Genomic DNA, 111,950 nt, shown 5'->3' on the forward strand with positions numbered 1-111,950 from the left:
ATGGATCAGCCCACAGGATGCTCGGCCCACTGGGTGATCAAAGGATTCCCTACTCAGATAAATGTGGTGTAACTGTGACCCCTTCAACTCTAATAGAGTTTAACACGTCAGGACAGGAGGAGGGAATACAAGAGGGGCTTGATTTGAGAAAGGAAAGGACATATAAAACCTTAATTCAAGGATGTTCATTCAGGAGTGAAATTGAAGGAAAAATTAAATTTAATGTAGGATCAATGGTGATCAACAATATAGGTTTCCTTTTTATAAAGATTATTTAAAAATAGGTAAAAAAAAGAGAGAAGAAATCAATAAAAATATTAAATTAAGTAAAACAAAAAGGGTACAAATGTCTGAGACCACTAAATTCTTCTATTTTGCATTTTTCTAATTTAATACAAACATTTCCATTATACATTTTATTATTAGCATAATTTGAGTAAAAAGCTAAGCCAAATTAACAAATTACAGAATTTCTTAGTACTTGGTATGTCTCCCTTTTGCTTTAAGGACAACATGCACTCGAGTTGGCATGGACTTCACAAGTTTGTGCAAAAATTTATGATCCATGTTATCCCAGTATGATTTGAAAACGTTTTAAAGAGCTTCTTGTGTGCTTTAACCTCTTGAGACCCCACGTCCACATGCGTGGACATTAAGTTTTGGCTTCGCTGTAGACTATGCATAATTTAATTTAATTTAAACCGACTGATCTCAGTTCAGGAGATTCTAGGCTGTCATTAAAGGGTTGAAATTTTGACGCACCAAGTCATGTGACAAAACAACATAGCGCTGAGCACAGCGGAGTTTGTCTTTGCGAGAAATGGCAACAAAACTACATCTGGTAAGAAACCTCTAAGTTTTTACATTAAAACCTGTTTGAATCAAAAGAATAGAATCTCTAGTTTCATCTGATATGCCATTTTAAAAATGTCATCGATTTAGAGAGAAATGACACGCTGTTAAACACAGTGACCATGTAAGTGGACTATAGGCTAATTTTCCTTAAAATATCCTATATTCACTGTGCATTATCACATTGAGAATCAATGGCTGCATCCAAAAGCTAGCAAATGTTGCTTTTAGAGGCTGAATACAGAGTTAAGATGAAAATAAGCTGCATTTCAAACTGTTTTGAGACCAGTGCAGACAGACAGCACACTGGAGGTTAAGTCATTCCTTAATTAGGGAGCAAGGGAGCATCCTATAGATTTCCCATGCAGCTAAGTGCATTCACTTCTAACATCCGGTCAAAAGCTCAGTTTCATGCTGCAGATGATGTTTGGACCACTCAACATGTTTGGTAGACATGGGACAATGGTATTCAGAACATAGATTCAGAATTTTTCATGCAAAATATTATTTTAACATGGTTGACAGTGATTGGATGATGCTGGCCATTACTTTGAATCAGAATTAATTATGCTAATTTCTGATGTAATGCCTGTAATGTCTCAAAACATGAATAACAACACTCCTGGAAACATAATTTGATTTTAAAAAGTCAGACTTTCTATAGCTTGGTATCATGTAAAATTTCACAACTTAGTCCCACTGTCCACATATGTGGACAATACATTTTTAGTAAAACTATTTGGTCTAAAAAGCAAAACAAAAAACATTGTTCCTCATATTGTTTTGTTTCTCAGGGGCTAGTTACAAATCAAGAAGGGAATGGAAAATGCACACAGCAGTCACGCTTGGGTCTCAGGAGGTAAATGGAAGTAATATTAATATATATATTTATATATACACACACACACATTAAACTTTTCAAAATACTAAATATTTTTGTATTTATGCATTTAAATTAGACCTTGAATTCCAGATTTTAAATCTGGACTTTTGGACCACACTGTATATGATCAAAAGATCTTTCAGACTTATAATGGTAAGTAAAGATTCAAGTGAAATCATACAGACTAAATATATTTAATTAAAAGAAACTGCATACATGCACACAACAACATCACTCACACAAATATGAAGGCCAGAAAACAAGTCGAATCCCAAGTCTGAGTTCAACAGAGAATGGCTGTTTACATCTCTTTTAAAGCTGACATTTGTTTGAACTGAAATTAGGCTTTGATGTTGGTACAACGTAATCCAATCTGCTTGACAACATCACAGTTCCTGCTTATAAGACTCACAGAGTGATTGAGTTGTAAGCATTTCATTAAAGAAAAAAGGAACAATATCTTATGGCTTCAATTTCCCAACACAAATAAAAAATGATCATCATTTGATTTTCAAAACCATACGGCAAAAAAGAAAACAACACAAAAAAAACAGCCTGTAAGGGTTTATGCATGTGTAGCGAGGGTTTACAGGGAATACAGTGAAAAATAATGCAATGTTTTCAAGAATCTCCCCCTTGAAGCTACACAAACATATATTAATAGGTTTTCAAGTGGCAGTGTTTGAACAATGCGTGATCCTAGTGCAGTAATACAAAGTACAGTGGTATTATACATTGTATACAGTAGGTGCTGGGCTTGGTGCTTCCCTTTTTTTCTGCTGACTTTTGCCATCCAGCGCAGAGCAGCAAATTTAATGGAACTATCCCAAAGAAGCCAATAAAATGTGTCCTCTCCTCTCACTCGCGCAGTAGGACCGAATACCCATGTGTCTCACAGACACACTCACACAGCACATCCTTCAAAGCATTCAGTGCATCAAGAGAAAAAAAAAATTTTTGACAAATTCCAATGGTAAGATAGACAGAATTGTGGCCCCCAGCCAATAGACACATTCACAGGACAATTAAGACTAGCTGGTCTATGTTTCACATAGTATAAATAGTTTCATGATTAAAATGAAGGACACAGTAGTTTGAGGCACTTTAAAGGAGTTTAAGAGAGCTAAAAGATGGGTAAAATGTACAAGAAGTGCCAAACCATGTATCATGACCATGATTTGAAAAGAAGACAAAAGCAGACACCAAGGCTTGTTTTTTTTTTCTATACCATGTTCAATCTCCACCCTTGTGATAGGAAGCGCTGCCCTACAATGGAAAAACAAACAAATGTACTCATGGTCTTGGGAGAGACAAATGGTTAAAAGGATTTTTCTGATTGTGGGAATGTTGGTGTGAACCCTTCAGTGCATTGACAAGAAAGGCACTTCCTTTATGTAACATACAGTATAACAGGATATTAAAGATTTACAAAGTGCAGGAGAGACAAAGAGGTGTGCCAATATGGAGTAAATAGTTTTCATTAGCAGGACTAAACCCAGTGATTAGTAACAGGAAATTATGTTTTTTAATCATGTATGAATTTACATTGTTTATGTATTTTTAAAGGCACCACAGATACTGAATCAAGGCTCAAGTCTTAAGCAGGGCTCAAAGCGCATCATTATACAATAGCTCAAGGGATAGTTTACCCAAAAAGGAAAATGTTGTCATTATTTGTTCGCCCTCATGTCATTCAAAACATGTATGGTAATTTTCAATGGAACACAAAAGATGATATTTCTGAAGAATCTGTATGCAAGCTCTTTCCATACAGCAAAACTTCACAGTGACTACGTCTGCAAAGCTCCACAGAGGACAAAAAACCCCATTGAAGTAATCTGTATGATTTCAGAAGACTTATAGCATGCAAAATCATATGGAAAAAAATGTATGGTGATTTTCTTGCCCTTTTTGAGCTTGACAGATGTGATTACTATGAAGTGTCATTGTATGCAAAGAGCAGTGCGAAGATTCTTTAAAATTCACCTTTTGTGATCCACAGAGAAAAATCAGAATACAGGTTTAAAATGACATGATGGTGAGTAAATAATGACAGAATTTTCATTTTTGGGTGAATTATTCCTTTAAAAGAGCTTGTTCCAATTTAGGCACCATATAATTGCGTTACACAAGGCATTTGAAAGTAACCACACAAAAGACACATGCTACACAAACCCACAACCACATACATACACACAGCTAAAATGTTGACGCCCGTCCTGCAGAAATTTCTAGCTTTATAGACAGCATTGGTCAATATAAGAACGTTTTCAAGTGTCAGACAAAGTACCAGTGTTGTAAAGCAAAGCAAAAATCAGCACAGGAAGATTGAATATACTCTAAAACGACTCAGGTGATGAAGTTTTGTCACTCAGTGACAGAGATCAGTCCATCACTCTGAGCTACAGTGCCTTGGGTTCCAGCCAGCGAGAAGGCGGTCTGTGATTCACATGACAGAACATACTGCTTTAAAAAAGTTCAAGTTTAGCCCTACAACTTTAGTCAAGACTGATGACAGGCTATCAACACTCACCAAGAGTTTGCAAGTGACTGTCTGATTCAAATAATCAAAAATCTTTGGAATGTTTGTTTGTTAAAAGCAGTATAAATCGTTGCATTTTAAAGAAGAATGTTTTTATCTCTTCTTTGTAGAAAAAAAGTGTACGTTTGGGTGTTCTTAACTCATATTCCCTATATGCTCTCTTGTTCCCAAGCTCTCTGTTTTACAACATCTCTGTCCATTCCTGGATGAACGGTCCTGCAGGACCAGTGACGGTGACTCGCATCTCTTCTGCAGGTAAAGGTTTTGCTGAAGGCATGTGGAGAGTGAGTGCTACACTCATTTCCCAGAAGGTTCAACAGGGTTGTACTCTGTCTCTCCTGAGGACACCTGGGAGATTCTGCGCGTGGAGCGCCACAGTCGACGAGAAAACTGCCCTGACCGCACCTGAATAAAGAAAGATTTTTAAAGTAGGTGAATTTATTAAAATTATTGGATATAATTAAACAAATAATTTAAAAATTTGCTGAAAAAGCCCCCAAATGAATATACTTCATAGACTATAAGGGTGATTTCACACTTGGTTCGATTGCTTGGACCGAACCAGAGTTTGATTCCTCCCCCCCATGTAAAACTTTACATGCAAAGAACAACATTTATGTTTGTCGGATACATCGAATGTGCATCCACAGAGGCATTGTATGTGCAATGATGTGATTAATGTTAGTCCGCAGATGCATTGTAAGAGATGTAAAGAATGTGAGCTGCTTTCTGAAGGTGATTTATTTGGACACAAGCAGGTATGATGAATGCATTCTACCATAATAATTGCAATTGGGAGCCTTAAAAGACAAATTATACATCATCACAAGCAGTTCACTTCTGGGATTTGGTACAATTGCGTTCATATCAACAGCAAACTGTGCCAGAGTTCACATGAACCATAACCCAGACCACCTTTTCAAGTGGACTCGGGTGCGGATCGTCAGATGTGCACCAAAGTTCGGAAAACAGCGTTAGCATCATCCAAACGAACCGAAGTTTGACATCATTCGAACCCGGGTGTGCACCAAAAGTGCTAGTGTGAAAGCACCCTAATTCAATGCATTATTTTGGAAGATGAGTTATGTTATGAATCGACATGACACAAAAAGTGGCTGTAGAAATCAATTTATTGTTTGTTTTATTTCCAGATCACTGAACATAAAAGAGCGGTCACATTTACTTTCGCACGGGCGAAATACAGTCATCTCAATGGGAATCCACGCATTCATGAATTTCACATGATGGACTTCCGGTAGCGAAGAAGTTTCCCTTGTGGATTTCGCGTGGTGTTCAAGTTTGGTTAACTTTGACAAGTTAATTTGCCGTGTTGACCAACAGGAAGTTGCTTGGTTTGGCAGTGACCTCTGTGTGGGCGGTGCTTCATACACAGCTACACTGAATATCCACAATGGATAAAAGTATACATTTAGTAGTGAGTTTCTTTTCTTCAGTTTCACAGAAAAAGCAGCATTAAAAAGAGGCTGCTTGACAATTCGTTTTTTGCTAATCCACCCCACGCCTTTTCCGCTCACAGAATTTCACCTTGCAAAGGTAATTGTGACTGCGCCTGAAGAATTTTCCCTAGCGGATTTCACGTAGAGTTAAAGTGTGGTACTTTGAATTCGCCGCAGAGACAAATAGGAAGTTGCTTGGTTTGGCAGTGACCTCTGTGTGGTCGGTGCTTTGTTCACAGCTACACTGAATGTTAACAGTGGACAAGGATGTCATTTTAGTGACGAGTTTCTTTTTAACTTCACTCTCCCAAAACAAAGTGCAGCATTAAAAAGAGGCTGCTTGGCAATTAGTTTTCTGGGTTTCACACTCGCTCAACCTCTAACCTGCCTACGCCTTCTTTGCTCGCGGAATTTCACCAAGCAAATGCAAATGTGACCGCACCTTTATCACTGGCCCAATGTCCACAGCAATCCATTTTGCTGTAAAGTTTTCTAATCTGGCAAACTGTGGTAGATTTAGGAGCCATTCACACCATTCACAATTCTCAAATTCAACTTTGAGAAACGTTTATAAAACCCCTGTATTCTGTTGCGCTCTGTCATTAAAAATTAAATATAACAATGTGTGACATTTTCAACAAGGGGAAGTGATGATTAATTTGTTTGGCCTTTTTGACACATTTCTTTATAGGATAGGGACAAGAGGGGGAAACAAGCTAGATTTGAACTCTCGTTGACCACATGAGCACCACAGTTCAATCTGTCAAAACATTGCACTCAGATGATCACTTAAAATTTAACAGTTCGTAAAATGTTTTAAAGATTAACACACCTTAGACATGCAAGTTATGTCTAATCAACATTTATTAAGATAGTTTATAACACAAATTTACCTCACATATTTAGATGAGAGTTTCATTTGACGTTCTTTTTGTGAGCAGCATACATTTGGAATCAGTAAAAACTGTTCTTCCTCCACACGCAAGAACACACAGACCCTTAGTGCATCTGAAAGCCAAGGCAGCTACCTTGCTGCCTCACTGCTAAGGGCTGTAGCAAGGAATTCTGGGATCCCTGACTGAATATTGGTCTGGGCCCCTTTCTTGCCAACAAAATACAGTTTAAAATTTATTGTAGGCCCTCTGGACCTGTGGGCCCCAAGAATTGTTACCACCTTTCACCCCATTAGCTAAGGCCCTGCTGCCCAGTCAGTCAATAGCTGCGTTTCCACTACTGAGCCAAATGAGGGCATGCAAGTGTGTGCCAGGGCCAGCTGCATTACCACTGTCACTTCCAGGACTTCATCGTGTCTCCTCGAGGCTTCCTCGGGGCCAACAGCCAAGCGCCCTTTCCATCTGATTACCCTTGGGCCAAAGAAGGCCGACTGGGGATTGAGGCAGGGTCAATGCCAAAGGCAGAGTTTCGTGGAGTCAGGTCGCAGGTTTCAGCACCAAGATACTCATTTCCCAATTTTTCATATCTAGCTACCAGCTTACCTCAACAGATCAACGGAGAATCGAGAATCATCAGTAGACGAAATCAGGGCTCTTCTGAATATTTGGGCTGAGGAAAATGTGTAACATCTGATAGATGGTGTCTGCCGAAACGAAGACATAAATAAGTATATTGTTGCCGAACTTTCCAAGTTGTGTATCAAGTGCACAACTGTACAGATTCTGGAAAAATTAAAAAGAAACTGTGGGCACAGTACAAATCCTTCTTCATTTCGAGGGCTAGCTAGTCTCCAAACTCTGATACCTCAGCTTGAGTTTCCCTCTTGCTTGTGAAATGGGCAGGGTGTGATGTTGGCACCCGGGTGGCGAAATAAGGGCAGGTTTTAGGGCAACGCTGTGGGGCTGTTGGCTCGATGGTGGCAATGCAGATCGATTTTGGTCTCGCGGCTCAAGGTCCGAGGCTATTGGCCCTGGCTGACCAGTTGATAGCCCCGGCTCGCACTGGCCTGATAGTGGAAAAGCGGCTAATGACCTCAGACAGCGGTTTGCATATGAAGGCACCTCATAAAGTCGCTCATTTTGGACAACCTTGCAAAGCACCATAACGTCATGTCTAATGGTCTAAAACAAATTCAAGTGAGCTTTAGACACAACCAAGCACATATTTAGTAACTCAATGCTTATTTTTCACTAGAAATGGAGTCATACGCTGGAAAAATAAAATATGACACATTTATAAACTTTCACCCACTTCATTAGACGGCACATTTATCATTTCCACCAACCACACAAAACGCACACAGAAGTTTGGGTTAGCAAAGTCAGTGAAGCCTAGATCTATGTTGCCTTCAATAACTGACCAGATTAAGGCATCTCAGTAGTCAGGATGTGATTCAAACATTGGATTCGGACATGCTTTGATAGCCTTCCTCAGGGGAGGACTGGGAAGAGAAATTGGCCCTGAATTTGAAATAAAACCGGCCCAAAAGTTCAGCCCCATTTTGCAGCCGGCCCACCAGGAAAAGTCCCTGTTCTCCCTATGGCCAGTCCTCTCCTGGCATTCCTACAGCCTCCAAAGGTAGCAACACTCTAAAACACTCACCTCCTCTGGCTTTCCTGCTCCTACCACAATGAGTTTCCCATCCTCCAGACCCACCAGAATATGACTGCTCTCTTTAGTGACAGACACACAGCGCACAGGGACCTTCAGGGGCAAGGGCACCACAGCCGGGTTTAAGCTACACACAAAGAAAGACTTTGGAATGAGTAGTCAACATGAACACAGCTGCTAAAGATTTACTATGATGATGCAGGATAAAACAAAGAATACAGAATGATCATGCAGGCCATTTTAAGCTGAGCTTCTGCATATCTACAGTGCATTGCAATACTGTTATAGGTGTATTTACCTGTGTAAGTCTCGAATATGGAGGTTCCCTTGTTGTGTGCCCACAATGAGGTAGTCAGGCACCAGATGCAATGCTGAAACCTTCTCGTCCAGGGTCACAGATGCTAGCAGAGTGCCATTCACGGAATACACATGCAGTGCATATTTCTCCTACAGAAAGTAAATCATATATACACTAACTGACAGCAGTTTGTGTTAAGTAGGATTTTTCCTACTGAATAATTAAGTATTTCATGAGATGATTCACAGTAACATTTAGAATAATCTAACGCTAATTTAAAAAATCAATTGTTTTCTTTCACTTAGCCAGTAGAAAGTGAGTCAATCACCACCTTTCCAGCAGAGCGTCCCTCCATAACAGTCTGTGCCACTATGTGCCCTTCCATGCCGACCTCCAGCTTTGCCACAGGGGCAGGAATGCAGCTCTCACAGGGCGGCCGCAGCGTCCGCAGGTACTGCCCACGATGCACACTATGCACAATTACTGTGCCATCCTGAATGAGAGAAAGACCTTTCAAGCCATGGTCCATAACCATTGTGCCCTCGAGCACTTAACATCAGGTTGCTGTAAGGGGATTGTCACTGTAATAAGTGTACTGTAAATAGCTTTAGATGAAATCATCTGCTCTCTTTCAAAAGAGAGAGAAAGAAAAAAAAACAAGTAAAAAAGTAAAGAAATGGGAAAAGAAAACTTTGATGGCAGTGCAATAAAATTAAACTAATCAGCCTACCGGAAGTTTAAAAAGAGGTTGGTTAATTCTGACTTAGACTGACCTTTGACCCTGAGATTGCAATGTCCAACTCAGTGCTGATGGCAACACATGTGACCTCATGATCATGTCCACTGAGCACCTGCACTGGCCGTGGAGAAAGACCACTAGAGAAACCACCCTACAGGTAAAAGAAAAAACAATATATTCTGATTAAATCGCTAGATATACTGTATAACAATCACATAGAATCAATGTTATTGAAGTATTAAGTCTGAACTTGAAGACTTGGAACAAACCTGTTGTAGGACCTGCCACACCATGCAGGTGGTGTCCCGGGAGCCAGAGATTAGGTAGATACCACAGAGGTCCAAATCCAGGCATGTCACCACATCTGTGAGACAAAGAAATGCATATTAATTAGCCTTCATGACATTGATTTATAATAATATGCAATATACCGGGTTCACAAACCTTTCCGATCAATGAATTTCAATGATTTGGATTACCATAAATCCACTTGGGATTATTTTTTTTAAAGATTACACTCAATTAAGCTAGAAAGATGTACATAAACAATACTGCCCAACAAACCCGGTACGCAGTAACAATGTCAACACTGAAACTGAGAAAAATGGCTCAAAAGGTTTTTGGTCAGTTTTGACAAAATGTGTAGTCACTGCGTTCTGTCTTTGTTGTGCAGTATAATTTTAAAATTGAATGACTGGTCAAGACTTCATTAGGTGCCTTGACTTCCAGGCCTGGAAATCACAATTTAAAATTCCCTGATATTTCCATGTTTTCCATGACCGTGGGAACCCATGCATTCTGCATCCATGCATCTTCCAGAGTTAAAATTATGTAGGAGCTGTTAATTGGCAGCATTTTCAGAAAGCCTGATATTTTCCCTTGCTGAAAGAACTGTCTGTCAATACCAATGTTGCTTTAATTTTAGCAACAATCGATTCAATAAACATCTCTGCTTTTTTTTGAGAGCAGCTCATGTTATTTAGGATTTAGCTCAACTCTGTCAACACTCCCTCAAACCACAAGCTCATTCATATTCCTGCAGCTGCCTCTTGGCTCTGTAAATCTATTTCAGTACATCTTTGTCGGACAGACTACTCTCACCTTTGTGACGACAGATTCTGCCCACCAGCTTGGCCTTGCCTAACATAGTGACCCTCAGGCTGCAGTCCCAGTGCCCCCCGCTGAACAGCAGACGCCCGTCATTGGACACTACCAGCACCTGGGACCCGATGTCCACCCCTGGGGAGAATGGCCCGCTGAGGAACCGCTGGGTCCTAAAAACAGATCAAACAAATAGTTAGTAACAATGATCAGGACTTGACATTAAAAACAATGAGAGAACATCTGAAATAATCATTTGATTACTGTAATATAGAAATTAAAATGATCCTATTCGGACACAATTATTTTTTAAATATGAAATCAGCATAAATTAATTTCAGTACAACAAATACACTACATGTATATTTACAATTGTACCTTATAATTTAAATTATATAATTTTTTCGCATTACAGTAACAAGAGAGATTTTTTCATATTACAATAATGAAAATGAAATTTTTTCGCATTAAATGTAACGAGTATTGAGAATTAGTTTTTTTTGCATTACATTAATGAGAATGAGAATTTCTTTGCATTATAGTAACGAGTATCCAATTTTCGTGCATTTAAGTAATTAAAATTAGTTTTTTTCAGCATTACATTAATGAGAATTAGACTTTTTCGCATTGCAATGACGCGTATTAAACGTTTTCACATTAAAGTAATAAGAATTAGTTTTTTTCACATTACAGTAACAAGAATGAGATTTTTTTGCATTACAGTAACGTGAATAAAACTTTTTCACATTAAAGTAATGAGAATTATTTTTTTTTCCATTACTGTAATGAGAAGGATATAAAAAAATTACAGTAATGAGAATGAGATTTTTCTCTTTAGTAGGCAAGGCAAGTTTATTTACATAGCACATTTCATACACGATGGCAATTCAAAGTGCTTTACATAAAAATTATAAAGAAAATACAAGATACAACAAAAAAATTTTTTTTTTTTACAATTGAAAGGTTCTCTGTTACTTGGTTGTGGTGTCTTTTTAAATAAAGTTATACCCTAAAAAGAACCTATAAGTAATGATAATTTGAATTTTTGCATTACAGTAATGAGTTTGAAACTGTTTTATTACATTAAATTAATGAGTATTTTTTTATATTTTTTGCATTACAGTAACACGTATACAATTTTCATGAGATTTTTCTAATGAAGGTTACAGTGAGTGCTAATGGAATGATAGGCACTCATAGCTGGCTGCCATACGACAAGAGCATAGTTAATTACTTCACCTTACTTAATGAGATTTTTTTTTTTTTTTTGCATTGTAGTAATGAGAATGAGATTTTTTTTTTACATTGTAGTAAAGATAATTTTTTTTTTTTGCATTGTAGTAATGAGAATTAGATTTTTTTTGCATTGCAGTAATGAGAATGAGATTTTTTTTTTTTGCATTGCAGTAATGAGAATGAAATTGTTTTTTTTTTTTGCATTGCAGTTATGAGAATGAAATTGTTTTTTTTTTTGCATTGCAGTAATGAGAATGAAATTGTTTTTTTTTTTTGCATTGCAGTTATGAGAATGAAATTTTTTTTTTTGCTTTGCAGTAATGAGAATGAGATTTTTTTTTGCATTGCAGTAATGAGAATGAGATTTTTTTTTGCATTGCAGTAATGAGAATGAGATTATTTTTGCATTGTAGTAATGAGAATGAGATTTTTTTTTTTTGCTTTGTAGTAATGAGAATGAGATTTTTTTTTGCATTGCAGTAATGAGAAGAGATTTTTTTTTTGCTTTGTAGTAATGAGAATGAGATTTTTTTTTGCATTGTAGTAACTTTGCATTGCAGTAATGAGAATGAGATTTTTTTTTTGCTTTGCAGTAATGAGAATTAGATTTTTTTTGCATTGTAGTAATGAGAATTAGATTTTTTTTTGCATTGTAGTAAAGAGAATTTTTTTTTTGCATTGTAGTAATGAGAATGAGATTTTTTTGTGCATGTAGTAATGAGAATTAGATTTTTTTTTGCATTGTAGTAAAGAGAATTTTTTTTTTTTTGCTTTGCAGTAATGAGAATGAGATTTTTTTTGTTGCATTGCAGTAATGAGAATGAGATTTTGTTTTTTGCTTTGCAGTAATGAGAATGAGATTTTTTTGTGCATGTAGTAATGAGAATGAGATTTTTTTTTGCATTGTAGTAAAGAGAATTTTTTTTTTTTGCATTGTAGTAATGAGAATGAGATTTTTTTGTGCATGTAGTAATGAGAATTAGATTTTTTTTTGCATTGAAGTAAAGAGAATTTTTTTTTTTGCTTTGCAGTAATGAGAATGAGATTTTCTTTGCACTGTAGTAATGAGAATGAGATTTTTTTTGTTGCATTGCAGTAATGAGAATGAGATTTTGTTTTTTGCTTTGCAGTAATGAGAATGAGATTTTGTTTTGCATTGCAGTAATGAGAATGAGATTTGTTTTTTGCATTGCAGTAATGAGAATGAGATTTTTTTTGCATTGTAGTAATGAAAATGAGATTTTTTTTTGCTTTGCAGTAATGAGAATTAGATTTTTTTTTGCATTGTAGTAATGAGAATGAGATTATTTTTTTTGCTTTGTAGTAATGAGAATGAGATTTTTTTTGCATTGTAGTAATGAGAATGAGATTTTTTTTTGCATTGTAGTAATGAGAATGAGATTATTTTTTTTGCATTGCAGTAATGAGAATTAGATTTTTTTTTGCATTGCAGTAATGAAAATGAGATTTTTTTTTTGCATTGTAGTAAAGAGAATTTGATTTTTTTTTGCATTGCAGTAATGAGAATGAGATTTTTTTGTGCATGTAGTAATGAGAATTTTTTTTTGCATTGTAGTAATGAGAATGAGATTTTTTGTGCATGTAGTAATGAGAATTAGATTTTTTTTTGCATTGTAGTAAAGAGAATTTTTTTTTTTTGCTTTGCAGTAATGAGAATGAGATTTTTTTGTTGCATTGCAGTAATGAGAATGAGATTTTGTTTTTTGCTTTGCAGTAATGAGAATGAGATTTTTTGTGCATGTAGTAATGAGAATGAGATTTTTTTTGCATTGTAGTAAAGAGAATTTTTTTTTTGCATTGTAGTAATGAGAATGAGATTTTTTTGTGCATGTAGTAATGAGAATTAGATTTTTTTTTGCATTGAAGTAAAGAGAATTTTTTTTTTTTGCTTTGCAGTAATGAGAATGAGATTTTCTTTGCACTGTAGTAATGAGAATGAGATTTTTTTTGTTGCATTGCAGTAATGAGAATGAGATTTTGTTTTTTGCTTTGCAGTAATGAGAATGAGATTTTGTTTTGCATTGCAGTAATGAGAATGAGATTTGTTTTTTGCATTGCAGTAATGAGAATGAGATTTTTTTTGCATTGTAGTAATGAAAATGAGATTTTTTTTTTGCTTTGCAGTAATGAGAATTAGATTTTTTTTTGCACTGTAGTAATGAGAATGAGATTATTTTTTTTGCTTTGTAGTAATGAGAATGAGATTTTTTTTGCATTGTAGTAATGAGAATGAGATTTTTTTTTGCATTGTAGTAATGAGAATGAGATTATTTTTTTTGCATTGCAGTAATGAGAATTTTTTTTTTTGCATTGTAGTAATGAGAATGAGATTTTTTTGTGCATGTAGTAATGAGAATGAGATTTTTTTTTGCATTGTAGTAAAGAGAATTTTTTTTTTTGCATTGTAGTAATGAGAATGAGATTTTTTTGTGCATGTAGTAATGAGAATTAGATTTTTTTTTGCATTGCAGTAATGAAAATGAGATTTTTTTTTTGCATTGTAGTAAAGAGAATTTGATTTTTTTTTGCATTGCAGTAATGAGAATGAGATTTTTTTTTTGCATTGTAGTAAAGAGAATTTTTTTTTTTGCATTGTAGTAATGAGAATGAGATTTTTTTGTGCATGTAGTAATGAGAATGAGATTTTTTTTTGCATTGTAGTAAAGAGAATTTTTTTTTTTGCATTGTAGTAATGAGAATGAGATTTTTTTGTGCATGTAGTAATGAGAATGAGATTTTTTTTTGCATTGCAGTAATGAGAATGAGATTTTTTTTTGCATTGTAGTAAAGAGAATTTTTTTTTTTGCATTGTAGTAATGAGAATGAGATTTTTTTGTGCATGTAGTAATGAGAATGAGATTTTTTTTTGCATTGTAGTAAAGAGAATTTTTTTTTTTTGCATTGTAGTAATGAGAATGAGATTTTTTTTTTGCATTGTAGTAAAGAGAATTTGATTTTTTTTTTGCATTGCAGTAATGAGAATGAGATTATTTTTTGCATTGTAGTAATGAGAATGAGATTATTTGTTTTTGCATTGCAGTAATGAGAATGAGATTTTTTCGGATTAACGAAACAGGTAAAAAACTTTTTCACATTAAAGTAATGAGAATGATTATTTTTTCACATTATAGTAACAAAATTAGATTTTTTTCACATTACAGTAATTAGAATGAGATTTGTAATTTGGGGGTGACATTTCTTGACAGTTTACATCCAACCAACAATAAGAACTTGTCAAGCAAAAAAATATGAATAAATAATAATAATCAAGAAATAGAAGAACATTTGAAATAGATCCATATTTTGTTTAAGCATCAGATTTACCACATGTTAGCAGACAACTCATAAAAACAAGAAAGGCTTGGCAACAAACTAGCTGTAACTATAAAGAACTCGATTTTACTGAAAAACATTCAGAGAATAAAACAGCCAAACCATCAGAGCTGAATGTTGAAGGACTGCTGTTTATATGTTGCTATAAAATCTTTAATTGTTTATCCATGGACCCATGTTGTCACCATAAAACAACATTCTGCCTAATCAAAACCTCTTGCCTTCAAAACAATATGACATCACTGACATAAAGGTCTCTTTGCATGGTTATACAATTTGTGTTTATACAATGTATTTGTGTATGGCAAATAGTGTTTTGTTGTTTTCCAGTAAACAAATTTAAACATCCTTAAATCAAGATTAGGTCTGGATACTGGGTAAATCTAAAAATATTTTGTGAGGCTTATGCTTCACAAGAAAAAACAATTTCCCAATGGAGCAAATTGTTTTTTCTTGTTTAAAGCATAAAACGTACACATTTTTTGTTGTTGATATTTTTAACGGAAAACAATAAAAATATACTTAGTAAGAAAATTAACTGTTATAGTGTTACTTACTTTAGATTGCTCACAGTGGGGTCTCTGGTAAAGGTGAAGTAATTAACTATGCTCTTGTCGTATGGCAGCCAGCTATGAGTGCCTATCATTCCATTAGCACTCACTGTAACCTTCATTAGAAAAAGGACAAAAGGTCTTAGGTCATGAAGTCCATTTATTAAATTAAATTTAGATGCATGCATCTGTTCTGCAACATGCAAACAATGTTCTGTCTATGTGACTCTGGTTTCGATCCTATCCAAAATTGAGTTATATGTGTTGAATGTAAAATCAAACTTAACAGCAAAATAACCTCTCTTTCTTACCAGTATATCAGAGCCTGGGGTGATAAATGAGCGGGTTTGATTTCTGGGAACCACGGCTTGCACTAACGGCAGACCATCACACACCACCTTCACCAATCAATCCAGATACAAATAACACCATCAAAAACCATCACAACACACAATGTTTGCATATGATAGCATCATAATTAGAATAAAACTAAAAGTACACAGTCCTCACAAAGCTGCATTTCTAAACAAACTTGATTTAGTTCTAATAATGGTAAGAAAACCAAAACAGTTCAGGGAGTTGGTAAAAAAAAAAGAAAAGAAAACCTCACCTCCATGAAAGATCTGAGTTTATTAAGTTGATCAAAAAGGTTGGGGGGCAGTATGTCGAGACGGGCCTGCCGTCTGAATGCGTTCTCTGCTGACATACGGGAAGGGTGGGGCTCCTGAACCATACAGAGACAGAGGTTTTAATTCAGTTGTGCCATATTACCTGCAATGCATTGCAACATCACAGGTACACAAAAACAGCTTCCACTCTAAGAGGAGACATATATTAGAAGCTCAAGTAAAAGGATGTTGATGCTGATTAAAGGGAGAGTTCACCCAAAAATGAAAATTCTCTCATTTACTCACCCTCATGCCATCCCAGATGAGTTTGACTTTCTTTTTTATGCAGAACACAAACAAAGATTTTTATAAGAATATTTTAGCAATGTAGGTCCATACAATGCAAGTGAATGGTGACCAGAACTTTGAATCTTAAAAAAGTACATAAAGGCAGCATAAAAGTAATCCATAAGACTCCAGTGGTTAAATCCATGTCTTCTGAAGCAATATGATATTTGTGGGTGAGAAACAGCTCAATATTTAAGTCCTTTGTTTCTATAAATCTCCACCTTTGACCAGCCCCAACCAGTAGGTGGCACACGAAGAATGCCAAAAAACAAAAGAAGAATGTGAAAGTGAAAGTGGAGATTTATGGTGAAAAAGGATTTAAATATTGATCAGCTTCTCATCCCGCTTCTCATATTGCTTCAGAAGATATGGATTTAACCACCTGAGTCTCATGGATTACTTTTATTCAGCCTTTATGTAATTTTTGAAGATTCAAACTTCTGGTCACCATTCACTTGCATTTTATGGACCTACAGAGCTGAGATATTTTTCTAAAAATCTTCATTTGTGTTCTGCAGAAGAAAGAAAGTCATACATATCTGGGATGGCATGAGGGTGAGTAAATGATGAGGGAATTTTCATTTTTGGGTGAACTATCCCTTAAGGGATATATTTGAGATCCCACCTTAAGAAGCTGACAGGGCGTCTGGCCAAAGTTGCTGATGATGCCCTCCAGGGCCTTCCGCTCTGTCTCATTAGCTATGGCGTCCAGATCCACTGCACCTGAGAGTCAAGATGCAACATTCAGTCATGTTCTCCATGCAGGAACATATTAAAACCAATATTACTTTAAGAATGTTCAAAAATATAGGAAGTTTCATTTTTGGTATGATACAGGTGAAGTGTATAATCTCTGTGCCACTAGTGTCAGCAAATGGAACTGCTATAATAATGACTGTTTTCAAACAGGCTTTCCTGAACATTCTCTCCATCTTCCATTGGTTGGTACAGATAGCCCACGTCAGACTCAAATGCTATGTGATGAACCAATGTTGCTATTTTGGACTGGTCAGGATGGTCAAATAAATAGAGCAATGTTTTGATAGCAATTTCTGGAGGAATCAACCTCTGCATATTAAACTGGGATAGGAGAAAAACATTTAATATTGAGAAAATAACACACTTATTTCAACTTTAAAGAGCACCTATTATGGTTTTTAAACATGACTTATTTTGTTTTAAAGGTCTCATACAATAGATTTACATGCATCCAAGGTCAAAAAACACTTTAAATTGCAGCATTACCATTTTTTCCCAGTGTCAAAAACGACTCCTTCAATGATCCGTTCTAAAGGATTCATTCTAAACTCCTCCTTTCAGAGAGCCTACTCTGCTCTGATTGGTCAGATGTCCCAGTCTGTTGTGATTGGTCTACCGCTTAGTGTAGTGTTTGAGGGAAGGTCAAAGCTGTTCATGATGATGTCTTCAGCCAATGAAGACCAGAGGCGGGTTTTTCGTTACCAAATTACGTAGGTTAGTACAGGAAGTAAGTCTGGAATTACTAACGACTCGTTTCAGGTGTTCAGAATCGGTTCTTTCTATTGGGAGTCAATAACTCCATTTGTCGTGCACTTTGATTTTTGAAACTTTGCAGACTTTTTTACATTCACAAACAGCTATATAACACACTACATGAAAGGACATTTGAAAAACCATAATAGGTGCTCTTTAAGTGTCTCAGTAAAGAGGTCAGCGTTCTCACCCTCATAGGTGCAGTAGTAGAAAACATTGAGAGCCTCCACTGCCTCTGGTCCTCGCTGCTTATAACCAAATATCAGATCTATCCACTCGTGCAGGTGAGCCGACACATATTCACTCTCCTTTAAACACACATACACATATATACATTAGGAGAGAGTGTCAGATGTAGATAAAAAAAACAACTCAAAATATGTTACCAAAAACAGTATTGTTCTGTTTAGTATGATAAGACCAATTATGAATGAATGAAAAACATAATCCTGCAGGAAACACTGAACAGTACTTTATTACATTGTACAGTAATTGTGCATTGTGTGTATTCCAATACCAAGGCTTTGCGGTGTTTTCTGATGAAATCTTCACGTGAAGATGCCCAGGGTGGAAGCAACACATCGTTCACCTTCTCCTGATTCATCTGCAGGCAGCCCAGATCAAACCCTGCACACACACACACACGCATCACATAGTCAACAATGCACTAAACATATTTCAGCGGCAGCATGGTTTTCATTGAGAAAAGCTTGAAATCTTAGAAAAGCTTCATAGAGACATACTGACCGTTCATGTTCTGCAGGAACTCGGGGAAATAGAAGAACTCTGGGATAAGCTCCTTCACATCTGCTGGACTCTCCATGCGGGCCTGCCACGCTGCTGCCACTGAATGAAACTGCCTATCAGCACAATCAAACCTACACACACAATCACACACATAAGAGTAGCCCAACAGACTTACTCCTGAAAATGTACTGTACATTACTGTTTAAAAACAATCAGGTATACAACACTGCAACCTAGTGGTTAATCCATAATTATACACCAATGCATTTACATTGTGTTGCATACACTTGTGGCACAGATTGCGTTCAAATCAAAAAGAGACGCAAACAAACATGCCATTTTCTTTACAATATAGACCTATTTCACATTTCCATATTTGAGCCATGGACAAACTAAATCGGGGTAAATTTTTATAGAGCATTGGAGTCCAGAGCAAATATTATTTTTGCATTCCCATTTGCTCCAAAAGCAAAATAAAATATCCACTATAACATTTACACAACTTGCTTAAAGTTTAAAAAAAAAAGAAGAAGAGTGGTGGATTACAACAAATGAGAAAGATGCCAAATGTCCTGTCACTCCCTCTGTAAACTGTATTAGAAACCCCATCACAGGTTGACTTTTTTTTTTATTTTTTTTTTATTAATGCCAGGGTTATATAACACAAAGTATAGTTTGCTAGATTTTACCCTGCTTAATTCAAAATGTATTTATGTAATTTTTTATCTATTGATCTCCACTTTCACATTCTTCTTCTTTTGTTTTTGGCGATTTGCATCCTTTTTGTCATTAAAATTTTTTATTGATTCCAAAATTTTAATTAACACAAACAACATGAAAACACCGAATCAACTTTTATCAATATATGCCCCACCCCCCCCCAACATACATCCCAGTGGTCAGACATTAAATAACAGGTGATTCACATTCTTTATGCATATCGCCACCTACTGGGTAAGGAGGACAATTTATAGTAAAAAGGCATGAAATCAAATTTGACCCTATTCATTTAATTGATGCATGTTACTGGTCTTATTGTGAAGGATTCATCCATGCCTACTTGCTATTTTATAATTATTTTTACCTTGCAATCATTTATTTTTGTTGTTGTTGTGGATTTTATCCCCTTTTCTCCCCAGTTTGGCATGCCCAGTTCCCAATATGCTCTGATTCCTCGTGGTGGTGCAGTGACTCGCCTTGATCCAGGTGGCGGAGGACGAATCTCAGTTTCCTCCGCTTCTGAACCCGCACATCTTATCACATGGCTTTACAGCGGAGACCTAGCGTGTGTGGAGGCTCACACTATTCACCGCGGCACCACGCATAACTCGCCACGTGCCCCACCGAGAGCAAGAACCATCTTATAGTGACTAGGAGGAATGTAATCCACATGACTCTACCCACCCTAGCAATCAGGCCAATTTGTTGCTTTGGAAGCCTATGAACTATGTAGTTTTATATGTCTAGAGTGACAAAATAATTTATACATTAATGAACTAAAATTAAAAGAATTTTTTTTTAAGTTTAAAAAAGTATTTTTATTATGCTTTCTAAAAAGTTACAAATTCATACAATCCAGATATAATATTAGTTTGTGGTGTGTGTACGTTTGAGTCTTACTTGCCACTCTGGAGCTGTATATGTAATGAGGTGAAGGGCTCGGTGCGGATCATGTAGTGCATGACACCGGCTGCATTAGAGTAGTGTGTGCCATAGTGGAACTTATCAATAGTGCCTGTGGGGTCTTCAAAACTCTCAAACCTGATCAAACAAAAACACATTCACCATTCAGATGAAAGACACAACATTCTACATAACATTATTTCATTCATTAAAGATCTGACTCTTATAAACTATAAATTACAATTATAAAATGAAGTAGTAAATCATGTTGATATCAGATTTGTCAATATCCCCCATCTGTAATAATTCTGTGATTTTGTTTTGAAGGGATAGTTCACCCAAATATATTTAACAGTTTAACATAATCTGAAACATGTATTCTGCAAAAAGAACTGGTCAACACGGTCTCACTTCTCCCTGACGTTCTGTGCATGGCGAGAGTTGACAACACCAATGGGTTTGGACAGATCTCTGAAGACTTCTGGGTCATCCAGATCCAGTTCCTGAGATTTGTAGTCACGCAACACCCAAGGGAACTGAAAACACACAGACATATAAATCTGTAAATTTATGGGCCATAAATATACAAAGAGAGAAAATAGGACCCATACAATAATCCCCTGTCAACCACAATGAAAAACTAGCTCTGTGTTAACTTACCACTGGGTACTGGGATAAATCATTGTACGTGCGACCAGCAATGGTGTTTAGTTGCATCAGATATTCGAAATTGGAGATCTCTCTGCAAACCCATCTCTGCAATAGAAACACAAATCAACACATGCAAAAACACATGATTCAGATTTTTTTTTTTTTGGATTTTATAAAAATTTTATTGATAGAGACAGTAGAGAGGGGACTGAAAAATCATGGAGAAAGAGAGAGAGAGAGAGAGAGAGAGAGAGAGATGAAATGGGATCAACACACAACACAGGCCGAATTTAAACCAGCATCTCCCGTATGAGTACCAAGTTACTATGTGTCTGGAGTAGACGCTAACCAAAAGGCCATGACTTGTTATATTTTTGAAGGTTTTCTCTTTAACTCAGCAAAACAGTTGAAAATACTGGGCTATGTATGTGCTTCCTTTCCTATCTGACGTACGTGAGTGAGGTTGGAGGCTTTTAGGAGCTCCTGAGGAGAGCGAGATCCAAAGTAGAAGAGGTTGGGTGGTCTGAGACCCAGGATCCTGGAGTAGACCTTGTTCCGCACCTATGGGAGAAGCCCCAAAAACACACATATACTTTAAACACATGTACTAAGACTTCAGAAATTACACACTTCTCCTTTAAGTGTGGAGAATGGTAGATTCTCTAACATCAGTTTGAATCAGTCTAGCTCACCCCCTTCCTGAAGTTGATGAAGTAGTGTGCCTGGTCGATGAAGAACAGCTCGAGTGCTGATCTCCGCAGGTTGTAGCGCCTCAGATGGACTTCCCTGAGCTGTGACAATGGCCTCTTGAAATCAAACCCTATACCTGCAGGACAGGCAGTCCAGAGCAAACATTTGTCACAATCGTAAATCATACCACATCCTATACACACATTAATTCAATAAGAATTATGGAGACTTATAAATGAAAAAAAAAATATGTACCTGTAGTTAACATGGCACAATATTCACCTTGACAATGTTACAACTTCTGAAGCTGAATAACAAAATATGATGACAAATGTCACATCATATTGGGTGAAAGTTGCCACTCTGCTTTAACACTCACCTTCCTCTGTCTCCTCTTTTTCACTGTTGCCATCATAGAAATACAGGTGGTGTGTTGTGACCTCTAGACGACCTGGTACCACAGCAACAATAGTGATGAGCTCACACTCCTCTGAGAGCACCAGCTTCTCTTTCTGACTCTCCTCTTCGCCTTCCTCCACCCTGCACACACAATCACACCCTGATTAAGACACATTCACACAAAAGTCATTTTGGCCCACCACAACTATTCTCACTGAAATCTATAGATGAACATTAGATTTACTGCTTAAACCTTGATAGAGTCTTAAAGAACAACATGACAACAAGCACTGCTGATCAGCCGATCTCACTGCATCATCCACATGACAACCACGTCAGTTCCTTCTGGGAGAGCATGCAGGTAAATTTACCAGAAATCTCACTGTCACCAGTGTAGAGGTGTGTTAATAACTGTATTCACAAAGTGTTATTATTCGACATAATAAAAAAAAAAAAAAAAGGTCTGTTACTGTAAATATATTTAGAGGAAAATACCAATACTCCCATTTCTTAAGTGTATTTTTATAATGACATTTAAACAGTAGGCTATATGCACATACTTAGGTGGCTGTTTCATGTTTTCACATCACCATTTTTTCTATGTTTTTAAGTTTGCAGTAGAACGGTTGGCCAGTCAAAACTATAATTTTGTATAAATAAAGCTTTGATTGAAGAAAAATATGCGTCTTATATTTTTGGAGTTTCAAGCTATTCACCACTTACAGTTTATTATTATTATTGTTAATAATCAATTGATTTCTATTCATCAAGATAACCCTAACATAAATACTAACTATATAATTAAGCCTCGACTGAACCAGATATTCTGTCGCAGCACAATAGTAATGACTTAAATAAAATTGGAATTATGCAATCATCTGTCACAGTACCTCAGAAAACAGTCTCTCATAATTTTCCTCAAAAGCAACTTCAATCCTTCGTTGTCATAGGTCATGAAGAGCTAACAAAACTTAACGAAACATCAAAAGCCACAACATGTGTTTTAGATCCAATACCAACCAAGCTCTTAAAAGAGGTATTCCCTGTAATCTCAGAACCTCTTCTTTTCCCCCCCTTTTTTTTTTTATTTTCTCCCCTTTTTCTCCCCAATTTGGAATGCCCAATTCCCAATGCGCTCTAAGTTCTCATGGTGGCGAAGTGACTCGCCTCAATCCGGGTGGTGGAGGACAAATCTCAGTTGCCTCCGTGTCTGAGACGTCAACCTGCGCATCTTATCACGTGGCTTGTTGAGCGTGTTACCGCGGAGACATAGCGCGTGTGGAGGCTTCACGCCATCCACCGCGGCATCCATGCACAACTCACCACGTGCCCCACCAAGAGCGAACCACATTATAGCGACCACGAGGAGGTTGCCCCATGTGACTCTACCCTCCCTAGCAACCGGCCAATTTGGTCGCTTAGGAGACCTGGCTGGAGTCACACGGCACTCCCTGGAGTCAATACTCGCTGAGCTACCCAGGCTCCCTCAGAACCTCTTCTTAATATTATTAACTCCTCAATATCCTTCGGACATATCCCAAGAAACTTTAAAATTGTAGTTATCAAACCACTTATTAAGAAGCCACAGCTTGATCTTGGAAAATTGGCTAGTTATAGACTGATTTCAAATCTCTTTATGTAGAAAATACTAGAAAAGGTAGTGTCCTTCCAACTATGTTAATTTCTACAGAGAAATAGTATATATGAACAATTTCAGTCAGGATTTAGGCCCCATCACAGTACAGAGAATGCACATATCAGAGTTACAAATGACTTGCTCTTATCATCTGATTGCGGCTGCATTTCTCTTCTAGTGCTTTTAGATCTTAGCGCTACCTTCGACAACATAGATCACGACATTCTCTTGAATAGGCTTGAGAATTATGTTGGCATTTGTGGACTTGCATTAGCATGGTTTAGGTCCTATTTAGCAGACCGCTACCACTTTCTCAGTGTAAACGAGGAATTTTCAAATCAAACAAATGTTAAGGATGGAGTGCCACAGGGATCAGTTTTAGTGCCTCTGCTTTTCTCCTTATATATGCTTCCAACTGGGAGATATTATCAGGAATCGTGGAATAAGTTTCCACTGTTATGCCGGCGATACCCAACTTTATATTTCTTCGGAACCCAATGAAATTTCACAATTCTCCAAATTAGCAGAGTGTATCAATGAAATCAAAGATTGGATGGCCAGAAATGTCCTTCTACTCAGTAACGACAAACAGAGGTACTAATTATTGGACCAAAAACCTCTAAAAATAAGCCACTAAAATATAATTTGACTCTTGATGGATGTACTGTTACATCATATTCTACAGTGAAGAACTTAGGTGTTATATCTGATACCAATCTGTCCTTTGAAAATCACAATTCCAATGTAGAACAGTATTCTTCCACCTCAGAAACATTGCTAAATTACGACACATGCTCTCTGTTGCTGATGCCGAAAAACTAATTAATGCATTCATGACCTCAAGACTAGATTATTGTAATGCATTATTGGGAGGATGTCCTGCAAGTTCAATAAATCAACTTAAATTGGTCCAAATGCAGTGGAGTGCTCACTAGAATCAATAAATATGATCATATTAGCCTCATTTTATCATTGTTACTTTGGCTACCTGTTAAATTTCTTATTAATTAAATGTTTTTGTTAATTACGTACAAAGCTTTGAATGGTCTAGCTCCACAGTACTTAAGTGACCTTCTACCATGATATATTCCACCACGTTCATTACAATCGCATAATTCTGGCCTGTTAATAGTTCCTAGAATATCAAAATCCACAAAAGGAGGTAGATAATTTTCCTATTTGGCTCCTAAACTATGGAATAGTCTTCCTAACACTGTTCGGGACGCAGATACACTCACTCAGTTTAAGTCTAGACTAAAGACTCATCTATTTAGCCAGGCGTACACCTAATTTATCCATCAACTCACAATTAGGCTGCTTTAGTTAGGTCTGCCGGAACCAGAAACATTTATCATACTCTATAACTCTGCAAAAAATTGAATGGCATCCATGCTAATATTATTCTGTTTGTTTCCCTGTCTCAACCTCGGGATTCATATCCTGAGATTCCCAGAGCCGGCCAGATCCGCCTCCATTCCTGCTTGGTGTCGGACTCCACTGCTACGTGTCTCTGAGTGATGACGACTAAACGCAGCTGGTGCCAGCCAGACATCACTTCGGTCTATTACGATGGACATGGGATACTTCATATGCCACTGCTTGAACCTTGGACTTAGGATGGACCTCACTGAAATTACTTGTTGGTTGAACTGCGATGCACCTCACTGATCTCTGCCTGCATCACCTTGGTCTAATGATGGACTACACTCTTAAAATGGAATACGTACTTTCAATTATTTGCCAACAAAAGCCTTCATCGGCCAACTAACAAAGGACAATGCATCTATGTGAACTTCTGCAGTTAATCCAGGCTGAAATTCAGAGATATTAGTCATTAATCTTACAGTTCTTACAAAATCTTTATTTAAACACTGGCCCTTAACACTTACTTAGTTTACTAATTTTAAACCATGACCTGCACTGCACATAAATTACTAATATTGGCATTATATTCATGCTGTTTAGCCAGAGGGGAACTGGCCCCCACAGTGAGCCTGGTTTCTCCCAAGGTTATTTTTCTCCATTAACCAACATCTTATGAAGTTTTGTGTTCCTTGCCAAAGTCGACTTAAGCTTGCTCACTGGGGTTCTAAATACAATTATTATTGAATAATTTTTTTTTTTACATAATTTACAATCATAATTAATCAAACTACACAATAATGACTCTAAAACTTTATAGATATTACAGTTTCATTTTCTGTTAATGCATGATTTTCTGTAAAGCTGCTTTGAAACGATGTGTGTTGTGAAAAGCGCTATACAAATAAAAACGACTTGACTTAACTATTCATTTCCTTGAGTGTAAAACCTTTTTTTGCTGCACCTTTAATATTTTGTAGGTGAAATAACTTATTTACTTCAAACAAATGAAATGTTTGTGTTCAGTTTTGAAGTAGGATACTCACTGGTCAAGAAAGTCCTCATCCTCTAGCTTGTCGTCCTCCATGTCACTAACTTTGGCTTCCTTGGCAACAGCGAGGGGAAGCTCTGTCGAGCTTCGGGGGCTGTCAGCTCCTGCCAAAAAAATCGGCAGCATAAAAAGATTAACATTGAAAGAACAAAGACTGTGAGTGCCATGATCAAGTGGACAAGAATAATACTGAAAAGTATTTGGTCAAAAAAAAGCAAAAGGAAAAAAAAAAAGCATGTCCTTAGCAAAATGCTTTTCATGTATGCTTTTTTGTCATTCTGAGATCTATTACTAACTATTATTGTTATGAGTAAGTAGTTTTTTAACTGATGTTTTAACTAAATCATCTTAAAGTACTTTTATTACAGGAACAATCCCCCTGAATCAACCTGGGGTTAAGTGCCTTGCTCAAGGGCACAATGGTGAGAGCTGTTAGTGTGTGATTCAGGCTTCAAAATGCTTCCCAGAAATACGCACCCATGTTATCTCTTAGTGCACTGGCCTCAGTGTGGGAATCAAAGTTGTAGTTGGGCACCAGCTTCAGACGCATCTTAGAGTACGTCTCTGCACTCGATAGTTTCCATTTCACCTCTGGCTGAACCCTGAAACACAAACACTTCCACTCAGTCCACCAGCACACATACTAAAATATCTGAATACACGGCACCAGTGTATGCAACTGAACTTCATTAAAAGCCATTGAACAGCTCAATTTTTCTATTAAGGGAACTGCGTAGAGCTGAATCACAAAGAATTGCCATCCTCAGTACTGTTGCCATTACCGTCAAAACAAGCATTTTAGGTTGAAGATCAGAAATGTTATTGATTTTAATATTTTTACAGCATGCTCTAAGAACAACTTTATTAGGTGTCATTACCAAATGTATTAGTATTTGAGAATTTTAATTAGGAAACAACCAATTTCTCCTTTTTATGCTAGCTAACTTGTTGTGTCAGCAAGTCCAAGTATTGTTCAACTTTGTTCTCCAAAAACTGAAAAAATAATACCATGACATATAATTACCATCACACACTATCTAAATCCACACAATCACACATTACAGTGAAGAAGATTTCTAGTTGTCAAAAGTTCCCCAACTAAAGAATCACGCTTATGTATCCAATAAGGTACAACGTAACATAACCAACGTAATACTGTATATTGAATTAATTTATTGATATCTCACACCAGACAATCATGAAAGGAAATAAGTGAGGATATTACAGTAATAAAAATAACACTTCAACATCGTATTTACTGAGAATCAGAACAATAATAGAGAGAGCAGACCTGAGTGCCCAGGCTCCTCTCTCACTGCTGAGTAACCTGCGGAGGGATTTCCAGTGCCTCCACACCACCACCTGCTGGCCATTACTCATCTTCTGCACGCTGTGGTAGCGGCTGTTCTCAGTACGCACGCGTTTCAGATATGGGTCAATGATGAGCTCCTACAAAGATGACAATGCGTGCACTTTCGTTGTTATAATTGCATGAAGTAGCCGGTGTCATATTCACATTTGTTGTTTTTGAGCTTCATCAGAAATATTGTGAAAATATAATTCCAGCATAATTCAAGTATTTGCACTGTATTTGAATTCATGCGTTTAACAGACACCTGAAACTTGGCTTTGCATTCGGTGCGGCCCTTGTCTCTCTTCTGCGCTGTGCTCATGAGGTCATCAAAACAGGAATTCCAAAAGTTGGACATCAGGTCGTGACTCTTCCCAAAAGTGTCTAACTCGTATTGCTGCATAGTGGGCTCCACCTATAGGAATACATTATGGAGCAAATCTCAAATTATAACCTCTACTTAAGTTTTATTAGACAATATTAACCCTACTTAAATTTATGAGATTTTATAAATATTTTACCCATTCAGTGGACACACATTACAAATTTTCATGTTAAACATGCAAAACATATTTTTCTCTTTCACTTCATCTTCTTTCACCTACATACACTATATGCTCAAAAGTGGACATCCCCTTCTAATTAATGGCTTGGCTATTCAAGTAGTTCCAGTAAAATTCCAGCATAAGGGATAGTTCACCCAAAAATGAAAATTCTCTCATCATTTATTCACCCTCATGCCATCCCAGATGTGTATGATTTCTTCTTCTGTTGAACACAAACAAAGATTTTTAGAAGAATATATCAGCTCTGTACTGTTGTTCCATACAATGCAAGTTAACAGGGTACAAAACTTTGAAGCTCAAAATGCACATAAAAGCAGCATAAGAGTAACCCATACGACTCCAGTGGTTAAATCCATGTCTTCAGAAGCGATATGATAGGTGTGGGTGAGAAACCGATCAATTTTCAAGTCCTTTTTTACTATAAATCTCCACTTTCAATAAGCTCTACCAAGCGCTCTTCTCTCCTAACACACCAGACGCGAAAGATGTTGCATCGTCACTCCGCAGTGGCTTGAGGCTGTCTACATTGGACACGTCAAAACGAGCATTCTAAACCATTTATTTGTGTTGTTGGCATAGTGAAAATCAGCCCTGCCACTTTAAGGATCCGCCACCAAACCCAAACCTGAGAAGAACCTGAAATGGCCGCTCGTTAAAGAGCACAGAGTGAGGTGTCACAGGTGTGGGGTGCAGTTGTTTGCGGTGCTGGTGTATGGGGAACATTTGCCATTGTGTACGTGTGATGTGAGTAACAGGAACACCATCAGAGGAGCGAGGACTAAACAAAGAGGGACTGATATTCAGTGGTGAGCACCACAAATTATTTACAAGACAAAGCTTCCAGACTGACAACTTGAGTTCTGTGTGGAGAGGCATTAGTGCATGCAGACATACTTCCGACCCAGCAGCACACACTCATTTACTTACCCCAAAATTACAGCTAAATAATGTATACATCACATTTATTTTAAACAATGATGAAAGTATAAATCAACTAATTCAATAAAAAAAATAAAAAGTAAATATTAAATCAAAACAAAACACAAACTGCCTCAAATGACCATATTAAACATCAAGAAACCAAAACCAACTTAACACATGGGTATATGTTTGTGTTTGGTGTATGTGGATGTAAGAGAGAGAGTTCAGGTGTTCTTGGGGTAAGTAAATGAATGTGTGCTGCTGGGTCAGAAGTATGTCTGCATGCACCTTGATATTTGTGAGGCACTGCTGCAGGAGCGCAGAGGGAGAGTCAAACAAGGGAATCTGGGCAGGTCAGAAGATACAAGCGATCACTTCAACTTCTGATGCTTGGCTCCATTTAAACTTGGTTGTAGAGCAATTGAGTGAACTAATGCCTCTCAACACAAAACTCAAGTTGTCAGTCTGGTAGCTTTGTCCTGTCAATAATCCTGGCTACACTTTTTGGTGCACACCGCTGATTATCAGTCCCTCTTTGTTTAGTCCTCGCTCCTCTGATGGCGTTCCTGTTACTCACATCACACGTACACAATGGCAAATGTTCCCCATACACCAGCACTGCAAACAACTGCACCCCACACCTGTGACACCTCACTTTGTGCTCTTTAACGAGCAGCCATTTTATCTTCTCAGGTTTGGGTTTGGTGTCGGATCCTTAAAGTGGCAGGGCTAATTTTCACTATGCCACAAGGAAGTGCCAGCGCATGCAGCGCAAAACAGGACAGACAGGGTGTAAGAGTTCTTCTTCTTTTATTTTTGGTGATTTGCATTCTTTGTAAATATAGCCACCTACTGGGCAGGAAGGAGAATTTATAATAAAAAAGGACTTAAATATTGAACTGTTTCTCACCACACTTATCATATCACTTCTGAAGACATGGATTTAACCACTTGAGTTGAATGGAATCCTTTTATGCTGCCTTTACATGCTTTTTCAGCTGCAAAGGTCACATTGTATGGACCTACAGAGCTGAAATATACTTCTACAAATCTTTGTTTGTGTTCTGCAGAAGAAATAAAGTCATACACATCTGAGATGGCATGAGGGTGAGTAAATGAACTATTCCTTCTATTTCAAAACCATGAGAACTAATCCCTCCTTTTGTTGCAACAACCTTTTTGGAAAACCTTTCCCCTCGATGTTGGAACATGGATGTTGTAAAGATGTTCAATGGGGTACAAGTCTGAGCTTTGTGTAGGCCAGTCAAGTTCTTCCATATCAGACTCAGTCAACAATTTCTTTATGGATCTCGCTTTATGCACAGGGGCATTGTCGTGCTCGAACAGAAAAGGACCCATTCTCAAACTGCTGCCACAACGTAAGAAGCACACAACTTTCTAGAATGTCACTGTATGCTGTAGCATTATGATTAGCCATCACTGGAATTACTGGAATAACCAAAGCCGTTAATTAAAGAAGGTGTCCACATACTTTTGGCCATATAGTGTACATATGGGGTATGGCATAAAACATGGTTTACTTTTAGATTCAAGGTATGTTAATACACCATGTGATTTGTATATACAAACAGTCCAAACAGGGCAGATTTATAAGCACACGCTCTCACACTCCTCTGTCCATAAATCCCCTCCAGCTCTCTCCGTCACAATGTCTGTTTAATTTAAACACATGGGTTGTTATTGATTTGTGCGATGGGGGGATAAATCAGGATTTTTCCATCTTGAACTGGCACTGGATGAGCAGCTTTCATCTCTACGGGGTCTAAATAAAGAGTTCATCAATACAGTGGAAGGGGATTAACAGTCAAAGTGCCCTAACGCTAAAACAAACACACGTCCAGAGAGCGAGTTATTCACTCATGATGTTTTGGGGTCTATAACACTGGTGCTGGACCTGGTAAAGGTAGTCAAACAGCTTTAGAGAAGCTAAATAAGTGAGAGGCAATTAAATGATGTATACTCTAAATGAGAATGAGGTGATTGGTTATTTAAAAAAACAAAATCGGGTATATAGTCTTTCAGAACTGAGCTTTGTGTGAAATAAGCTTATGCTGTGTTTGACAGAGAATAACAGTCAAGAGACGTATATTTGTCTTTTTGCATCCAAAAAAGGTAAAACAAAAGCAGGTTTTTGTTTGACCTTTTTAAGATGACACTGACATTTATCATAAATGCCTTAGTGAGGTAAAAAGTCTGTGTGTTTAAGGATATGTCTGTTAAAGGAACAATTCACCCAAAATGAAAATTCTGTCATCATTTCCTCAACTCATGTCTTTTAGAACCCATATGCCTTTTTTTCTTCAATGGAACACAAAAGGAGATTTTTTTATATAGAGAAGATTGTCCAAGCTTCTCTTTTCCATACAATGATAGTGAATGGTGACTACAGCTGTCAAGTGAATAACTACTTAAATTTCAGTCTGTTCCACACACAATGCTATCGAATGGCTTTAGAAGACTTGGAATAGAGCACATGAGTCTTTTATGCTTTCATAGTGCCTTCTTGTCCTATTTGGGACTTCACAGCCCCGGGTCACCATCTGATTTCATTGTATGGAACAGAGCAACATGAACATTCTGCTAAACATCTTTTGTGTTCCATAGACGAAAGAAAATCATGCAGATTTGAAACGACATAGGGGTGAGTAAATAATGACTCACCCTTTCGTTTTTGGGTGAACTGTCTCTTTATGAGGAGTGTTTGAATTGTTGTACTGACATGGTGTTGGTAGAAATCTTGCCACTCTGCAGTGCTGCAGTAGTTGTGGAGATCTTGGGCGAAGGAGGGGCTACCATTGGTGGCGGGCAGGTTGGGCAGCATCTTCTGAAGGGTGGTGCGATCTGCATGCTGGTCCAGCAGTGCACGGACGATGGGCGCCAATGAGCTCAGCAAAACCTTGGTGCCCGGGTCAGAACCAGATTTTGCAGGCCAAAGAGGTGCACCAAGACGACCCAGCAGAAAACATACCTCCTCCCAGGACAAATTTAACACAGTCTGTAGCAGAATATGCAGCTTTAAACATGCCATCTCACACACCTGTAATGAAAAGGGAGGGGAAGAGAGAGATAGAAAGAAAGAAGGAAATAGAAAATATTAAATGTTTATATTAGCATATTACTGTAACAGTTTGGGGGTATTTGTTTCATGTTTTTTCCATGTACAAACATTTTCTGAACACAATAGGCCTTTCTTTAAATTTGCATTTTCTATTGTGAAATTAATTGTTTTTTCTCTAGTATATAAAGAACATGACACAGGCCGGATTCAAACCTAAAATCGGCATCCCTATTAGCACAGCAGCTCTTTATAAGTTTTGAGTTCATTCTACTGTGACTAGGGGTGTAAAAAAAATATTGTATCGTATTGTATTGTACGATACGACGCTCATGATTTGATATCATGTATTGTGCGATACATAAATAAAAACATAATTGTGATTAAAACCAAGCAAAGCAACACACTGCAAAAAATGTTTTCAAGACAAGCATTTTTGTCTTGTTTTCCAGTAAAAATATCTAAAACATGATTTTACTTATCTATTTTATTTATGTTATTTATTTATTTGACAAGCAAACTGGCATTTGATTTTAAGTATTGTTTTTAGAGAAATCTAATCAAATTTAGTGAGATTTATGCTTAAGACAAGAAGAAAAAAAATGGTTTGCCATTGGGGTAAGAAAAATTAATTTAATTCAAAGTGAAAACAAATGTATTTTGCTTACCCCCATTGGCAGATTTTTTTTCTTGCTTTCAGTCTAAAGTTCACAAAATTTTGTCAGATTTATCTTAAAACAAGGCTTACTATCTTATCCCATTTTGCTTGAAAAGTAAATAAATTACGTTTTAAGAATGTTAAGGTAATTTAGAGGAAAACTAGATTTTTTTTGCAGTGCATCAAGAGCTGCTAAACAGTCTCCTCCCCGGAGAGGTGGCACTAAGCGCTCACAGGAAAACAGAGCAACTAGTCTACATAGGCGACTCAAGTTGAGAGCTCGAAGACCGATGGCAAACATCAAGTAGATTTAGTGTTACAGCTTGTCGAAAGTGCCAAACAAAGGTGTCATGTCCTGGTGCAACAGTACATCAAATGTAGTTTTATTTATGCCCACATTACCGTGCAAATCAGTGGATTTGTGAGGCAGAATCATCAGCAGTAAGTTGCAATTAACAGCCAGCCTCTCCCAGCCCACACTCGATTTTATGATTTCATGCAGAGCAAGACGCTTATAACAATAAAAAACCAGCGTATTAAAAAAAAGCGACAATGTAAGAAACCCGTGATTAAATGAGACTTATTATTCTCTGCTTTCGACATTGAAATGTAAACGGCTATAAACACAACACTTGTGTGCACTGGATAAGCTGGTAAGACTGCTAAAGTTTACATGCGAAATGAAACCAGTGAAGAGGGCAAAACAATTGCGTGTGATTTTCGGTTTTTGCTCAAACCACTAAATAATGTTGTATTATGTACATATAAGGTAAAGCCAGAGGTCAGGTTCCTTTCAAGGTTTTTTTTTATCTCCACTAACTATTGAAAGGAGTTTTTTTTTTTTTTTTTTTTTGCCATGGTCACCTTTAGCTTGCTCACTGGGGGCTTCAAGACCGTGGCAAGGAGGAGGGCGGGGCCGGGCCGTGATGATGCACGCCCGGCCCCTAATCAGGCTTATATGTGACCGGAGGTGGCAGTTCGAGAGAGAGAGAGTTACGGGCAACTGCCCTGCATGTGTTTATGCTTGTGTCTTTTTGTTTTATTAAAAGATTATTTATATTGTCAAGCCAGTTCTCGCCTCCTCCTTTCCCTTTTACCCCGTAACAAAGACATTAAGGCATGATTTTCTACAAAACTGCTTTGAAACAATGTGCATTGTGAAAAGTGCTATTCAAATTAAAATGACTTGATTGAATACTGTGAGTTTTTCTCATAACAATCTGCTGATAAATGCAGTGCTGTTGTTTAAGTTACTTTATTATAGAGCTCTGCTTTATGTTGCCAATGTCAGACACTCTTGTGTCACTTAACATTTAAAATACATTTATGTCAAATCCTTGAATAAGTTTAAGTGAAAAAAATGTGTGGGCTCTTTTTTTTTTCTCTAAATAATCGTTTCGTAAAGTGAGGCTTCTGCATCGTATCATAACATGTATTGCTACATGCCTAACTGTGACACTTTCATTCATGGTTTCATTCAGGAATTTATGTCCAAAGAATCATTCCAATGAATATATTCTTGCATTTTCAAGTCTTGCGGTCGAGTCCACAATTAGCACTGGCCAAGGCCCAAATGCAAATAAAAATATGCATGAAAAACAGCTAAATAATTCAACAAATTTACTAATATTTGCTAATAAAAATAATGCAAAATACAGTTTCATGGCTTGTTAGAAAGGTTAATGGCCAGCAAATTTTCTCTAATTTTGGGCCCTGCTTATAGTTACGATACAGTATAGTTACGAAAACACATCTTAAAATCAAAGTTTTTTTTTTTTTTTTTAAACAACAATTGAAGTTGCAGAATTACAGCACTTGACACTGTAGAAAACAATTACATGCTTAGTACTGTATAGGCTGACATGATGTTCATGTTTAGATAAAGAACAACTGACTGAAAAGAGCCATAGGGATAGAGTGTGGTCTCAGACTGACCCGCAGTAAGTCCTCAGTCAGTTTGACATGATCTCAAGAGAGTGTGGCATGGGTTTGTGAGTCTGGAGGAGAATGATAAAAAACCCCACATCTGTCCTTATATGGACATCTGCTCTCCACTGGAATGAACTGAAGCTATTAACTAAAAAAGCTATTTAAAACCCAAAGACATATCTAATAATCCAGAATATGACTATGAAAATTCTTTGTATATTCAACACTCCACCTGCAGAAGGGGGTATGACTTGTCTTCAATAAAAAAATAACACCATGAGTTAATTTCATTTACATTTGTTTGCCATTGTTGTGGTTATAATAATCATTCAGTTCATCCCACACTATCAGCAGAAAAAATGTTAAAGAAGAACAATTCTATAAAAAATAGCCCAAAAGTGTGCGTGTGTACCTGTGGGTTCTGCTGCTGCTGAATATATCCAGTGATAATGCGCAGGCCGATCAGAGACATCTCTTTGAGTTCAGAGGCCCCTGTTGATCCAGGGGTCATGTGCCAAGCCTGCAGCCTGTCCAACAGATTCACCACCCCCTCAAAGATCTGCCGCAAACACAGATGCACTACACTCATTCACAAATGAATGTATGCTACACAATGCTTTGCAAGTGATTGTAGATGTATCCTTATAATTGTGAATGTTTATGTTATATATTTCATCCAACCTCTTTTGTCAAAGACTACTGGTGCATTCAAGTCAAGTCAGAAATATTGTATTTACAAGTTAAGCGCACATGAACGGAACTACAAAGTCATAATTACAAGTGGGAAACTCTAGATTTTTTTCGAGCCCCGACTTTCCAAGTTGGAGGCGTGTCGATTTAAGAATAATGGTGGAAGCAAATTGTTACTGGTAATAATTCAGTTTTACTTGAGGATTTTGACTGTGCAGTTAAGTTTGTATGCATTTTTTGTATTGTTAATGAAGCATAACGATAAAACTTAATGAAAAAATAAGACTCATTTAGCTGGTTTATGCAGTAACAAGCGTTTGCAACAAAACTACATTTCCCGTCATTATATCTGGTCTCACAAGAATGATCAAATAGGTAGATAAAGCATTAATTACACACCTAATGCGTGGCTCTGTTCCTAATTTTGTTGCATTGGTGCTAAAAAAGCTTTCTGCCTATGTTAATATGTGAAAAAGAGAGAAAGAAATCTGAAATTGCAAAACAGGTAGGTTCTTCCTGACTAAAATTACTTGAACGCAAATCACATCGTATTTACGATTTCCGACCTCATAAGAACAAACTTCTTAGGAGGTCTTGAATGCACATTATGCCAGTGGAAGAGGATTGTGCATTAAAACACAAGTTATGGCTATATTCAGGAATAGCATACTACACTCATTATTTCTGCAGTATACTGTATAGTATGCATACTGTGCACAGTGTGCAATTTTTTTGTATGCATGCAATACCCAGATGGCCTTCTACATTTTACTACTACATACAGTACAGTAGAGCATCCCTGACTGCAATGCTTTGACCTTGATCATTAATTTCCAGTGTGACGAATAAAACGGAAGCAATATCAGTTGCAATCTCTTTCTTGACTTATTTTATCAGACTGCCAAGATCTTTTTGACAAAATTGGTTTAAAAATGCAAAACAAGATTTTATTTAAAAAAAATCATAATAATTCACGTCTCTTGCTTAACATGCTACTGAGGTCATGTAACAAAAATGAGTTCAGTACTGTTTAAAATGTTAATCATTACATAATGTGTTCTGTCTTACATATCATTTTATTTAAAAGTAGGCAGTATACAGTGTATACTGCACAGTATTTAATAAGTAGAATGCTAGTATTCCATTCCCTACCTTCTCACTCCATAGTGTTTGATTGTCAGTGCCCTCAGCAAATAGGAAATCCTGGAGCAGTCTGAGGAGGCAGAGCAAAGAAGGCACATGCAGCAGGGACACACCCTGAGAGTCCCTCAAATCTGACAGAGACGACTCCAGCATCATCTCCAACAAACTATAACACACACAGAACACGTGATGCAACCGTAACCCCTGTACCTACTTATAATGTGTATTCACAGCCACAAAACAAAAAACTGAATTAAAACAAGCTGTGTGGTGATGCAATGCTGAAGCCACACACACACACAAAAAACAGTTCTCCACCCTGCCCTTGTCTCCTAGACAGACTGACAGACAGATAGACAGAGAGATAGACAGATAGATCTAAAGCATTAGAGCTGCAATCTGAGCTTCTGACCTGCGTTTGATGTCATCGGGTGGCCTCACCAGTTGGCAAGATGAGCCAAGCTTGGTGAGAACAGAGAAGACTTGCCCCCTTTCTCTCCATATCACATCCTCAGGGCCCTCTGTGCCACTCCACAGCACAGAGAACACGATGTTAGTCAGCAAATTACACAACTCCTCCTCTGGAGACTAACAGGAGAAATAGAGTGACAATTTGAACTTAGAACTATAAAATATAACTCATAAAACTGTAAGATTAAAAACTAGACTCGCTGCAATGATGCTAGGGTGTTCTGGGTCGTTGCTTGGTAGTTACATACTGGCCCAAGTCAAAAGAGCCCACCCTCAAGTCTCTATGATAATCTGTTCCTGAGATTTAACTATGGTTGCTAAGGTGTTCTTGGTGGTTGCTAGGATGTTCTGGGTATTTGCTAGAGTGTTGCTTACAGGCCCAAGTCAAAATAGCCCCCCTCCCTAGTTCCTATGATATTCCTATGATAAATCTGATGATTTCTTCGCCTGTTTTATTATCCGCCAGGTGCAAATCTTAAGCCCAATTGCTTAAGAAAGTAATACCACATCTCTCCTCAACAAATCGCATGATTTGAGGTGTCATTCATGTATGTAGCACAAACAGAGCTAGTTACAAAGTTTAATACTTAGGCATTTTATTTACAGTAAATAGCAATAGTGCAATAGTAATGCTGCACTAGAGATGCTTGCCTTAGCATCACCAAATGAAACCTTGTATATGGCACACAAACAACATCCTCATTCAAAAACTTCTTAATGAATTAAACCGCACACCTGGCACATTGTTAACTTTGACATATTTTTTAACCTTGCTTGTCAATTTGTTCTGGCATTATGCCCTCAGTCTGCTGTATTGTCATCTAAACATCTTGGCTCAGGCTGATGAGTATGTACCTGTGGGTTGGATGTGTTGGAGATGGTGTCTGTGGGTGGTTCAGTGCTGTAGCTTGTGTCATCCAGAACATTGGACAAGCTGGAACTCTTGCGTGGTCTCAAGCCTGGGAAGGATTTATTGTGCTCCAGAGGAGAAGGGGTCTCTGGCTGACTTCCTGCAGGAGTCTGAGGTCCTTTCTGAATGCTAATTTCCAGCTCAAAGGATGAGCTGAAGGGTGAGAGCGGCTGATACACGTTCTCCTCCTCCTCCAACAGGCGGGACGAAGGTGGAATGTCCAAAGTGTTGGACAACAAGGACGAGTGACTGCCTTGCTCTGCCGAGTCAAACGGCTTGAAGTGGAGGGAGTCATTCTTGAGCTGCCCGTTTGACGGGGGTGACTTTGAGAGGTCGGAGTAGCCCTCTGGTGCATCCTGAGCTGCGTTGTCTCCTTCCTCCTCCTCGTACTCCTCCTCGTGGCGGGCATTAAGGGAAATGAAGACATTCTGCCTGGTGTCTTCACTTGCACTGTCCTCCCGACGGAAGACGGGTCTGGACAGAATGGGATCCAGCGAGGTGGTGGGGCTGGATATGGAATTTGATTGGCTGAGAACGCGAGACTCGTACGATTCTTTGATGTAGAGTTTGGTAAGAACGTCCTGCCATCCAGGTTGACGAGCGAGCTGCTTCACATACTCTTCATTGGAGTAGATTAAATGGAAGAGCTACAGGGATGAAAAAAGGACACAGAAGTTCTGTTAATTTACAAATTTTGCTGTGAAAGAGAATGTAAATTGAAACAATGCATTCCGAAAGACCTATTCACATCAGGGGTGAAAATTCATCCAGTTTTTTTTTTTTGCAATTTAAAAAAACCCAGATTTATCATTATACAGTGTTATTAAACAGCTCTCTGGAATATTTAATTCTGATTGAAAAATCAAGCATTCGCCAGTCAAATATATTTCTATAATGACCACAAAACTGTGTAATTGACCATTACCCCAGGTAACCAATCTCCACTTTTCCATGACTTTTAAGTTTTGTTAATGTTCATTACTTTTCGAGGCCTGGAAAACTAAATTTTAAAATTGCCTGATATTTTCATGGTTTTCCAGAACTGTGAGAAGCTTGTTTCAACTCAAAGCATTATTTAGGCCATGTCCACGAAAATACGTTTTCATTTGAAAATGCATCTTTTACTCTACATTTTGGCCATCCGTCCACATTGAAACTGCATTTTTGGTAATGAAAACTGAACGTTTCAAAAATGCTCTCCCTAGTGGATGAATTTGAACACGCCATCTTCGCATTGTAGTGTGGACAGGGAAAATGGCGATATCTGAAACAATGCCGTATTTGTTGTCATGTGATGCAGTCCGATTTTGTAGTGACATTGTTGTGCCTGGTTTTCACTTTGAGAGCTTTGTGAAAGATTAATGTTACTTTGTACAGCCTTCACATTACATTCCTTCAAAGGTGATGGGAAGTTTACTCGGAACTGCTGGCAACAGACCACAAGGACAATTGCGTTTCAGAACGTACATGGAACGACAGTTTTTTGCATGCGCAGTAAGGAGATTTAAGCATTTTCATACATTTTAGTGTGGACAAGAAACTTTTGGAAAATGCTTGAAAACGGTAGTTTAGACGGTGAACGTTTCGAAAATGCCGTTTTCAAGTGTTTTTGGATTCATGTGGATGTAGCCAAATAGTCCATTTATTTATTTATTTGGCAAGTATTGTAGCTGCCTTGGGTCCTAATCCCTTAAATATATTCAATGTAATTTTATTTAAATTCCAATCCTTTTTCTTAAGCACATGCATTCCTGAAACAGGGTTTGCTTGCTTGTTACCGAAACAAAATGAATTGTGTTTTAGATGTGAACAGTTTTGGTGTGAAACTCACTGGATGATAGCTTTCAGGATTTGTTTCTCATTGTCATTTCTCTCTTAGTGTGAATTGTGAATGGAGTAAAGTGTCTTGCTCAAGTACACAAGATCATAGATCAGCCCTTGCAGGATTTGAACCCACAACCTTTAATTTACCTGGTCAGGTAAATGGTCCTTGAACTATTAGGAAGATGAGCTTACCATTAATACTTTTTTATTATTAAACAGCAGAACAAAATGCGTCTCCTTTCTCAGTGACTCACCTTACGACAGATATCTAGTCGAACACTGAGGTTGGCGCGATGGGACAGGTACACAACAGCCAACAGGTCTCTGAAATTAGGGGCAGGATCTGCACCAAACAGTCAACAAAAAAGACTGATCACCATCTGTGCACGCTAAAGCACAAGTTGAAAATCCTTGCACTCCTTTTCTACAGTTTACCTGTGGCGAGCACCTGCTCATACAGACAGCGTACGGTCGTCATGGTGATGGGGATGTCTCCAAAAGAGCAGATCAGGCCGAGATAACCAGAGTCCTTGAGTTTAATGCGCTGTTTACTGCGTTCAGGAACACGCTCACTCTTCAGGACTTTATACATGACCTGCAGCAAAGAAAGAGTTTGAGTATTTTCCCTCTGGAATTTCTAATGGGTTTTAAAGAATAGCAGTTTTCGATTTATGATTTAAATAAGGTCTATGGTTAACATCAAGCTTGACGAAAGACATGTAATTAAGCAAAGAACCATTGTAGTCCTTATATAGCAACTTGTTAGCAACAAATGTTTTTAAAGCACACTGTCACTTCAGTATTCACGGTTGAAGTATGACTTTGTAGAATATTGTAGAATAAAATGGTAAAGTCTCTTTGAGCAATGTTAACCACAGACATTGGTTATCCTCCTCACATCATTAGTTGAGTCAGAAGTTAAAATGCAGGACAGCTAAAATAAACAGAGCAATGTTTTGATAGTGTCTCAGAGCCACAGTGTTTTCAATCGTCTGCAAATCAAACTACTAATGGCTTGCTTATAGTTGACTCTGCACATTAAATTGGGATATAAATGTATTTTTACCAAAGAAAAGTACACAATTTCCCTTTAAGTTATGGTCAAGAAGATTTTAGTGGTTTTTTATTTTTTTTATTTAAGGGAAAGCTTGGAGATTTTGATGATATTAAATTTGTTCTCACCCTGAACACTCTCTCACGGGCCTCATCACCAAAATTGGGTTTGAGCAGCAGACAGTAGAGCTGCTCCACCCCTCGCTCCAAAAGAACAGTCACAGCCTGCTCACGTGGAGAAGGAGAACTCCTCAGTATAGTGTGCAACACATCCAGAACACTGATCACCTGCAGAGACAGACAGAACATTCTGTGAACAACTAGGTCCTAGTTGGGAATAGATTAAATGCTTTAAAAGTACACTTAGTACTTTTTTCCTCATATCCTTAATTGTCATTTTGAAACATATGTATAAAAATTATAACCACTCACATGAGATTAGCACTCCATTCATATCATATCATATCGCCAGTCGAATACTACTCTTAGTACTCTCTGTTATTGGACACTTTCTCTCTTGGATTAAATTAATAATTGCTGACTGTGAATTTTGAATTTCTACAAATGGCATCTGTAACTGAAAATGACTGATTCTGCAGAATGTTGCATCCAAGCCACTAGGTGTCACTATAAGTCTAAGATGACACAAAAAAAAAGTGCACCTTTAAAGACCCCATGATTTTTTTACATTTCCATTTTGTTATTTTTGTAAAATCACTGGACAAGCACTTTTTTCTTTGTATTTCAAACTGAGCCAGAAAATTGGGACGGGACATATTGAATGGCTTTAGTTACGTCACAGCGATGAACCATGATAAGCTACTTGCTATAGAGCTGTTCAGCCGTGATGTCAATTTGAAGCGAACCCAGAAGTCTAATTCACCATGGGTTCCCTCTGGATTTTCCTATGGGTTTTATAATTGGGTTTTTGAACTTATGAGTAAAATAAGGTCTGTGGTAAACATTACTTGATACTTTCATAACTCAAACGTGAATTTTGAAGCCAATAAAGTTCAATACAGTTTTAAAATGTACGTTTGCGGTATGACTGTGTGCAATTTATGTTGTAGAACAAAACATCCACGTATCGTCAAGTAATGTTTACCACAGACCTTATTTTACTCATAAGTTCAAAAACCCCATTATAAAAACCCATAGGAAAATCCAGAGGGAACCCATGGCGAATTCTCTTCCGACATTGTGGACTACAACCTGAACAGCTCTATTGCAAGTTGGAGAAAAGTAGTTTCTTAGGGGGAGGGGACAGTCTCATTCTAGTGAGCTTTTCAGTGAATAATATTTTTGATCTATTTCCAGGAAGCAAAAACACTGAAAAGTTTGAATATGTGCTAAAAGTTAATTTTGTCAACTTCTAGGAGTGCAATAGCATCTAAATGGCCTTAAAGTTAAAGGAGAAGTGTGTAATTTCTGCATCACCAAATGGAACATAAAGCTGGGATAGAAGGATAGGAAGTATTTTAACACCAAAGAATTACACACTTCAGCTTTAAGTGAGAGTGTGCTGTCAGTGACCACGTTTACATGCACATAAGAAAACGGTTTATTCCATGGTTTTTGCAGAAAGCGGCATTCTGAAACATCATGTAAACGAGAACGCCAATTTCCTTACACCGTTTCAGGGATTAAGAGAAAGTGGTTTAACACACCTAGGTTTCTCCCAGAGAAAGCTGCTTATGTGGCCATGTAAACACATACATGTAAGTGGCGTTCTTACACGTTTTTGGGGAGTGCGCATGTGCGTGGAACAGACCAAATAACAAACGTCATAGGATGGAGCCCAACAAGTCAACAAATCATTTCTGGGAAAAGTGGGAAAAGAACATAAACTAAACTATATCCATTTATAAACACCACAGTAAAATATTGACGGTCCCTCAATTTCGCGTATATGCGCTTGAACACTGACTGAGCCACATGTATACAGGGGTAAAGAGTATGGCGCTAATACAGTGCATGTAAACCGGAATGCTGCTTTCTCGCAATACACTGCTTTCTCTCAATAACCCGCTTTCTGGTGTCCATGTAAATGTACTCAGTGTGTCTGTAGGTCACCTGTTGCTCATCCTGCACTATAGCAGCGTATGCTAGTACACTGTGAAGCTCCTCAGCAGTTGGAGATTTCAGAATATCCTTCAACAGAGAGAAAAGAGAGATCTGCACCGTCCGTCTCTCATCAGACAGAAGACTGCCATCCTTCTCCGTACTGTAAACATAACAAACAACACTTACAAATATTTTTCATCCACATTACATCACATCAAATCCTAAAAGCACATTTTAAGCTCTAAACACACCTGTAGTGTGCCCGAATCGAGTCCAGTATGTACTGAACACCATATTTCTTGCGGGTCTTCAGCTTGCCTTCATTGATGATGGTGGTTAGGTACTGCACATGACCTACAAACCAACACAAATACAGACTCTGTCATATTCTCAACTCTGAAATACCAACAAATTTACAGATAACGCCAACAACATTTAACAGCCTGGGTCTGAAATATCCATTGCAAAGAGTTTGGAGGCCATTAATACTTGATTCTGATTCAAGAAAATGAAGTATGACAAATCACCACTGGAGGACAGCAAGTGCTGAATGTAAGTGCTGTTAAGAGCGTATGACAAGACTTTAAATCTGCTCCTCATCAGTTCTCTTCAACTGACAGACAGAGCACTTAAGGTTTATCACCAAACACCCTTTGTGAGCAGTTTTTCACATTTGTATATGTTCCACTGCAAAAATTGTTCTCTTAATTAGTGCTTTTGTCTTGTTTTCCAATAAAAACATTCTCAAAACAAGATAAATTAACATGAGAAGATATTCTTCTAAAAATCTTTGTTTGTGTTCTGCAGAAGAAAGAAAGTCATACATATCTAGGATGGCATGAGTGTGAGTAAATGAGAGAATTTTCATTTTTGTGTGAACTATCCCTTTAAATAAGATAAGACTTTGCTTTTAGAGAATAATGCTTTACAATTTTTTGTTACATTTATGCTTTAAACAAGAATGAATTATTATCCAATGAGGTACGAAAAATAAAAATACAGTTATTCAAGATGCATTTCCTGAAAATAAGTTTTAATATATCAAGTTTTAAGGATGTTACAAAATATTTTTACCAGAAAAACACTACTTAATACATGCATTTTTTTTTTTTTACCATTTTACTATATTTAAAATATTGTTCCTTTATCTGATTATTATTTGCATTAAATTCAAATGAGTTTAATAAATGGAGCAGTGACTATTGCTTTTTAGATGTGTTGCATTTGTTTTAGTTTTTTACCCAGACAGACAGCAAAGTGGCTGTGGCTCCAGATTCTGAAGTCAAATAGCAGGTACTGATACAGTTGTGATAACAGTGCGTTGTTGCCCTCGTTGGACACCTGCTTGAGCAGGAACTGACAGGCCATCAGCACCCTCATGTCCATCATCCTGCTGGGGACCTGGAGGACAACAGGAGCGCAAGACAAAGGTTGATCAGGAAGGGTTTGCATTCCTGTCTGAGGATTGTATTCTTTAAGTCAGGAGTAAGTAGACATGTAGCAGATTGCTTTTTCCATAGCGACTTACAGTATACTTATTTCAAGAACAATTCCCTGGGGAAAAATGAGTTTCAGTGTCTCAAAGGGACAATGTTGATGATAGCTAATGGATCAATCCTTGCAAGGGTTAAACCCACAACCTTTCGTTTATGAGCCAAGAATGCTACACTACACCATGTGTGTGTGTTTTTAAATTCTCAAACAGAGTGTGAGTAGACTCTCTTCAAAGGACTTTAAAGGACTGATGATTTGATTCATAGTTGATCTGAGGCAGAACCGATATCACTTATAATTCTGTGAACAATGCAAGCCACTGCTAAGCTTAATGACTTTACAGTGCAACAAAAAAATGTATGTATCTATTAGTCTGTCTGAGGCTCTGTGAACTTCAGCTGCTGTTTAATTACATGCTGTATCACAGATACCCCTAGATATAATTTTCACTTATTGAAAATGAAATTCTTCCTCCTAATATTACATGCCTAACAACTGATCTTTGCCAAAGCACCAATGAAGGGGTAGGCCTGATGACCTACATTTTTATTTCAGTATGAAAACTGTATATCACGATAATGTTATATACCACAATATAATTTTTGATGGAAATCAGCATAACATTATTTAAGGGGGACATGTCATGAGGAAACAAATTTTCCTTTACATATTTAAATTATTTCCTTTTTGACATACAAGAGGTCATTCTACTATAAAAACATACTGTAAATTTCACAACTCAAAACTTAATCCCCAATGAAATAAAAGCATTTATTGAAACCAAGCTGCCTCATTCTCTACTTCCGCGACTACCCTACTTCACTAGGGGGCCCATTAATTCATGACCGCCTCTACAGCGAAAAAACATATATGCCTACTTTATGTCATCGCACCCTTGGCCCCACCCACTGGAGTTCAGTTGGTACACAGAAAGAGAGAGAGCAGGACAGACAGGCCTAGTGTTGCCTTCCTGTTCCTGAACACCAAAAGGGACCCATCTGGACTATTTTTAAATATTTTTTTATATAAACATGCACTACATAGGCGTCTTTGATCGCTGTCATTTATCTCATGCTGCTTTTAAAAGACACGGTGTTAAGTTACAACTCTGAAAAGGAGACGCCAGAATGGAGCTTTACAGGCCCAGCTGCAAACATTGGAATCAGAGGCGAGTCTCTCCAGAAACAGCCAAGGAGACTTGTGCGTCCCAGGATTGCATCATGAGCATTAGAGTACGAGCAGCTCATCATCCAGCATGCAGGTCTGAAGGGCAGCTAGAGAGCTCTGGAGCAGGAGCACCGAGCAATATAGAGCAAGTCAGGCACTTTACAATCCTCTCTCTCTAACTGCTCCCTAGTGCACCGCTTTGGACTATATGTGCTTTTTGTTTTTGGCTCATATCAGCGTGGATTGCTTGTGAACAGTCATAATACATTGAAAGCTTTGCAAAGGAACTGTTATTGAAAAAGGGGGCAGTTAAAAACACTTAAATCTGATCAGAAAACTGTAAGTAAGCAATTCCATTCAAAAATATTTCAAATGTCATGACTGTTTGATAGTTTATGGTGCTGAGTGTTAGCAGCTGTGCTTGAGATGAACAGTGTAATATATTCGGATGCAATGTGTTGGATGTGTGTTATGTGTAAACCCTTCAATTTTGTTTTATAATATTGTGGACCTTGTTCATTCTCTTCCGATTGTGTTTCAAATATGGCTGAATGTGGTGAGCAGGGCAGAGCCGAGCGGAGTCTGGGTAGAGTGAGGCCGAGAAGATAATTGGCAAATGACTTCCACCTGTGCGCCACACCGGCGTCGCGTTCCAGCGAGAGGAGGCTAGAGTATTTAAGGAGAAGAGACAGTGGCAGATGGGAGAGAGATGCATGAAGTTTGTCTGCGTTCTTGTGTGTGTTTTATGATTAGACGTAGCTGGCTGAAAAGCAGTGCGTGTTTTTGTTTCTTTGTACACTGAAAAGTGTTATTAAATGTCTATGTGTTGTCAAGCCGGTCCCAGCTTCCTCCTTACCTTCTTAATTGTTACACTGTGTTTGAGGGGCTGCACGATGTAAGCCAATCATAACTGTGGGCATTTACGTTTAAGTTTTAAGAAGGTGCTTTGGCCAAAACCAAGTGTTTCAGATAGAGGGCCAAAAACAGGGTGGAAAATGATCATATATTACTAAATTTTGGTGCAAAAAAACTTTACTAACATTATCAGTGGACCTCAGGAAAGATAATAAAATGATAAAAAAGAGCATTTCATGACCCCTTTAAATAATTAAATAACCATGTAGTAAAACCCAATTTTGGATAATCCCATCAATTTAATACTTCACAAATGAAAGGTACAGCATCTAAAAATATTTGATTATTCAGAACAAATGAATAATAAGTTTGGCATCAGGGCAAAAACAGCTTCACATTATGTAACACTTGAGTTAAAAACAAACAAAAGACTCAAAACAGTAAAACTAATATTATAACATTGTTACAGCTCTAAATTTTGTTTGGATGAGACATACAAATTAATTGTAAAAAAGACAATATATGCACACCAGTGACAGGTGCATTCTGTATTAATGCGGCAAGTTGCAAAGTTGCTCGGCAAATGAAAGCAACTGAACTTCAGTATGTGTGGTGCCTACCAACACCCCTTAAATTATTTTTTTGATAGCTATGTAAATATATATAACTGGTATAGCAAAATCTCAACCAGTCGCTTGGTATACCATTATTTGCATTATTTATTAATTAAATGTTATGCTGACACAGATGCTAGAGCTATGCTATGATTTCAGTCAGCATACGCTAAATGTGAAACTCTTGATTTGAATGTGCTCACGTCAGACACTAACCTTGCTTATTCATTTTTGTAAAGATCCCCAGCACTAGATAAAACCTTAAAAGATTGCGAGATGTGAGAATGTGTGGTTGTGTGTGTATTGTACAATATCGTGGGATAGTTAGCACAAGTGTTTCCCCTAAGAGGAAGCGCCGCCTTGAAGTCACATATACCAATATGTCCTACTAGACCTCCAGACGCCCTCTCTATTGACCACTGTGTGAGTGTGTACTTGGCTACATAATTGTCCACAAATGTGAGCTATGACAAATGGACAGTCGATAAAGAAATTACTACTTCTAAAAATGGAAATAGTTTTCTTTTATGGGTAGGGTTAGGGTTTGTCAATAGTAATTATAGTTAGATTTAAATGATAACACTAGCAATCTAGAGTAAGTTCCCCTTTAGTTAGCAAAATAAACATATGTGTGTGTGTACCTTGCCGAGCATGGCTCCAATGATGGGCGGCCCATGGCACTGAAGCAGACTCTCCTGATTGGCTGGGTGATTGCGCAGCATGTTCTTAATCATCAGCAAAAACGCTGCCACACTGTTCTTCTCTAAACGCCCCTCTGACAAACACAAATGCGCACACACACACACACACACCAGAAATCAGTTTCAGTTGGGCAACACATCATAACTGCAACAGAATACAGTATTGAAAAAATCTTTAGTCAAGATAATGGAAAATACAAGAAAAGAACATACAAACACATACATACTCGACAGCAGCCTGGCAAACACATTTAATGTATACACGCAAACACAATTTCATGAATCACTACCTTAAAGCAAAATCATACAGCACAGTCAGAAAATATCAACAGTGACTCATACTGTAATTACAGAAAATGCAGGTCATCAATGTGCAAAGCAGCTCTAAAGAGCCAAGACAACATGCTGTTAATATATAATGTAGTAACACTGGGGCAGTGGAAAGCACAAAGCTGAAACTCAGTTATATAGATCTGCTGCACAGCTTTATTTAAACACTGTGTAAATACACATAGAGCTGTAGTGATACAAGATTATCCACATTTTGTTGGCATTTTTATTTATAGAAAATCAGAGACAGAGAAGGGAATGATAAGGAAAAGACGAGGAAATGTGATCCAGAAATGTGGCAAGCCAGATTCAAACGTGTGTTACCGTATGAGCACCACAGATCAATTTGATGGAGCATGTGCACTAACCGCTAGTCCACAGCTCTGACAAAGAATCATGTGTAGATGGCAACTGTTCTGCCGCAAAGGGGTTGTAAATTTTGAATGAGATTTTGATCCAGCATAGTACTGACCAGATGACTTTCCCAGTGGAAGCAGCATGCCAGCAGGGCCCCTGGAGGATGTGAGCTCTGGCCCAAGAAGATCTGATGTCTCCTGACCAACAGTTTCACCCTGCTCCAGTAAACACACCTGCTCCAGCAGAGGCAGAAGTGCCCCCATCCCACCTACTGAACTCAGCACATCCTGAATACAGGGCAAGATAATGAACATACACAGTGAGAATAACACATACTACTGTGCATTCAGTGCAACAGCACATAATTAGCAGTTACTGCTTCTACAGGGTTGGGTTCCACTTTATATTAGGTGTCTTTAACAACTATGTACTTAAGTATTTGATACAATGTACTTATTATGTACATATGTGTTGTTGCATTGTACTTACACTTAATGTACCTACATTTAATTACATCTATAGTTACACTGTTAACCTTACATCTAATTTTAAACCTAACCCTACCACAACCCTTACCCTAAACCCTTACCCTACCCATACCTCAACTTTGCAGAACAACATGTAGTTACTCAATAAGTACATTGTATTGTATGTATTTTAATGTAAGTACATAGTAGTTAATGATACCTAATATAAAGTGGGACCCAGGGTTGTCTGCGCTTAAATGGGCTGTTCTAGAGGCATATGTTGAACACACCCATTTTCCAGCACTGGTAATATTTATCAATGTTTGATGCCAGGACTAAATAAATCATCCTGCAATAATGTAGGACAGGGGTCGGGAACCTATGGCTCGTGAGCCACAAGTGGCTCTTTGTTAAAAATCAAGTGGCTCGCTGGGTGTCTCACCATTCATCAACAACACATGATTGTTTAAAATTTTCTAGAGATAATTTTCCTGCAGAAAGTGTGGGTGCAATTGCAAAGCTTGAAGTCAATGACACAGTTTTGATTTCCTTTCTCCCAATTTTGTCATACAGCCTACTCCTGGTGAACAAGGTTTGAAATTAACACCAGCCAAATGTGGATTTTTCATGCGCAGTGGTGGGTAATTTTGGTGATGTACCAGCCACTGTGAAGGGCAACCTGTAAGACTTCTCGGAGTGATATGACAAGAAATTAGACACAAAGACGCGCGCATGATGAAACATGTGTGATTATATTTTGAAGAACAGATGAAAGAAAAGCCGCCGATGCACGTCTGATTTGATATGTGTGCAATGAAAGCGCTTCTCCAAGCCTTGTTTCCCAATAACTATTGATCTGTGAAGAGCATTTTCTAAGAGCGATTTTACAAACGTTCGTTATTTTTTATGTGCGCCCAGGATATTATATAGCACCCGCCACCCTCCAAATGCAACGAGGCTCAATCCAGTTCGAAAGCTCCTCGTCTGAATGCAGGTATTTCATGCACAAGTAATTTTGCTCATCTACCAGCAACAGGCGGGTGACCTGTAAGACGTCTCGGAGTGACACGTGACAAGAAATGTTGTTAGTCACAAAGACGCGCTTGAAGAAACTATTATATTTGATAATATAAGAACAGAAAAGCCATCAGTGCTTGTGTCTGATTCGCTGTTTGTTCAGAGGTGTGCAGCACGAGCCTGTCTCATAGAACATGCGCACAGGGTTGGGGAGTAATGAAATAAATGTAACGGGAATACATATTTAAAATACAAAATATAAGTAACTGTATTCCACTACAGTTACAATTTAAATCATTGGAATTTAGAATACAGTTACATTCAAAAAGTATTGTGATTACTTTGCATTTTTTTCATTTAATATTTAGTCCTTTCAGATGGAAAACATTTATACATATAAATGATGCGATCCAAAGTGCATTTGAAAATTGCCAGCAAAGTAAATTGTCAGCTTTACGCTAAGCTAAAATGCTATTTCTAGCCATTTTACATGCACGTTACCAGGCACGATCATATTTATTTATCAAGAAAATTCACATTAGATCATAATTTCTTTTTTTCTAGTAAGACCTTTGATATAAAGGCAAAAGTCATATTCTTGATAATAAGTTTTGTATTGTTTTCCTGTAAAAATATCTACAAATCTTTAAAACAAGATCAATTTGATTTATCTTGTTTTAGAAACAACATTGCATAAGATATTTAGGTTTTTCAGAGAATGTATTTTTAACATGTGTATTTTGTCTTACTGAACTGGGAGTTTTTATAGTCAAAACAAGTGAAAACATCTACCAGTGCTGAAGAAGTAATCCAAAGTATTTAGAATACATTACTGACCTTGAATAATCTAACGGTTACAAATTACACTTTACAGCATGTATTCTGTAATCTGTAGTGGAATACATTTCAAAAGTAACCCTCCCAACCCTGCATGCGCATGTAAAGAGTTATCACTCAAATATATCACACAAAACTGTTTGCAAGAATAAGTCTATGAGAATGTTGCAAATGATCTCCAATCATCTCAGAAGGTGCTGTGAGTTTCGCTTTATTTCCATGGAGCAGTTCACTCTTACGCATTGTGAACGCAACACTGCAGGTTTAGTAATATATATATATATATATATATATATATATATATATATATACATACATATATATATATATATATATACACACACTACCGGTCAAAAGTTTTGAAACACTTACTCATTCTTTATTATAATTTTTTTTTCACATTTTAGAATAATAGTAAAGTCATCAAAACTATGGAATAACATAAATGGAACTATGGGAATTATGTTGTGACTAAACAAAATCCAAAATAAATCAAAACTGTGTTATATTTTAGCATCTTCAAAGTAGTCACCCTTTGCCTAGAATTTGCAGACATGTACTCTTGACATTTTCTCAACCAACTTCTTGAGGTATCACCCTGGGATGCTTTTTAAACAGTATTTAAGGAGTTCCCATCTATATGCTGGGCACTTATTGGTTGCTTTTCTTTATTATTTGGTCCAAGTCATCAATTTCAAAAACTTTTATTTTAATTAAATTTTAGATTTATAATGAAATAAATTATTATGGTGGCACAATTATATTTTTGTCTACAAAACTAATTTTAAACATTTACGTTTGAAAGCATACGCCTTCAGATCAAAAGATTTTTAAGATCATGGGAAACATTTCGGACAAGTGTTTCAAAACTTTTGACTGGTAGTGTGTATATATATATATATATATTAAACAAAGACAAAAGTCATTAAATCATAAAATAATACAAGACACATTGAACCTAAAATTTAGTTCTATTTTATTTTCTTTAGGCATCATTAGCTGTATTACCTAAACGCAATACAAACACATTCCATAAGAACACACATTTGGCAGCATTTGCGAACACATGGGAATTTATTAGACTTATTTATTATGATTATTATTATTATTATCTTTACATTTATAATTGTCTTTAGTTCTTCATTTGTAGGCTATAAGTAATTTTTCACCTGTTGTTGTTGACGGATACTTGCGTGATGGCAAATGGGGCCATTGGATACGGTTAATATATGGATTAGGGGTGGTTATATATAAGATTTTTTGATCAATTCGTTATTTTAATTGCTTTTTTCGTTTCGTTTAAAGGGCAATTTGAATTTAGAAATGTCTTTTAAGTTTTTCGTGTTTCAATAAATTAATTTAATTTTTAAAGCAAAATCAATAAAGAAAAAATATTCACTGACCCTCGGCAGGGGGGTTGACGATATAATCGGATTTTGTGATATTTATTAAGCCGATTATCTTAAAAAAAATTTTTTACATATCACCCAGTCCAACTTATTCATGAACAAATGTAAAATGAAGTAATTTTATGTGCTCAATTCCATATTGCAACATGTTACCTATTAACTGTTGCATATTTGTTTGTTTTTGAGTAGTCTATGGTCATAATAAAAATTTTATTTTATTGAAAACCTTTTATTGAAAATAGTAAATTATTAGTTTGTGCTATGATTCTTTCGAAAAAAATGCATCAACCAAAAATTAAAAAAAATGGCTCCTTAGTGAGAAAAAGTTCCTGAACTCTGATGTAGGATAATGATGATCAGTGAAGCATACACACCTTGACGTCCCAGTTCACCACCCTGTGACCAGTTAGCCTGCCATCATACAGATGATTAGGTGACAGATCGAAGCAGATCTGGTTGTTAAAGGCCTATGAGACAAAATAATGTGGACAATCCTTCAATTTAGGGCCTGTAGGCATTCCCTTTATAACATACTGTATTTATATTACTTTCATCAGATTGTATACATCACACACAGACAGACAGAGAGATAAATAGAGAGACAGACAGATAGACAGACAAACAGATAGATATACAGAAAGATAGATAGACAGATACATAGACAGAGAAATAGATGGACAGACAGACAGACAGACAGACAGACAGTGTTGGGGGATTTCTCCCCTGGAGTGCAGGGGAATTTCTCCTGAAGTCCACTATAATCTCTACTGTTTTGTGTGTTCAGCTCAAGGTTGTTGTGACTGCATCAGACAGCCAGCTGATCAACCTCCCATCTGTATGCAGATTCATCACCGTTGCGGATGAGGCAGATGACTGTGGTGTCGTCTGCAAACTTCAGGAGCTTGAGAGTGGAGTCTTTTGCAGTGCAGTCATTTGTGTACACGGAGAAGAGCAGTGGAGAGAGAACGCATCCATGAGGAGCACCAGTGCTAATAGTGAGGGTCCCGGATGTGAGTTTTCCCAGTCTCACTAGCTGCTGCCTATCTGTCAGAAAGCTGGTGATCCATCGACAGATTGGGGTGGGCATGGAGAGCTGGGTCAGTTGGTTGAGAGAAGATCAGGTATGATAGTATTGAAGGCTGAACTGAAGTCCACAAATAGGATCCTTGCATAAGTTCCAGGTCTGTCGAGGTGTTGCAGGATATAATGCAGTCCCATATTGACAACATCATCCACAGACCTGTTTGCTCGGTAAGTAAACTGAAGGGGGTCCAGCAGGGGTCCAGTGATGTCCTTCAGGTAGGCCAAAACCAGTCTCTCTAACAACTTCATGACCACAGACGTGAAAGTGACAGGTCTGTAATCATTAAGTCCTGTGATTTTGGGTTTTTTGGGGACCGGAATGATGGTGGAGCGTTTGAAGCAGCAGGGAACTTCACACTGCTCCAGTATTCTATTGAAGATCTGTGTGAAGATGGGGTCCAGTTGGCCAGCGCAGACTTTCAGACAGGCAGGTGAAACACCATCTGGGCCTGAAGCTTTCCTAGTCTTTTGTTTGAGAGAGACCCGGCACACTGCAGATTGAGTAGCAGGAAGGGGGAGGAGGGGGGTTCCAGGAAGTGTTGGTGTGTGTGTGAAGCGAAGATCAGAGCGGGGGAGGGGTGTGAGACTGGGCTTTTCAAACCTGCAGTAAAACACATTCAGTTCATCAGCCATTAGTTGACTTTCTACAGAGCAAGGAGGAGGTGTCTTGTACTAGGTGATGCTTTTCAGGCCTTTCCACACAGATGCAGGATTGTTGGCTGAAAACTGTTTCTTCAGCTTTTTAGAGTAGCTTTTTTAGCCACTTTGATTCCTTAGTCAGTGTGTTCCTGGCCTGGTTGTACAATATTTTATCCCCACTTCTATAAGCATCCTCTTTGGCATGATGAAGCTGTCTGAGTTTTCCAGTAAACCATGGTTTATCGTTATTGAATGATAAAAATGTCCTAGTAGGGATGCACATATCCTCACAGAAACTGATATATGATGTCACAGTATCTGTGAACTCGTCCAGGTCTGTGGCTGCAGCCTCAAAAACACTCCAATCATTTCAGTCAAAGCAGGCTTGTAGTTCCAGCTCTGCTTCATTGGTCCATCTCTTTACAGTCCTTATTACAGGCTTAGCTGATTTTAGTATCTGCTTGTATGTTGGGAGAAGATGAACCAGAGAGTGATCAGAGAGTCCTAAAGCTGCACGTGGGACAGAGCGATATGCATCCTTTTCAGTGGTGTATCAGTGATCCAGGATATTTCTGTGTTGTTTGTATTTTGGTAGTTCAAGGGTGAGGTTAGCTTTATTAAAATCTCCCAGAATAATAATAAGTGAGTCCGGGTGTTGTTGCCCCGTGTCTGTGATGTGATCAGCCAGCTGTTGCAATGCTGCATTCACGCATGCTTGTGAAGGGATATAAACACTCACCAGAATGAACAAGGAAATCTCCTGCAGCGAGTAGAAAGGCTTACAGTTGATGAAGAGCACTTATAAATTAGGACAGCACATGTTCTTCAATGCTGTTACATATGTACACCAACTTTCGTTGATGTAAAAGTATGTTCCACTGCCTCTCGTTTTCCCTGATGATTCCGCAACGCGATCCGCTCTGAACAGCTGGAAGCCTGGTTGATGAAACACGCTGTCCGGGATGATTTCATTCAGCCAGGTTTCCGTGAATCACAGAGCAGCGGAGTTAAAAAAGTCCTTATTTGTTTGAGTGAGCAGAAGCAGTTCGTTCGGTTTGTTGGCGAGGGAGCGGACATTTGCCAAATGAATACTCGCCGCGTTAACAAAGCTTCACAAGTGCACAGGCTCGCTTCCCTCACGTGCGTCTTTTTGATCGCTTGCAGAGCGCCGCTGCACCTACAACTAAGATGTATAATAAAACATCCGAATAATCAAACACCGGCAAAAAATTATCAGGTATGCTCCGCTGAACATTCAGCAGTTCATCCCTGGTGAAACTGATCAGGACAGAGTGACAAAAAACATGACAAACAAACAAAAGTAACAAAAACGCTAGAGAGCTCCACATCGAAGCAGCCATCTGTGGCGCCATCTTATCCATCAATAAAGATAGATAGATAGATAGATAGATGCAAAACAGAAGCATTTTCATAAGTGGATGTTTGAGACATTACCTGAGGGGTATAGTAAACCACTAGTTTACTGTTGACATCAGAAGGTTCTCCATCCGCTTTAAACAGAGAAACATTATTGGGACCTGCCACACAAAAGCAAAAGAGAGAGACAGAAAATTTGTATGTGTATGAATACACAGCATAGTCATACTGTAACACCATGCTTGTTTCGGTGTGGTTGGTACAGTGTATTATGCTTCATGAATGCAATAGGCATCACATTTGTACCTGAAGTAAAGAATGCTCGGGCCTGAGCAAGCTGCAGAGCTTCATGGCAGATGAATGCTGTGGCTAAAAGGCCACCAAGTGAGGAGGGCGAGCCCCATGCTGTGTCCTGTAGCCCTGCAGGGATAGTGTGGACCAAACAGTCCCGTCCCACCACTGGCCGACCACCTGTGGCTGCTGCTGCAAAGGAGGCAGGGAAGGACTGGGAGCGTGCAAGGGTGGGCGGCCCTGTATGTGCTGCAAATGCCAGCTCGGAGGGTGAGTGTGATTGGTTGGGCAGGGTAGGAGAGGTAGTCATTGTGGTAGTGGTCCGGTGACCAGCTGATCCAATGCAGCAGGATGTGAAAGGCTGAAATAGTCAAGCAGACAAATTAATCAAATCCAAAAAGAATGTAAATGAAACTACTGTAAACATACACTTAATAATCTAACCAACGTTTAAGGTCATGTAAATGCCTTAAATGGGTTTCTTTTATTGGGGAAAGCTAATAAACTGTAGATTTTTGCCTTTACTGTCCTTCTGGCAGCTTATTCTATGTGAACGTGTGCACATGTCTGTTTACGTTTTGACATTAAAACCAGAGAACAACATGATTATTTCAAATCCCAGGAAAACACATTTATCTTCAGCTGTCTATTTTTTAAAACTGGATGATTTTTAATAGTTATCAGAGTTTTGTTGTGCATGTCAACACACTCATGGGGGACTATAATCTTAATTTGTCTTTTTTTCCCCACTGTCTCACCTCATTCATTGATGGAAAACGCAGAGGTGCTGTCTTGCACAGAACTCCATCCACATAAACAGTGACCACATTCTGTCCAAAGGGGCGACGACCAGGAACATGAACTATGGCTACTGAGTGCTAGAATGAAGAACAGATGTAAAGAATAATGCTAGTTCTATCCAGTCACTGCTTCAATTCAGTCAGTAAACCAATGAGGTACTGCATTGTGAATTTTGCCAATGGTTGAGCCAATGTTAGTCTGGTAGGGATGCTCAAGCAAACACTTTTGTGGAAATCATCCTATGAATTCTCCCTCTTTTACCATGAGATTTTTTTTTTTACAATGAAAATATTACACACTTCACCTTTAAATGTTATTTAATGTATAAGGGGATATTTAAATGGACTGGACACTGACCCAGGCGCAGTCATTGAGGGGGTTGTCTGGCAGGGAAACGGCCATGTACTCCTTTTTAGTACACACTGCCACCACAAGAACTCCTTCCATGGTGAAAAAAGCCTCAAAGCCAGTTCCACTTGCTGTGAAGAAACTACACAAAGGACACTATACAGCACTGAAATGTATAAATACACACAAAACACAAGAGCTGCTGACAAATAACGCTGAGAACAAGTGAGTTTCCTTCACTAATAGAATCAACTTTTAATACAGCAAATTTCCAATAATGCTAGTGTACTAGAAGTGTACTAGATTGATGCAAGTATACTATGATGTACAAGCATTTTGTATCATCGTGAGGATCTATAGTGGAGCCCAAAAGTCGGAAACAACTGGTGTTTTTGTATTTATGATGGCATGTCCCCCTTCTGCTTTAATGCAGACAGCATGCACTCAAGCTGGTATGGACTCCACAAGTTTGTGTAAAACCTGATGATCCATATTATTTGAGCATAATTTGAAATGTTCCAAAGAGCATCTTTTGTGACTCAATGGAAGCAAGGAAATTGGACAAAGGAGTAAAAACGATCAACTTTACACATTTTCTTATTTGATTAGTGACCTGGAAATAGCGCAGAATCTTATCTCATTGCTTATTAATTTTTATGTAAAACATTTTCAATATTTTACATTTTCAAAATATTAAAAATGTTTATTGCCATTATTCGATATTGAGTTGCAGATTTCTGAATTCGTTTTTTACTTCTGAAGCCCACTGTATGTTCCATTTCCCCAAAGAATAAGAAAACAAAACACACCTGTAAAGCTGTTTCCTGCGTGGGCCCTTTGCCATGCGGACTGTATTATCAGGGTTTGTCAGGTGGGATTCTGAGTAGTGGTGCTGAGGTGGTGGAAAGTCCGTGTTAAGGCACAGCCAAGCGTGAAAGGCAAACGCATTCCCCGGCCAGCGCTGGATAGCTGGCACCATAATACCCGCCATAGGGGGCGTAAGATCAAAATACTGCAAGGCACTGCGCCCGCACTCCCCACGGGCGGCCATGGTGGAAAGCACCCTTACCACACGCCCACAGTATGGGTGTGGGGGCACACCAGGCTCGGTCCGCAAGAGCCTTAGTAGACTCTTCAGTTCACAGGGCCGTAGAGAGAGAGACCCCAGGTCCTGCAGGAGGCCCAGGAGGGCATCTGCGCATTGCCGGTCGAGCCGCTCTGGGGGTTCGGAGAGCACCTCCAGCAGAGCCCCCACTAATCCTGCTTCCACGGCTACAGTGCGGCAGGATAGGGTGCTTCGACAGACGGCTGCCAGCCACTGGGACACCAGCAGCTGCAGAGAGCGAGAGCCCAGATCAGGCAACCACTGCAGCAGCAGAAGCAGGGGCTGCTCGTTACTGATCCCCAACTGCATGGCCTGGGAATGCTCTCCTTCCACAGCCTGAGAAGATGAACATGAAACAAGGGAAAAGAAAAAGCAAAAGTCATGATCTGAGGATAAAACCATGTCCTGAATCTGCCCCCACATGCTATCTGAATTATTGTAAATACAAATTTCATACTTGTAAGGGTGCTTACACACTAGACTTTTGGTGTGCACCTGGATTCGAATGACGTCAAAGTAAAGTTTGTTTGGATGATGCTAACGCTGTTTTCCGAACTCGGTGGGCATCCGGAAACCACACCCCCGAGTCCATTTGAAAAGGTGGTCTGGTGTACAGTTCATATGATCTCTGGTTTGGTTCGCTGCTTATATGAATGCAATCGTACCAAATCGTGGAAGTGAACCGCTATTCATGTCGTATATTCTGTGTCTTTGCAGGCTCCCAATCACAATTTTTGTGGTTCAGTATATTGCATTTCTCATATCTGCTTGTCTCCAAACATATCGCCTTCAGAGAGCAGCTCACATTCTTCTCATCTCTCGCAATGCATTCTCGGGCTCGCGGCAGACAAACGCTAACATTTTCACATCATTGCACATTCAGTTTATCCGTGGGAGACAAACGTAAGTATCATTCTGTGCATGGAAAGTTTTGGTGGTAAATCCAAAGAGACGTATATCAGTAATCATTTGAGGCATATTGTAAATTTTTTTACACAGAGAAAAAAGCATGTATTTTAAAAATCCATTATCCATTAACATGTATTACAGTGTCAAAATAAGACTTCCCCAAGAAACATACTAGAATGAACTTGGGGTCCTATCTGTTGCCATGTCTTTCTGACAACAAACCACTTGAACGTAATGTACTCGTAATCACAACTTCGGAAGTGGTAAATAGGATAATTCGATAGCACATGAAGGCAGCATAACCAGCCGTGAATCGATAAAAGCTCTATTTTCTATGTTAATCAGTTTGTGTCCTAACCAACCGTGACCGCAACAAGCGGCGTGCTGTGCGACATTTCAATTTCTGTACATTTCTGTTTCTCTTTTTGTGACGTCGCGCTGGGTAGCTCCACCCACTGTGAAATCGGACTGGTCCAAAATCCGGCTTCTCATAAAAGTACATTAAGCATCAAATATGTTCTGATTGGCTGTGATTTTGCAACATGGTGCAGCAGTTTCGAATTCAGTGTGTGGACAGACAGATTGCTTATGGTGGAATAGCATCTTGTCAGGTTAGGACACAGTGTAAAGAGATCAGATTCAAGATGCATTCAGTATTTTTTTTTTGTTTGTTTATGATGCACTGGCCGATATGACAGTGGTCTTTGACTTTACACCGTGTCCTAACCAGGCACAGTGCAATAAAATGATATCTCTTTCCAAGTTCAATACAAGTTAAGCTCAATCGACAGCATTTATGACATAATATTGATTACCACAAAAAATAATTTAAACTCGTCCTTCCCTTTTTTTAAATGTTTTTTTTTTTTATCCCCTTTTCTAACAATTTGGAATGCTCAATTCCCACTTCTTAGTAGGTCCTCGTGGTGGTGCGGTTACTCGCCTCAATCCGGGTGGCAGAAGACAAGTCTCAGTAGCCTCCGCTTCTAAGACCGTCAATCGGCGCATCTTATCACGTTGCTTGCTGTGCATGACATCGGGAGACTCACAGCATGTGGAGGCTCATGCTACTCTCTGCGATCCATACACAACTTTCCACGCGCCCCATTGAGAGCATGAACCCCTAATCGCGACCACAAGGAGGTCACCCCATGTGACTCTACCCTCCCTAGCAACCGGTCCAATTTGGCTGCTTAGGAGACCTGGCTGGAGTCACTCAGCACACCCTGGATTTGAACTCGCTACTCCAGAGGTGGTAGTCAGCGTCAATTCTCGCTGAGCTACCCAGGCCGACTCCCGTCCCTCCTTTTCTTAAAAAAAATAAAAAATAAAAAAATCTAAATAAAGAAAATCAAGGTTACAGTGAGGCACTTACAATGGAAGTTAATGGAGCCAATTTTTGGAAGGTTTAAGGGCTGAAATATGAAGCTTATAATTTTATTAAAGCACTTACATTAATTCTTCTATTAAAACTTGTGTATTATTTGACTGTAAAGTTTTAAATCGTTTTATAGTTATTTTAGATTTTTTTTACCTTAAATCGTCATGGCAATGAAGATGTAATATTGGCTATAGCTTTACACAGAAAAGGTTAGTAAGCGATTTTATCACACTAAAATCATGTTAACATGCATATTGTTTATGTTTTGAGGCTATACTTATGAAAAAGTGAGTAATTTAATGTTTACGGATTGGCCCCATTTGTGGTAATCAATATTATGCTACACATGCTGTCGATTGAGGTTAAATTCTATTGAACCCAGCATAACACCCATATTTTAATTAAATTCCATTTGTTTTTCCACTAGATGTTGGAACATTGCTGCTGGGATTTGCTCCCATGCAGACACAAGAGCATCAGTGTGGTTAGAAACTGATTTTTGGTGTCTGATTTGCAATTAGCATTCCAGTTCATCCCAAAGGTGTTCAATGGGGTTCAGGTCTGGGCTCTGTACAGGCCAGTAGTGTATTTTGCGGATCACTTGGTTTTCTGCAGTGCCATGCTTGGTGTACTTTTTTTTTTAAGGAAAAATTACTGAGTGCACCTCTAAGCTGACTAAATGGTAAGAGGGAGGTAAACGGAGGTCACGTCATCTTTGATTAAAAAAAAAATTTCTGTTCAAGTCAGTCTTTCCTCACTCACCATGTTCATCAGCTCCTGCAGGAGCCTTTTGGAGGGCTGTCCTTGACTTTTCAACACATCGAACAACTGTGAGTAGCCAATCCGCTCCTTAAAGACCTCCTGGGGAGACAAACCACACGAAACTACAGTCACATTACAACAGAGCAGAGACTGAGTCAAGCACAAATGTGTTTTTAACGCCCTGTGACCAAAAATACACCAAATCACAAAAGGAATCATACAAAGCAGCAAAACTTCATTTAAAGATAAAGAAGTTAAATAAAAGACTTTCATGTACTATCTAGATATACTCTAATTTTCACAATGCAAAGCCCCCCAAAATCAGGCCAGACCACACAGACTGTTTTGTGAAACAGTCATATTGTTTTCCTAAGAGGCTGTCATTAAAGGATGGGGAAGTGCAAACTATAGTGGACCCAACAGCAAAACCGCAGCTCGCGTGGCTAAGTGTTATTACTAATTTCACAAGGAAAGATGTTAGCCATTCATAAAATAGAGTAAATATACAAGAAGTAAAAGAAACAGCATGTTTAATTGCTAGGGTCGGAGAGTGGGTGAAAATGGCAATGAAAAACACATTTATTAAGCAACATTTTTTTTTTGGTTGCATGAAACCTGGATTAACATTACAGGTGCATCTCAATAAATTAGAATGTCATGGAAAAGTTCATTTATTTCAGTAATTCAACTCAAATTGTGAAACTCGTGTATTAAATAAATTCAATGCACACAGACTGAAGTAGTTTAAGTCTTTGGTTCTTTTAATTGTGATGATTTTGGCTCACATTTAACAAAAACCCACCAATTCACTATCTCAAAAAATTAGAATACATCATAAGACCAATAAAAAAACATTTTTAGTGAATTGTTGGCCTTCTGGAAAGTATGTTAATTTACTGTATATGTACTCAATACTTGGTAGGGGCTCCTTTTGCTTTAATTACTGCCTCAATTCGGCGTGGCATGGAGGTGATCAGTTTGTGGCACTGCTGAGGTGGTATGGAAGCCCACGTTTCTTTGACAGTGGCCTTCAGCTCATCTGCATTTTTTGGTCTCTTGTTTCTCATTTTCCTCTTGACAATACCCCATAGATTCTCTATGGGGTTCAGGTCTGGTGAGTTTGCTGGCCAGTCAAGCACACCAACACCATGGTCATTTAACCAACTTTTGGTGCTTTTGGCAGTGTGGGCAGGTGCCAAATCCTGCTGGAAAATGAAATCAGCATCTTTAAAAAGCTGGTCAGCAGAAGGAAGCATGAAGTGCTCCAAAATTTCTTGGTAAACAGGTGCAGTGACTTTGGTTTTCAAAAAACACAATGGACCAACACCAGCAGATGACATTGCACCCCAAATCATCACAGACTGTGGAAACTTAACACTGGACTTCAAGCAACTTGGGCTATGAGCTTCTCCACCCTTCCTCCAGACTCTAGGACCTTGGTTTCCAAATGAAATACAAAACTTGCTCTCATCTGAAAAGAGGACTTTGGACCAGTTAGTCCAGTTCTTCTTCTCCTTAGCCCAGGTAAGACGCCTCTGACGTTGCCTGTGGCTCAGGAGTGGCTTAACAAGAGGAATATGACAACTGTAGCCAAATTCCTTGACATGTCTGTGTGTGGTGGCTCTTGATGCCTTGACCCCAGCCTCAGTCCATTCCTTGTGAAGTTCACCCAAATTCTTGAATCGATTTTGCTTGACAATCATAAGGCTGCGGTTCTCTCGGTTGGTTGTGCATCTTTTTCTTCCACACTTTTTCCTTCCACTCAACTTTCTGTTAACATGCTTGGATACAGCACTCTGTGAACAGCCAGCTTCTTTGGCAATGAATGTTTGTGGCTTACCCTCCTTGTGAAGGGTGTCAATGATTGTCTTCTGGACAACTGTCAGATCAGCAGTCTTCCCCATGATTGTGTAGCCTAGTGAACCAAACTGAGAGACCATTTTGAAGGCTCAGGAAACCTTTGCAGGTGTTTTGAGTTGATTAGCTGATTGGCATGTCACCATATTCTAATTTTTTGAGATAGTGAATTGGTGGGTTTTTGTTAAATGTGAGCCAAAATCATCACAATTAAAAGAACCAAAGACTTAAACTACTTCAGTCTGTGTGCATTGAATTTATTTAATACACGAGTTTCACAATTTGAGTTGAATTACTGAAATAAATGAACTTTTCCACGACATTCTAATTTATTGAGATGCACCTGTATAAGTGGACTTCAAGGAAAAATGCGATAAAAATTTAGGCTATTGCCCCTTTAAGGATGTTATGAGTTTTGGATGCATTTAGACATGACAAATAACTTTCACTGTGCATCATGAAATAATGTAGGGAACATATGTCATAACGTCACCACAAGTGACCTGATTCTGCACCGCAACATCAAATGTGCTGATAAGATGAACCACACACGTATGTACGAGCACATTTATCACGTAGTTTGATAAATAAGCACTTTGACTTATCACGCAGATAAGACAACAGACGTCTGCAAGCTGACCTTTCACAGACGTTAAGAGAAACGTGCATGAGGGAGAAGAGAGTAGGAGTGAGAAATGACTACATGAAGACATGTCATACCTTGGCAGAGGGCGAATTGCTCATAATGGCCGTGAGGACTTGAATGGCATGTACTGTGATGCAATCAGAGCCCTTTTCCCAGACCTACATACACACAAAATACACACTTCAATAAGGTCACAATAAACATATTCACATATTGTATTCTCACATTAAAGGAATAGGTCGCCCAAAAAGAACAGTACCACTTTACAATAAGGTTCTATTCATTAAAATTAGTTAATGCATTAGGTATCAGGAACTAACAATGAACAATATATTTTTTACAGCATTCATAAATCTTTGTTAATGCTCATTGTTAGTTCATAATGCATTAACTAATGTTAACATACACAACTTTTGATTGTAAAAATGTATTACATTGTTGAAATTAACAATAACCAATGATTAATAAATGCTGTATAAGTATTGTTCATTGTTAATTCATGTTAACTAACGTTATTAACTCATATTAACAAATGGAACCTTACTGTAAAGTGTTACCAAAAGAAAATTCTGCCATTATTTACTCACCTTCATGTTGTTCCAAACCTGTACAATTTGCTCTTATTTCTTTCTGTGGAACACTAAAAAAGTTCTGAAGAATACGCTCTATGTCATACAACATCAGTTCATAGTAACCACGTCTGTCAAGCCCCAAAAAACACAATAAAACACCATGAAAGTTTCATAAAAGTAGTCCTTATGATTCGTGCACTATATTCCAAGTCTTCTGAAGCCATACGATAGCTTTGTGTCAAAAACAGACCAAAAGTTAAGTTGTTTTTCGCTGAAAACCTTCCCTTCTGTTGCAGTTTTCAAATGTCATTCTCTATCCTGCATATTTGAACTGTGACACGTGGAAGCCAATGGTGTTTGGTGTGAATTATATCAAACCTTGCAGATGTGTCCATGTGAAATTTTTAATCTAACATGAATGCCAATGAGATTTCAGAACCTCAGTTTCAGTATTTTCCTCTGATCCCCACACAAAACTATGATGTAAATTCAGAAGATTTGGAATATAGTGCACAAGTTGTGTGGACTACTTTATTGTGCTTTTAAGGTGTTTTTTTAATATTTTCTGGAGCTTGACAGATGTGGTCACTATGAACTGTTGTTGTATGGAAGAATTATTAAAACATATGGGTTTGGAATGACACGAGGGTGAGTAAAATATGACAGAATTGTATAGGGGTTGCAGAGAGAAGCATGCAAGTATACAGTGTTCATAAACTCTGAACATTCTTCCTTGAAGTACATGTGATTTAGTTAAACAGAAAGTGAACACAAAGTGGAAAAAAAAGTAAAGCATGGTTTTCTCACTTTCAACCACTGAATATTTATCACCACAAATATCCCATCAAAGACCACCAAGGAAAAAAAAGAAATTGTTACACCCACATCACCACAGCCAGAATAGACATGCCAAAAGTCTACAAAGCCACTGCATGCTGTAAGACAACACGCAAGGTGATACGACCTCACAAGTACATCCAAAGAACTTCACACAGTCATATTTCTCCCCCCTACACACACCCACACTAAACCACCACCAGCAGGATTGCCACCCTCCAACTCCGTTACTGACATGATAATGTACTATGTTGATACCATTGTACTAGAATGGTATTAGATGTGTAAATACAATGATGAAAAACATGTTAGTGTATGATTAGCATATGCATATACAATACCAGTCAAAAGTTTTGACAGACTTATGACAGAAATGGTGTTTGACTGTCAATAACTGACACTGCAATGACATGTTCATGACACAGCTTTGCTATATTTAACCATGAAAACACCAGTAATCTTTGCATGTTTGTGGAATGGTGTAGAGAAGGTTTTTGTTGGCTCATATGTTGCTCAGTCAGCAGTTCTGCTTGAATGTTTATATGCGTGTTTGTGTCAGTTGAGTGATGGTGAGTTTCCTGCTAACTGAAGGGAAAGTACCTGCTCCACTTCAGCCTCTGTAAGCAAACGTGTGGTGAGGTCACATTGGCCCTCACACTCCACCCTAAACCTGCTGTTCTGATACAGCTACAAGGCGAACACACACACACACACACACACACACACACACACACACACACACACACACACAACACACACACACAAACACACACGCATAGGGACACACACAGACACACACCATCACGTACAAACAGATGAACACAAGTGAGATCAAACAAGCAACCATAAATACATCTTCATGACAGATAAAGCAAAAAGAAATGAAAGGTAATAGACAAAACAAGAAAAGCTATTCTTAATCCTTGTTACACAAAATACACTGCCTGGCCAAAAAAAAGTTGCATACTTTAATATTTAATTGGACCATCTTTAGCTTTGATTATGGCGCATTCATCGTGGCATTGTTTTGACAACCTTAAGCAACATCACAACATTTATTTCCATCCAGAGTTGCATTCATTTTTTGCCGAGATCTTGTATTGATGACGGGAGAGTCAAGCCACTTTGTAAATTCTTCTCCAGCACATCCCAAAGACTTTCAATGGGGTTAAGGTCAAGACTCTGTGCTGGCCAATTCATGTGTGAAAATTATTCCTCATGCTCCCTGAACCACTCTTTCATATTTTGAGCCCGATGAATCTTGGCATTGCTGTCCTGGAATATGCCTGTGCCGTCAGGGAAGAAAATGTCCATTGATGGGATAACCTGGTCATTCAGTACAGTCAGAAAATCAGCTGACTTCATTTTATTGCCACATAATGTTGCTGAGCCTAGACCTGCCCAACTGAAGCAACCCCAGATCATAACACTGCCTCCAGAGGCTTGGACAGCAGGCACTATGCATGACGGGTGCATCGCTTCATTCGCTTCCCTTCTTACCCTGACACGCCCATCGCTTTGGAATAGGGTAAATCTGAACTCATCAGACCACATGACCTTTTTTCATTGTTCCACAGTCCAATCTTAATGTTCCCTAGCAAACTGAAGCAGTTTTTTCCAAATAGTCTCAATAACAAGTGGCTTTCTTGTGGCCACACAGATGTTTAGTCCCAATCTTGTAAGTTCTCGTCACATTGTGCATGTGGAAATGCTCTTACTTACACAATTAAACTTAGCCGTGAGTTCTACTGTACATTTTTTACGATGTGACTTCACAAAGCGTTTTAGTGATCTCCGATCACACTCATTCAAGATTTGTTTCCGACCACATTTCTTCCGTGACGCTGACGGTTCACCACTATCCTTCCATGTTTTATTAATGGGTTGGACAGTTCTTAACCCAATTCCATTGATTTCAGCAATCTCTTAGATGTTTTCTTAGCTTGATGCAGTCCAATAATTTGCCCCCTTCTGGAACACAGTAACATCTTTTCCATGACCACAGGATACTTCTTCCAACATGGTTGTTTAAGAAATGAGAAGCTACATACTGCATCAGTTAGGGTTAAAATAATTGTTTCCAGCTGAAACATATTAATCACTGCAATAATGATCCAATCATAGGCTCTTAAGTATCTGCTTATTTTTTTCTGATTAACACTTTTTATTGATTCACACAATTGACAAAGACAAGCAAAACATATATTCACAGAATCAACATTTAACCCCCATTATTCCCTTTCCCTATTCCAATCCCCAACCCCACCCTGCCCTCAACAAATATCCCTGTGGTCACACTTGAGTATACACACACACACACATACACACACACACAAAAAAAAATCACACACATTTAAAACTATACTTCCCTCTCCACTGCCCCACCCCGAGAGCCCTCCAAGAAGGCCAAATAGCTGCCCCGCCACCCTCCCCATCTCTGTGCACCACTCTTGAAATGAGGGCGCTCCAGCCAACTTCCATCCCCTAAGAACAATCTGTCTGCTGATCATAACACTGGCTAGGACCCAGTTTTTATATGTATTTATCCCCTATATTAATGACCGCCCCATCGCCAAAAATACAGAGTCCGGAGCAAAATTAAATTTGAGTGCCCAATACGTCACACATAAAACTCTGAACCCACAACCAAAATTCTTGGATCTTGACACACCACCAAAAAACATGGGTTGTGTCCCCATCTTCTGATTGGAATCGGCAGCAGGTGGGTGTGTCTTTATGACCAAACCTATACAATCTAGAGGGGGTCCAATAGAATCAATGTAAAATCTTAAACTGCATAAGGTGCACCCTTGCATCTCTAGATGCAGACTTGACATTTTTTAGCCCACACTCCCTCCTACAATACCAAGTTTAGATCTTTCTCCCATAATCTCTTGAGAGAAGCCGAAGCTCTGTCCCCCAGACTCTGAACTAGCAGGGAGTAATACACTGATGCCTCATGACCTTTTCCAAAAGCAGTAATCACCACTCCCAGAGTATCTGCCACTTTAGGGGGGTGTATGCTACTCCCAAAAATAGTACACAGCAGGTGGCGCAGCTGTAAATACCTAAAGAACTGAGATCTGGGAATCCCAAAATGCTGAACCATATTTTCAAAGGATCTCAACACTCCACTCTCATATATGTCACCAAGCATATTAACCTCCTTCTCAGTCCACTCTGTCCAGCAGAAAGGACATAAATACATAATTTTGTGTTCAGCCATATGCTCGAGGATACATTTAAATAAATGTCCAAATTAAACACTCGAAATAACGGGGTGTAACTTAACTTCTTCGGTTAGTTTGATAGAAAGGCTTTGCAATGGCGAAATAGGGGCAAGAACTTCCTGTTCAATACAAAACCAGGGAGGGGCTCTCTCAGATGGAAGCGACCAATGAGCCAAATGTCTGAGACCGAATGCATAATAATTAAAGAAAATCTTGGGTAGGCCTTGCCCGCATTTGTCAATCGGCCTATGCAACTTACTGAAATGTAATCTGGGACGCTTACCATTCCAAATGAATGACTTCGCTATGCTATCAAATTGCTTGAAATAAGACAGGGGGACATCTATAGGGAGTGACCGTAGCAGGTAGTTGAATTTTGGAATGCAATTCATATTAATAACATTAACCTTCCCAATCATAGATAAATGTAATGAAGCCCACCTGCCCACATCGCTCAAAAACATTTTTATTAAAGGGTCAAAATTAACTCTAACTAAATCACACAAATTTGCTGGGAATAAAATACCCAAATAATTAATGCCCTGTTTGGGCCAATGGAAGGCGCCCGGCTAAAAGCTGTTACTGGGCAGTACGCTGTCAGAGCCAAAGCTTCGGATTTAGACCAATTAACTCTGTATCCTGAGAACTTGGAAAATGAATTAATAATTCTGTGGAAGCAAGGCATAGATCTAGTGGGGTATAATAAAATATCATCTGCGTAAAGCAAAATCTTATGCGCCATTCCTCCCGCCATCACCCCAGGAAAATCATCTTCCTTTCTTATCGTGGCTGCTAATGGTTCCAGGGCAAGACAGAACAATAATGGGGAAAGAGGGCAACCCTGCCTGGTGCCCCTATCCAGAGTAAAATAATCTGAAATTAATCCATTTGTTTGTACAGCCGCTACCGCGTGTCTATAATGTAACTTAATCCATCCAATAAAAGCGTTCCCGAACCCGTACATTTCCAAAATCTTAAAAAGATAGTCCTATTCTACCATATCAAATGCCTTTTCGGTGTCAAGTGAGATGGCAGCAACTGGAGTCTGATCATTCACCACTGACCACATGATACTGATGAAACGCCTGATGTTATCAGAAGAGCTGTGGCCCCTAATAAACCCCACCTGATCTATATGTATAAGAGATGTCATAACTTTACTTAATCTGTTAGCCAAAAGTTTTGACAATATTTTAACATCTAGTTGGATCAGGGAAATTGGACGGTAACTCTTACACTCGCTTTTTTTTCTTCTCCCCGTTTCTCCCCAATTTGGCATGCCCAATTCCCAATGCGCTCTAGGTCCACATGGTGGCATAGTGACTCGCCTCAATCCGGGTGATGGAGGACAAATCTCAGATGCCTCCGCGTCTGAGACCATCAATCCACGCATCTTATCACGTGGCTTGTTGAGCATGTTACTGTGGAGACATAGCACGTGTGGAGGCTCAAGCTATTCTCCGCGGTATCCACGCACAACTCACCACGAGCCCCATCAAGAGAGAGAACCACATTATAGAGACCATGAGGAGGTTAACCCAACGTGACTTTACCCACCCTAGCAACCAGGCCAATTGGTTGCTTAGGAAGCCTGACTGGAGTCACTCAGCACGCACTGAATTCGAACTTGCGACTCCAGGTGTGGTAGTCAGCATCTTTACTTGCTGAGCTCGATCGATTCATAAGTCCCTATGTGGCCTCTTTTTTTGTTTTTTTTTGAGTGTTGAAATATTTTTCCACGTTTTCAATATAAATTAGGTTGGTCCATATTTTTATATTTAGTGTAAATATTTCTGTTAAGATTAATGCAGACACCCTTATTGTTTTTTTAAACCAGTTAAATACTGCTCTGATTGCAAAAATATTATATTATACTGTTATATTATATTATCATCCGAGAGTACATCGGTACATTGAATCAAAAATAGTGCTGCCTTAAATAGCTTCGATGTAATTAGCTACTTTGTAGCATCGTGTAGCTTGGTAATTTGTAATGTACTACTTTTTCAAATGGGTAGCTTGGCTGCTTAAGTTTTCTTTATTGTACTACGCATTTCGAGTTGCTTGTAGTTTGTGAAGCTACACTTTCAAAATTCCCCAACATATACACACACACGCATTAGTCAAATCTAATCCAGTAGTTTGCTTGTTATCTTTAAGGTCAAACAGATATAGGCCGCCTATTTTTTATGGCTAGTCACAAGACTCAGGACTGGAATTGTGAAACCCAGCAGCAGATATCTCCCAGGGTTTAGGAAGGTCGCATTCTGACCTTGCTGTTCTGGATGAGGCGGAGGATGTGTTCAAAGCAGTTGTTGTTGAGAAAGATGGCCTGCAGCACCGGCCGGTCTGAACACTGCAGGATCTCTGGGATTGAATCTGCCGGACAAAAACACAAGAACAATTAGTCTTCTTGACCTGTTTATCAGGTGAGATGCAGTACTGTGCAAAATTCTTAAGCACATAAGATGTTTCACAAAAACATTTGTCTTAAGATGGTTATTTATATCTTCAGCTTTAGCGTACATTGCAGACTCCCAAACATTCCTTTTGCAAATAGAATAGAATAGAATCAAAGAACAGGGAGCCCTGGAACAGATGGGATGGCCCCCCACTGAACATTAAGTCAGTCTGGGATTACACGAAGAGACAGAAGCAATTGAGACAGCCTAAATAGATAGAAGAACTGTGGTGAATTCTGCAAGAAGCTTGGAACATCCTATCTGCCAACAACCAAGAAAAAGTGTGTCCAGGTGTACCTAGGAGAATTGGGGCTGTTTTGAAGGCAAGGTGGTCACCCCAAATTATGATTTATCTTTTTTTATGTTTACTGGATTTGTATGACGTTAATTGATAAATGAAAACTATTTATGGTATAATTCTTAAAGAAATTTTTCACAAGCGCCATTAAACTTTTGCACAGTACTATACATCTGTTCCAGTTATTAAATAAGAGAAACAGTGTTGGGAAGTCTGAATTACTCAGGAAGAATACATTTCATCTAAATGCAACCAAATAAGTGTTTTGTGACATTCTGCAACTTTTTCAAAGAACTGGCTACAACTACTGTGAACTTCTGACATAGGGTGGAAGTTCATCACAAAGTACAAAAGTATAAATGAACAAAACTTCAAAAAACATTTTATATCAGAATTATTCCATCTCTAATAAAGTACAAATATGGATGTTACTGGATTAGATAACAAAATATCAAACCAAGTGGCATTAATTTTAAAGAAAGGAATGTAGTCGACAATTTAGATTTTTGTCATAATCGTGCAGCTCTAATGTTTAGTGTTAACCCAGTGTGCCTGCCTGTGTAACAGGGCTTTACTTTAGGAGTGGTTACTGGATGATCTGAGATTTACCAAAGCTCTCAGAAGGATGTAAGACAAGGCATGGGATAATTTAAATATGTGCCAATAAAGTGACATTTGTAGTGAGAGATTAGGGTGTATTATAATGTACTGATTCATTCTCTTGTGTACTGACTCAAAAGTGCTTGTGTTGAGGATAAGGTTAAGCCAAGCGCACACTACAAGACAGAGGCTCATCGCCCTGCGCACACTGGAGTTATAATTCTTAAAATTTGTTCTAACACAAACTTATGCACATAGCAACAGAAGAGGTCATTCTTGACAACATGTCAGCAAACAACATGAAGGAATGGCTTGCGGTCATTTTTGCACTGATTTGCACAGAACAGGAAAATCTATGGCTGTTCTCTCGCTCATCGGGATAGTGTGCACACCTGTCAACTGGACGACTAGATTTCAAACCAGAGAAGTTGGAGCGCGTCTCACAAATGCACACACTAGAAGAGCATCATGATGGGCATGTGCTGCAACCTGAGACTTCTTGTTGCAAACGGAAGACTATGTGGAGTGAACAATAAGTAAGCCATTTGTAGGTTGATTTCACCTAAAAGTGTAACAGTGTCACGCCATCAAGACATTTCTCTGATTATTTGAGCATGCCGACTAGCACAACATTGGTTCAACCAAAGGTGTAAGTTTGGGACAGGAATACGTAATTTCTGTCGATAAAACCAATGGAAGATGGGAGTCATTTTCTGGAATCTGTTTGAAAACAGTGTTTATATTTGCAATTATATTAGGCGACACTTCAATGACACACTTCAGCTTTAAATACTGAAGGAAAATATGCTCTTACTCAGCATATGTTCGAGCAGGGGGATCAGGTTATCTTCCCAGCCCCGGATATCTTCCTGCTGGCTGGTCAGTGGCCGGTTCCAGTTGAGCAGCTGGAAGAAGCTGTCAAGGACCGTCCGGATATCCAGTTGTCTCTCGGCTGGACTGCTGGAGTGCAAGAGATGGATCATTGCAGTTAGGCACCGCAGGGTCATTCTGAGCAACCCAGGGTCCCTAGGCTCTTGCGAGGATGGGGTGGGACGGAGGCACCAGGAACGAAGCACTGACATTAGGTCCTCCACAGCCTGAGGCGTGATGGAGAGAAGGCCGTTCCTCTGAAACACACAAAGAATAGTGTGTTATAGATTACTTATGGAGTAAAGCAATAAAAATTCTCAATGTAAACAAACACATTCCTTTCAGTATTACCCACTGACACTTTAGAGTGTGTTTAAATGCACACCAATACTCAGCTTATTGAAAATATCCAACAACACAAGAAAACCACGTTTACATTAGATTTGAAATGATTGTGTTTTTCTCTGGTTTTGATGTCAAAACGTAAACAGGCATGAGTACAACATTTGCGCACACTGGATAAGCCGGTAAGAATGCCTGTAAAAGTATTTAAAATCAGGGTAATGGGCAAAAATCTGTGTGCCAATCAGTTTATGTTCAAACCGTTTATGACCTTTCCCAGATAATGAAAAAAAGTTTAAGGCTTTTACAGTAGATGACCTTACAAATTGTCGGCTTATGAAGCATAATCGGTATAAGATTGTGCATGTAAACGCACACATTGAGTGAGTTAAGACAAAGTGTAGGGAAACACTTTATTTATATTAAATAATGAAATATAAACCCTGTTTACACTTTGTATTAACATCCATCTCAGGTGATCCGATCACAAGTTGTAAGAACAGGGTCATTTTGTTATCGGATCACACAAACCACATTTGGAGGTGGTCAAAACACATACGTACGGCTTATCTTCTTCAACTCACTGTTGCGAAAAAAGTTTAAGCTTAAAACGTTCAGGTCCCCGGATAAATAAATCTGGCATTTGTGGTATCATTTGAAAACGTATAATCTGAACTTTTCAAAGGTAACCATCACTTCTGCCTGTACATTACATAAAATAAAACTAAATAAGGCCTGAAAACATTTGTGTCACAAATAAGCAGCACCTAGAGGTAACGTGGTAGAAATATTAATATGAATATAAAAGTCTTCCAAATAGCACTTAAATAGACAAATCATATATCAAATGTATCAAATGAAAGCTCTCATTCTCAGTACAGTTTGCTGAGTTGCCCTAATACCACAGTTCGAAAGATTATCAAAAGAATCACAAAGTGAAATATGATTTTTGTGAGACAAACGTCTCATTTATACACAGATCACTGCTGTTGCAAGCCCAAAATAGCCAAAAACCTTATATCTGCTCTTACCTTAGGCATTTTACAAAAAAAAGAGCCATTTTTTTACTTGTCTGTGAGCTTGCTTTAATGAATAATCCAATGTTATATTTTAGATGTCCAGAACAAAATATGTGGTCCAGCAGGAAACGCATGCTAAACAAATCATCAGAAATATATGTTATCGAAAATTATGAAATGTTATGTATAACTGTAAAAGGGAGTATCTCAACTTTCTAATGACACCTAAATTGAGCTTCTAGTCCACTCAGAGGCTGAGATATTTGCTGAAACAATGGGGGTGGCACATGAACTGAAAATCAGACTGAATGTGTATAGACGAGCACATCAGTGAGGGATAAAATGCATTAGAGGTTCTAAAATGAGAGGGTTCTAAAATGAGCAATTAGTCCACAGTATGTGTGAATGGTGAGATTTTAAATTTGAGTGTGAAAATTGCAAAAACGTTGGACAGGTTAAACAAAAATAACAGTCCAATCTAAACATTTGAAAATAACTTTTCCAGTTTGCCTGACAATTAACATGCAATGACACAGATCATGTGAAGCAAGCACATCCAAAGTTCACTTTTAATAGGAGCTCGACTAAAATAACAATGAGCATTCCGCTTGAAAAGTATTAAAGCTTTATCCACATTTGACAAGCTGACATAGTGACTGATGTACTGTATGTCGTCTCAAAATCAGAGACTCTGCCCTCGAAATCTGAACACAAGTGGTCATAGGAAACACATTTGAAACACATGTTACTATCAGGTGTAAACAGCGGATCTCCCAAGATGTTAATACCAGTATGTAAACAAAGCCAGAGAGTCTAGGTTACCTTGCATCCACTAATCACGGCCCCCTGTAGATGCACCAGCCTCAGCACCAGGGATTCTGGGATTAGTTCACTCTCCTGCAGGTTGTCTGTGGGTGTAACCAGTCATTCAGTCACAAGAATCTCAATTCTGTGCATCTTTTGTGCAATCACTATGAGGCACAAAACCGTCTTTGATAAAAGAAACAGTGCTGAGAAGTGATTGCCTCTCATAAAAAGACACTGCATGATTCAAATAGATTCAGAAAAGCAAAAACATTGTTTCAGCATGTAAAATTTCATCATTTGCAACAATTTAATCCACATCCATTTCATCAACACTCTTCCTTTTGCCACACTTGCTGTGGAGTTCAGACATATCACATGGGAAAATCTAACAAAGCTCACATGAAAAGGTACCTTTACAAATGTTTGCGTTATAAACACTGTGCAGTTCTTGAAATCCTTGTACATACTCCAGATGAAAGAGATGGGGTATTCCAGCACTTTTCCTGTACTATAAATCCTGTAAACTTTGTGAAGAACTTTGAGAGGCCTTGACCCTTGAGGCCACGTCCACACTAATACATTTACAGATTTTGCTACATTTACGCCTCTCATCCACAATGGAACAGCGTTTTCCTCCACTGACAATGACATCAACACAAACATTTTGGATGACTTGTCCATGCCTATTGTAAACCAGTGATCACTGTTGTGCGTTTGTGGGTGGGTGAAAATTGTTTTGAAAATACTGTGTGTGGACAGCGAGTTTTCAATTGAAAACGTATAAGTGTGGATGTGGAATTAGTCCCAGGCCACTGGGACACACTATAGTTTGCCTATTAAACACAAATGGGTGTGGAAGTTGGTCCACGGAGGAAGGAGTGAGTGACGTACCATGGAAGAGCACAGGAAGCTCCTCTGGCAGAGCAAGAGGGGAGAATTTATACTTGCTTCTCTCCAGCATACTGACCTCCTCCCTGAAAAACACACACAAAGCTCTTCATGTTAACACTTGATATATTTAGTCATGCTTATAAAGAATTTAATGAAGCAATAAGCTAGAGATGGTACGCTACAGTAATTTTACTGTGATTAAGGGGGTTTTAGGTACTTGCACTATTGTTAAAAAATAATCACACATATAATAATAATAATAATAATAATAATAATTAATAGTTTACATATATAATAAATATAATAAGTAATAATAAATATTATATTAAATAAAAAATAATATACTTTTTATAATTATTTATTATATATATTAATTAATTACTGGCTTACTACAGGTGAGATTTTTACAGTACGTCCAATAATATGAGTAGTATTAGATTATTTAAAAAATGAATGAACTAAAATTCACCAAAATTTTATTTTCACATTCCAAAGGTTGTAGTAAGTTCCCAGTAGATAGACGTACTACAGGTGAGCTAGTCAGTCTATCCACTGGGAAGTTACTACAACCTTCAGGATTTTTTATGATGTTTATCCTAAAATAACCTAATACTGTACTCATATTATTGGATTTACTGTAATAATCTCAACTGTCGTAAATCAGTCTAATTATGCTAAAGGGAGTTCATGAATGCTCATCTCTCAAAAGCTTGGCCAGTGAATTTAAAATCAGCATTTACACATAGCCTTCACATTTGTCTGATAATAAAAGGCACACAAAAATACTGCATATACGACCCAGTAGGTAAAGACTACCCATGTTCCCATTCACAAACATGGATGTCGGAATAATCTGAGTTTGAAATTAGCACTCTTCGCTGCCATGTAAATACTTATTGTCTTATATGAAATATAAAAAATGTAACAATATCTTCCAATTTATTTGTTATTATTATTATTATTGTTTATCATTTGCTATTTACTGTTGTAGCTGTTATAATTCACTGGCATGAATGCTCATCTGTCTTCGATGCACCCTAAGTTAAATCTGTATATTCCCTGAACCGCATCTTGCTTTGTTCATTGCAATGCAATATGTAAAAATGAAAATAAACCAATTCTTTCAATACTCTTTGATGATTTCTCATTTCAAAAATGCACGAAACACTGATGTCAATTTAAAATGCTTATTTAAAGCAATCAAACTATAGCTGCCTTAGACTAATGTCCCGACTGTAAGTCCACCCTGATGCGGTACATGACTTCGGGACTGTCCCCAGTTTTAAAGGGGTCACCCTAACTGTGAATGCCATACCCAACTGCAGCCGATTCTCCAGTGCAGTGTGGACCACCAGTGCCCAACTGATCAGCTGTACTGCATGGTACCACTTATAAATTAATAAATCAAGTTGTGTGGCACAAAGAAGGATAACTGTGAAAATACATCTTAATAATATGTGTGTGTATGTGTGTCGCTCTTATCAATTGCTTCATGTAGCAATGATTGTCCTAATGCTAAATCGCATGAAGACGAAACCCTGTCTGCATTCAATGAACATTTTACAGTTGTGTGTAGGCACTGTGTCTAGCTGTTTGATGAGAGAGATAGCTTAGCTGCAATAAACATGGCGAGTTTTGGAGAATAAATGGTAAAGAATTTAATATTAACTGAGACAAATTCATCTGAACAATTAAACAGCAGAGAACTTTTATTCTGTCTCACAGCATTGAGGAAGATGATGGTGCAGGTTGACTAATCAGAAGAAAGGGGCGTTTCAGGTCCACCCATATGTGCGAATCAAATATTCAAGCCATACATTAGTGAAATTAAATAATCAAAACGCACAGTGTCCCGTGGCTATTTTTCCAATTTCCTATTTTAAACTTGAGAATTAAATTGAAATGACGAAAAACAAGTCATTATTTGTTTTTTAATATTGGTTTTGTAAACTAATAATGAAATAAGTCATTTTTTGTTTTTCCGATTTTTAATACCTAATTGAATATGAAATGAACGAATGATACACAGATTGTGGTTATTATACAGCGTATTTGAATGTGGCTTATCCAATCAGATTTTGAAGCCAGAACAATCCATTTTGTAATACATATACTGGCAAGTACATGAACTACATGATCTTAGTGAATGGGTAGGGTATGGGGGTCATTATGATGTGTGTAATTCAGACAGTTGAGTATAAGAAGGCTTCAGAACTGAGAGGTGAGGACTGGGTGTGTTATTAACTGTTAAAGTGGAGCTGAAACAGAGCTTGCCTCTCAGTGGCTCCAACGCATTCCTATTGTGGTTTAACACCCAGCCCAACCAACAGACATACACACACCAATACACACTTACCCAGCTTGGCATCTCCTCCATGTCTGATAAGGGTCAAAAAGATTTTCGCACAACAGCAGGCCGTGTTGTACCACTGACTGTAAAGTGCTCTGATCATCTGGCTGTTTCTTCAGCTGTAACACACACAAATACACACGCTTGAATGAGTCTTGTGAATACACAAACCTTTCTATTTTTTGGCTTATTATCATGAGGAGAAACAAAATAATTATTTTGAATAATGTGAAGGTCAAAAGCGGTATCAGTGGTTCTGGTGGGTCGCAACTCAAAAATTAATTGAAGATCTGTTTTCCTTTTGGCAGCAGGGGAAAAAACAATGCTAAATGCAATTAATAACGTAACTAACTTTATAACTGTGTATAGGTATGATAGCAAAATAAATACATGCTTATCTACTTTTAAAATGGAGGATAACTCAAAAGCATTTTGCTCCAAATTGATCTGTCACTTGGTAATCTAGCTAACATACTAATCCAATATTTAGCAGAGTGTTTGTTCCATTTGTTAAACTGGTAATTCACACTTTTGCTGTTGTTTATGTATTTACAAAATTGTCAAATGTACTGATCAGCATATGTCATGCTAATAACTTTGCATATTTTTGGCCTGTGCAGTTCATGGCAATATAAATAAGTTCCATATATGATTTAACCCTTTAAGCAAAGATGGGCCTTGATAATTTAAAAGAAAATGTAAATATGAATAACTACAGTCTTCTTGACCAACACAAAATACAGCAGGTATAGTTTTAAAGTTTAGAAACTCTACTTTACAATGCAAGTATGCATTATGACCAAAACTAAACATGTGCTTGGAAATTTGCAGACAAATCAGAAGTGTTCTGTTTTGATCAATTATTATTAATTTTGCACTGTACATATTTTAGTAATCGGTAAAACCATCAAACTCATGATTGAGTTTAGCCAAGTGTCATATGTTGTTGGAAAGCTCTCAAAAAGTAGAATACAACCAGCCTATTTGTATTACTCACAAACAAAAATATAGCGAGTAATAGCTAAGTATATGTCTTTAACATACATGTTTCATGTGAACAGGTGTTGCTTAAATGCCGCGTTTTCACTTATAACTTCATGAAAAATCACATACCATTACTTAGAGGAAGTGATTATCTTTAAAACGAGCCCACATACAAAGTAATCGGATGCATAAATCATTAGATAACCAACACGAAGCACAATGTGCACACAGCATCTGGCATCTAGCTATCTGGCTTCAAACATTTTAGATTTCCTGGATAATATAATGTCATCAGAAATGCTGTATCGTCATGGAACGATAAACCAATCGAATTGGGTTCAGACTGCTCTAATTAGTGGTGATAGTCCTCCAAATTTGGGCAGAGAGTCATGTGATCAATCACTGTAATTACATATGGCCACCAGTAGATGGCACCAAGTACATGACACAGACTCAATGATAAATGAAATGGCATAGAATGAAACTCGTTCTGTGAAATCTTATTACAAAAATCATGTCTGCATGCTATGCAAAACTTTAGTCATTGTTTGCATGTGTAATTAGTTCTTATGTACAATTATTATGTTTAATTTTTTTGGAGAGGCTTTTGGACACTTGGAGACATTTTTTTAATGCTATAACTTTTTATTGCTTTGTTGTATCAACACAAAATGTACTCAGTTACAGGTGACATGATTGTGACAAAAACAAAACCAGTTTTTCGGAGCCACCTTATTTATGCCGAGGTATATAATAACAAATCAGAAAAATCTGAAAAAAGTTAATTTTGGGGTTTTATTACAGTACATTTTTAAAGTTTTCTTTAAAATGATACCAAACACTTGACTTTTGTCGAGTTAAAAGCCTTCCATTTTATGCATGCCACTGAAACAGAAAATCTTTAAAAACACAACAACAACAAGGGTTAATGGCCATTTTTGTGACTTTTGTATGACACACAGTTTTGTGTTGGATACGCATTTGATGTCCAATGTTAAATTTAGCTCTTGACACAGAACCCAATGAGAACCATTGCATTAGATAATGACAGAATCAAAAGAACACGTTGAGAATTTCCAACTTCTTTTTTGCCACTTTGTTTTATTGATTCAAGAAGGAAGAGATGACAAAAAAACAAAACAAAAACAAAAAAACAATGGGAAGAAGAAAAGGAAATGAAATTGAGAAATGATGCAAGATAGTCTCAAACTTGCATTGCCAGCATGAGCACCATAGTTCAACCTGTATGATGAGCTAGGATGCAAACCATTAGGCCAAAGCTCTATGAGGACTTTTGACTTCTTACCTGGGTCAAACAGAAGTTTAGGAGCTTGATTGTCTCAAACACAAATCCAGGGGTCTTTTCAGAGTCAATATTCTCCAAATTCCTGCAATCAGAGGCAGATACAATTAAAACTGCTGCTCATAAATAGATAAGCTTATCAACAGGAATATCAAAAAGAAAGGAGTTTATTCTATGCACAGTGGGAGCTGACCTGCAGATGATGATGAAAAACTTGATGAGGAGCAGTGGGTGTGGAGCAGTACTGTTCTGGTCCTGCCCTGACAGGTGGAGTGCGCTGTGCCATAGCTGGGTGCTGAGGAACACCAGTACCTCCTTGGGGAGGAGAGGGACATCGGCGCTCCATTCCTCCAACCTGCAGACAGAAAAAAGGTTACTGCACAATACTGACTTTTAAGGGTTCTAGAGCCAAAATGGTGAATTAAGATTAATGTGTCACTGTACAAGTGGCTCTTAAAGTGGCATAGGGGGCGTGGCCTCTATGGGGGGGCATGAAATACCTAGACTGCTATTCAAATTTGTTGTTGGCAATACATGTGAGAACCAATTATAAGTTTGTGCGCAATTTTATTCTCCTCCGCTGCCTTCTCCTTGAATGTCAAGTGTGCTCAGTGAGCTGAACATTGCTTAGGTAAACAAAGATGTTCTCAAATTGTCAATGAACTAAGAATTACATTTGGGTCTATTCATCACACAAAGCTGTAATATGACTTTAGAAGATTTGTTATATAGCACACAAGTGATATGGTACTTTTATGTGCTTACAATCCTCTCGCCCTTCATCCTTGTGTTCCATGGATGAAAAGAACGATAGGTTTGGAACAATACGAGGGTGGGTAATTAATAATAATAAAAGATTAACTATTCCTTTTACATTGCTCCTGCAATGCAGCATCACTTTTTTATTGCTATTTTAGTATTTTAGCAAATTATTAAAATGTCTTATGTATTTTTGTATATAGATATACAGAAGTTGAACCCCTTACCTAAACTTAACAATAAAGTGTAACCCCTTAGGCTATGTCTACATTAAAACCGGATGCATTTTAAAATGGTGTTTACGTTTTGCAAAGTTTCTCGTCAACACTGAAACTTATGTAAATGCTTAAATCCCCTTACTGCGCATGTGAAAAATCTCCGTTCCATGAATAGTCTGAAAAGCAATTGTCCTTGTGTTCCGTTGCCGGACAGCAAATCTGAGTAAACTTCCTGTCGCCTTTGAAGAAATGCAATGTGAACGTTGTACAAAATAACATTTATCTTTAACAACGTTAATCAAAGTGATTTGCAGGAACAACAACGCAGCTACAACATAGGCCACCATCTTAATTGTTCTGGGTTGACTGGATCACATGACTGCGTCAGATGACAACAAATATATCATAATTTTCAGATACCCTCATTATCCCTATCCACACTACAACGCGAAGATGGCATTTTCAAAGTTATCCACTTGGGAGAGCTCCGAAAAGCATGGTTTTCGATGTCAAAAACATTGTCTCAGTGCGGACGTTTTTTAACGAAAATGTATAAGTGTGGACGTGGCTTTAGTCAAACCCTAAACCTAACCATGATTTTAATAAGAAAATAACTTTTGTGTACCACGGAATGAAAGAAAACATTGGGGTTTGGAATGAGACGATGGAAGCGTATTACAGGTTTTGACATACATCTGTAATATGTATTGCATAAATAAATATAGAATGAGGAACCAAATTTGTTCACAGATGTTTCTTTTCTTAAAGTGTTGGATAGGAGGCTAGCTAAAATCTGATGCCTGTATTGTATCGATTTGAAATTCTGTTTGTTGATGGTTTTATCTACATGGGAATAAAAGTCATACCTTTTCGTGCGGGCCAAGTACAAACTCTTACAGTATAAGACTATTTTTCATGAGTCCATTTTGACAAAGTTTCATTGTGTTTTTTAAAATAAATCTGTTTTCAATGTTTTTAGATCAGATTATGATGGTGGTGGTGATGGGCGGCTGAGTGCAAAAGTTTTTATAGTTACAAAAGGTGGTGTGACCAAAAACAAAATTTAGAACCACTGCAGAGAAGGGATAAGAAGTCACAGGGTTAAAGAGAGGGGGAATGGGGCTGGGACACAAAATCAGACCCGTGTCTCCCACAGGGGTACCACACTCAATAAAATACACACTAACGGCTAGACCACAGCCCCATATATCAGGTGTTTTTATTCTGTATATCTATATACATCATGATGGCGCCGCAAATGGCCTCCTCAGTGTGGAGTGCTCCTATTGTTTTGTTGTTTTTGTTTGTTTGTCCTGTGTTTAGTAATCTTTTTCCAGTCAGTTTTACCAGAGACGAATTGCTGAACATTCGACATCTTATACCAGACAGTCTTTTCCCGGTTTTTGAATATTCAGACGTTTTGCTAGACATTTCAGTTGGAGGCGCAGGCGAGGAAGACGAGCCGGTGTGCTGGTCAAATTCCGTCGGCGGGGCTTTCGAACAATGCTGCCGAGCATTCATCTTGCGAATCTCCACTCTCTTCCTAACAAAACGTTCGAACTACATCTCTTCACCCGCACAAACAAGGATTTCTCAACCTCTGCTGCCTTGTGCTTCACAGAAACCTGGCTCAGTGAAGCCATTCCAGACAGCGTGTTACATCTGCCGGGCTTCCAGCTGTTCAGAGCGGATCGCATCGTGGAGTTAACGGGGAAAACGAGAGGCAGTGGAACATGCTTTTACATCAGTGAAAGTTGGTAACTGTAAGCCTTTCTACTCACCGCGGGAGTTTTCCTCGTTTATTCTGGTGAGTGTGTATATCGCGCCAAAGGCGTGTTTGAAAGCGGCACTGCAACAGCTGGCTGATTAAATCACAGACACGGAACAACAATACCCGGACTCAGTTATTATTATACTTGGGGAATTTAACAAAGCAAATCTCACACGTGAACTGCCCAAATACAAACAGCACATTACATGCCCCATCAGAGACAGGAACATACTGGATCATTGCTACACAACAATAAAGGATGCATATCGCTCTGTCCCTAGAGCAGCTTTGGGACTCTCTGATCACTGTCTGGTTCATCTTCTTCCAACCTACAGGCAGAAATTAAAATCAACCAAGCCAGTAGTAAGGACTGTAAAGAGATGGACCAATGAAGCAGAGCGGGAACTACAAGCCTGCTTCGATTGCACAGATTGGAGTGATTTTGTGGCTGCAGCCACAAACCTGGACGAGCTCACAGATAGTTACATCATACATCAGTTTCTTTGAGGATATGTGCATTCCTACTAGGACTTATTTAAAGTTCAACAACGACAAACCATGGTTTACAGAAGAGCTCAGGCAGCTTCGTCAGGCCAAAGAGGATGCTTACAGGGGTGGGGATAAAGTCTTGTGCAATTAGGCCAGGAACACACTGAACAAGGAAATCAGAGTGGCTAAAAGAAGATACTCTGAATAGCTGAAAAACAAGTTTTCAGCTAACGACCCTACATCAGTGTGGAGTGGCATGAAACAACTCACAAATTACAGGACTCCTACCCCCAACCCTGTGGTGGACCAACAACTGGCTGACGACCTGAATGTGTTCTACTGCAGATTTCAAAGGCCCAATCTCACACCCCACACCAACTCTGACCTTCACTTCACACAAACACCAACACCTCCTGCAACCCCCCTCCTGCTACTCAACCTGCACTTAAGATCTGTGAAGATGATGTGAGCTGCGGCTTTCGGAAACAAAAGATGAGGAAATCTTCAGGCCCAGATGGCGTCTCACCAGCGTGTCTTCGATCCTGTGCTAACCAGCTGGCCCCCATCTTCACACAGATCTTCAACAGATCACTGGAGCAGTGTGAAGTCCCATGCTGCTTCAAATGCTCAATCATTATTCCTGTCCCAAAGAAACCAAAAATAACAGGACTTAATGACTACAGAACTGTCGCCCTGACGTCTGTGGTCATGAAATCATTTGAGAGACTGGTGTTGGCCCACCTGAAGAACATCACTGGATCCTTTCTAGATCCCCTTCAATTTGCTTATCGGGCAAACAGGTCTGTGGATGATGCAGTCAACATGGGATTGCATCATATCCTGCAACATCTGGACAGACCAGGGACATATGCAAGGATCCTTTTTGTGGACTTCAGTTTGGCTTTCAACACCATCATCCCAGCTATACTCCAGAATAAATTACACCAACTCTCTATTCTCTCAGTCAGTGGATTACCAGCTTTCTGACGGACAGGCAGCAGCTTGTGAGAAACTCACTTCCAACACCTGTACAATCAGCACAGGCTATCCATGTCATGAACAGTTAAATTGCCCCATTGAGCAATAATTAATGTGCAATACACAGTTTAGTCTTTTTTTTATGATTAACATTTTTTATTGATCCAACCATTAAATATCAATAGCAGAACACACATATACAGAATCAATATATAACCCCCACTACCCACCCCCCCCATCCCCCACCCGACCCCCAACAACACCCAAGTGGTCACACAACCATAGACACACAACAAAAATTAATTAATTAATTAATTAAAAAAATAAAATATATAAAACAATCCCTATACCTCTATCTCCACTGTCCCTCCCCGAGAGCCCTCCAAAAAAGACAGATATCTGCCCCACTTCTTCACAAACACATCCAGACTCCCCAGTCTTCTGGATACCCACTCCTCAAGAGCTGCCACTCTGGCCATCTTTGAACACCACTCCTGAAAAGGGGGCGCTCCAGCCGACTTCCAACTCCTCAAAGTGATCTGTCTGGCGATCATAACACTAGTTAGGACCCAGTTTTTCATGTGCTTAATCTCCAAATTAATGACTGCCCTATCTCCCAAGATACAGAGTCTGGGGCAAAATAAAATTTGAGAGGCCAAAACCTTGCACATAAAACTCTGAATCCTCATCCAAAATTCTTGCATCTTAAAACATCCCCAAAAGACATGGGTTGTGTCTCCATCTTCTGATTGTCATCGCCAGCAGGTGGGTGTGTCTTTAAGACCAAGCCTATGCAATCTAGAGGGGGTCCAATAGACTCTATGTAAAATCTTAAATTGCATGAGGCGAACCCTTGCGTGCAGATTTGATATTTTTTAGAATCCCAGCCCACTCTCCCTCCTCCAATACCAAATTTAGATCTTTCTCCCATTATTTCTTAAGAGAAGTTGAAGTTCCGTCTCCCAGACTCTGAATTAGTAGGGAGTAATACACAGATGCCTCATGACCTTTTCCAAAAGCAGTAATCACCACTCCCAGAGTATCTGCCACTTTAGGAGGGTGTAAACCACTCCCAAAAACAGTACAGAGCAGGTGGCGCAGCTGTAAATACTTATAGAACTGAGATCTAGGAATCCCAAAAAGTTGAACCAAATTTTGAAAGGATCTCAACACTCCATTCTCATATAGGTCACCGAGTGTAGTAACCCCCCCTCCCAGTCCACTCTGACCAGCAAAAAGGGGACTTGTTGATGCATAGTTTGGGGTTCAGCCATATGCTCGAGGCAACATTTAAAAAAATGTCAGAATTAAACAGTCTGGACACTTTTGTGCATACCGAGCTCAAGTGCGAGATAACGGGATGTAACTTAGCTTCTCCGATTAATTTGATAGAAAGGCTCTGCAGTGGCGAAATAGGGGCAAGATCTTCCTGTTCTATACAGAACCAGGGAGGGGCTCTCTCAGGTGGAAGCGACCAATGAGTCAAATGTCTGAGACCGAATGCATAATAATAAAATATAATCTTGGGTAGGCCTAGCCCACCTTTGTCAATCGGCCATTGTAACTTATTGAAATGTAATTTGGGACGCTTACCATTCCAAATGAAGGACTTCGCTATGCTATCAAATTGCTTGAAATAAGAGAGGGGGACATCAACAGGGAGAGACTGCAGTAAGTAAATGAATTTTGGAATACAATTCATTTTAATAACATTAACCTTCCCAATCATAGATAAATGTAATGAAGCCCACCTGCCCACATCACTCGAAAACCGTTTTATTAAGGGGTCAAAATTAATTCTAACTAAATCACACAAATTTGCTGGAAATAAAATACCCAAATACTTAATGCCCTGTTTGGGCCACTGGAAAGTCTGGGCAGTACGCTGTCAGTGTCAAAGCTTCGGATTTAGACCAGTTGACTCTATATCCTGAAAACTTAGAAAAGGAATTAATAATTCTGTGGAGGCAAGGCATAGATCTACTGGGGTCAGAGACAAATAATAAAATATAATCTGTGTAAAGCAAGAGTTTATGCGCTATACCTCCTGCCACCACCCCTGGAAAATCATCCTCCTTTCTTATCACTGTTGCTAATGGTTCCAGGGCAAGACAGAACAATAATGGGGAAAGAGGGCAACCCTGCAGGGCAACCCTGCATATCAAATGCCTTTTCGGCGTCAAGTGAGATGGCAGCGACCAGAGATTGTTCATTCGCTACTGACCACATGATATTGATGAGACGCCTAATGTTATCAGAAGAGCTACGGCCCCGAATAAACCTCACCTGATCTATATGTTTAAGAGATGTCATAACTTTACTTAATCGATTAGCCAGAATTTCTGACACAATTTTTACATCTAACTGGATCAGGGAAATTGGACGGTACTTTTACATTTGCTTGGATCTTTGTCCTTTTTAAGAATCAGACTGATCCAGGCTTGTGTCATGGTTGGCGGAAGCTTTCCATTCTTTAATGATTCAGTATAAACTTCTAGCAAAAGTGGAGCCAGTTCTGTAGCATAAGATTTGAAAAACTCAGCAGCAAAGCCGTCAGGCCCTGGAGCCTTGCCTGTAGGTAAGGCCTTGATAACCTCACCAAGCTCCTCCAAGGTTATCTCAGAATCAAGAGAATTTTTTTGCACAGTCGTCAGTTGAGGGAGATCTAATGGTTCCACAAAGTTTCTAATATCTTTATCAGTAGACGAAGACGTGGAACTATAGAGATCAAAGTAGAATTCTTTAAAAGCATTATTAATATCAATGGCTGAAGTAAATATTTCACCACTAGCAGATTTCACTGAGGGAATGGTAGAAAAAGACTCTCTCTGCTTTATATATCTAGCCAAAAGTTTTCCTGCTTTGTCCCCCGACTCAAAGCATGACTGTCTTGCCCTGAATAACCAAAACTCCACCTTCCGCGACAAAATAGTATTATATCTATATTTCAATCGAGTCAATTCTCTGAGGCCATCGGATGAAAAATGGTGCTTCAGCTCTGCTTCGGCATTTTTAATATTTCCTTCCAACTCCACGAGCTCTCGTGCTTTGGATTTTTTGATGAATGAGGCATACTGTATGATCCGACTCCTAAGAACCGCCTTAAGTGCCTCCCAAGCCATGCCCACAGTGGATACCGAGGACCAGTTGGTCTCCATATAAACATTGATTTCAGTCTTTAACATTTGTTGGAAATCAGGATTTTGCAAAAGGGACACATTAAGGCGGCAACTATATGATTTCTTTTTCTCCGTATGTGGCATCACCTCTAAACTCACCAGGGTGTGATCTGAGACTAAGATATTTCCAATTGAGCAATCCACAACAGATAAAATGAGGGACTTGGATATAAAAAAAAAATCTATTCTAGAATAAATCTTATGGACTGATGAAAAAAATTTATAGTCCCTACCAGATGGGTTCAAAAGTCTCCAAATATCCGTAAGAAGATTTTTACACATCCTGTGAAGCGTCAATGTTGCTCTAGGGGGTATACACACCTTTGCTTCACTGTGATCAAGGACTGAATCCATCAAAAGATTAAAGTCTCCTCCCAATATTATATCATGAGGGGTGCCAGCAACTTGCAACATCCCTTCAAGATCTATAAAAAAGACCTGATCATCAGCGTTAGGCGCATAAATATTAGCCAAAATCAACCTTTGCCCTTGCATTTCAGCTAAAACAATAATGACTCTTCCTAATTTATCTTTAATCTGTTTGAGACATTTGAATTGTAGATGTTTATTTACCAATATAATGACTCCCTTGCTCTTACTTGAGCCAGCACTAAAAAAAACATGTACACCCCATATCTTCCCAAATTTTTCCGCTTCCTGCGGGCAGTTTAGTCTTTTTTTATATTTATCCAACACATCCAACCTCTTCTGCCATTTCATTCCTCTGGGGAAAAAACAAACAAAACATTTGCACTGTACATAACAGATTTGTATTTGCACTGTACATAACAAATAACAGATTTGTATTAGATTGCACTATGTATGTGTATGTGTGTATGAATTTATGTGTGTGTCTGTGTGTGTATGTACGTATGTGTATACTATTTTATATTTTTTATTATTATATATGTCTTGCTGCTGTTTTTGTATTGTTGTACACTGTAAGCTCCTGTCACCAAGACGAATTCCTTGTATGTGTAAGCATACTTGGCAATAAAGCTGATTCTGATTCTGATGTCAACTTATTACACGGCGGCCTGGAATACTCAATTCTGATTGGTCAATGGTGCCATCGAGTGGTCTGTTATTGCTCTGTAACAACCGCAGCTCCACGTATCAGACCATTCATTCGGGTCCTTGCGAGCCTTCTCTTCTGCTTATTTGATCGCTGTGCGATCTCTACAAGTAAGTTAATAAAATACTTTCAACTCAAATCAATGTTTCATGTCCATTTATTAGTTTATTTGGCAAGTAGTCTTGTAATAGCCTGGATAATGAGGAGCCAGACAGGCATTTTCACAAAATAAACACTAACAGAACTCAGATGCAAACAGGAGGTTGATTTCAGCTGTTCAGCAATTACTTTCTTCTCAAATTACATAATTTCAAAGCAAATCAATAATTTATGTCTATGTCAGCCCTCTAAATTGCTAGTAAATCACTCACATATGCAAGTAAATTTCGCACTATGCGACCAAAAAACGTCTGTTATTAGCCACTGGCAATAAATATTAATATTTCACTTGCCAGTGATAGAGTTGTGTAGTGTCGAAGCACCGAGGCCCTTTTACTGAATATAAAGCAGTTGATTAAGAAGCTGGATTCAGACTCATCTTTCCCTGCATGCTGTCTCATGAGCGCGCAGGAAAAAGCACTTGCATCTCATTCAGTTGAACTCCGAGCATCTCAGGGAACCGCACCACGGACATCACAAGAGCAGCTCTCTTGAAAGCGTGTGAAGATGAACCACTTCTCAAGCACTCTGATGTGCACGCTATCTACAGAGGCTTGCGCCAAACTCCCGCGAAAATATAAACAAGGTGTAAACGTATTCATTTTGTGAACGCAAAGCGCTCCAGTTTCACTTAACGGCCATGTAATGGCAAATGTCCACGGTCATTGTGGGTTTATTCACGCAGTGTTAATAACACGCAGTGAGACAGAGGAGATGCCCTGCTCTATTTCTGTGGAGATGATAAAATGCAAGAAACAGAATCTCAAAGTCTTCCTTCACGAAAAATAAGGGCTTGTGAGTTAATCAGAGAGCCTTAAAATAATGTGTGAAAGTGAAGAATTTAAGGCAGAAATATTTTACTATTGCATAATATAATATAATATAATATAATATAATATAATATAATATAATATAATATAATATAATATAATATAATATAATAGCTATACAGGTTGGCTGGGTTACAAAAGAAGCAAAAGAAAGCAAAACACTGAAAAAGTCCAATGGATCAAAAGTAAATCGGACAAATAAGAGAGATATATTTGAGTTATTTAGACATATTTTGATAATAAAAATATTATTTTAATTATTTTAAATTTTATACTTTTATATTTGACTGTCATTCATACGTTTTTGAAGCTTGAAAAGGAAATCATATACCCTTATTTTATTATATGACCAAAGCTAAATTTGCATAAATGACATTGTTGTGTGCATGAAGCACACATATTGAGTTTGTATGGTAATTAATCGTCATATTCGTGAAACACCTAAAACAGACAATCATAATCGCAATTATTTGTTTGACAATTAATTGTCAGCCAATTTTCACAATCGTGACCCCTATTTTTCATTATTAGGTTCCTACCTTGTGAATTGTTTTGTTAAAAATGTGTACAAAATTTCAAACAGTGACAACAGCTTGTATCATTATTAAAAATGTGATTTCATGACATCATATAAATTGATAGAATGTGAAATTTGTAAATTTTTACAAAGCTAAAATGTGATTAAAATCATAAAGCAAAATATACAAAAAAAATTACAATATACTATATTGCGTGAATATATATGAAGAGGCCCCCTCTCTCACTTTGCTTAATATATTTTTTAGTTACATTATGCTTACATGTCGTCAAAAGTCTGGCGAGTAAAAACGTAAATTTACTAGACAATGACGATTCTTTCTCCAACATGATCGTAGAGGGTTGTATGTATTTATATATTTAGTTAGTAGCTGTGTAATAAGCGGGATAATGTACAGTACAACATATACCTGCTTCACATCGGGGTCATGATCACCCTGTCGAAGTTTATTGTGCGATAACAACTGGCTGACTGTACATTACCCCTTACATATACCGTATAAAGTATATATCAAGTGCACAGAGTCTGCAGACTGGCAAGTCTCTCTGTTCAGATGAAAGTATTTTATAAGATGGAAGCCACTGTTAAATGAGCAATTAAACAAATATGGGATGCTAACTACCACCATACTCAGAGTTCCATCTGGACCTGACCACCAAAAGATCAAACTCTCTGTGTCAGTGACATTTTGATAGGTCAGCGAGCGAGTGACTGACTCACCGGCGAGGCTCCGTTGAATGCACATCAATGATCTTCTCAAAAGAAGCCACGAATGCCTCCAACCACTGCTGCAGGTAACTGACATCTTTCTGAAAGACACAGAGAGGAAACAGGAAAGAATAAGAAACCATAACATCTTTTGACAGGATATTTGACACCCTTGGTCAGAGGAGTAGGTTAGGTTACAGACAAACTTACACATGTTGGTAAATCAACCAATGAACCAATAAAACAGGCCATCTCTAAGTTATACTTAACCCTGAGTGGATATGTGTAATACGCCTTCGGTTTGACTGATGCATGACTGAGCGCTATCTCCAAAATCAGAGCATGCTGGTGTCAACTTGTGCGATGTAACAGTGTGGATATTGTGAATTCCTAGTTTAATCAGTAGAGTGATGCTCATGGTTTTGTTAAAGGGAAAAATGGACAACTCACTACATAAAAAATAACTGTAAAATTAACAATTCATTACACAATACATTAAGTGTTGCATTAGACATCTATGGAAACTATTATAGAGGAAAGTTTGTTGAAATATAGTATGTTAAAGCTGATGTGTGCAATTTTTACAATGTTAAAATTCTCTAGCACATCCCAACTTAATATAAGTCTTTGCAGTCAACTAAAAGTAAGCTATTTGTATGTTGATTTCACCTAAAAGTGTAACACTGTGGCGCTATCAAAACATTGCTGTTTGAGTGATCTAGCGTGACACAGCAAAGTTGTCTCAACTAATGGGACTATCTGTTCGTACAACCGTTTAAAGATATACAGTGACGTCCCTTTTAAAGAGATAAAATTATATTTTACCGGATTTGATGAAAATCACCATATTTGCCACATGATCCCAACAATTTATCTGTAGTTTGTCTGTTTCTTTGATAAAACAGATCTTATTATTGCCACCGCTGCAACCTAATCTGCAGGAAATTCCCTTTATCAGTCTTCAGATCATATTGTCGGTATAAGTGCTTATTTCAAAACTGTGAGGCATGGGATTCTGTGGTTTATTTCCGGTACTCAACGATGGGTTGAGGCAGGCAAAACTGGTCATGCCTGAGTGAAAAGGGGCAACTGGGATATACACCTGGAGTTAAAGCCAGCAATGGAGCAAAAACCATCCACCAGACTGCAGATATGCTTTTTGAGCTCATGAGACCATTAACCTCCTGAGACCTGAGCGTGACTGCTGTGTGCATTTTCCATCTCCCTTTTTGATTTGCAACCACTAGTAGCACCTAATAAACATGAAAAAAATAAATAAATCTAGAGCAAATAGTTTTCCTAAAAGTTGATGGCAACATATGTGGACAGTGGGACCAAGCTGTAAAATGTTAAATAATACCAAGCTATAGAAAGTCAGATTTTTTAAATCAGATTGTTTATTATGTTTCCAGGAGTGAAAGTTAATTATGTTTTTGAGACATTACAGACATTACATCAGAAATTAGCATAATTAATTAATCATCCAATCACTGCCAACCATGTTAAAATAAAATTATACATTATAAATTCTGAATCTATGTACTGATTACCATTGTCCCATGTCTGCCAAACATGTTGAGTGGTCCAAAGATCATCTGCAGCCTGAAACTGAACTTTTGGTCGGATTTTAGGAGTGAATGCACTTAACTGCATAGGAAAGCTATATAATTTACCTAAGATTAAGCAGCTTTATAGACCTTATTTACGCTAGTGTCATCTTTGATTTTTAATGGGAATGACAACGAGGCTGTGAGGGATAGACTTACATCTCTTTAATGGCACAAACAATATAAAGCTGTGTAAAGCTCCTAGGTCACATCTGATTTTCCACAACTCATGTTGTCTGAAGTTTTATATCTACTAAGAGTTCTTGAAAACAAATTTTTTCAACGTTTTGTCCACGGAACGATCCAAAAACACTTTAGACTGCAGTAGAGCCCATTGAAGAGACTGTACGTCTATCCCTCACAGCCTCGCTGTCATTCCCATTAAAAATCAAAGATGCCGCTAGCGTGAATAAGCCATCTACTGTCACAGTATATTTTGATGTAATATTCATATGAACAGTATATTCACTGTTCATGTAAAACCATATCATATTATGCATTAAACGTTTTCTAAACCTATACTTAACTCATCACTATATATACACTAGAATAGAATGAAATATGTCAAACGTTAGATCACAAAAAAAAAAAAAAAAAAAAAAAAAAAAAAAAAAGAGGTATTCACTAAGGGGCATTTTTTTGACGCCAAATTTTAAATATCTGGGGAATTTTTTAACACTTTCAATGGCATTCTTGCCCCAAGCCCTGATTAATCTTTGACCCTGATTTAGCTATACAGTTAAAAAAATGCAGACAAATCATAACTCTGATATTTATTTTCTCAATGTCATCAATAATGAATCAAAGCAACTACTGATATTATTCATTTTTGTTCAGCGATCATAACATCCTTTAATAGGAAATTCCGAAGAGGCACAAGTTCTATCGAGAATGTCACAAATCAAACATGTGACATCAAAATGAACAAACATCACATGTGACTGTCACTTGAAAGAGGATGGTGGAAAACATTTCAAACAGAGCGAGAAGCTCTGCTTAGCTAAAACAACACAGCTTCGTCTGCCCACCCATTCATATAGAGGAAGTTGGCTGTCAGCAGCATCATAAAACACTATCAGAGCAGATGTAATTTGATTAAATAAATTAAGAAGAGGGGTCTTCTATTATACAGTGTAAAAGCAAAGCTGTGCACTACAGCAATAAGCAGGTAAAGTAACATTAAACATACCCAACAACCCCCACCCAAAACAATACACTTTACCAGTTGCTGTTCATTTAGGGACCAGTCCATGTCTCATGGCAGGTGAAGTACGGTGGAGGGGCTCCTGCTACCCCAGTCTGTGCTAAGCCCCCACCAACTTGGTTAAGCCTCCAGAACGTGTCAATCTGTAGAACCCTCAGAAGCATTCAGAATCCATCATAACTCCTCCATTTAGACATGCTCTACATCATTGGCTTACTCCACTGCTCTATTCTACTCTCTTGCTGTCTGAGCATCTGTCAAGCAACCAGGAAATGGCAAGTCACTTTAACCGAGGCACATTTCCTCTCTTCACTCTGCTGGTCTCCTTGTCACCCTGTTCTTCTCCTCCCTCGACCCTAGCACAGCTTTATTGTTAGGGTGCTTTCTCACCTCACTGGGGAACAGTTGTGGAAACACCTATCTGATTCTTAAAGGTGTACCTTTGAGAACTGATGCAATCACAACAACTCTCTCTTTAATGGTGAGGTTTTTTTTTAACGGTTCACCCAAAAATGACAATTCTCTCATCATTTACACACTGTCAGGTTGTTCCAAACCCATATGTCTTTCTAACTTTTCAGTGGAACACAAAAGGTGAATTCTTTAAGAATAGGCACCCTTTTCCATGTAATGAAAGTTAATGAGGGCTAGTGCTGGGTGAAATCTAACTACAACGCAATTAATTACTGTAATATAATTACCTTAAGTACAAAAAGTAGTGTAAAACATTAGATTTTAAATTCTTGTAACTGGAGTTACTGACTTTCAATTAAAGTACATAACTTGGGTTACATATATTTCTAAAATAATATTATTTATGTAGAATACACAGAATTGCGCACATGGGGCTGTCAAGGTACGAGATGAAAAAAAAAGCACCTTATAGCCCCTAGCCCCAATCCACTTTGTATGGAAAGAGCAGCATGGACATTCTGCTAAATAATTCCTTTTGTGTTCCACAGAAGGAAGAAAGTCATAGAGGTTTGCAATGACATGAGGTTGAATAAGTGATGAGAGAAGTTGGTAAACTATCCCTTAAAGCAAAGCAGTCTGGTAACACCTTTATTGTAAAATGCCATGCTACCTCAGGCTGTCTGGCAACAATCCAATGATGCTTCAAATATGAGCTCAAATATTTTTTCTATAAACCTTGACAATGTTGAAAGCCCAGTTGTGCAAAAGAGGGTCATATTATTTTGTTGTATACAAACTGTGGTTGAGTTCACTGCAGCATCACTCCCACAAAAGGCAAAAATATTTGATGCAGCTTTTAAATCCTAGCTGGAGGCAAACCTAAAGATTGAGCAACAGTATATCATTGATTCTGTTATCGGTATGAATCAGTAGTCAGATGGAAGTGACATACTTTGACTTGAACTGAAGCATGAACCAACACATTGACATCAGCATGGGGGAGAGAACAGTACAATTAAATTCTTAAAACAACGACATGAAACTGAGTTAGAATTGAGTCTATGGCTAATGATCACTTGATTGATAAGTGCTTAACAGGGGGAAATGCCAGCAGTGTGTCTCTGTGGGCCCAGTGTTGCTTACTGTTTATATCATCACCCTTAATGAGTTTTCCATTTTAAGCTCTGGCTCAGCTGAATCTAGCAAATTACATTCTGTACTTGACACAGATTTCACATATAGAGAAGATTTACGAGACAGCTATGACAATCAAGTTCCATTTTGGACCTTTCTGACAATTCTTTATTTTTCATCTGGCTGTCTCTGATTAAGAATAACTGTATCATTGCACTTCCACAATAATAATAATAATAATAAAAACACTAGGGCTGGGCGATTAATCTGATTTTATTTTCAATTACGATTTTGGCTTCCAACAATTATGAAAACAAGATAATCAAGATAAAACGATAATTGTGCAACATTCCATTTCGTAATGAAACACCCCGGTATTATATCTTTAAAGCATCCTTTATAAAAGTTAAAATAATAAGGAAGCGGGTTATGAAAATAAACTCCAAAACTGGCATTTCTCTGTGCGGTTCAGCGGCACATCTGAGTTGCGTGAAGTGACCGGAGTAGAGATTGAATCTTCTCCTGGCTGATGTACACTCTGACACGGGACGCTCGTCACTTACGCGTGTTTCCTGCAGCTAGATTATAACATAATGGCTCACGACGTAGTGAATCATAATATAAGTGTCACGTTCACTGTGTGTTTCTTATCAAGAAGAAAATCAGTGATTCAAGCTCTATTAAGAAGAGAAAGTTTGTTTTTTGTGAGTTAAAGATGGATCGAAGTGAACATAAAGGTGAGAGAATGTAGTCTTAGCTCATTATACACCGGAACAAAATACGTTTTCGCTAAGTCTTTTTTGGCTTGTTTTCCAAAATAATATCTAAAACTCCTTTAAAACAGCGTATATTTACTTTAGGAGTTATACTGCAGAAGAACTTTTTTTTTTTTTTTAGAGAATGTTTGATACAATATTTAATCAGGGCTCGACATTAACGCTTGTACGGGACAAGTGGATTTTTGAAGGGGCAAGTGAAAGAGAATTTTACTTGCCCGACCGGACAAGCAGACTAATTAAAACGCCAATAACGAAAAATCACTGGCTATATTTGTGATAGCCTAGGCTTGTGTCACTTATTAGAAAGTTCATATTCTTATTCTGCTGTTGAAAATAATCCAGAGTGCGTAATTTTATAATTCGCTAGTGATCTAGTAACAGCTGCTCCCTGTTTGATTGACAGGTAGCGTATGTGTGTGTGCTGAATATTATAATAATCAAACAACCAGAACAAGAAAATGAGAAAACACTCACTGCTCTTGACTGGGTAACTTTAGTAGCTTTAAAAAGTAATAATGTATTATAATCATACAGTGAAGAGCAGTAGTAGTTTTATGTTGTATTTCATTCTGAATGTTTTAAAGCTGTTAAAAAAAAAGCACTGAATTTTCTTTATTTTTTGTTTATAATTTTTTTATCTTTTTTTATTAATTGCTGTTTTTTATTGTTATTTTATTACTGTTTGTTTACTAGTCTTGAATAATTACTTAAGATCTTGAAACCATTCTTCCATAATTAACATATTAGTTAGTGTTCTTATTTGTTGTGGTTTTGAAGCTGGTATTGAGAATCATCAAATTTCACTACTGAAATTTGGTATTGTGATAATCTGTAGCCTTTATTGTACATGGTAGATCTTGCTGCAAAAAGTAAAACTCATTCCATAGAACTATGAGAATCCTTGCTGTAAATGATGGTGATGGAGGCTTTTCTTTATTTGACTACCATACGTAACATAAAATAACTATCATATGACAATAGCCTCCTCCCATATCCAGTGCAGTTTACATTTTAAGATTAAATTCACTGTTAAAAAGACTATAAATAAATGCATGATGTTTCCAAAGTCAATGAGTAATTATTTTTAATAATCGTGATCTCAATACTGACCATAATAATTTTGATTATGATTTTATGATAATCGAGCAGCCCTAGTCTACACTGTTGTGTAGACTAGGGCACTGTTGCACCACTAGATGATCTGCCAGTATTGCTTCAACTGTACTTCCTCAAAAAAAAAAAAAAAAAAAAAAAAAAAGAAAAGAAAAAAAAAAAGGCCCAAAATAACAGCATTGGCCAGGGGGGGACTGGCCATTGGGAGCACCAGGCGTTTTCCTGCTGGGCTGCTGGGTAATTTGGGCCGGTCCGTTGCAGCGAAATACTGGCCCTGGGCTTCAGCATGCCCGCGCGGACCCTAATACAGAGTGAATATTCAATAAACTCTGTAAGGTAAAGCCAATACAATGGCTTTTATTTTGAAAACTGAAATTACTTTTATTTTGAAATTCCTTACACATCGTAGCGAATTTCCATATGTGCGCATTAACTCCGTACCTCACGTGGACCTCATTAATTCACATACAATTCACAATAATGTGACAACCAAAGACAACACATTAAGTATAAGATGAGCTTGGAATAATAAAAAAATTACAAATAACTGCAAGTTACAACAAATACGATAACAGCAACGTATATAAAATCTGCAAACACTAAAGTTATGAGCAGTACATATACATTTGCATAATTTATTCATACCGCAGGGAGCTGAAGTGCAGCTTGCTGAATAATGCTCACGCCTGATAAAAATGCAGAAAATAAGTCATGAAAAACATTACTTTGTGTCTATTTGCGTCTTTGATGCTTACTTTTTTTTTTTTTAAAGGATAGCAGAAACAGTATTTGTTAAAGCATTGGGCTTTCCCCTTTTTCTCAAGAACAAACTGGGGACGGAATTAAAACACTGCAGTTATAAAAATGCAACAAACTCACATAAAGTGAAAATATAAGCATTTAATCTGCAAAATATCTCCAAAGTTCTACACTTTAAGAGGTATGTTTATTTTGTTTTACATATATTTATATTTGTTTATATTTATATATGAACAAATTCTGGCCAACTTTGTTTTCATTGATCTGTTTTAAAATAAACATTTACACATAGTTATGTGAGTAATTGGCATTACATTTTAAGCATTGTTATTAGTGTCCTGCTGTGTAGTCTTGCATAGCGAGACCTTTGACTTAAACAGCAAAGGTCTGGGGTCTATTACAGCTAACATTGGCAAAGAACTTCCCACTTAGGCAGGAAAAGCCTTCTAACTGATATGTAAAGCGACCAGTCAGAGTCAGGTTTGTCATTACTTGATCTTTATAGGCGGGGTTATCGGAGACGGCTCATACCATAATAAAAGTCCAGCATGGGAAAATAAAAATGTATACAATGGTACACGAGTCTCAGCAAGTGATTGCACAGAAAACACACAGGAAAATAGAGGAAAATGTGTAGCGAGTGTAAGTACAGCACAGAACATCATTACAGAGTATTTCACAGACATAACTAAGTAAACAAAGCAAAATATTCGGCTCTGCTCATGGATATCCACTTTACTTTCTGCTACATGCCTCAAATCAAATGCTGAATATCTTTAAAAGAGTTGATGTGACTAACCTGGCAAACTTGGGCAAATTCTGTGATTATTTAGTCCTCAAAAGTGCTCATTGTACCAACATGGATCCTTGTGAACTCGACTCGTGCTTCCTCCCGGACCAGCGCAAACTAGGCTCTTGGAAATCCTGTAGAAGTCAGCCAATCAGGTTTGGTCTGACTGGATCTGGAAAGCGTTTCCAATTTTGTGTGCTATGTTAGTACACAGACTGTGGGCGTAACATCTAAGGCTTAGACTACCTGCTGTGTGACACTTTCTTCATCTAACTATTTTAAACAACATTTTATGATCTTGTATAGCTAATACATATACATATACAGTACAACATATTATTATTATACTTGCTGTTTCCACAACCTCATATTAACTAAGACAATAGTTTATTTGCACTTCTAGAAAAAAGTTGAAAAGTGATTAAGATCTTTAAACATTTTGAAGAAATGCTGACTTGTCACAGCACCTTAAATACAAACTTTCCCTTGTACTTTCATGTACATTTTAACCTAACATCTTAGGTATGTTGGGAAAAAGTTTTCGGACATGTTATTTGTCTGAGATGTAAAGTGCTTATTTTAGTGCTTTCTCTAAATAATCCACTCATCACATTTACAGTGGCATTTTTGCTTCTAACATTACATTTTTACTCCACTGATGGTTAGGATTAGGTTTGGGGGTTCACTTTATAAAATATGCATTCCTCTTCACTGTACAGCTAAACAACACGCTTCACAACTCGCTTTTGTTACCCCTCAGTGTACATTTCACCCGGAAAATGGAGCTTACATGTGTCCATATGCCCAACAACACTTACAGCTTTGGCCACTGGGGCAGTGTTTTGTATTTTGGTAAGCACAGAGAGATTTTAGCTAAAGAAAAGTCAACCTACTGTTTCTGATTTCACTGTGAGATCAGTCTGCAGTATGTGCTTTCCTTGCCTTATACTTTGCCCTTGTTTCAACTTAGAACACTTTAATCAAATAATAAAATATGTATTAAGCGAGCATAAAACATGGATTAATACAGATGAATATAGTAAATTACGACAGATATAGATACAGCAAGGCATCAATGATTGTTTACATTTCACCTCCAAAGGCTGCGGTTGCACTCGAGAACCCTCTAACACTGCCAACGCAAAACAGTGAACAATCGTCGCTTAATCTTGCTGCTAAACAATAGTTCCAAACAAACTATTGGTGCCAATTAACCGCAAAGACAATAAATCGGGCGACCTCTAGTCAAGAGTAAAATTGTACAGTGATGATTAAGTTAATAAAGAAAAGTAGAAGTTTATCAAATTCAGGCCATTTCTGAATAGGTATTGGTGATGTTCTCTGAAGATGTGAAATCACAGATGATCCATTCTGTTTGAGATTCCTGGCGGCTCTGTCTGCCCGCAGCTGCTAAACGGACACAAAGAGACTGTTTCTCTGGGTTTCTGCTAATTATGCTCAATGTTAGTAAACACAGACCTCAGGATACATGTGACTCCCCAATGATCATCAACATCCAACACACTTTCAAAATGCTTTCAAAACCATTTTCTTGGCGATTTTACTCAAGTTTATGAAAACTCTAAATAATGTGCCCTAATCAGGCACACTACAAAAGTAGTTTGTCTGTCTTCCATTAACGCAAAAATGTGGTGTGATGTGACACAATCACAGCCAATGAGAAGATACTTGATGTTTAATATGCAGTTATGTAGAGTGACATTTTGCCCAAGTAAGATTTCACAGTGGGTTGTGCTACCCAGCACACCACAACACAGCAGAAACAAAAACCAAGTGATCAACAAAACGTTATGTCACTTCTCAATGCTAGTTAGGACAAAATCTCAGATTAAATAAAGAAGAGAACTTTTATCACTTGTCGCTTTATTGTTTTGCATCTGGTTAGGGCAGATTGTAATACGTTTGCGTTTAGCCCTAATTATAAAGGCAAAAACGGTTTCCTCAACAGCACCCTTACTATGTGGCTTCCATATAAACAGTCCACATTCCCACCAACAGCCATTGGCCTTGCCCACTACACAAGCAAAAAGGATAATGTCCTTGTAACTCCAGCTCAAGGATGCAAAATATAAAAAGGAATAAAACGTAAATGAGGAAAATGACAACTTCCTCTTAATTAGGTCATAAACATTAACACCAGCTGGTTATGCTTAAGAGATTGGAACTGAGGATAATAAAGGTTAATAATGCAAAATAAGCCACCAGAGGCTAAAGTACATAAGGTAGGGTAAACATTAGCTATATGACATACCATTGAAGAGTATTGTTGCTGAATTACCGCTCTTGATAATTCCAGATAATGACAGATGCCGCTAAATGAGTCAAAGAGGGCTAAATATAGTTGAATAGTCCCACGGGGAAGTCTCGGAAAGTACTGAAGCTCCTTGATAGCAGCGACCTGGACTTATCCCTCCACCTGGGGCTTTTTGCAGTCTTTCTCTATAAAGCAGCATTGAACTTTTTTCCTTATTGGGTTCAGTTAGGTTAGAAAATAGTTGTAGTATTCTCCTAAACCAAAGCCACATTAAAAATACACCCTTCTCTATATAATATCTGGGCGACTTCCATTTGTCATCATTTGTTTTTATGTGCTTATTAAGGTGAAATTCATCTAATTACAGATTGAGAACACAATAGCTCTGTTCCAAACCTAGCGAGCTTCCTTGCTGGCTACTGTCTACATAGAAAGTTGCCTTTTAAGGCACTCCTAACTCAAATCGAACCTCACAAGTGAATGGAATGCTTTAAATAGGCAATGCCACATGCCACACAAAAATCATTCTATATGAGAAGTGCATGGGAGCCTGACACTGACTCACAATTAATTCTTTCTAATTGTTTCTAAGAAAACACAATATATTGGATAAAAGTCCATTTTTAGACTGAACTATTTTATATGGATACTTTTCAGCCTTGAATGAGTGTACGTTTACAATCAACATTTCCTTCAACTTTTTCCTCGACATTTTTACTGATCTCAATGCAGTGCATTCTGGGATTGCCTTATCTTTGAAGGACACATGCCTTGACAGAGGCGTCATGCCCATTCTGACCTATCAGAATGGGCATGACGTATTGAATCAAAAGGTTTTTAAATGTATTATTATTTGAAATTGCAAAAACGTATTTGTACCTTTGATAATTTAATTAAATTAAATGATTTTTTGTATGTAAAAAAGAATGTTTGTGGCAGAAATCTTTATTCAAATGTCTAAATATTGTCAGTCCAACAGAGTCACATGAAAATGTTGTGTTTTGGTAAAAAAAATTAAATAATTGCATTAACTTTAGTGCAGTGCGTCTGATCTCTACAGAACAGTCAGTAAAATGTTTTCATAGTCTAATATAGATTATTTTTATATTTTTGTTTGATAGATCACTGTTAATTTCCTTTGGTGCCGAAATGCATTTGACAGTTTTTGCGGCATCTTTACATTCTATTTTCTTCATGATTAAATAAAGCAGCAGCATATTATCTTATTTCAGTGTGAATCACAAGTAATAAAAGGCAGTTTAACGTGGTTCCTCAGTAGCTGCGGGTTCCGTATTGTCAATGGGCGAAAGGCAGAGGGTGGCACGATCGCAAGAAAAATTATGTAAAACCACCTGAAGATGTCAGACATGCACTCCACCTAATAAAATGTAACCAAATGCAACCATTACAGGTACACATTTTTGGACAAACACCTGCAAATTTATTGAGCCCTTTAAAAAATACAAAATAGGTGCATGATGCCCCTGTGCCAGGATATATGCTTTGAGCCTGACAGCCTGATCAGCTCAGTATGGTTAAGGTTAGGGCTTTATCAGCCTGATCAGGCACAAATTCTGGCACCTTCCAATACATGCGGTGATACATACAATGCAGCCCTATATTTTGGCCAAAATTAGATTTATGCTGCCTTTATGTGCTATCGGAATTATCGTAAATACAAGTTTTCCACTCAGAAGTTGCACATGAATCACCCCTCAAGTCGTAATTACGACTGGGAAACTCATTCATGAAATCATTTTGATACCCGAGTTTCCAAGATGGGAGGAGTCGTAAACTTTCAACATGGCAGAGGATGGTTTCTGTAGTGAATTACAAGTTTTATAAATGTTTCTAAATGCAGCTAATTGTTAGTGCTTGCCATTTCAGTCATATTCATTTATGTATATCAGCAACCATGTGATGCATGTTGTAAATATTTACACAGTGAAAATAGCTTCTATTTGACCAAAATGCCATTATCGCCAGCAAGCTAACACAGTAATATGTATTATGCTGTTTGGAACACCCTTCACATGGGGAGCATGCTGATGATACCTTAAAATGTTGTCTAGGTAGGCAGCTCACTAGGTTTTGCAAGAGAGAAACAGTTTGACCGTGTACATAGATTTTCTGTTGTTATCTTAAATCAAGTTTTTCCATATTGGCGATTCCATATATTTTACAAATACAGTATGCACAGCATAAGCACATAACTTCAGGAGCAAACAAGTGCTGTAGAGAATCTACATTCATAGAATTACATAAAACAGAATGAATTCTATGTGGTCCTCAGATACACACAGAATAGTCATGTAAAACAGAGCATTTTGCAACATAACAAAAATGCCACTGTACAAAAACATATCAATGCAATGTCAAAGCTTAGAATAAAGACCACCGAGTTTTGATTTATCCAGAGAGTGTGTTTATGCATGTCCTCTGCCTCTTAGATGGCAATGAGGTCAGTGTGGTAGCTGATGTGTCAGTGACTCAAGAAATAAATAAATATGTGAGACATAAAACATTGTACAATATCAGGATGTTGCAAGAGCCTTTTTAGTAGGTTTGATTCATCGGCTGTTCAAAGAACATTTTATAGCTCTTTGCCTTAACTTGGGTTGTGAATTAGGGTATAATCATTTGACCTGGTTGCCAATGTCTGCATATATATGGAAATATGCATATTGTACTATACATACAGTATCTAGTATACACTACGTCACTTGCACTACCATGTACAGTAGCCCAAAAAAGTATTTGGACACTTAAGTCACACAATTTAGAAATGAATGAATTTTACTGCATAGAAGGTAAAAAAACATTTCATCTGTAAACAAATGAGGCTATAGTTTTTTTTTCAGAACTAACTTCACTTCTCTTAGTTCCAATAAAATTGAACAACCAAAATGTGTCCAAACACTTATTGTCTATTTTTTCTGCATGACAAAGTGAAATGAAAAAGTACTATGTAGCACTAAAAAAGAGAAAAAGTATGAGAAGAACTCTAGGATGTTTTGACTGGTTGACCTTCCTGTAGCAGCTAAAACTCAACCAGACATTTAGCTATATATATTACAGCTCACATACTTTTTCCTGCAACTGTATATTAGTCAAACTCAACAGCTAAGTTATGTCATTGGACAATTAGAAAAATCAATCAAATTGCTCTGGATAAGTGGACTTCACTGCACACATCTAAGTGGATAGCCCAAGTACTCCTCGCTCCAGACTGTAGCGCGATGACGTAGTGGATCTAATACCATGCGTATTGGATTTTGGTGACGTAGTGGATGTTTTAATGCGCATGCGTATTCACATTTTAATGTTTTGTTTTACTACTGTAGCATACTTAACGGTCATTAATACCACATATATTCATCTAACACACACACAAACACATACACATTTATATATTAGGGCTGCACAATTAATTAAAATAAAATCACGGTATGACAATGTGCAATTATTTAATAAAATTAATAGATAAATCAAGCTACTTTCAAGCTGCATTTAAATCAATCTAAATGTATGCTGCTCTGTCCTGTCTGTATTGTGTATAAGCATTATTACAGTGTATTCAGAGCGGGTCTGTGCTACACAACTCTTTTTTCACTTTTGCATATGTCTGACCACTAGATGTTAATATACAAATACAAATAATTCACCCCATGACATGTAAGTACAGCAGAGGAGATGTTAAAATGAGGAGCACATTATAGTAAGGAGTATATTGCTTAATTTATATATTTTTTTTCTGTGGGTAAACAAGTAAACGAAAAACAAGGAAATCCATGGTTATGACCATTTCAAGCTAAGATATATTAAACAAATGTCTCAATGTAATACTTTAATACTAAGTAATAATGTACTCAGTGTAACGCATAAAAACCAAAACATCCACTACATCACCAAAATCCATTGCGCAGAGGATTAGATCTACTACATCATCGCGCTACAGCCTGCAGCTATACAATATGAAAATCCCAGGAGATCAGCAGTTACAGAAATACTCAAACCAGCCCACCTGGCACCAACAATCATGCCACAGTCCAAATCACTGAGATCACTTTTTTTTTCTCCCCATTCTTATGGTTGATGTGAACATTAACTGAAGCTCCTGACCTGTATCTGATTTTATGCACTGCACTGCTGCCACACGATTGGCTTATTAGATAATTGCATGGATAATTGTTGGTGCCAGACGGGCTTGTTTGAGTATTTCTGTAACTGCTGATCTCCTGGGATTTTCACACACAACAGTCTCTAGAATTTACTCAGAATGGTGCCAAAAACAAAAAACATCCAGAGCGGCAGTTCTGTGGACGGAAATGCCTTGTTGATGAGAGAGGACAACAGAGAATGGCCAGACTGGTTTGAGCTGACAAACTCTACAGTAACTCAGATAACCGCTCTGTATAATTGTAGTGAGAAGAATATCATCTCAGAATACAATTCTGAGATGTGGTTTGGCGCTGTTTTGGCAGCACGAGGGGGACCTACACAATATTAGGCAGGTGGTTTTAATGTTGTGGCTGATTGGTGAATGTTAGTGTTTGTCTGTCTATGTGTCTATTGATTTAAGCATTTAACTATCCACCACCATGGCTTTTTAGATTTGTCACCTCTAAGCTGCCCTACAGTATTTTGGCTCCACCATACTGGGGAATCCAAGGGAATGTGAGGGTATAGATAAAACGTGGGCTGAAAAATGCTCTTAAGAGCCTCACATGTGAAGTGCTTGCATTCACACAAGATTAATGTCAAATAAAGGCACCTGTATGCAGAATTTTTTTTCTAAATGTGACATAAATCTCTAAAACTTGACCTACTGGTACATGACAATAACCTAGTTTCCATCCACTTTTCGTGCTGTTTTGTTACCGACAAAGTGAAAATACGTAAACAAAAATTTTGTGAAATTTGCCGTTTCCATTCATCCGATGGTGTGCGTGATGACGTCATTCTTAAAAAAAAAAACAAAAAAAAAACACATTTTCACATAAGTTTAGTTTTATCGCAAAAGAAATCTGCCCTTAAGCCATTTCCAAACAGAAATGTGTATATCGCTAATTGTGTACATTTAGCCACCCAGATGTGGAGAGAGTATTAAGACAATTCATTGAAATTAGCCAGCTTACTGTCATTTTAATTTCACAAATAAATGCAATCAGAAGACAAGGAATTGCAATCAAAAGAGAGTAGTTGGCGTTCTGATAGGACTATAATATCAGTCTTGATGTTGCGCATATCGCAGGCTGCCACCGGTTCCAACCCGAAAGCGAATCGTCATGGCCCTGTTCAAGCTGGCAACCTGCACCAAGTAGTGGGGGAAACTTTCGGTCTTAGTATAAGGACCATCCATCGATGTGTATATTGTGCACAGCTATTAAAGAAACATTGATGCGGTGTAATAACAGGGTTTACATATGATACATTCCTGATATTCAATAGGCTATGTTGAACAATCATCTCATCTAAAGCACTGCCATCACAACTGCATTATGTCCTGCCTATTTGTCCAGCAATTTTTTTGTGTCTCCCGTTTTCTCCCCAATTTGGAATGCCCAATTCCCAATGCACTCTAAGTCCTCGTGGTGGTGTAGTGACTCGCCTCAATCCGGGTGGCGGAGGACGAATCTCAGTTGCCTCCACGTCTAAGACCGTCAATCCGCACATCTTATCATGTGGCTTGTTGAGCGCGTTACCGGACATAGCGCGTGTGGAGGCTTCACGCTATTCCCCGCAGCATCCATGCACAACTCACCACGCGCCCCACCGAGAGCGAACCACATTATAGCGACCACGAGGAGGTTACCCCACGTGACTCTACCCTCCCTAGCAACCGGGTCAATTTGGTTGCTTAGGAGACCTGGCTGGAGTCACTCAGCACGCCCTGGATTTGAACTCGCGACTCCAGGGGTGGTAGTCAGCGTCAATACTCGCTGAGCTACCCAGGCCCCCTGTCCAGCAACTTTTAATGACCAACTGAATTTGATTGTCATCTAAAATGTATTTAATTTAATCTGTGTTTGTCAACTCACAAACAGGTTGATCTGCAAGGTAACCAATAGTAACAACCATGACAGGAAGTGGTGTTTATCACATCAGTGTTGTCCTCTGAAAAGCACACTCAAGAGGAAGTGGTATGACAGAGAGGCATCGCTGCTCTCACAGCCAAATGAATAAAAGGCTGGCACACTATTATAGTACAGCAAGATCACAATAAAGACATGACATTAGTCTTAGCCATTTTCATGCGATTGTGTACTGTTGCCTCTGATGGGGATGTAATGTTTAGCTCTAATCAGCCACAACATGCATTCTTTTTAGATCATTTAAAATATGTTGAGCTCTTAAAGGGACAGTTCACCCATGTTGTTCCAAACCTATCTTAATTTCTTTCTTCCATGTAACACAAAAGCGGATGTTAGGAAAAATGTTAGCCTCAGTCACCATTCCATTTCATTGTATGTAATGAGACCATGAGACAAGACGAAAAACAGGCACATTTTCAAATAAGGTTCTTATTATGTCAGGATCAGAGGCATTAAATGAATATTTAATGTTAAGCACTATCAACAGCATTTGGGGCATAATATTGATTACCACAAAAATTCATTTTGACTTGTCACTCCTTTTCTTTAAAAAAAAAAAAAAGCAGAAATCTGGGTTCCAGTGAGGCACTTACAATGGAAGTTAATGGGGCCAATCCATAAACATTCTGAAAACCCTAATAAGTTCATTGCACTCATTTGATTGAGTAAACTCGTTCCCTCAATTCCATTGAGTAATGGGGTCTCCCAAAACTTGAGTATTTAAGTTCAATTTACTTGGTTTTCAAGTAGAGTGAACGTAACTATTTAAGTTGAGTTAACTACATGCAAGTAGACTTAACTCAGATTTGAATTTAAATATTGTTTGTTTCTACTGTTGTACATTTTAATTGAATTGATTCAATTTTAGATCAAACAACAGCACAGCTCAAATAAAGATATCTGATAACTGATTCTAGGTCAGTTATTAAATAATTCTTTACAGAAATGTATATATACACTTTAGCTGCACATGCACAAAGAGAACTAAGATAGTGTGACCAGGGTCCAACTTGACCAAATAGACACAGATCACCTTAATGGTGACATTACACCAAACAACCATTTGCAACAAAGCATAAATAATACAACAAAAGAGCTAAAACATCTATGAATTCTTAATAACAATTATTTAATCCCCAATCTGTTCCCTCTGACCAAGGAAACATAATTCAAGCAGCAAGGGATTGTGGGTATTCCCTGTAGCCTCAATTTTGTACTCAATAGTCTGAGTTAACACTTCAAATCTTAAGTCTATGGATTTTTAAGAAAAATAAGTTCAATGAACTTAAATATTTGAGTTATGAGTCCAAAACTTGACATTTTAAGTAATACTTAATTAAGACAACTTGATTTTTCAGTAATGACAACTTTAGGGTTTGCAGTGTATAGCCACAAGATGTAAACAATATGCGTATCTACATGATTTTACTTTGATAAAATTGCTTACTAACCTTTTCTGTGTAAAGTTATAGCCAATATTACATCTTCATTGCCATGACAGTAAACAAACCCTCAAACCCTGAAATGTCTGTAAAAATGACAATTTAATCAACTTTACAGCTCAAATAATACATGAGTTTTAACAGAAGAATTAATGTAAGTGCTTTTATAAAATTATAAGATTTACAATTCTGCCTCTAAACCCTCCAAAAATTTGCCCCATTCACTTCCATAATAAGTGCCCACTGTAACCTTGATTTTTGCTTTATTTGTAAAAAGTAGGGACGAGTTTGAAATAATTTTTGTGGTAATCAATATTATGCCACATATGCTGTCGATTAAGCTTAACTTGCATTGAACCCAGAATATTCCTTTAAAATGAGGATTCCAAGCCAGATTCAAAACACTGGAATGCACTGTGCTGTCAAGCATGCAGGGAAAAACAAACCCATAAATATGGGTGTGCAGAATCACACACACCACAGTGGTGGCATCAGTGATGCAATTTATCAGTGCTACACATATCAGTGCTACGGTTTCTTTAGTCTGTATATCCTTGCATTCAATAATAAAATAAAACTAAACAAAAAAAATAAAATAATAAAAACATATGAGTGCTACACATTTAGGAATTTTTTTGTTTGGCAGTGTAATTAGACCAAAGGCAGATCCATATGCCTGTTGTAACAAGACAGCAGAACAAGTCACGTCTGGTGTGGATCCCTGTTAGCTATGCATATGCAGTTATACAGCTGAATATGTGGAATAAAATGACAAAGAGTTCCGTTTTGGATATAAGATTTAAAATAACACTCCCAGCTATCTGGATTCAGTTAACTTAGTGCCAATGGCAAGAACAGATTGGAACACTACTGCATAATTCATACTTCAGTTATTCCATGCAATCTGCTCTCCATACAATCATTTTCAAGGAGCGTAAGCAGCAAATTAAAACAGTGATCTGTAAGTAGACATTTCTCTTTGGTGACCCTTGGTGCTTCTTGTATCCTGCACCTGCTGTTTTGGTTGCCATGGTAGCCATTCATAAGAACATTTGCTGTAGTGTAACATTACAGCTGACTTCAGCTGCTGACTAGTAAAGTGGCCATCATGACAGTGTTTCAGATCATATGGAATACATGGATGCTCAACTTTATATTTTGTTTTCAGCAGTCTCTCACAAAAGTGTGGAACACAGTCCTTCGGTATGCACTACCAGAGGGTTTTGTCAACATATCCATTCTTCTTGGGGCATGCCCATTTCGTATTCATAAGTGAATGTAAAATATTACAGCAATAACACACATAATGCATGGTTAGTATAAACTACAAACAGGTGGATTCTTTCTACCCAGGCAATGTGATTAAAGTTTTAAAGATAAAAATCATGCAATGCTGAATCTCGTTGGCTTTGTTGATTTAGGTCCAATTCCCACACTAGCCTACACAATATGACAAAACGTAATATGTTACATATCAAGAAGAGATCTCCCAATACAAAGAATGAGGACAGTGAACAGGAAGTGCCATGGCATACAAGACTGCAGTATGCAGAATACACCAAATTTGTCTGGAACATAAACTTTGGCGTTGTGCTTTAGCTAAAATATCCAGTCATCACAATTATCAATCACATCATAACGACGTGCTAAAGTAAAATGTTTTCAGAGTACGTGCACGCGCAGCCTTCCCAAAAATAAATAGAAGCGCACTTCCTGAAATTGTTTCAAAACAAAGGCGTAAAGAATTATGACGAATATGTTTGCCCCTTACAACTATATACATGGCATAATAGTACTGAGAGTGACATGTCTGCGGCAGCTCGAGTCAACAAAAACTCCGAAGCCAACAGGTGTCGTACGGCTCGCTCGCGCGACAGATCGATCGCTGGCCGGTGACTCACCTTAGTGTAATATAACATCCACAGCTCGTACAGTCGCTCTTTCGAAGCCATTCTCCGTCGCCCTTCTGCGTATTACGTCCACTCACGCGTCAATTAAACCATTTGAAAATACATCCAGAGGCAAACAGACGATGTGGACTCGGAAAAGATCCAGGCAATACTGTTCACGAGACACAGCATTCTGTTGTACAGCTGTCCACTACCTGGTTGCCAAGCTCTCCCAAAGTTACATGTCTTTCAGATGGCGGGTGGGTCAAAATGGCATTTCCGAGCTATGAAAACTAGAGAGTGTCGAGAGCAACACTGGAGAAATATCGCAGATTAGACGCTGCATAAATGTGCATCTCTGTCACAGGAATTCTAGGGGAGTTAAACGCACTTGTCTGTGCACGCACTCCACTCCCTTTCTCTCGTGCATTACGGTGGCAGTAGAGAGCAAACCAAGATATAGCCGGGAGGAGTTCAGCCTCAAAGCTCAAAGATGAAGGAAAAGTCATCAGAGCATCATGCGCTTGAGTTCTTGAGAGTGAGCCTCGTTTTGGTGATGAAAGTTTGTCTATGCTGTGCAATGTAAGACATTTTTGTAAATGGGTTGTTGACATGTCCTGTGACATAATCTAAAGATATTTTAAAGAGAATTTAGCAAATGTATTTATAATTATTATGCATGCAGGTTTTATGATCTCATATTAATTGAGAGACTACATGGACTATTTGTACACACTGTAGGACAATTTTGAATGAACTAGGGAAGGTAATAAGATAATTAAAAACAGTCAAAAAACTTACAAGAATGACCAGTTACATGTCCCAAGATATAGCCTACACTTTCCCTTAGTTATAAATTATAAATTTTAACCTACAATCTTGATTTAGATTTTTTTTTTTATCACAAAACTGTGTTCAATATTCTCTTTGAAGTGTTCAGTCTGCAGTGTGCCACCAAAATTAATATTAATACATATGAATTTTATTTTTTTCAGCTCAAGCTTTTGAGAGTAAAATAACGCTATTTTTCTTTCAAAATCCTTCAAGATCCATAATGTGCTCATTGGATCCTATGTGGACCCATGCAAACACAATGCAAATAAACTGGTGTTGGTAGAGGCTCTGAATGATCTCATTTAGTGAAGTTTTGCCCATTTTCATGCTTCATGATAAGACATGCGTTTGCCTATGTGAATGTTCTATGACACATTTAACTTGTCACATATTATTAAGGTTGGCGCTGTACTGGAACAACAGTATCATGCTTTGGACAATGGTTTTTAGGAACACCTATACACCTACTTATTCATGCGATTATCTAATCAGCCAATCGAGTGGCAGCAGTGCAGTGCATAAAATCATGCAGATACGGGACAGGAGCTTCAGTTAATGTTCACATCAACCATCAGAATTGGGAAAAAATGTGATCTCAGTGATTTCAACCGTGACATGGTTGTTGGTGCCGGAAGGGCTGGTTTGAGTATTTCTGTAACTGCTGATCTCCTGCAATTTTCACACACAACAGTCTTTAGAGTTTACTCAGAATGGTGCCAAAAACAAAAAACATCCAGTGAGTGGCAGTTCTGTGGACAGAAATGCCTTGTTGATGAGAGAGGTCAACAGAGAATGGCCAGACTGGTTTGAGCTGACAGAAAGGCTACAGTAACTCAGATAACCACTCTGTACAACTGTAGTGAGCAGAATAGCATCTCAGAATGCACAACACGTCGAACATCGAGGCGGATGGGCTACAACAGCAAAAGACCATGTCTAGCACTTTTTTACGACCATAGTGTTCCTAATAAAGTGCTCAGTAAGTGTAGATTATGAGATGTACCATAATCTAAATAACACATTCATTATAAATCAAAG

General features: G+C 38.1%; 2 protein-coding genes across 3 annotated transcripts; both read right to left on the minus strand.

Moving 5' to 3' along the window:
• Positions 1-1,913: 1,913 nt before the first annotated feature.
• Positions 1,914-110,526, minus strand: LOC127454336 (neurobeachin-like protein 2). 2 transcript variants are annotated; one of them, XM_051721461.1, is made up of 54 exons: positions 110,091-110,526; positions 90,590-90,678; positions 80,067-80,228; positions 79,877-79,958; positions 77,593-77,705; positions 75,237-75,319; positions 74,361-74,446; positions 72,122-72,434; positions 70,220-70,326; positions 63,383-63,466; positions 60,806-60,904; positions 57,458-58,089; positions 56,658-56,790; positions 56,258-56,377; positions 55,515-55,860; positions 55,287-55,369; positions 52,484-52,576; positions 48,495-48,666; positions 47,633-47,766; positions 44,103-44,262; positions 43,113-43,215; positions 42,871-43,021; positions 40,927-41,085; positions 40,180-40,339; positions 39,999-40,087; positions 37,866-38,567; positions 36,952-37,127; positions 36,549-36,705; positions 35,119-35,265; positions 31,784-32,101; positions 27,822-27,971; positions 27,497-27,654; positions 26,683-26,807; positions 26,201-26,309; positions 22,137-22,297; positions 21,760-21,893; positions 21,521-21,628; positions 21,077-21,172; positions 20,828-20,952; positions 20,414-20,554; positions 18,794-18,924; positions 18,564-18,673; positions 18,237-18,354; positions 17,160-17,257; positions 16,189-16,302; positions 15,890-15,976; positions 15,585-15,694; positions 10,438-10,610; positions 9,606-9,700; positions 9,371-9,487; positions 8,929-9,090; positions 8,598-8,746; positions 8,291-8,426; positions 1,914-4,682 (listed from the first exon to the last, which is right to left on the minus strand). In XM_051721461.1, exons 1-54 carry the CDS (start codon positions 110,139-110,141, stop codon positions 4,575-4,577), a joined length of 8,319 nt encoding a protein of 2,772 aa, XP_051577421.1. In that variant the 5' UTR covers positions 110,142-110,526; the 3' UTR covers positions 1,914-4,574. The 2 variants fall into 2 exon arrangements, with proteins under 2 accessions (XP_051577421.1, XP_051577422.1); XM_051721462.1 differs by lacking the exon at positions 110,091-110,526 and adding an exon at positions 93,407-93,624.
• LOC127454352 (uncharacterized) lies at positions 10,617-13,226 on the minus strand. The gene is made up of 2 exons (XM_051721491.1): positions 12,685-13,226; positions 10,617-12,340 (listed from the first exon to the last, which is right to left on the minus strand). Exons 1-2 carry the CDS (start codon positions 13,021-13,023, stop codon positions 11,738-11,740), a joined length of 942 nt encoding a protein of 313 aa, XP_051577451.1. The 5' UTR covers positions 13,024-13,226; the 3' UTR covers positions 10,617-11,737.
• Positions 110,527-111,950: the final 1,424 nt, after the last annotated feature.

This window comes from Myxocyprinus asiaticus, chromosome 16, assembly GCF_019703515.2.
Source record: "Myxocyprinus asiaticus isolate MX2 ecotype Aquarium Trade chromosome 16, UBuf_Myxa_2, whole genome shotgun sequence".
NCBI classification, from domain to species: Eukaryota; Metazoa; Chordata; class Actinopteri; order Cypriniformes; family Catostomidae; genus Myxocyprinus; species Myxocyprinus asiaticus.

Excerpts from the sequence above, each read along its gene's own strand:
- LOC127454352 (XM_051721491.1), bottom strand. The coding sequence starts at position 13,023 with ATGCAAAAAAAATCTCATTCTCATTACTACAAAGCAAAAAAAATAATC. Across the intron at positions 12,341-12,684 it reads CTGCAAAGCAAAAAAAAAAA|AATTCTCTTTACTACAATGC; the intron begins TTCTCTTTACTT and ends ATGCAAAAAAAA.
- LOC127454336 (XM_051721461.1), bottom strand. The coding sequence starts at position 110,141 with ATGGCTTCGAAAGAGCGACTGTACGAGCTGTGGATGTTATATTACACT. Across the intron at positions 40,088-40,179 it reads TGAGCAGGTGCTCGCCACAG|ATCCTGCCCCTAATTTCAGA; the intron begins GTAAACTGTAGA and ends TGTTTGGTGCAG. Across the intron at positions 26,310-26,682 it reads TGCACTAAGAGATAACATGG|GAGCTGACAGCCCCCGAAGC; the intron begins GTGCGTATTTCT and ends TTTTTTTGGCAG.